The sequence below is a fragment of the Salvelinus sp. IW2-2015 genome, linkage group LG20 (assembly GCF_002910315.2).
Source record: "Salvelinus sp. IW2-2015 linkage group LG20, ASM291031v2, whole genome shotgun sequence".
Classification (NCBI taxonomy): Eukaryota; Metazoa; Chordata; class Actinopteri; order Salmoniformes; family Salmonidae; genus Salvelinus; species Salvelinus sp. IW2-2015.
Window position 1 is genome coordinate 33445005 of NC_036860.1, and position 131551 is coordinate 33576555.

Below are 131551 nucleotides of genomic sequence, written 5' to 3' on the forward strand. Positions count from 1 at the left end.
TCATGAATTTCTATCTTTGCTCTCTTTCTTTCTTTTGCTCGATCTGCCTCAGCAGTGCACAATGTCAGTCTTTCAGGGGTTGTAATTCTGCATGGTTTTGTTCCTTCCTGACACTTAATTGATCAATTAGTGCAACTGTTGGACCAGAGAGTGCCCAAACCTGGTTTCCAAAGTCCATATCAGTCGCTTATTTAGATGTCTAGAGCAAAAACCAGCAAACCCCGCGACTGTCAAGACGGTTTTAGACGTGACCTTTCTTTGTTGTTGTTTTTTATTGACTCTAACCTCCCTGTGAGAAGGGGAGGGACAGTGTGTGTTTGAGAAAGGAAGGATAACTTATACTTTTTTCTTATAGCTCAGATTATATTCAGTCCTAGAAAGAAGGAGAATACACAATAAATACATATTTGCACATATGATCTGTGTAGATATATCGGTAGAAGAAGGGGGGGGGGGGGGGATTTTATTTGATTTAACCTTTTTTAACCAGACAAGTCAATTGAGAACCAATTCTAATTTTCAATAACAACCTGGCCAAGAGGCATAACTTTGCAAAAGTGAATAGGACAAAACAAAATTACACAAAAAAATGAAATAAAATACACTATGTAGGCCTACGGAGAAAAGGTACAAATTCATCAAATATACAACAATGAGAAATATTCACAGTGGGTTAGAGCAGAGAAGTCCAAAGCAACACAGCAGATTTAATTATCAGCAGGTAGATTGATCAGATAACATGCTCAGTTAATATGTTTTTGAAGGAGTGTGGTGGGGTGAATGTGTTAAATTTGGTTGACAACATGGGATCAAAAGTCACTTCGATTAAAGCAGCATTTTGAATGCAAAGGTTATGGTTAATTCCTCTTTCCCTCTAGTCTTAGAAATCCCAGACCTAGGGCAAAAGTCCTCTTCAGACAGATATCTCTCCTAAAAAAGGGACGTCCAATCTGGTCCCGTGAGTGGTTTGAGTAAAGAAAAGAAAAATAACCCAATATATTCTAAAATTAATAAAGACAGTAATGGACTAATGTTCATACAGTTTCTTGACTGTCCAGCTCGCGAATAATCACTAGACAGTCAGGGAGACAGTCATTGAAAATTCCATAAAGGTGGATAGAATAAAATAAATTGCAAATTTTGACGGCAATGAAATATAACCAATTTTTATTGCGGCCCTTCTGACCTTGTTGAAGACCGAATGCAGCCCCCGGGGCAGAATTAGTTTGACACCCTTGCCTTAACCTGTCACCATTTGTAAGGTTGTTACATGTGTTGCCCAGAAAAGGGAATGATTTCACTGTAGTCCCAAGTAGATGGTTTGTAGATGTTCAATAACTGTCAACTACATTTCAACTAACTACTGACCTTAACCCTTATCCTAACCCTAAACTTAACCCCTAGCCCTAACCCTTACAATTACCCTGATGCTTTTTCTAAACCTAACCCTGACTGTAACCTTAGCAAGCAGTTGTTATCAACAGATAGTATGACCATCTTTAAATAATCTACTGAATATGGGACGATCCAAATAAAGTGTGACCATATTTTTGTCCACCTCACTTTCAATAGACTGTGTGCTTTGATTTTATTGTTAGACTGATAACTATTACATTATTTGACTTTTCACATGTTGGCCACATTAGATCTTTTACTTAGATCTGCCATATATATATATACACTACCGTTCAAAAGTTTGGGGTCACTTAGAAATGTCCTTGTTTTTTAAAGAAAATACATTGTTAATATTGTACATGACTATTGTAGCTGGAAACGGCAGATGTTTTATGGAATATCTACATAGGCGTACAGAGGCCCATTATCAGCAACCATCACTCCTGTGTTCCAATGCCACATTGTGTTAGCTAATCCAAGTTAATCATTTTAAAAGGCTAATTGATCATTAGAAAACCCTTTTGAAATTATGTTAGCACAGCTGAAAACTGTTGTGCTCATTAAAGAAGCAATAAAACTGGCATTTTTTTGACTAGTTGAGTATCTAGACCACCAGCATTTGTGGGTTTGGTTACAGGCTCAAAAGGGCCAGAAACAAAGAACTTTCTTCTGAAACTCATCAGTCTATTCTTGTTCTGAGAAATTAAGGTTATTTCATGCGAGAAATTGCCAAGAAACTGAAGATCTCAAACAACGCTGTGTACTACTCCCTTCACAGAACAGCACAAACTGTCTCTAACCAGAATAGAAAGAGGAGTGGGAGGCCCCGGTGCACAACTAAACAAGAGGACATGTACATTAGAGTGTCTAGTTTTATTTTCATTATTTTCCTTCATACAACAGGTGGATCTCATCCTGAATGCTGATTCATTAAAACCGCATTCCAGCCGGTGTCTATTTCACAAGTTACCACTGGTTACATTTATGACGTTGAAATACCTATTTACTCTGTTCCATCTCACTGTGCAATCCACTGTCTCATCAACCCTGCCAGGAAATGTATAAACTTGATCTTCACTATAAAAAGCATACAGACATTATCTCCCATTTCTTTTACACTAGCATTTGGTTTTCAACAGCAGAGATATGTATTAACCTTGCTGTCTGAACGAGACAGACATCAAATTGAGCTGGTTGTCATAGCAACATACACATATTTTTTCAGTTGACTGGCTGAATTGATACTTTGTTGCGAAAACTAAAATGGATGAGTGGAACATGACTATGGATGAATGGGGAAAAGAGATGGCAATAATACCCAGGCATGCAGATTTGGGGTATACTGAATTGAATGACCTAGAGAAAACCCACAACAACAAAAAAGACAATTAAGAATGCAAACTGGGCTGTGTGGTGCTTCGAGGTCTGGCTAGCAGAGAATAAAGAAGTTGTTGACTTCAAAACTGTCACTAAGTTTAACATCCTTCTCCGATAGTTTTATGGAAATGAACGACATGGGAAGGGGGAGCAGTAGAGCATAAGTAGCTACCTGGCACTCCGGAGTGGGCTCAACCGGTTTCTAAATGACCCACCCATTGGTTGCAGCTGGTGCCTTATGAAGGACACTGAATTTACCACCACCACAGCTAAGGCGGCAATGAAAAGATATCACAAACAGCCACCCTCCCATCACCGATAAGGACATGGCCCAGCTCCAATACTCCCAATCTCTGAATCCCGGTACACCAAGTGGTCTGGTCCAGAAAGTGTGGTTCGACCTCCAGTTACATCTGGGTCGAAGAAGAAAAGAGGGGAACAGACAACTAAAGCCAAACTCATTCCTCGTAAAAACAGACGAGAACGGTCTAAGGTATGTTGTTCATAGCCAGTTTGTATTATTTCTAAGTTGCACTCGTAATTAGGCTACTGGAAAACAATATTATAACAACGCATTCTCTCTCTCTGATACACCACTCTCGCATATAACGAGGCCACAAAGAATCATCTAGACCAGGGGTCGGGAACCTATGGCTCCCGAGCCAGGTGTGGCTCTTTTGATGATTGCATCTGGCTCGCAGATAAAACAAAATATTCTCACTTTTTATTTTTTATTTTTTTTAAAAATACATTTTATCCCCTTTTCTCCCCAATTTTCATGGTATCCAATCGCTAGTAATTACTATCTTGTCTCATCGCTACAACTCCTTGTTTTAATCCATCCATCGATTTTTCACTGCTCATGTCCTGTTCAGGGCTGCAGGAGCAATTGTCCATTATTTTAATTAAATGATACTGGCCTACGTTGGCCGTTGCTAGGTAAAACAGGTAAACGCCTCCTTTTGAATCAGTCTGCTCGGTCATTAGCTCAAAGCTAACCCTTCGACGAAGAAGATGGCGAAAAGAAAAAAAGATGACGAGTATCGTACATTTCAGGACGAATGGACCGAAGAATTCGCCTTTGTGGAGAGAGCAGGTTCTGCGGTGTGTCTAATTTGCAATGACAAAATTACATCGATGAAACGGTCGAATGTAAAGCGGCACTTCGACACGCGCCATGCTACCTTTGCATCAAAATACCCTGCGGGAGACAGCAGAAAGAAAGCGTGCCAAGAGCTACTGAGCAGGGTGCAAGCTAGCCAGCAGCAACTCCGCGTATGGACCCGGCAAGGTGACTATAATTCCGCTAGCTTTGCTGGATCTTTAGCAATAGTGAGGAACGGAAAACCATTCACAGATGGCGAGTATGCTAAAACGTTCATGCTGGATGTAGCCAATGAACTTTTTGATGATCTTCCGAACAAAGACAAGATAATTAAACGGATACAAGACATGCCTCTGTCGGCAAGAACTGTTCATGATCGTACCATCGTGATGGCTGTCTCTTATACACATCTAGATGTGTATAAGAGACAGCACAAGAGGTGAGGATTTATTTAAGTCTTTCATGGAGTTTGCTCAAGAAAAAAATCTACCTATGGATAAACTTCTCTCAGTGTGTACTGATGGTGCTCCGTGTATGGTGGGGAATAAAAAAGGATTTGTGGCGCTTCTCCGTGAACATGAAAATAGACCCATCCTAAGTTTCCATTGCATTCTACACCAGGAGGCACTTTGTGCTCAGATGTGTGACAGGCAGTTTGGGGAAGTGATGTCGCTGGTCATTCGTGTGATCAACTTTATTGTTGCTCGAGCCTTAAATGATCGCCAGTTTAAAACACTGCTGGGTGAAGTTGGAAATAACTATCCTGGTCTGCTTTTGCACAGCAATGTGCGTTGGTTGTCAAGAGGGAAGGTGCTGAAAGAAATCCCGACTTTCCTTGAAATGAAAGGCATCGAGCATCCTGAGCTAGCCGAAACTGAGTGGCTCCTCAAGTTTTACTATCTCGTGGATATGACTGAACATCTGAACCAGCTCAACGTGAAAATGCAAGGCATTGGAAATACAGTGTTATCCCTTCAACAAGCTGTGTTTGCTTTTGAAAACAAGCTAGAACTTTTCATCATGGATCTTGAAACAGGTCGTTTACTACATTTTGAAAAACTGAGCCAATTTAAAGATGCATGCACAGCAAGTGAGCCTATTCAAAACTTTGATCTCCACCAGCTAGCTCGCTGCACATCCAGTCTCCTACAGTCCTTCAAAGCACGCTTTGGAGAATTTCGTGAGCACACTCGTCTTTTTAAGTTCATCACCCTTCCAAACGAGTGTTCACTGAACACAGCCGACCTGAGTTACATTCCTGGTGTCTCCGTCAGAGATTTTGAAGCAGAAGTGGCTGACCTGAAGGCCTCAGACATGTGGGTGAATAAGTTCAAGTCACTGAATGAAGATTTGGAAAGAATCACACGACAGAAAGCGGAGTTGGCGAGCAAGCACATGTGGACAGAAATGAAAAAACTTCAACCCGAAGACCAGCTGATTCTCAAAACTTGGAACGCGCTTCCTGTCACATACCACACACTGCAGCGTGTGAGTATTGCTGTATTGACCATGTTTGGATCTACGTATGCATGTGAGCAGTCATTCTCACATCTTAAAAACATCAAGTCCAACCTACGATCACGTTTAACGGATGAAAGCCTCAACGCTTGCATGAAGCTTAACCTCACCAAGTACCAACCAGACTACAAAGACATCAGCAAATCCATGCAGCACCAGAAGTCGCATTAATGGTGAGTATTATAACAACATTATTTAAGAATAAATTCAGAGGCTTATTATACTGACATTTAGTTGAATTCACTTTTAAAATATATTATATGGCTCTCACTGAAATAAATTTCCAAATTTTTTGCTTTCATGGCTCTCTTAGTCAAAAAGGTTCCCGACCCCTGATCTAGACCCAAGGGAGAGGGGCAGGGAGACCAAGAGGGGGTTCATGTTTCGAGCAGCCAGGGTACCCACTATGCCCGGTGGCATCACTGGAGAAATATCTATCGAAATGCCCGGAGAACACCGTTGCATTTTATCTCCACCCAAGGGGAGGAGAGTGTATCGGATATTTCAGACCAATGGAATTCCAGGGGAATGTACAGATAAATGTGACATACAATAAGTAGCTAAAGCTATGTCAGCTGTGGTGGATAACAGAGTGAATGTATGGTTTCATTTACTAAAATCAGCTCATATGAATGTCATGGATTGTCTTTCTTTGTCTGAACAGTGTCCTGAAAAGAGAGCACATTTTCTCTGCCAGGCAAAGTTGTGCATCATAAGCTCATTGTTATGGATGTATCCAAATGCATCGAACCAGAAAACAGCTTAAACAAATGCAAATGCAGCTACTTTGCTGTTATTCTGGCTGCACCTTTTGATGTGACTGTAAGTTAGCCGTAGTTGGCTAGCTAGCAAGCAAGGGATAAGAACTTTGCCAGCCAGTACGGCAATGAAACATTTAGAACTAACGACTGGGTCGCCTCTATAGATACAGAACAAAAAAACTGAACGACTGGGTCACATCCATAGATACAGAACAAAAAGCGTCTCTAGCCTAGGGTTGCCAACTGTCCCATATTAGACGTGATGTCCCTTATATTGCGGTAAATTGATTTGTCCCATATGGGACCTCCCTTGTCCCGTATATACACCCAATCACAGTATAGCGTAAACGCGCCATTTCCTGCAAAGTAATTTATGTTGTTGTTCAGTCAGTTTGGCATATCAAGGAAATATGGATAAACCTCTAAAAAATAAAAGACTGTGCAGCTACAACAAACAATGTGAAGCAAAAAAGACATGGGTAAGCCCATCAGTGGTGACTCGACGAAAGCTTTCTGTACTTTATGCCGTCGGGAATTCTCAATTGGCCATGTAGGGGAGAATGACCTAACTCATGGAGCATCCACAGAAATGCACAAGAAGGCCACGCTAGCTAAAGGTGCAAGCAATATCGGTGCATTCTTCGTGACGCCTACTGCGGAAACTGACAAAATTGGAAAACACCACTCCGTTTACCAGTTATTGAGCAGTGCCAACAATCACATTCTGAAAGCTAACTGCCCAACTCACATAGTTCATAATGCCTGTAAGCACGCCTGCGATCAGCTGTCAGTGGATATTGAGACAATTGTTTTAAAGATCTACAGCCATTTATCAGTATCTGCTTCCCGAAGAGAGGAACTGCGTGCATTTTTTTGCCTTTGTTGACATTGAGTGGCATGAAATTCTGCGACATGTTTGTACATGATGGCTCTCTCTTCATCCAGCTGTCGATCGTCTCCTGCAAAGCTGGCCATCTCTTACTTCATACTTCAGGTCCCTTGGGGAGACCTGTCCTGTGGCACTGAAGAGTATTTTTGAGTATGAAGAAAAAAACGGAAGCTGCTGATATCTGTGCTTTTTCCACAACGTGGGGTGTGTTTTTGACCAACTCGTAAAAAGCTGGAGGAAACAACGCTCTGCATCACAGATGTTTAGGAGGAAGTCCAAAAGTCCAAAAGGAAGATGCTTCAGCGGAAACAGGACAGCTTTTTTGAATACCAGACCAAGCAGCTGATGGGACAAACAATTGTCAGCACAAAGGTCCAAGCAGCAACAGGACTTTGTGAAGTTCTATGACACTGTCGTTACATACATTGACAAGTGGTTTGATTTCTCACCAAAAAATGTAATGGTGAAACTGAAACCGATCGGCTTCTATGAGGAGCTGTCCTTCACTGACCTGGAGCAGGTGGTGGTTGCCCTCAAAATGACAGAGACAGTCAATATGGACCAACTCTATGAAGAGTTTTGTGCTAGCAGGGAGGAAATACAGCAAGCCAGACAGCATACCAGAAAATCCACCAGTGAGAAGTGGGTGGCAGTTTTTCAAAACCTAGGGAAAGCCAACTTGATCAACATGTTCAGGATTGTCTCATTTGTCCTCAGTGTGCCTGGCTCAAATGCCTTTGTAGAGAGGATTTTCTCTCTGATGACCATTAAATGGTCAGACTCAAGAAACAGATGCAGCACGGAGCTGATCAAAAATGAACTTCAAATATCTGTGAACTGTGATTTGTCATGTAATGACTTCTCTCTGGCTATGCAAAAGGACAAAGGACTGCTTGAATCAGTCAAGAGCAGCAAAAAATAAGTAGACTTGGTGAGTGACTCATGCCCCTCTTTTCCTCTTATGTATTTTTTTTTAGCTGTAAAGGTCCAAATTGTGATTTCTTTGATCATTTATTTTGAGGTTTATTCACATAAGGATACAGTTTTAGTAAAGCCATAGACTAAATTGAATATACAAATGTTTTGCCTTTCCAATTGAATAGGAATATGAACACTGTTTATATATAGCTACAGTAGTTGCCATGGTAACCAAACAAACGGACTTGCTAGTTGAGCTCATCATTCCTGCTGTAGCTTGTGGCACGGTTGTTGTTCGTCGAGGGCCTGCAAACCGTGGAAATATATCCTCCAAACACCGGCTTTGGGTGTTGTCACTTTTATACAACGGGTTACCAACAAATTCAAAATAATGATTGACATATTTTCATAAAAAATGTTAGTTTGATGAATTTATTCATACTATTTTATCCTTCCACAAGATATAGTCCCGACACAAATCTAGGGTTGCTAGTAGGGTTGCCAACTTTCTCACCACCAAATAAGGGACGGCGGTGTGGGCATGGTGTTGTGTGAATAAACTTGCTAGCTACTTCAGTGGATGTTTCTAGCGGCAAATGTGCTAAATTATAGCCATGGTATAAAAGGGAAAATCAACTCCGGGCTCTACGCATTCTCTGGAAAATAATGCAACTCTGCTAGCGCTTCGTGGAACACATCTCCCACGTCTTTCATTGTTTTCTATTGAACACATAGCCCCTCGTTGATTATCTCTTACATGTACCTAAGTGCATAATGGTAAAGATAGCAGAGTGTACAGCATTCAGAAAATATTCAGATCCCTTGACTTTTTCCACATTTTGTTAAGTTACAGCCCTATTCTAAAATTGATTCGTTTTCCCCCCTCATCAGTCTACACACAATACCCCATATTATGGGGCACATAATCATTTTTGCAAATGAATACAAAAAATATTCAATCACATTTACATAAGTATTCAGACCCTTTACTCAATACTTTGTTGAAGATCCTTTTGCAGCGATTACAGCCGCAAGTCTTCTTGGGTATGACGCTACAAGCTTGACACACCTATGTTCGGGGAGTTTCGCCCATTATTCTCTGCAGATCCTCTCAAGCTCTGCCAGGCTGGATGGGGAGCGTCGCTGCACAGCTATTTTCAGGTCTGTCCAGAGATGCTTGATCGGGTTCAAGTCTGGGCTCTGGCCTGGCCACTCAAGGACATTCGGAGAATTGTCCAGAAGCCATTCCTGCATTGTCTTGGCTGTATGCTTAGGGTCATTTTCTTATTGGAAGGTGATCCTTCGTCCCAGTCTGAGGCAGGTTTTCATCAAGGATCTCTCTGTACTTTTCTCCGTTCATCTTTCCCTCGATCCTGACAAGTCTGCGAGTCCCTGCCGCTGAAAAACATCCCCACAGCATGATGCTTCCACCACCATGCTTCACCGTAGGGATGGTGCCAGGTTTCCTCCAGACATGACGCTTGGCATTCAGGCCAAAGAGTTCAATCTTGGTTTCATCAGAACAGAGAATCTTGTTTCTCATGGTCCCATTGCCACAGAGGAACTCTGGAGCTCTGTCAGAGTGACCATCGGGTTCTTGGTTACCTCCCTGACCAAGGCCCTTCTCTCCCGATTGCTCAGTTTGGCCAGGCGGCCAGCTCTAGGAATAGTCTTGGTGGTTCCAAACTTCTTCCATTTAAGAATGATGGAGGCCACTGTGTTCTTAGGGACATTCAATGCTGCAGAAATGTTTTGGTACCCTTCCCCAGATCTGTGCCTTGCCACAATCCTGTCTCGGAGCTCTACGGTCAATTTCTTCGACCTCATTGCTTGGCTTTTGCTCTGACAAGCACTGTCAACTGTGGGACCTTATGTATTGTTGCTTCATTCCTTCCTAGCATAAATAAATAAAATACATTTAGTTTAATAAAATAAAATACGTTTACTTGTCTGTCATTCTAATGACATCCTTGAATAAAATAGGACTATAATTATATGCAGAAGGCTTTCACTTATTTTCTTCACCAAGATTGAATGGTTATGAGTCTAAATATATAACTGCTAGCCTACCGCCATCGCACGTTCGCTCTTCTTTCAAACTAGACGTGAGTTCTATTGGGCTGCTGTATTTAACATTCAGCTAAAAAAGAGCTTGCGTCCCTCTTCGAATAGTCTAACGTCCAGAAAGCTATTCTAGTCGAGTGTATCACCATGTGTATAGTGCAAAGGGATTGTTAACGTGCATAAATGATAAGGATGTTTATTATGCAGGGGTTTTTACTGTGCGGTCGGTCCATGGTGTGACAGTCACAAAGTGTCAGTACCAAAAGGCAATAAGGATCTTTAGGGATCATACTCCTGTGGCTATGGCTGCACAACTAACATATTGACATATTGGCTGAGTCCCAACTGTGGGGCCTGGTCAAAAGTAATGCGCTATATAGGGAATGGGGTGCCATTTGTGACACAACCTATGACAGTCTCTGCAGGACATCTGACATTGCAGCGCAAAATGCCATCGCAGCACTCCTCCCTCCAAACCACATTGGGCAGTGACAATATGATACTTTATTCAACCCCTAAAATATCAATCCTGGTTTCCCAACCCTGGTATTTATCAATTCTTAACCCCACTGCCTATAAATGAGTGAATGTGGAATGTGCGAATTTTGGTTTTGAATCACAGTCAGGATTGGGTATAGGAAGATAACATGAATTGAATATAATTGTATTACAATAAATATATGTGTGGTGTGTAAGAGGAGAAAAATCAAGTATAGAGTTCAAAAGTTTAAACATTCAAAACGTCAGGGAAGACGAGCTCGACAAATGTTTCTACTTTAAATTACAAAAGGTGCTCAGGTGCAGCAAATATTTCTGCACAAATTGTTTACATTTACACCTTTGCTTTTGCGACTAAGTCAAGCATTTTTTGGAGAGTGAGCACATTTAATTACAGATGTAGGATCTTCATTTGAACACCCTGTTGCAGGAGAACTTTCCTGCAATGCAAAATCTAGTGAATTTGATGTTTAAGTTTCCCTATCAAACCCTACAAAAATGTCCATTCATTATAATCGTTCCTTATAATCCACATAATAATTCACATTTCCTTTTTCCTTTCCTGTTTGAGCAAACTGCCGCAAATTAAGATCCTACTTCTGTAACTACTCACGGTTTTTCTATTTATGAGGCAATTAATTTACAATATGATTCACTAGTGGTAAGGAAAGGTTTCCACCTCATTAGTGATCCACCAAACATCAGAATGTGCTACAGCAGTTGGACAAGAAATGTTTCACTCTCACACGAGCTGTTTAACACAACAGTCATAAAAATAACTTTATTCATTACAATTGTATCTGACATAGAGCATATCAAATGTTACCTATAGACGTTTAACAGATAGAACTTTACCTTTTGACAAATCACAAAATCTAACAAGTACAGTACATAGCATATCCATAAAGGACAAATAGGAAATCTGAGGTTGAAATTAAGTTGAGTCCCAACGACCCAAAAGCTCAGTCATACAAAATGACATCGCTCAACTCAACCACCAAGCTTTTCATTCTAATGGAGGCTTTTTGGAACAATTTCTCTGAGTACAGAACACCGTCCCTCACTTCTCTCCAGGGTTATGTCTTTTTTAACTAATCTTCTAAACCTAGCTATACTGAACAAAAATATAAATGCAACATGTAAAGTGTAGTTCCCATGTTTTATGAGCTAAAATAAAATATCCCAGAAATGTTTCAGAGTCACAAACAAGCTTATTTCTCTCAAATGATGTGCACATCCCTGTTAGTGAGCATTTCTACTTTGCCTAGATAATCCATCCACCTGACAGGTGTGGCATATCATGAAGCTGATTAAACAGCATGATTATTACACAACGAAAGCCACTCTAAAATGCAATTTCGTCACACAACACGTCACAGATGTCTCAAGTTTTGAAGGAGCATGTAATTGGCATGCTGACTGCAGGAATGTCCACCAGAGCTGTTGCCAGAGAATTAAATGCTATTTTCTCTACCATAAGCCGCCTCCAACATTGTTTTAGAGAATTTGGCAGTAATTCCAACCGGTCTTACAACTGCAGATGCGGAATTGTCTGAGACCAGCCACCCAGACAGCTGATGAAACTGAGGAGTTTTTCTGTCAGTAATAAAGCCCTTTTTTGGGGGGAAAACGAATTCTGATTAGCTGGGCCTGGCTTACCCATGGCTGCACACCTGCCCAGGCATTTGGAATACATAGATTAGGGCCTAAAAATGTATTTCAATTGACTGATTTCCTTATATGAACTGTAACTCAGTAAAATCATTGAAATTGTTGCATGTTGCGTTTATATTTTTGTTCAGTATATTTTTCCTTCATCCACATTGATTGGTGTCACATTGATGGTTCAGTCCATTGGTGATTTAGTCATTTTTACATGATGCAGTCTCCTTCAACTCATGGTACCCCTGGTGGTTTGGCTCTGTAAGGAGACAGAGAGGGGAGTTAGGAGTGGAAAAAAACACAAATTGTACCTGATCTCTTGCAGTATTTCCTAATAAAAGCCTCTTTTAGAAGTAGGCTGTCCGGTCATGGGAAAAACTCTAACACATAATAGTTATTTATATTAGGCCTACTGGCATAGTAGTTTGACAATTAAAATAAACGATTTGTGTACAATTAATATTTGTGCAAAGCATTTCTGTATCAAAGCTACTGAGAACATATGGTATATTCTAATGTTCCCTAAGTGTGGATGGAAAAGTTTATATCAAACCTGCTATCTCAATTCAAGTCCATTATTACTTTTGCCTCATTTAATATTCAATAAGAGTATAGTGGCTATTCAATGAAAACTGCTTACACCACCAGCCGGTACTCAGTCAAAGTACTGGAGCAGACTATTTAATTTCAGCTTCATCTGCAGTCTTGCAGCGATTCCTCACTTTATAATTTTCTCAACTTGCAAAACGATATAGACGAACAAGACCACTAACAGAATACGTTTGAGAGTGTAGATAAGAGTTACGGTACCCAGACTCATATTCTCCTCCACCAGTGGCCTGGACTCGGTGCAGTTGACAGCGTTTCCCCGGGCTGCTCCTAAGATGGTCATGATGTCCACCAGGTTGAGCTTCCCTTCCTCCTGCAGCTCCTCCACGTCCTCCTCCAACTCCTGCGCCATCTCGGCCCTCTCCTCGATCTCCTCCGCCGTCAGCATCCTCACACCCTTCATGCCATTCCCCTTCCCGATCTGCGGGGGCGCCAGCGAGCATATAGCCCTCAGCCTGCCATAAGACTGCAGGTGCACCACGTTAGCGCGCAGAAACAGTAAAAGAACGTTGAGGTCGTTGAGCGGGCAGCCCAGCTTGCGACCACTGTTGAGGCCCAATGCGGGGAGAACCTCATACACCGACAATAGAGTCGTATCCCAGCAGAAGAGGCGGACCAAGCTGAACAGCACGATAGGCACCAGCAGGACATAGATAGCGCCGTTAGCCACGCTAATCACCTGGAAGACCAGTTGGCCGGTCATCTTGCACTGGACCAGCTCGGGAACCCAGTTTTGGTCACGCAGCAGGCCCGTGCGGACGAAGCAGCTGAACTCGTCCTGGAGGAAGGCGGACATGTGGAAATAGACGAGGTAGAGGCAGGCGGCCGACATGAAGGTGAGCAAGAGGAAGCCGCGAAGAAAGAGCATGCTGACCAGGAAGTAGGAGCTTTGCTTGCTCTGCATGTACCTCTCCAGCAGGGGGTACTCGAAGTAGCGCTTCCTCTTGGCCCTGAAAGAGACCATGAAGGAGATCGGGTTAGAGGACAGATGGCTCAAGCACGCTTTCATGTTATTGGCTCTGTTGTATGATAATGGAGGTAGTATGAGCATCTAAGGCATTTATAGTATTCAAGATTTAGTCAGTCACATGACTGTAGTTGAAGCTAAACTAGTGTCTTGTTTTCAGTTTCCATGGGAATTACAAACACCCGGGAAAGTGATTGCTACTCAAACGTCTTCAGAATCATTGTAGACATCAATCTAAAGGTGTGCTTCCCAGCAGGTAAAGATTGTGAATATATTATGACCACATTTTGTGAAGTTTTTGTTCGTTTTGGGTTTTTTCGGCTGTTCGGGCTCACAAAATCTGTTCTGGAGGCAAGCCAGAGACAAAGTCTATGCCCCTTTGTCAGTGATTGGTCAACAGTAGGGATTCTTCAATAAAGTCTTTATTGTCATTCAATGAGAACTCTTTTTTGATTCACATTTTTTCATTGATAAATACTGGACCAAACATCTTAGTTAGATGTAAAATTGTGCGACTAAGATCTCCTTGGCAAAAACAGCAACATTTATGACAGACTTCTTGAGTTATCTTACATTAATTCTGACTATTTTCAGGAAGTGTATACTGGCAACGGCTTCTCAAAATGAACAAATAGTACTATTACTGCTTTTTTCTCATTTTTCAAGAAAATATATTTTAACGGAGTATGCAAGCACTCACGTTGGGTGCCAGCCAAACTGAAGCATGCTAACACCTTAAGCCTGTTGACGTCCCCTCTTCCCCAGTCCAAACTCCTCCCTCTACCTGCCTCAACAAATCTCTGCCACACCCACTCTCACCTCTCAAGCTCGGCTTGGAAGGTGAGGGGGTTCTGGGTGTTCTGGCGCATCTCCAGGATGCTCCGAGCCAATCGTATGGAGCGGTTGTAGGACTTGTCCAGCTCATCAATGATGAAGAGCAGGTCAGAGCCCAGCGATGGCATCACGAGGAAACGCCAGATGAGGGCAGGCAGGTACATCATCATGGTCATAGCCAACAGAGAGTACGGGAAAATCTGAGAGGGAGGGAGGGAAGGTGAGAAAGAAACGAAGAGAAAGGGAGGGGATCGGAGAGGTAGAGGGTAAGAGATGATGACAGAGAAAGGATAAAGAGTGAGAGAGAGTGAGATGAAGAGAAGAGAAGGAGAAAGGGAAAGAGCAGGAGGGAGAGAAGAAAAGTAATTTACAGACTACATTTTAAATGTTTAATGAGAAAGATTAATTACATTTAATGGATGCTCTTTAATGTGACATTAAGGAAGCAAGAGGCACTTTCCATTAAAAAGTAATGATGGTCAGTGTACAAAGTAATGGTGCTCCCTATCTCTCTCCATATCTACTCACAACTTCGCTTAATTTTGTAGTGGAAGGATGAGAGAAGGTGATACTCGCGACTGGTGACTTCCAGGCTCCATTGTCATGTTTGGATTGTTTCAAGAGTTCATAAAGAACTACACATTTTGATATGTTTCATTGTACTGTAAGTGCTATGGATTTATTGTTACAGGGAAGCAAGCTGTGTTATTTTGTTCATCGGATGGCAGATCGTTTTAAGAGGAGCGCTCCTATCATTTAAATGGAGTTGGTCAAATTCGAATCTGGGTTTGTGCCTGTCTTTTGTTTTTACTAGCAAAGTGCAAAGAAATGCTAATTCAGGTTGGGCATGCGTTGCTGCTTGAATTTGGTTGAAAGGGCAGTGAATTTTCTCATATCTGAGAACTTGCTACCAAGCTCCTGTGTGTATCACTTAATAAATGTATAATTTATTTCATGTACACTGTAATTGTACATGTCCTATTAATCCTATTGGGATTAGTTGAATTGAGTAAATGCATTCCTCGTTTTATTAAGGAGTAATTATTTGATTGACTATACACTTATAATTTAGTACATCTATTGGTAGTTGTTATTTACACTATACACTACACATGATTGGGTACCGGCTTGACATCTCTGATCTGCTTGCCTCAATAAATTAATGCTAGAACATTGGTTGCCAGGATTAGCTGTTTGTATCTAATCTCTTAAAAATGATATAACGGTGCAAGTTAGACACATGTTCATTGTAGTCATACTGAGAGGTGGGGTAAAGCTTGCTACCTTGACTAGAGTCCTCCAGAAACGTACCTGTTGCCTTTATTCACATAATATTGGAGTCAGATTGATGAATGTAGTTTCTTATTATATTCAGCATCATTTCTACATATTGGTTGGATCATTTCCACACCCGTTACAAATGGTGACCCATCCAGTTGCATGGGAATTTCCATTACACTACAATTTCCCACAATGAACACCTAAAACTGTGTACTGTGCTACATCAGAAACACACACACACGCACAAGCTTGTGATACAGCTCCTCATCAGCCGCTTCTGAACAGACTGCCCACCAAAATACACATCAAAATATACCAATAGACACAGCACATGGCTAACTCCATCATTATACCCATGAGCATGAGGTCCATGTCTTACTTGGACAGCCCAGTACTGATAGAACTGCTTATTACATATTTTGAAAGCCCATCTAAAAGTGCATGTCTGAGCTTTCAAACGAGTTGTTAATGGCCTCAGTAACAGAAACCTCAGGCTGTTAATGTCTTGTCAAAGTTTAACAGTGTTATGTCTGGAGAAATCTTTAAATGTCCCTTTTAAAAAGACATTCGGTTTCTCTCTTAAGAATGTATTGTCAGAGCATATTTTTGAATTGGGAATCTTCCAACAACATTGCCAAATACAGGTATAGCCCACAAAATCCCTCCAGTATACCATTGACTCTTCACCCACTTATTTTACACTGATGTCATTTATCACCTGACAAAGAGCAACTATTTACAGTAGTTTTATGACCTTTTTTGTCCAATTCCTATGCCACATTAAGGTGTGTGCAATTGTCTCTCGTTCCAGCATGACAGAACACAGCAGGCCATACCTTGTGCACCCAGAGGGATCGCTCCTCGAAGTTTCCATCTGTGTCAAACTCATGGTGCATAAGGGAGTCCCAGCAGTACGTGTCCACATAGGCTGCCTGCCTGGCTGTGAAGTTGTTAGGTGGGAAACAGCTGATCTGTGGGCCTAGAGGAAAAACAAATATAGATTTGAACTATTTTGAGCTCAACAATTGCACTGGTCCAGTTTGTAAAAGTATTACAGTGACATAAAGATGCATGTGCACACACTCAATGCATAGACATAAACACACACACACGAGAGAGAGAGAGAGAGAGAGAGAGAGAGAGAGAGGAGAGAGAGAGAGAGAGAGAGAGAGAAGAGAGAGAGAGAGAGAGAGAGAGAGCGAGAGAGAGAGAGAGAGAGGAGAGGAGAGAGAGAGAGAGAGAGAGAGAGAGAGAGAGAGAGAGAGAGAGAGAGAGAGAGAGAGAGAGAGAGAGAGAGAGAGAGAGAGAGAGAGAGAGAGAGAGAGGAGAGAGAGAAGAGAGACAGAGAGGAGAGAGAGAGAGAGAGAGAGAGAGAGAGAGAGAGAGAGAGAGAGAGAGAGAGAGAGAGAGAGTTTCCATAATGTGCCTTAAAGCTTTTCAGAAGGTTCCCTTGTCCAGAAGCAGAAAGGTTAGCCCTAACAAATCTAAATCATATGCTTCTAAATGGAAACTTGCGTTTTTAAACAGGGTGGTGTTAACCTCCTAATGTGTGGGTCTTTTTCAGAACAAGCCCTGCCCGTTCCACCATACAGATGGCTTAACCACAGAGCCAAGGGTCCACACCCTTCCGTTCAGCCCATCTCCTCTACAGCAGTGCTGGGAGAGCAGGGCAGGGCGACAGGCAAAGGGCCACTTCAGAGAAAACTCTGAGAATAACACAGGACACCCTATTTTTATACACAGACTCCAAATCTCCACATCTGTGAGAGTCTCCTAAAATAAGTACACCCAACCATCCAGTTGCTGACTGGGCATGCAGTAGGCTTAAGCCGCACCACCAGTGTTATGGTATTACAGATAACTGTACATGGATATGTTACATGTTGTGTGTGTGTACGTGACATTGAGATAGCTGGGGACATGCTGTATCCAAAATGGACTATGTACGACAAGACCGTCAGGTTACAAGGGAACACAGACAGCAACAAAGCATGTTCCTTCTACCACTGGGCGACAGTTTGACAAAGAACCCCTATTGCCATCCCTATCTTGCTTGTTACCCATTGTACAACAAGGTATCCTTCTCACCCAGCTATTTGTAGCTGTGGGCAGAATTATTGGCTGCTGCAGCAGGTGCACGCAACAGAGACAGCGGAGACACCACCAACCAGACAAAAGAGGAAGCAGACAACAAACCAAGCTAGATAAGGAGGACCAAGAGCCATCAACCGTTCCTAGACTGTCCCTCATTTTGCAACATCTCCCAGTTAATTAGCATTTAATTTGACTTCGATAGAGAACTGCAAAAGGAGTAGGTTGCCAGTAATTACCAAGCAACACGGCACCTGCGAACACTGCTCTCAGTCATCCTCCTGCCAATTAACATCTGTAACGGCTGATTATAGTCCAGCTCGACGGGAAGACGATCGTTAGCTCAATGTCAATGAAACAAGGAAATAAACTTGCCTGTATGTACCCTGTTCTGTGTGCCACTATCACACGCATGGTTGTGTTAGTGTTATTGTTGCAGTTGACCACGGTTGGGGTCCAGTACATGTCAACTCAAGTCAGAAAACAAATGGAAATGATATGAATAAATTGAAAGAGACCTTATAATTCATGAAAACGTTACAATTAACCTTTTGAATAGTTGATAGAATTGTCTCCTTAACCCTTAGACTACAACCAGGACCGTTATAACATCCAGTGCCCCCATGTACCCTCCATTCACAAAAGTGCTGTGCAAACAATGGTTTGTGACTGAATCTGAATCACTAACTCCCTTGCCTAAACACAGATTCTCACTCCTGTACAGTAAAGGGAAAAAGGCAAATGAGAAGAGACTAGAGAGAGAAATGTGAGACAGAAAAAGAAAATGGAGGAATATTGACCCAATGATACAGCGGACAAAAGAGGCATGAGAAAATTGCAAAAATAAACACAGAAAAGGGAAAGAGAGGCAAAAAGAGAGGAAAGGAAATAATAGCAGAGAATGTAACAAATGTGATTTGCAGCTAAACAAGAACTAAAAGAGAGCGAGAGAGACGGAGAGACAGACAGAGACAGACAGAGAGAGACAGACTGACCGATGGAGATTTCGCGAGCGAAGGCCATGGACACCAGCAGCAAGGGCAGCCCCACGGACACAAACTTGATGACCCTGTCGAGCGGCAGCTCCAGCTCCAGGTGACCGATATGGTTGCCCCCGGCGCCGTCCCGGAGCAAGGCGTCTGACAGCATGGCCTGCGCGGCTGCATTAGCGATGGACATCTTGACACCTAGAGATGTACAGGGAAATGTTGGATTTACTCCCAACTGAGTCCACTGAGACCTGGGAGAACTGAGTTTTACACTAGTAGAGAAAGTTTTTCATTGTTGCATAGACCAGATTAAATCCAAACTGGCAAGCGGAGTCCACTGAGACTTTATAGCACTGAGTTCTAGTAGAGCATGAAGGATTTTAGCCTGGGGCGGGGTCCCGTCCCAACTGGCAACCAGGAGTTTCTGGGTTAGCTAGGGGAAATACATTTGTCCTACCCTGTAGAGTATTAGAATGTACTTTGTATTCAGTTGTTTCGTTTTTCTATTGATACAGATTTCAGATTTACTATGTCATCGTATTAAACCACTAGTATTATAGTCTTGATATCCAATCTGAGAAATAAACTGTTTAAATTGAACTAGGCAAGCCAGTAAAGAACAAATTCTTATTTACAATGTCGGCCTACACCGGCCAAACCCGGATGACGCTGGGCCAATTGTGCGCCGCCCTATGGGACTCCCAATCACAGTCGGTTGTGAGACAGCCTGGATTCAAACCAGGGTGTCTGTAGTGACGCCTCTAGCACTGAGATGCAGTGCCTTAGACCGCTGCGCCACTCAGGAGCCCCAAATAAAACTGGTATTCAATGTGTGAAGTAATCATCAAAACAGTATGCAAAACTATGGCAAAGGATGAGAAGAGAAAATTGTTTCTCAGATATTTTTCTTCAATTGACAATACCGTAAATACCAAACATGCATCAAAGTACTTTAAACCCTTGGTACAAGTACCACTTATTCTACACATCTCTATCTCCCTAAATGTCAACAGCCTTTCAATCATTTCCATTACACATCTTCTACAATACAATGATAAACAGCTTCCATGTTACCTTCAATCCGCTTGCTCTTTCCAGTGACCAGTGACTGCAAGATGGAAATCCAGTAAGGAAATGCAGTGAGACAACTGAACCAAACGCCTCTCTGAAGACCAGAGCTGTGTTGGCGAGGCCCTTAAGTTGTCCGTGAGGGCCCTGCTATATGACAGGCTGGGACTGGGCTGGACTGTGCCTGGGTCCTGGGTCTATGGATCTAATTACTGCTGCTGTATGTTAGTGCCCAGATGGCAGTGGTGTCTCCGCAACTCCACAGACCTACAGGGCTGGCTGCTGTGTGGTGAGGTGTGTCTGGGGTGGGAGGAGGGAGTGGCGACTGTGTGTGTGTGTGTCTGTACTTACGTGTGTGTGTTCACGTTTGTGTGTGTGCATATGACCCACTGCCCAGCCTCTTCACTGAGGTCCCAACCATGCTCGACTGCAGCCCACTTCAAACAAGACCCAAGCACCAGTGGCTTTTCCTGTCTCTCTAATTTCCCCTCTTATTTATAACTAAGGTTGGCTCCAGAACTGCTGCTGCTGCTAGCATACAGTATTGAGAATGGTAGTTAGAGTTAGGCCCTGTCTGCTACAGCTATTTCAGTGCTGCTGCTAGGATGGATAACTTCAGAGGAACTGAATGACTGGTAACTAGTGCAATGTAGAACAACGTGCCATACCACAACTACCCTAATGGCAATCATGGAATGCTTGGTCATATGTAGTCCAAATACAGATTTACAATGGATTTTAGGAATTTGGGGATTTTATTACGTGTGTGTGTGTGTGTGTGTGTGTGTGTGGTGGTGTGTGTGTGTGTGTGTGTGTGTTGTGTGTGGTGTGTGTGTTGTGTGTGTGTGTGCGTGTGGCCATCTACAATGAAGTAGGTACAAGAGATACAAGTGTGTATATATGTGTGCGTGTGTGAATGTCTGAAATCAATGTATAACGGCCATCTACAGAAGATCCCAGACTTGTATCATATTCAGCAAATGTTTTTTGATACTCTCTACTTACAGTACATGGGTCACCCAAATTTAAAGGTGGGAAGACATGGGGGTGGTACTCCAGCAAGAACAAATCACAGGTTTGATTAACAACCAGAGGTTGGGATATAAAAGACATGACAAGGAAATGTGGGAGGTTGCTCTACATTGAGGCCGTTTAGTCTGAGCTTCATCTGTAATTTGTGGAGAACTGTGGTTATTGTCTAATACAGAAGTGGTCTTTCTTGTTTGAAAAGCAGAGGCCCAGTGTTGGGTTACTGTCAGCATGCAACAGGTAGTGTGGCTTGGGTGAACTTTTCTGACAGGAGCAATGGCGTAAGATTAAACAATGAGCAACAGACACAGATTCATGACAATTTATGTGGGGTATCTTTAGCCCTTTAACAGCGTGCAGTTGTTTTTGATGTAATTTGTACTATTTTGATTGTAATACCCAATCTGGCCACAGGGAGGAGAGGTAGGCCTGTCACGATACTCACAAAAGTGTCAATAGTAAGCTGACTGAGGCTGCCCTAATATACACACTGTGTGTGACCACTGTCATATGCACACACCTTCCTGCCTCAGAAAGGATACTCAAACTAGAAGCTTTATCTATTTTAATTATAAAAATTGTCTATGTGAAACAATAGATTATGACAACAATGTGCACAAACCCAAAAAATGAAATCCCTAGTCACTTGCTCTGGAAGAACCATTTAAAAAAAATAAGCAATCAAGAAAATGTATAATTAAGCAATAAGGCACGAGGGTGTGTGGTATATGGCAAATATACCACGGCTAAGTGCTGTTCTTAGGTGCCTGGACACAGCCCTTAGCCGTGGTATATTGGCCATATACCACAAACCCCCGAGGTGCCTTATTGCTATTATAAAACTGTTTAACAACGTAATTAGAGCAGTAAAAAGAAATGCTTTGTCATACCCGTGGTATACCACGGTTGCAGCAAATCAGCATTCAGGGCTCAAACCACCCAGTTTTATAATGAAGAACATAATTCACAAAGACCAATCTCAATGAACATTCAAGAACAGGTTTTTCTTTCTTTTCTAGACATCACATTAGAAAACGGGTGGCTTAATTTTGTGGATTTCATTTAGCACAAAAAGAGGGTTGAACTTAGTTTTCACAGTTTCTTCAAATCCTTAACGTGAAACATAGAGAATCGTTTCAGGAATTTAACTCTTCCCTTTTAAATATGCAGGCTTTCCCTTTAAATTCTCTTTTTCTTGCAAAGGTTTTCACTTAAAGATGTTAGTTCTTTAATTGAGGATTCAATTCCATTTCTCTTTCATGTCGGTATGTTTTTCTTTAACTCATTGAGACAACGTTTACCAAGGCAGTGTTTTGGTTTGTAATGTGAATCCTCAATGTGACATAGAGTATTTCTTTCCAGTCTTGAGATTTTGTCACCTTGATGGCCATCAGTAACTTTCGATAACTCAGATTCACTAACTCAGTTTTCTCAATTGCAAGACCTCCAGAAAATCCACAGCAGTTACTTTGTGCCTTCTACAAAGGTGCCATTTTAACAGTCTTCTGAAAGCTCGAAGGAAATTGTTTATAAATATGCAAGCCTTTCGAGCAATGTAACGCAAACGTCAAAACATCTAATATACATACTTTGTGCAGTTTTTGCTCTTGGCCTCAAAGAATGAAACGTTTTTTTAATCATGCCCGAAAACATCAATTTTGTTGCAGTGAAAAATCGCTCGTCATCAACATTATGAAAATGTGTGCGGAAAACATAATGACAACATCGTGTTCATGGAGTCAATTCTGAAACGGACTAAGGCTTGGATGATTCCAAAGCATGGAACCCAACGTGACGGCCAGGTATGACCTACAGTACAAGTTCACAATCAACTCACATACAGCAACTCATAGTTGTCATTGTTTTGTCAGTAATAAAACATAAGAGGTTTGGTGACCCACTAGTCCACAGAGTATGGTGTCCATTCTAGGACACACAATTTATGGTGACCATTTTAGGACACCTTCAGACCCCTAATCCTCATATAGGATCTTCCTTCTTTAAGAGTTCTGAGGACGGATCTGTATTTCTTGACAGAAATCCATGGTAGAAAAAACAAAGGCCCATTCAAGGTGTGACTGTTGCCTGAATCTAGGGGCTGGGCAGGGGTTAAGATTGAATGGAGGTGTGGTTGTGGAGGGAAAGTATGTTCTGAATTGTGTTCATTAGAGCACCATAACAAAACAAATTTCTTAGTGGAGAAATCCAGGTAGTCCCTTTCTGTCTCAGTCTGTTTTCTTCTGTTTTGGTGACTACTGAACACAACCCAGGTGTCAAAAGGTCACGTTGTCCTTTAACACATCTCATTACTCTAGCCCCCTCTCTATGCTCCATGCCCAGATCTCTCCTTCCTCCGCCGCCGGATATACGTCTCCCTCCCTCGCTCTCTTCCTCCTCCTCATCTTCCTCGTCCTCCTCCATAACTTCCTCTTCCTCCTCCTCCTCCTCCTCCTCTTCCTCTGTGCCATCCATGGAGTCGTCGGTTCCACCCAGCATTGCTTGCTGCATGGCCAGGGTGCTGAGTCAGAGGACAGGGGCTGGAGGCTGTCCAAGCCTAGGGGGTCTGTATGAGAAGAAGAGAGAAGCAGGCAACGCAGGGTTTACACACTAAGAAACACAAACATGACATTTATAACTGCCTCCGATTCTATATCCTTCTCATCAAAGTGTGCACTCATTCACCCCCCCTACTGAGATTAAAAAAGAATGAACTGGTGTTAATGTGGTGGATCACTATAGCCCATGCCAATATTCAATGTATTGTATTCACTGATCCATTGCTTTTAAATCCACGGAGGATGAGTGCGCAAGTGCACACTATCTATGCACATTGATGCAAAATGATTACCCTTATAAAGTAGGTTGAAATAACAAGGAAACTATGTTGAAATATCAAGAGAATCATGATGACTCAACCAATCTTTAGGCCAGAGTTTTGAAACAGACAAGTAGACATTGACAGAGCGTTTGAATGGTTTAGTGACGTACTGTCAGCGTTGTTAGAGTGAGGTCCATGTGTCTGCAAGACGCCAGCAACAATGGAGTCTGGCCAGAAGCGCTGGGTTGGACGGTTGGACTTCATCTTCTTAGCCTTGGGAGCTGGGTCTGGGTTACTGGCATCCAGCATGGGCTGGAGGATGCGCCTGCGAGCGTTGATAAACCTAGAGAGAGAGGAGAGAGAGAGAGAGAGAGAGAGAGAGAGAGATGCAGGGGGCGAGGGAGAGAGGGAATTGGAGAGGTAAAGGGAAAAAGACCAGTGTGAGAGAAACATAGGGACAGACCTTTTTTCTCTGTAAGAATGTCGTACTCTATGATACTGAGAACATTTGTAGACCAGTAGATGGCGCCACTATGTTGTGAATCACCATCAGGTGATAAAGCATAGCACTGAAGTTTGAACTCATCAACATTCACTCTGAACATTCAACATTTCTATTGATTTCATCCATACTTTTAACCAGCTGATTTTCATCTCCTAGTGCATTTGCAGTAGTAGTATTACAATCTTACCAGTTGTTGACCTGTAATAAGGTCAGATTTGTTTGTCCTGCAATCTGTCTTTTCTCGTCCTCTGTTGGGTAGGGATGCTACAAAAGGGACAGATTTAAGATATTTAGGATGCCATCAGTAAAGTTTAATCAATTTCAATTAGTCGTTTTGTGAATGAATAGTTCAAACCCTCCCCTCACCCCTAAACTCTCAACTTCCCTAAACCTTTGACCCATGCCCCAACACCTTGTATTCTCAGGCCTTGGCCAGAAACAATCCTTAGCCCATAAATCTAATTCTTCATAGCCTATCTGAGGGAGTGGAACTACCATATTGCTTATACCTATTCAATTAATTCATGGAGATATTCAATTCATTATTTCAGATCACTACAAGTGCCTACTAGGTAGAAGCTATGTGGGTTGTTTCTGGATGAGGCCTTCAGTCATACACAGCTCCAACCCTGACATCATTAGCTCTAAACCCTTCACCCTGATTTTCCTCCATAGCTTGACTCTTCTCAATAACTTCCTCTATAGCTTAACCAAAGGAATAGGGATGAATATTAGCTCTGTGGCTACTGTAAATCCAACATCTTAACATTGATGTGAACACTAATGTTGCTAGCTCACCATGAGATGCTGGAAGAGCCAGGAGCGCATGATGTTGGTGGCGTGCTTGGGCAGGACCCCTCTCTTGTTCTTGTGCTTCTTGTCATCACTGTCCAAGAGTGAAGCCAAGTCCAGGTTTACCTTGGATGGAAGAGAGGGATGGAGAGAGGGATGGGGTGTTATTGTTGCCACGGTAACAAAGAGACAGTGCCAATTATCCGTCTCTTTGGCAAGGGCAGAACCGCCCTCTTCACCATCGCCATAGCAACCCAATTTGAGTAATGATACTTAAAATAAAAAGGCGAGAAAGGAACGTCGATTCACAACACCCTTGACTCAGAGAAATCTAGGAGGCCGGTCTGATCTAGCTGAAAGAACTACGATGAGAAATGTGCCTAAAAAACCTGGCAAATTGTGCAAAAACAAGACAGTACAAGTAGATAGCTTGTAACTAAAACTTTGGCTTTGATAAGAGTTTTATTCCAACCCCGTCGGTGGTTGAGAAAATTATGAAAAAGCACTTATTCAAGAAATCTCCGATTTCTATTTTACAGTATAGTTGGGTGGGGAGTACTCAGTGGCAATTAACTAGTTTAAACCATGTCCATTGCTTACCACTGCGGCAAGAAAAACAATGCACATGCATGTGCGCGCACGCACCACACCACACACACACACCACACACACACCAACCACACACACACACAACACACACACACACACACACACACACACCACCACACACACACACAACACACCACACACACACACACACACACACACACACACACACAGAGTCCAATGGTCCTCTATAGCCTCAGTAGGTTAGAGGATGGCACTTGCAACGCGTCTGCTAAATGGCATACAAAATAAAAAAAGGCATATACAGTGGCATGAGATCACTATGCATGAATTCCAAAATGTCTTTAATCAAAAAAAAATTCACCTCTGGTCCACACACAAAACAAATATTTCCTATGGCATTGGCGCAAACAGTATCAACGTGAGGATCCTTCATTCATATTTAACAACCCATTTGCAATGGCTAAAACACTTTTGAGGCAAAAATATGAAGATTTCTTCTGCACCATGCATAAATTGGCAGTACAACATGTCTGAATAGATCAATAAATATACTCAGCTAAAAAATATTCTTAATCATTTCATGCAGGCATTGGAAAGTCATGAAAATGGAATGGCTCCCAACTGATTCTGATATACAGTGCCTTCAGAAGGTATAAAAAGGATAAAAATTGATTTAATCGTCATTTTTTGTCAATGAGCTACACAAAATACTCTAATGTGATGGTGGAAGAAAAAGTTTTTTGTAAAAGAAAACATGAAATATAAAACACAAATATACAGTATTTTGATTAGATAAGTATTCAATCCCCTGAGTCAAAACATGTTAGAATCACCTGTGACTCTTTCTGGGTAAGTCTTTAAGAGCTTTGCACACCTGGATTGTACAATATTTTGCACATTATTCTTTACAAAATTCTTCAAGATCTGTCAACTTAGTTGTTAATCATTGTTAGACAGACATTAAATATTGTTATAAAATTTCGAGCTGATTTTAGTCAAACTGTAACTAGGCCACTCGGGAACATTAAATGTCGTCTTCGTAAGCAATTCCAGTGTATATCTGGCCTTGCGTTTTAGGTTATTGTCCTGTTGAAAGGTGAATTCTCTCCCAGTGTCTTTTGGAAAGCAGACTGAACCAGGTTTTCCTCTAGGATTGTGTTTAGCTCTAATCAGATTATTTTTATCATAACAAACTCCCTTGCCAATGACAAAGAAACCATAACATGATGCAACCATTTCTTTGCCACATTTTTTGCAGTTTTACTTAGTGGAATTAAAATGTATTTTTTGGGGGGTTTGTATCATTTGATTTACACAACATTTCTACCACTTTAAAGATGCAAAATATTTTTTATTGTGAAACAAACAAGAAATAAGACAAAAGAACAGAAAACTTGAGCGTGCATAACTATTCACCCCCCCAAAGTCAATACTTTGTAGAGCCACCTATTGCAGCAATTACAGCTGCAAGTCTCTTAAGATATGTCTCTATAAGCTTGGCACATCTAGCCACTGGGATTTTTGCCAATTCTTAAAGGCAAAACTGCTACAGCTCCTTCAAGTTGGATGGGTTCCGCTGGTGTACAGCAATCTTAAGTCATACCACAGATTCTCAATTGGATTGAGGTCTGGGTTTTGACTAGGCCATTCCAAGACATTTAAATGTTTCCCTTTAAACCACTTGAGTGTTGCTTTAGCAGTATGCTTAGGGTCATTTTCCTGCTGGAAGGTGAACCTCCGTCCCAGTCTCAAATCTCTGGAAGACTGAAACAGGTTTCCCTCAAGAAATTCCCCGTATTTAGCGTCATCCATCATTCCTTCAATTCTGACCAGTTTCCCAGTCCCTGCCGATGAAAAACATGGTGTTCTCAGGGTGATGAGAGGTGTTGGGTTTGTGCCAGACATAGCGTTTTCCTTGATGGCCAAAAAGCTAAGTTTTAGTATCATCTGACCGGAGTACCTTCTTACATATGTTTGGGTATTCTCCCACATGCCTTTTGGAGAACACCAAACATGTTTGCTTATTTTAACTTTAAGCAATGGCTTTTTTTCTGTCCATTCTTCCGTAAAGCCCAGCTCTGTGGAGTGTACGGCTTAAAGTGGTCCTATGGACAGATACTCCAATCTCCACTGTGGAGCTTTGCAGCTCCTTCAGGGTTATCTTTGGTCTCTTTGTTGCCTCTCTGATTAATGCCCTCCTTGCCTGGTCCGTGAGTTTTGGTGGGCAGCCTTCTCTTGGCAGGTTTGTGTTTTAATAACGGATTTAATGGTGCTCCGTGGGATGTTCAAAGTTTCAGATATTTTTTTATAACCCAACCCTGATCTGTACTTCTCCACAACGTTGTCCCTGACCTGTTTGGAGAGCTCCTTGGTNCCATATACCACAAACCCCCGAGGTGCCTTATTGCTATTATAAACTGGTTAACAACGTAATTAGAGCAGTAAAAAGAAATGCTTTGTCATACCCGTGGTATACCACGGTTGTCAGCAAATCAGCATTCAGGGCTCAAACCACCCAGTTTATAATGAAGAACATAATTCACAAAGACCAATCTCAATGAACATTCAAGAACAGGTTTTTCTTTTCTTTTCTAGACATCACATTAGAAAACGGGTGGCTTAATTTTGTGGATTTCATTTAGCACAAAAAGAGGGTTGAACTTAGTTTTCACAGTTTCTTCAAATCCTTAACGTGAAACATAGAGAATCGTTTCAGGAATTTAACTCTTCCCTTTAAATATGCAGGCTTTCCCTTTAAATTGTCTTTTTCTTGCAAAGGTTTTCACTTAAAGATGTTAGTTCTTTAAATTGAGGATTCAATTCCATTTCTCTTCATGTCGGTATGTTTTTCTTTAACTCATTGAGACACTGTTACCAAGGCAGTGTTTGGTTTGTAATGTGAATCCTCAATGTGACATAGAGTATTTCTTTCCAGTCTTGAGATTTTGTCACCTTGATTGGCCATCAGTAACTTCGATAACTCAGATTCACTAACTCAGTTTTCTCAATTGCAAGACCTCCAGAAAATCACAGCAGTTACTTTGTGCCTTCTACAAAGGTGCCATTTCAACAGTCTTCTGAAAGCTCGAAGGAAATTGTTTATAAATATGCAAGCCTTCAGCAATGTAACGCAAACGTCAAAACATCTAATATACATACTTTGTGCAGTTTTTGCTCTTGGCCTCAAAGAATGAAACGTTTTTTTAATCATGCCCGAAAACATCAATTTTGTTGCAGTGAAAAATCGCTCGTCATCAACATTATGAAAATGTGTGCGGAAAACATAATGACAACATCGTGTTCATGGAGTCAATCTGAAACGGACTAAGGCTTGGATGATTCCAAAGCATGGAACCCAACGTGACGGCCAGGTATAGACCTACAGTACAAGTTCACAATCAACTCACATACAGCAACTCATAGTTGTCATTGTTTTGTCAGTAATAAAACATAAGAGGTTTGGGGTGACCCACTAGTCCACAGAGTATGGTGTCCATTCTAGGACACACAATTTATGGTGACCATTTTAGGACACCTTCAGACCCCTAATCCTCATATAGGATCTTCCTTCTTAAGAGTTCTGATGGGACGGATCTGTAGTTTCTTGACAGAAATCCATGGTAGAAAAAACAAAAGGCCCATTCAAGGTGTGACTGTTGCCTGAATCTAGGGGCTGGGCAGGGGTTAAGATTGAATGGAGGTGTGGTTTGTGGAGGGAAAGTATGGTCTGAATTGTGTTCATTAGAGCACCCATAACAAAACAAATTTCTTAGTGGAGAAATCCAGGTAGTCCCTTTCTGTCTCAGTCTGTTTTCTTCTGTTTTGGTGACTACTGAACACAACCCAGGTGTCAAAAGGTCACGTTGTCCTTTAACACATCTCATTACTCTAGCCCCTCTCTATGCTCCATGCCCAGATCTCTCCTTCCTCCGCCGCCGGATATACGTCTCCCTCCCTCGCTCTCTTCCTCCTCCTCATCTTCCTCGTCCTCCTCCATAACTTCCTCTTCCTCCTCCTCCTCCTCCTCCTCTTCCTCTGTGCCATCCATGGAGTCGTCGGTTCCACCCAGCATTGCTTGCTGCATGGCCAGGGTGGCTGAGTCAGAGGACAGGGGCTGGAGGCTGTCCAAGCCTAGGGGGTCTGTATGAGAAGAAGGAGAAGCAGGCAACGCAGGGTTTACACACTAAGAAACACAAACATGACATTATAACTGCCTCCGATTCTATATCCTTCTCATCAAAGTGTGCACTCATTCACCCCCCCTACTGAGATTAAAAAGAATGAACTGGTGTAATGTGGTGGGATCACTATAGCCCATGCCAATATTCAATGTATTGTATTCACTGATCCATTGCTTTTAAATCCACGAGGATGAGTGCGCAAGTGCACACTATCTATGCACATTGATGCAAAATGATTACCCTTATAAAGTAGGTTGAAATAACAAGGAAACTATGTTGAAATATCAAGAGAATCATGATGACTCAACCAATCTTTAGCCAGAGTTTTGAAACAGACAAGTAGACATTGACAGAGCGTTTGAATGGTTTAGTGACGTACTGTCAGCGTTGTTAGAGTGAGGTCCATGTGTCTGCAAGACGCCAGCAACAATGGAGTCTGGCCAGAAGCGCTGGGTTGGACGGTGTTGGGACTTCATCTTCTTAGCCTTGGGAGCTGGGTCTGGGTTACTGGCATCCAGCATGGGCTGGAGGATGCGCCTGCGAGCATTGATAAACCTAGAGATTGTGAGAGAGAGAGAGAAAAAAAGAGAGGGACAGAGAGGGAGATGGAGAGGGGAGGGAGAGGGAAGGAAAGTAGACAAATAAAAAGACAAAGAGACAAGTGTAAGAGAAACATAGAGACAGAATTTTTTCTCTGTAAGGGTTTTGTACTCTATGATACTGAGAGCATTTTTAGACCAGTAGATGGCGCCAATATGTTGTGAATCACCATTAGGTGGTAGAGCAAAGGACTGAAGTTTGAACTCATCATCATTCACTATTAATTTCATCCATACTTTTAGCCAGTTGATTTTCATGTCATATTGCATTGGCAGTAGTAGTATTACAATCTTACCAGTTGTTGACCTGTAATAAGGTGAGATTGGTTTGTCCTGCAATCTGTCTTTTCTCGTCCTCTGTTGGGTAGGGATGCTACAAAAGGGAAAGATATAAGATATTTAGAGTGCCATCAGTAAAGTTGAATCAATTTCAATTAGAATTGTTGTGAATTAATAGTTCAAACCCTCCACTCGCACCTCTCATCCCTAACCCTTACCATCTTCATGCTGACTTCTCAGTCTAACCTGTTTACCTATTTTACACCTTTAAAAATCCTCAGCCTATCAGACAGGGTGGAACTACCATCTTGCTTATACCTACTCAATTCATTCAGATCCCTAGTGCCTATTGGTGTAGAAGCTATAGGGGCTGTTTCTAGATGATCAGCTCTAAACCCTTCACCCCGCTTTTCCTCCATAGCTCGACTCTTCTCAATATCTTCCTCCATAGCTTAACCCATGGACTACAGATGAATATTGGCCCTGTTACCAGTTCAGCAGCACATCAGAAAAAAATGTGAAGGTTCTGCACTCAAAAATATGTTGCATAAAGCTTACTTTACTTTTCCATCAAATGTTTTGCTTATCTGGATACAACAGTTTTATGCACCAAACAAACTTTTTGAGAGTGCGCTGGCCCTCTTTTGATTAACTCCAACACATTAACATTGATATGAACACTGAAATGTTGCTAGCTAACCATGAGGTGCTGGAAGAGCCAGGAGCGCATGATGTTGGTGGCGTGCTTGGGCAGGACCCCTCTCTTGTTTTTGTGCTTCTTGTCATCACTGTCCAAGAGTGAAGCCAAGTCCAGGTTTACCTTCGATGGAAGAGAGGGATGGAGAAAGGGATGGGGTGTTATTATTGCCATGGTAACAAAAGGAGAGTGCCAATTACTCGTCTCTTTGGCAAATGCAGAACCGCCCTTTTCACCGTTGCCATAGCAACCCAATTTGAGTAATGATACTTATATTAAAAGGCGAGGAAGGAATGTCGATTCGCAACACCCTTGACTCAGAGAAATCTGCGAGGCCGATCTAAAAAAGAGAGCTCAGATGAGAAATCTGCCTCAAAAACCTGGCAACGTGTGGTGGGAAAACAAGAGAGTACAAGTAGAACGCTTGTAATTAAAACTTTGGCTTTGATAAGAGTTTTGTGCCAACTCAGTGGGTGGTTGAGAAAATCGTGAAAAAGCACTTCTTCAATAATTCGCTGATTTCTGTTTTACAGTATAGATGGGTGGGGAGAACTCAATGGTAATTAACTGTTCCAGTGTCCTAGTTTAAACAGCAATGTGTTAGAGGCTTTTGTTTGCATGTCCCCACTGATAGAAAATAGAAGCATTGTGTGTGTGCATGCGTGCGTTTGCGTGTGTGTGTGTGTGCAAGAAAACACATCTACGCACACGCACATACACCAAGGCATCTACAGTGGCATGAGATCACTATGTATGAAATCTCAAAATGTCCATCTCTGGTCCACACACAAAACAAATAGTTTCTGTGTCATTGGCGCAAACAGTATCAAAGTGGAGATCCTTCATTCATATTTAACAACCCATCATGAAAACATTGGCAGGACAAAATGCAAAAATAAATAAACAAATACATAAATATACTCAGCTAAAAATGCATGTGATTAATTTCATGCAGACACTGGCATTGTAAAGTCATTAAAAAGAAATGGCTCCCAACTGATTCTGATATAAATATATAAAACACACAAAACAAGCCTCATCACAGTTGCAGCTGGGGTGTGGAAATCCCTCCCCCATCCCCCTCGGCCCAGGGAATGGTGTTCCGGGAAAGCGGGGTTGAATTAATTGGCGGCACCGAGCCGGGGTATCATAACCGGGAGTTTGCCGGTGGTGTAGCTACAGGGATGCACTTTATTCCCAGCCCACGTGTAGAGCGCTGCCTCGGCTGGGTCTTGGGTATTCACAGAGGCCGCCGCTGTCTGTCAAACACAGTATTTCCTGCCTAGCTGATACAGCCGCAGAGTACTGCACTAAACAGTCTACTCCATAGCCGAGCATAGGGGTGGTCTGACAGTCTGACTCAGATATGGACCTCCTGTGTGAGGTTCTTCAGAACATGAGGAATGCATGGGTTTAAAGGGACATGCACTCGCCCACTCGGACATCTAGAGCTTTCTTTGCAGGTGTGTTAGACTTCAAATAAAAATAAACAAGTGCACATTTCATCAAGGAGAACATTTTAGCACATAGGCTAAAGGATGAAACGTTACCATAAAAAACAAGTGATACTTCGCAAACACAGTGTGCCGAATTTCTTAGGTTTGCCAATGACACGTGAGCTATTATACTATTACTCTAATACTCATTTTTCATGCTAGTACTGTCGTCACATGTTCCTAACAGACAGGCATGCCCTCTGGTGACAGCTAATGGTAAGAAAAAATGAATATACTGCATGACATTGAGAGTATTTGGAGTTTGTCAGTCATTATCTTAAGGCAGGATATATTTATTATTTATTCTTATGACAGTGATACGATATGATAAAGACTATATCTCAAATAAAGTGTTATCAATTAACTAAATATATTTTACTACTGTTCCTCTAACTGGGTCAAGAGTTTCAAGTTCTTCGGTGTCCACATTACTAAGGAATTAACATGGTCCACGCACACACCAACACAGTGGTGAAGAATGCACGACAATGCCTCTTCCCCCTCAGGAGGCTGAAAAGATTTGGCATGGGCCCACAGATCCTCAAAAAGATCTACAGCTGCACCATTGAGAGCATCTTGACAGGCTGCATCACCGCTTGGTATGGAAATTGCTTGGCATCCGACTGCAAGGCGCTACAGTGGGTAGTACGTATGGCTCAGTACATCACTGGGACAGAGCTCCCTGCCATCCAGAACTTCTATACCAGGCAATGTCAGAGGAAGGCCCCAAAAAATGTTTAAGACTCCATCCGCACGTCATAGACTGTTCTCTTTACTACCGCATGGCAAGTGGTATCGATGCACCAAATCTGGAACCAACAGGACCCTGAACAGCTTCTACCTCCGAACCCATAACCCTGCTAAATACAGTGCATTCGGAAAGTATTCAAACCCCTTGACTTTTTCCACATTTTGTTACCCTACAGCCTTATTTTAAAATGGATTAAATTGTTTTGTGCCCCTCATCAAACTACACACAATACCCCATAATGACAAAGGAAAAACAGATGTATTTTTCTTCTCAAATGTATTAAAAATACAAAACTTAAATATTGCATTTACATAAGTATTCAGACCCTTGACTCAGTACTTTGTTGAAGCACCTTTGGCAGCAATTACAGACTCACGTTTTCATGGGTATGACGCTACAAGCTTGGCAGACTTGTATTTGGGGAGTTTCTCCCATTCTTCTCTGCTGATCAGCTGAAGCTCTGTCAGGTTTGATGGGGGGTGTTGCTGCACAGCTATTTTCAGGTCTCTCCAGAGATGTTTGATCGGGTTCAAGTCTGGGCTCTGGCTGGGTCACTCAAGGATATTCAGACTTGTCCCGAAGCCCCTCCTCTGTTGTCTTGGCTGTGTACTTAGGGTTGATGTCTTGTTGGAAGGTACCAACAAATGGTTCACCTTCCAATAGGACAATGACCCTAAGCACAGCCAAGACAACACAGGAGTGCCTTCGGGACATGTCTGAATATCCTTGAGTGGCCCAGCCAGAGCCTGGACTTGAACCCGATCAAACATCTCTGGAGAGACCTGAAAATAGCTGTGCAGCAACTTATGTAAATGTGATATGGATACTTATGTAAATGTGATATTTCAGATTTTTATTTGGAATAAATGTGCAAACATTTCTAAACCTGTTTTTGCTTTGTCATTATGGGGTATTGTGTATAGATTGATGAGGGTAAAAAACAATTTAATCAATTTTAGATTAAGGATGTAATGTAACAAAATGTGGAAAAAGTCAAGGGGTCTGAATACTATCTGAATTCACTGTATGTACATATCTACCAATTACCTGTATATAGCCAAGTTACTGTTACTCATTGTGTAGTTATTCCTCGTGTTACTATCTTTCTATTATTTCAAAAAAATTCTCTGCAAAAAGTTGATTTGACATGATTTTAATTGGTTTCTCACAAGCATTGAAATAAGTGTACCTATAACAACAATACGTTTTGGTGAGAAGAATGGTTTTGAATCTTGAATAAAGGGAACAGCAGGGATTCCAGGGACAAGATGGATTGTGGGGACAGCAGGGATTGTGGGGACAAGATCGATTGTGGGGACAGCAAGGATAGTGGGGACAGCACTGATTGTGGGGCGACTGGATTGCGGGGACAGCAGGGAGGGATATGCTAGGAAAGCAGCTGGTGGCCTCACCTGTGAATTCTGGATCTGGATGGTCCCCTGGGAGAGTCCCTGGGTTAACACCTGCCCTTGCGATGTCACCATGGCAACCGGCTGATACAAGGTTCCACCTGAGGGTATAATTTGCGATTATGAAAGTCAAGTGGCTTCTTCTTCTGTGAAAAGCAGTCGGCCTCGCGCAGTTTCAACTCGAGAGATATATTATCTCACCCTAACACAACAATAACAACAACAACACGTAAACACGGACGACGCGAATAAAGCACGAAACAAAAGGTATATTCTTTCACCTCGGGGTCCTTGAGGAAGGAGCTGTTGTTTTGCTACTAATTACCACTAATTTAGAATCTCTGATTATGGGTGTTACATTTGAGTTAATTTGAGTGTTGTGATCAAAGAGAAAGCTGGAATGAGATTGATTATTCTAGGTTGAAAGGGATTTCCGGAGGGTAGGGGTAACATTCCGCCGTACATAATAACAAGAAACCCATAGTCACACTCTTGAGTGATATAGAACACCTTCATTAACACAAAATGTTTATTCTTAACTATATGTCAACAGACTCTGTTTTACATAGGATATGCTCTAACCTACCAGCATGATGATGCTGAAAGAAGCATTGATAAATACTTAGTGCATAACATGTATTGTGGCTAAACCTTCTCTCACCCTGTTGTTGTTTTAGATAATTCTGTTGTAAGTCCATTTTGTGCATGCAAGGTAGAACACTGTACAATTTGTACATAAACTGCAACTGTTCCTGCCTATGTATCTAAAATGTATAGGCAAAAGGGCCAGTTGTTATAAAGTACAACGTAAAGATGTAATATTAGCAGGTTAGCGTTTTTTGTCATGAATCTTGTTATTGAGGCAGCTCTGAGAGTGGTCACTAGCTGGCACAGCCACAAAGTCATAAAATCTGACTTTAAACCTAACGTTAGCCTTAACTCTAACATTAACCACACTGTTAACCCTAATGCCTATGACCAAAAAGCAAATTTTAGTTTTCATAACATTTTACAAAATAGACCATTTTGAATCTCTCAGTTCTGCTTCCAGGACAGGACTCATCCCAATAAATGATAACAAGCATAATATTAGGGAAGGTGAGGTACCCACACAACTGGCTTGTGGAAGGTGGAAAGGCTTCTCACCTGACACCATGTGGGAGTTGATGGTAGTCATGGCAATGTTGCCCTGTTGCAGGGTCCCGGTGGGCACCATGATTCCCGAGGAGTTGACAGAGCTGGAGACTGATGTCATGGACGGAGAGGACGTCTGGAGGAGGTCCTGGTGAGGTCAGAGGTCATAAGAAGAGAGGGAACCAGTGAGGGGTCTGAGATGGGCAGTTGAGGACTTACTGAATGTTGCAGATAGAAATTCCATGAATAGAGCTGACATGACTCATTATTGCAACATCTAGGAGACAAAGGTCTGTTCTTCAAAATGTATTTGTATCAAAACATTCCACAATGTTGTACACTACTGAATATGACTCAGACGTTTGGACACAAGTGTAATGGCCTTTCAGAAAAACAAAACAGACTTGGCAGTAAAGTCAACAGATAAAATCATGTTTGAATGTAATTGTTCTAACTAATTGCAAAGTTTTATAAAGGATGTCCATTCCAGAAACCACCTGGCATCCAGGGTGTATAAATTATTACATGAAAATACAAGGGGACTACACCTTCCGTTAAGGAAAAAGATTTGAAGATGAATATACAAGAAATGTAAAGGAAAAAGGTGCCTTTTTTTTATTTTTTTATTTTTTATGTACACAGTCTTAAACACAAATGGTTCAGTATATTATAATGAATAGAACTTATTGGACTCCCTCTAAAATGTACAAGGCAAAAATGACAATCGACAGCAAATATTGGAGATTTAAATCAGATGGTCCTGTGCTTGTACATACAGTATGGTGGTCAAGTGTCCTAAGTTGGTCAAGTGTCCTAATAATGAAAGAAAAGCATTGTAAGTTAGAATTTTGTCAAGTTAGTGTGGGAGAAGTGGAAAAACTATTGTTGTCGATCAATAATGACAAACCTCCTGGCATTGACAACTTAGATGGAAAGCTACTGAGAATGGTAGCTGACTCTATATCCACTCGTATCTGTCATACGTTTAATCTGAGTGTAGAGGAAAGTGTTTGTCCTCAGATCTGGAAGGAAGCCAAAGTAATTCCGCTACTCAAAAGTGGTAAAGCAGACCTATCAACCTGTTGCCAGCTCTTAGCAAACTGTTGGGAAAAATGGTGTTTGACCAAATACAATGCTATTTCTCTGTAAACAAATTAACAACAGACTTTCAGAATGCTTAAAAAATATATATATTTAACTAGGCAAGTCAGTTAAGAACAAATTCTTATTTACAATGACGGCCTAGTAACAGTGGTTAACTGCCTTGTTCAGGGACAGAACGACAGATTTGTACCCTGTCAGCTCAGGGATTCGATCTTGCAACCTTTCGGTTACTGGCCCAACACTATAACCACTAGACTACCTGCCACCCCAGATAGCTTAGTGAGCACTCAACATGATGATTACTGATTATTGGTTGAAAGTAATTGATAATAAGAAGATTGTGGGAGCTGTACTGTTAGATTTCAGTGCAGCCTTTGCTATTATTGACTACAACCTGTTGTTGAAAACGTATGTGTTATGGCTTTTCAATCGCTGCCAAATCATGGATTCAAAGCTATCTATCTAATGGAATCTTCTCTAATGTCAAACTTGTAAAGTGTAGTGTACCACAGGGAAGCTCTTAAAGCCCTCTACACTTTTCTATTTTTACCAATGACCTGCCACTGGCATTAAACAAAGCCTGTGTGTCCATGTATGCTGATGATTCAACCATATACGCATCAGCAACCACAGCTAATGAAGTCACTGAAATCTTTAACAAAGAGTTGCAGTCAGTTTTGGAATGGGTGGCCAGTAATAAACTGCTTCTGAACACACAAGTTTTAGACCTCAGCTGAATCTGGTAATGAATTGTGTGGCTGTTGAACAAGTTGAGGAGACTAAATTACTTGGTTTAACCTTAGATTGTAAAATGTTATGGACAAAACATATATATTCAATGGTTGTAAGATGGGGAAAGGTCTGTCCATAATAAAGNTTCTCTTGGCAGGTTTGTGTTTTAATAACGGATTTAATGGTGCTCCGTGGGATGTTCAAAGTTTCAGATATTTTTTTATAACCCAACCCTGATCTGTACTTCTCCACAACGTTGTCCCTGACCTGTTTGGAGAGCTCCTTGGTCTTCATGGTGCCACTTACTTGGTGGTGCCCCTTGCTTAGTGGTGTTGCAGACTCTGGGGCCTTTCAGGACAGGAGTATATATACTGATATGATGTGACAGATCATGTGACACTTAGATTGCACACAGGTGGACTTTATTTAACTAATTATGTGACTTTATTATATTTGTATTCTGTACAGGCTTCCTTCTTTTCACTCTGTCATTTAGGTTATTATTGTGGACTAACTACAATATTGTTGATCCATCCAAAGTTTTCTCATATCACAGATATTAAACTCAGTAACTGTTTTAAAGTCACCATTGGCCTTATGGTGAAATCTCTGAGCGGTTTCCTTCCTCTCCGGCAACTGAGTTAAGAAGGACGCCTGTAGTGACTGGGTGTATTGTTACACCATTCAAAGCGTAATTAATAAATTCACCATGCTCATAGGGATATTCAATGTCTGCTTCTTTTTTTACCCATCTACCAATAGGTGCCATTCTTTGTGAGGCATTGGAGAACCTCCCTGGTCTTTGTGGTTGAATCTTTGTTTGAAATTCACTGCTCAACTGAAGGACCTTACAGATAAATGTATATGTGGGGTACAGAGATGATGTAGTCATGTTAACCACTATTATTGCACACAGATAGTCCATGCATTTTATGTGACTTGTTAAGCACATGTTTACTCCTGAACTTATTTAGGCTTGCCATAATAAAGGGGTTGAATACTTATGGACTCATGACATTTCAGGTATTCATTTTTAATTAATTTGTAAAAAATTATAAAAACATAATTCCACTTTGACATTATGGGGTATTGTATGTAGGCCAGTGACACTTCAAAAAAAAATCATTAATTTAAAATTCTGGCTGTAACACAACAAAATGTTGAAAAAGTCAAGGGGTGTGAATACTTTCTAAAGGCACTGTAAATATATGAAACACAAACACACACACATACACACACACACAGTATAAAATAAGCCTTATTACAGGTGCAGCTGGGGTGTCACGTGGAAATCCCTCCCCCTATCCCCCTCGGCACTGGGAATTTGTGTTCCGGAAAAGCGGGGTTGAATTAATTGGCGGCACCAAGCCGGGGTATCATTACCGGGAGCTTGTCGGTGATGTAGCTACGGGGCTGCACTCTATTCCCAGACCACGTGTAGAGTGCCGCCTCGGCTGGGTCCTGGGTATTCACTGAGGCCGCCGCTGTCTGTCAAACACAGAATTACCTGCCTGGCTGACACTGTGGCTTTCTAATACGCCTGCAGAGCAGAGCACCCCACAGTCTGCTCCGTAGGCGAGCATACGGGTGGTCTGACAGTCTGACTCAAATATTGACCACCTATATGAGGTTCTTCAGGCCATGGGGATTGCAGGAGTTTAAAGGGACATGCACTCGCAAACTCTGACATTTAGAGCTTTCTTTGCAGGTGTGTTGGACTTCAAATTAAAATAAACAAGTCACTTGTTTATTGTACTAACATTTTGTCAAGGAGGAAACGTTAGCACATAGGCTAAAGGCTGAAACATTAGCATAATAAACAAGTGATACCTTGCAAAAACAGTGTGCTGAAATGTCATAAGTTTACCTATGACACGTTAGCTATTACACTATTACTCTAATATTCATTTCACACTGTCGTATCATGTTCATAACAGAGAGGCCCACCACTTGATGACAGCTAATGGCAAGCAAAAACAATGGTATGCATGACAGTGAGATTATTTGGAGTTGTTAGACATTATCCATCTCTACATCTTATGGCAAGAGAGGCAGGTATATGCTAGAAGAGCAGCTGACGGCCTCACCTGTGAATTCTGGATCTGGATGGTCCCCTGGGGGAGTCCCTGGGTTAACACCTGCCCTTGCGATGTCACCATGGCAACCGGCTGATACAAGGTGCCACCTGAGGGGATAATTTGCGGTCATAAGAGTCGAGTGGCTTCTTCTTCTGTGAAAAGCAGTCGGCCTTGCACCATTTCGGCTCGAGAGCTCTATTATCTAACCCTACCAAAACAATAACAACAACAACAACATGTAAACAAGGAAGGCAAAAGCACGTCGGTGCGAATGAAGCACGAAAAAAAAAGCTGTATTCTTTCATGAGTTGTTCTTTTGCTACTAATTAGCACTAATTTAGATTCTCTAATCACGGGTATTAATTTGAGCTTTGAATGTCTTGCGATCAAAGAGAAAGATGGAATGAGATTATCATTCTAAGTTGAAAGGGATTTCCGGAGGGCAGGGGTAACTTTTTGCTGTGCATAATAACAAGAAACCCAGCCACACTTTTGAGTGATATACACTACATTACCAAATGTATGTGGACACCTGCTCGTCGAACATCTCGTTCCAAAATCATGGGCATTAATATGGAGTTGGTCCCCCTTTGCTGCTATGACAGCCTCCACACTTCTGGGAAGGATTTCCACTAGATGTTGGAACATTTCTGCGGGGATTTGCTTCCATTCATCCACAAGAGCATTAGTGAGGTTGGGCACTGATGTTGGGTGATTAGGCCTGGCTCGCAGTCGGCGTTCCAAATCATCCCAAAGGTGTTTGATGGGGTTGAGGTCAGGGCTCTGTGCAGGCCAGTCAAGTTCTTCCACACCGATCTCGACAAACCATTTCTGAATGTACCTCGCTTTGTGCTCGATTCATCACTCCATAGAACGTGTTTCCACTGCTCCAACGCATTTCCGAGTCCAATGCGAGTCCAATGGCGGTGATCTTTACACCACACCAGCCGAGGCTTGGCATTGTGCATAGTGATCTTAGGCTTGTGTGCAGCTGCTAGGCCATGGAAATCTGTTTCATGAAGCTTCCAACGAACAGTTCTTGTGCTGACTTTGCTTCCACAGGAAGTTTGGAACACAGTAGCGAGTGTTGCAACCCAGGACAGAGAATTTTTATGCGCTTCAGCACTCGGCAGTCCCGTTCTGTGAGCTTGTGTTGCCTACCACTTCACGGCTGAGCCATTGTTGCTCCTAGAAGTTTCCACTTCACAATAACAGCACTTACCGGGGCAGCTCTAGCAGAGGAGAAATTTTACGAACTGACTTGTTGGAAAGTTGTCATCTAATGACGGTGCCACGTTAAAAGTCACTGAGCTCTTCAGTACGTGCCATTCTACTGCCAATGTTTGTCTATGGAGATTGCATGGCTATGTGCTCGATTTTAAAAACTTGTCAGCAACGGGTGTGGCAAATTTGAAGGGGTGTCCACATACTTTTGTGTATATAGTGTAGAACACCATTAACACAAAATGTATTTTCATAATTATATGTCAACAGCCTCCATTTGACGTAGGATATGATGTGACCTACCAGCAAGCAGTTGCTGAAATAATAATTGATAAATACTTAATGCAAAACATTGTGGCTAAACCTTCTCTCACTCTAATGTTGTTTTAATTTTAAATGTTGTGTAGTAGAACACTTTGTACAATTTGTACATACACTGTTTCTGCCCATGTCACTACAATGTAGAGGTATAAGGGACACTTGTTGTATGATGTAATATCAGGGAAGGTGAGGTACCCATAGAACTGGGTTGAGGAAGGTGGAAAGGCTTCTCACCTGACACCACCTGGGAGTTGATGGTAGTCATGGCAATGTTACCCTGTTGCAGGGTCCCGGTGTGCACCATGATGCCCGAGGAGTTGACGGAGCTGGAGACTGATGTCATGGACGGAGAGGATGTCTGGAGGAGGTCCTGGTGAGGTCAGAGGTCATAGGAAGAGAAGGAACCAGTAAGGGGGTTGAGGAGGGCCGTTCAGGATGTACATACGACTAATACAATTTGAAACTTGAAACATGAAAGTACTGAATGTTGGGGATAAAAATGCCATGAACAGAGCTGATGATTCCTTAGTGCTACATGTAGGAGACATATCTGTTCTTCAAAACGTTCTATCCAAACGTTACACAATGTATTAGACTAATGAATACGGCTCAGATGGTTGGACACAAGTATAATGGTCCTTCAGAAAAACACGAAAACATTAACGTAGTTGGCTCCTTGAAAGTGCATACCAGATACACTATGTTTAGAGTTTGTACGTAAGTGCATGCAACATATGTGTAAGTGTCCGCCTTACCTGCTGCAGGCTGAGCGAGGTGTGCGAGGGCGAGTAGGGCCCGCCCAGGTCATTGCGAAGCAGGTTGTCGCTGTGCATCTTGGTCTTGAGGCAGGTGATGTAGCGGTTGCAGAAGTCCTTGCAGAGCTCGTTAACCTTCTCCAGCTCCAGAAGGTGGATCCTCAGCACCTGGATGGCCTTCACCATCTCGGGAGGGAGAGAGAGAGAGGAATATATGCAAGCTCAATGATTGGGGAAGGAAGGACGCTACATGCTAGCCTGAATGCTAGTCTAGATTGGCTCAACTTTAGCTAGCTCTCGTGTTGATTTCTCCAGTTTTAGAATGGTGTAACCTTAGCAGACCTGTGTTCAAATGCATTTGTATTTGAGTATCTGGTAAAAAAATTAAATAATTGGTGTGTATTTGAGTATTTACAAATACACAGCCAAAAACATGTACTTTTATTTTAGTATTTGAATGGTTATTTGATAAATTGTATTTAAGAGGATTTTCAGATACTTCAAATATTATTTTCAAATATCTGGATAAATGCATGGGAGTGTATTTGAGGCAGTGTATTTGAATTGTTCAAATACATTCCAAGTGTATTTCCAAATACATAAAAAAAATGTACTTCTTGTCTTTTCAAGAAAAAATATATCTGAACACTTATTTCAATTGTATGTGAAAGTAATTGAGATATTTGAAATAGTATTTGAAGCCAGGGCTGAACCTGATCACCTGGACGGCCTTCACCATCTGAGAAGAGAGAGGCAAAGCCAGCAGGCTCAATGACTAGGGAAGTAGGCTACATGCTAGCCTGAATGCTATGCTCGCTCAACATTGGCTAGCTCCATGGTTGCCTTCTCCAGTTTGAACCAAAGGTAAATAATAATATTGGCAATGATGTGCCCAGGGGCTAGGGGTTGTTTCTGGACAGCCCCCTCATGTGCCTTACAAATGATGTGCTAGCCCTAGTCAGTCTCTGAACGTTCTAAGATAGCCCTTGACATAACACCTGCTAATCCATGAGCCCTCTCAAAATCCTTCACCATGATCCAAACTTTGTCCTTTTTCCAACCAGGCTTCTCTTCCCAGTGCTCACTCCCTCAAAGTCAGCACTCAAGGGCACCAGAATGGGGCGGAAAAGTGCTTGGCCAAGGAGGAGATAAATCTGCCAATTACTGCCGCTTGTTTAATCGGGAGCCAAGTGCCATCTCGGCCAGTCAGCTTCAGCATTACTGTCCTGTGGAAGAGTTAGTGTGTGCCAGGGCCAGTCCACGGCCGGCACCTCGTAAAGCACACAGATGCGGGGTTAATTGACTGCCGCACCACTTGTCGGCCGAGTACCCCCATAATGATGAGAGCCGACCTTCCATCTCTCTCTCTCCCCAGCCACCTTCCCTATTTCTCCTAATTTCTAATTACTGCTAGCTGTCATAGAATGGTAGGAGGGAGATATCATGAGGGGAAGAGTGGGAAAGGGGAAGAGAGAGAGAAAGGGTGAATATAAATAAATATTTAGAGAGACAAAGGAGATGGAAGGGAAAGGGGTAGACGTGTCTGCATGTGAGAGAGAGAGAGAGAGAGAGCTAATTGATAGTCTAGAAGAGAGAACCATGTACATGAGAAAGGGTGAGAGAGGAAATAAGACAAATTGATATGAGTGGGAAATAAAACGGGACGTATGTGAAAGGGATATGTAATGACTGCCTCCACCAGTAGAGGAAGCAAATCATCCTCAACATTAGTAAGCTACGTTAGACTATTGAGATACTTCCTCAACATGAGGAAGCCGTTAAGACTATTGAGATGCCTCCTTAATGAAGAAGACACGCTAGACTATTGAGATACTTCAAAGCCGCGTTAGACTAACGAGATGCCCCCCATGCAGGGTACTAACCAGGTTGTCCAGGTCGGGGTCCTCGCTGAAGAATGGCTTGTGGTCCTGCTCCTGCTGGTGCACAAAGTTCTCGATGTCCACATCGAAGCTGGCAGAGGTGATGCACTCAGAGCCCTGGGTGGCCTGCTCACACTTCTCAAACAGCAGGGCCAGCAGTGGGAATAGGGGATGTCTGGAAGGGTAGGAGAAAAAAGGAAGTAGTTAGACTTTATAACTGCTCTAGCTGTATCTTGATTGCCATATAAGAAGTAGTTCCAGGTGCAAAGTTTTTTTAAACTCTGTTTGAGAAGAGGAAATGTTGTTTGTTATGTATACTGCTCTCGCTGTATCGGTATTTGTGGTATGTGTATCATGTTTACAGTCTGAGGTCGACAATGCTCCTTTTAAATGCAATGTTCCTGCGTTCTCTGAAACCACATTCACAGTAAAGGCTCAATCCGAAATGACCATTAAACGGGAAGACTGAAGTTTGAGGTTTTGTTGTGCATTGTGTTCTTGATACAGTATTGTTGTACTGCAACAATACTCTATGTCTTACACCCAGGAACCGCATAAGCAAGTCAACTTGATTGTTAACTCCACTGACAAATGCAACAGACAAAGCGAACAGTAGGCACTGAGATGATCTACTGCACACCCAGTCGCCAAGCTCAGTAAAGGTGCAGGAGTAATCCACTGGGCACACACTGGTTGAATAAACGTTGTCAATGAAATGACGTGGAATAAATGTTGAATTGATGTCGGTGCCAAGTGGGAAATGCATATGATTGAGTGAAAAAGGAGCCTCCACACGCTTCAATCAGATGCAATTAAAACGCTGAAATAGCGTCTGAAATAGCATCTGAAATAGCGTCTGAAATTGCGTCTGAAATAGCGTCTGAAATAGCGTCTGAAATAGCGTCTGAAATAGCGTCTGAAATAGCGTCTGAAATAGCGTCTGAAATAGCATCTGAAATAGCGTCTGATTGAAATGCACGCAAACTCCTTTTTCACCTCCTGACAAGCAAAACAAAACAATGAACAAACTGTTTGACGCAACCTCATATCACTGTGTTATCAATAGTTTGGATTAGTGTTGCAAAAGTCCCAAAATTCTTGCTTATTCCCTTCTGATTCTGTAAATCCTCAAACCATGAATTCTGAAAACCTGGGGCTTTTGGGAGAGTTCTTGGAATTTCACAACCCTAGTTTGGATAGTTTTCTCATATTCCCTAGGACATTTAGTACTGGTATGAATCAATATGAAGATGACGTTAAGTAGTGAAGATATGGTCCATTGCGATAACAGTGAATGTCACCTACATTGTTACCATCTGTCTTTTATGGCCAATGTCACAAAGGTCAGACCACTCAGTAATATGGTCCAATGATCCATCTGCAAATCCCCCTCTGTTTAATATAGTAGTTCCAACTTCTGCAACTCAGGCAATAATGCCTGTTCAATGTTAAGGAGAGAATATACAGTATATCAATGAGTATCAATGTTTTGGCAGAATTCACAGAGTTGGACAAAGTTTATGGATACTTGCGTAGAATTAACTGGACAAGACTAAAACAGAAAACAATAGCAAATCAAATAGAATAGAAGATAAAAACATCTTAATCACTCCTTAATAATCATACAAATGCCAGGAAAAAGCCTTTGAATGTGCATGTATCACAAAACTATTCAAACACTAAGAAGCACTTCATCAAGCACACTATAGTACCAATAACCTTTATAGCTTTGCGTATTTCATGTTGTAAAACCCAAAATAGCAGAGGCACCTCATAACATGAAACAACATGACAATTAATTAAAATCTCCCCCAAAAACATGACCTCCCTGCATCCGTCTCTGTACTAAAGTGGTGTGTGTGTGTTTGTGTGTGTGTGTGTGTGCGTTGGTCTGTGCCTACGTGTAAGCATACATCCATCTGCGAACGTGCACGCGTGTGTGTGTGTATATGTGGCGTGAGAGAGTAGGTAGGTAGGGGGGAAGTGGGCATGTAGCACACAGGGCTACTCTAGGATGCTGGGAGAGTGGGCCCCTGCTCTGGCTCTAACCCATGGCTCGCAGCCTTTAATAGCCCACTATATTAGACTCTAATCTGCCTGATCCCAATTTAATGCGGCTCCCTCGGCCAGACGTGAGACGAATACTAAACAGGCGGCCATGCGCAGAGCGCTGAGCTGCAGTCCTCCCGGCCTCATTCACGGGGCGTGAGAGAGAGAGAGAGAGAGAGGGAGGAGGGGAGGGGGGGGAGAGAGGAGAGAGAGAGAAGAGGAGGAGAGGAGAGAGAGAGAGAGAGAGAGAGAGAGAGAGAGAGAGAGAGAGAGAGAGAGAGAGAGAGGAGAGAGAGAGAGAGAGAGAGAGAGAGAGAGAGAGAGAGAGAGAGAGAGAGAGAGAGAGAGAGAGAGAGAGAGAGAGAGAGAGAGAGAGAGAGAGAGAGAGAGAGAGAGAGAGAGAGAGAGAGAGAGAGAGAGAGAGAGAGAAAGGAGAGGAGAGAGGTTCACTATAAGTGCCAACTACTTCCTCCCTCTGAAACCGCACACAGAGGAAGGGGATGAACGAAAGAGAAGATAGAGGATAGGAGTGGAGGGGGGGGGCAAGGGAGAGGGGCTGGCTGCAAAGGAGTAATATGTTCATCATGGCTTGTTTTTCAGGTCCTATGCTATGGCAGGTGTTCAATTATTTAACTTGCTGGTGATCTAACGCACAGTTCAGACGCCGAACTTTTGGTGAGTGGAAGTGAATAGAAATGAAGAGCGGGCTGGCACGGTTGAGAGCTTTTCATGACATACTGATTGGTTTCATACAACCGATCTCAACACTACAGTTGGTTTCGGGTCGAATTCAGGCATAAGAGCGACCTCTTCTGTGCTAAAGAAACTTCAAAGTTTATTGCACTAAAAAGGCAAAGACCAATCACATTCCTGTGCAGCACAGAAGTTAATGTTTGAAACATTGAATATGATCGGTTTACTGTGTCTCGGTTAACGTAACGTGTCTTCAGATTTCATAACTCCCTTTTAACTAAGGAATCACAAAGCGTCTTCTCATCCCTAAAATAAACCATGAGGTATGTTAGCGATAGCGATATTACTGTGCAGCGTACACGTTCTATTTTCTCCCGAGATGGCAAAGTAATTCATATGTTGATGTAGTGTCCATCCGTTATGAATGCTTCAACCTCTGTGTTGAGAAGTCATGTTTTTATTGCTGGTTCAAAGAGCACCAAAAACTATACTAACCATGAATAAGCCTTTTAGCATTTCTGCCGCCACAGAAACAGACCCTGGGTCTGTTCTAACGCGTCCACATGTGAATCGAAGGGGGGATACTCTTTTCACGCCATTCTGGTCGGTGGGCGGTGCTATACATAACGGTGGGTGTAGATTTCAGTGGAATCCACACAGTATCGAGAACAAGCCAATAATTCGCTCATGTTCGGATCGTGGAATCTTTTTAACACACTGCTAAGCCATAAAGTACAGTTTGGCTAAACTTAACTACAGTAATGGATGTTACAGTTTCATCAGGGAACCCCAAAGATGAAGTAAACAAATGTAAATCGCTGAATTCACATTATGTTTGCTATTTCATGCAGTCACAGAATAGAAAGAAGATAAACAAATGAATTTGTTTTCAAATTTCGCATTGTTTGAAATTGAGAGATATCATTCACGCAAAGTAACGAGACTGGTTGTGTAAGTATGCCTCCAGGATAGCATGGTAAAGTTGGTCTCATGTATAGGACCCCCCCAAAAAAATAAGACAAAAAAAAATCCATCCGATTAACAGTTTTTAATGAAGCCAGCAATAAAAATAATTCATCTCAGCGATTGACAGGTATTATTGCATGTTGCCTAACCAATCGCAGTGAAATTTGATTAAATCTCACCTACATTGTTACTATCTGTCTTTTATGGCCACACACACACGTGCGATCAGTTTCCGATATTTCATTCAGGTAAATTTAGTAGATTGACATTGTTTGTTGGCTAGCAATCAAAGCTTTTCATTACACATCTTTCATTTTGGCAATGAAAAATGCAAAAAAATAGGGACCGCTGTTTTGGCATCAAATGAAGATAGAAAGAGAGGTGATTCCGAGTGGTGCAGCGGTCTAAGGCACTGCATCTCAGTGCAAGAGGTGTCATTTCAGTCCTTGGTTTGAATCCAGGCTGTATCACATCCGATTTGGATTGGGAGTCCCATAGGGTGGCGCACAATTGGCCCAGCATAGTCCAGGTTTAGGCTGTCATTGTAAATAAGAATTTGTTCTGACTTGACTAGTTAAATAAAACATGTAATCGGAGAATGGGGTATAATTTATAGTGACCAAAGTAAGTTGTAGCTGGGTAAAAACATCATACTTCAAAAAACCAAGGCACTCTTGTGGAAAAGTTAAAAGCCTTTATTTTAGTGGCTATTGAATAGTAAAAAATAAAAATAAAAATACACCAACACGTTGCGGCTCACAGGCCTTCTTCAGGGTGCACAGCAGTGACAGGTGAAATGAATGACCAGAAATTAAAGGGGAGTGGAGAATATTAAGCAATAGATGAAGAGGAAATTAAGCAAAAGTATGTACTAATATGAAAGTGCAATTGTAAACTATAAGTATTAACCCACCATAGTTTAAGTTATGAATGAGGTCCCAGGCGGAGGGTTTCCAGTTGAAAGTGCATGTGCATCGGGCAGTCCTTGCACTTTGAAAACCACGGCCACTGTAATGTATACCACCGCCCACGGAGTGAAAAGAGTTTGTCCCAATCCGAGGCCATGATTGTGCTTCCGTTGTGGGTGTTGTAGCGAAGCAACCTTTATTTGCATGCAATTAACATATATTAATATGCATTACCATTTCAACCGACACTGGAAGAACTGCTCTGGCGCGCTGTATGAAACAGAGGCGTGCTTAACCCATACCACGCCCAAAGAGCGGCAGAGCCTGCCGAACTATTGTCAAAGGTCTGACGAGGCGAACTACCACTGCATGGTTTCAGACAGCACTCTATCCACGCTATTCCAAAGAGAAAGTGACATATTTTTTAGTTCGGTGAGGCGATGGAGCGGTGAACTAGGGCTAAGATATCTAAGTGTTATAGACAGTTATTGTCTTATGAGAGTAAAAATAGGTCCACGTATTGAACTAATCTCAAATGAAAACCCAGATAAATATAGGAATTTATCATGTTATTGATTCCAATAGCCATTCTCACTGGTGATGGTTTCCAGCTCTGGAGTGAAATGTTTGTTCCCCCTTCCTCAGCAGTGCTTTCTGTAAACACACAGACACACGCACACGCACACGCACACACACACACACAACTGATGAAATGGAGATATGATGCCGCGGGGCTTCTTCTCATAACCCCGGGGCATTATGGGTACACAATAGGTTTTATTGGCCGACTGGCCCACACCTACAACACCACAGTAAGAGAAAAACGTTTCTTCTCCACAATGAGTCTGGATTTGCATCCCTTGCCAACAATCCATAAAATGCGAACATATTCTGACCATTCTGATTGGTCCCAGAATCTGATGGGTTGGGCCAGAGCTGGCCTACATGATCAACTTTGATACTCTGATTCGTTAGATTTGTTAGAGACGATCCAATCGCTGATTAATTTGTTTTGTAAGTCACCCCTCATTTTGAAGTCACACAAACGACTTCTAGGATGGCAGTTTCAGACAATGTATGTAGCGATTGATAGAGCAGCGGAATTAAATTCAAGGTGAGTTGTCAGGCAAATAAACAATAGCAGTAATTACACAATTTAATCCTTATTTTAGATGTATTTATTAAACGGTAAGGCTCCAGGCACATAACATTCATGGACCTTTTGCCTGGTTTAGGATATTTTTCCTGGTTTTGGACATTTACATAGTTCTACGTTCAATCAGCTGCTCAGGTGGGTGCAAATAAATGTAGGCCTACCAAGTAATAAACATGAAAGTACTTTCTCAGTTCTATTGAATAATGTGTCACATTTTGTTTCCCTTGATTTAATGGTCACTATCTTGGTACTGCTGTATGCCTTAACCCAAGCTGTGCAAATTGTGAGCATTTTATTTCTTATACTCATAGCTTGAATGGAGGCTACACGGTTTCATGCTTAGGGAACAGACAGTGGTAGATCAGGGAGTGGATCGGACTGAGGTGAATGCACACCGTACCTGTATAAGTCTTTCTGATACTAAGGCTGTCCTAATATGGAACCATTTAGCCCCACATCGGGTACCAAAAAATCAGCCAGTCTCTATCTGCAGTGCGACGGAATGGAGACGGCCGACGGGGGGATCGTTACCCGGGCCATAAAAGAGCCATTTACAGGACGGAGGGAGTGAGCGTGGAGTCAGTCAGCACAAAGTCTCTCCTCCTGCACCAACTGAGCCACGACAAAACACCCCACCGAAACGGTCCTCCATGAATCACACTCGCACGATACGTGTTCACTTAAACATTAAGGTTGGGGAATGGTTATGAAAAACCTACCCTTTTTCTGCAGTATCATACGTGAATCAAAGGCATGGGGTGCATCTGAAATGGCACTCAATTGACTATATTGGCACCCTATTCACTATGTTTTGGTCCAAAGTGGTGCACATAGGAAATAGGGTGCCGTATCGAACGCAACCATGGTGTGATACTAATTGCGTACAGGTTTGTGGCCTTGTTGTCACTAGCAAGGGTGTGTGCCTTCTGAGTTTATATACCTTGGCTTATCGATCTGTACCTATAATTGTGGGGACTTATTTATTCATAAGGTCATTTTTCAGTTCTTTCTCCATATACAATGGGAGTAAATCTGTAAGCATAAATACCTGTAGAACCTGTGGTAGAAAACCATGTAAAATGTAAGTATTTCCGTAATTGGACAAAAGGTGCCGAACCTCAAGAGCAACCATGTTTTGCTATTCCAATTTTTTCTCTGCCACTGTTTTTGTTGGGGAGCTTTTGGCAACCCACCCAGGGGGTGAAGAACGTTAGAGGAGGGGGTGGGGGGGGCTCTATCTGTGTGTTCACCGTGTTTGCCATTCTAATCAGTCCTGCCATATGCCCGGGCGCTTTATTAGGACCCAGTTTGTGGCAGGAACCACGCTGTGTGTGCTCTCGACAAGGCCCTCTCCCCCAGGCTACATGTCTGAAGCACACCCTGTGCAGGGGGCACACATACACGTGCACACACACACACACACATGCACGTACATGTACGCAAGCGAGCATGCACACGCACAAGGAAACGCACACACACGCAAGCATGCACACACACACACAGTGAGTTTAACGGCAGCCCATCTCTCTGCCTCCTCCTTTTTCTCTTTTACTTCCTTCCTTCTGTCTTGTCCTCCCACCTCCCTTCTGTATTTCTTCCCCCTATTTATTTCTCGGTCTCTCCTATTCTCTCTTTCGCTCTCTTTCTTCCCTTGTCCATCCCAGGGGAGAACGACTGGAAGTTCAAGGCCGGCCGCGGTACTGCAGGCATTGTTAGCAGAAAACAGGATCTCCTAATTTTCCATAGTGAATGGAAAAATGTCGATCTTCAGGGTTAACCTTTGTGTAAATAAAATAAAAATTCAAAGACAATCATGGTACCAATAATTGCTTCAAATACACCGATGCATGTTCTATAACTGATTATTTTCAGATCGCACACAGAGGATAGAAGGATAATTTAGTTGCTAATGGGAGCCTGCAGTATCCCGGTTGGCCTTCAACTTGAGATACTCAATGAGAGGGAGCAGCACTGAGCTAGCCTGTAACGTCACTTTCTGGAGTAGCCCCAACTACACGTTATGTCTCCATGAGACGCCATCTTAACCAACTTCATTTGGCTTCAATGTCCTATTGAGTCTTCACATAGGAATGAATGGTGTCACGTGATCGATGTGTTATTTAAGTGTTATTACATACAACCGTGAAGAACTATTGGATATCAGAGAGACGTCAACTTACCAGCACAACCAGCACTACGATCAGGAATACGACTGTCCCAAAGCGGATCCTTTGTCTGCGCCTCCCAGGGCATTTGAACTGATTCCAGAGGCCGACCCAAAACACAGCTGGAGGAGAAGGTGCCAGAGCGGTCTTCTAGTGAGGCTTCGGATGCGCTCACACCACCCACCGCTTCCGAGTATATTACTTGCTAAAGTCCAGTCCCTAGTTAACAAAGTCGACGAAATCAGGGCAAGAGTTGCATTCCAAAGAGATATCCAGGATTGTAACATGCTCTGTTTCACAGAAACATGGCTAGCTGGGGACATGCTGTCGGAGTCCATACAGTCAACGAGATTTTCAGTGCATCGCGCCGACAGGAATAAACATCTCTCCGGTAAGAAGAAGGGCGGGGGTGTATGTTTCATGATTAACAACTCATGGTGTAATTGTAACAACATACAGAAACTCAACTCCTTTTGTTCACCTGACCTAGAATGCTTCACAATCCACTACCAACCATATTATCTCCCAAGAGAACTGTCCTCGGTCACAGCCGTGTATATCCCCCCGCAAACGGATACCAAGACAGCCATCAAGGAACTTCACTGGACTTTATGCAAACTGGAAACCATATATCTTGAGGCTGCAGTTAATGTAGCTGGGGATTTTAACAAAGAGAATTTAAGTAGCCTTGTTCTCAAATTATATCAGAATATCGATTGCTGTACACAAGCGAGTAACACGCTTGACCATTGCGACTCTAACTTCCACAATTCTACAAGGCCCTCCCCTGCCCTCCTTTTAGAAAATCTAACCAAGACTCCATCGTGTTGCTCCCCTCCTATAGGCAGAAACTAAAAAGGAAGTGCCCGGGCTTAGGTCTATCCAACGCTGGTCTGACCAATCGCATCCCACGCTTCAAGATTGCTTCGATCACGTGGACTGGGATATGTTCCGGGTAGCCTCAGATAATAACATTGACGTATACGCTGACTCGGTGAGCAAGTTTATAAGGAAGTGTATAGGAGATGTTGTACCCACTGTGACCATTAAAAACTTCCCTAACCAGAAACCATGGATTGATTGCAGTATTCGAGCAAAACTGAAAGCACGTTCCACAGTATTTAATCATGTAAGGCTATCAAACAAGCAAAGTGTCAGTATAGAGACAAAGTGGAGTCGCAATTCAAAGGCTCAAACACGAGACGTATGTGGCAGGGTCTACAGACAATCACGAATTACAAAAAGAAAACCAGCCCTGTCGAAGGACATCGACATCTTGCTTCCAGACAAATTAAACAACTTCTTTGCGCGCTTTGAGGACAATACAGTGCCACTGACGCGGCCCGGTACCAAAGACTGTGGGCTCTCCTTCTCCGTGGCCGACGTGAGTAAAACATTTTACACGTGTTAACCCTCACAAGGCTGCCGGCCCAGACGGCATCCATAGCCGCGTCCTCAGAGCATGCGCAGACCAGCTGGCTGGTGTGCTTACGGACATATTCAATCAATCACTATCCCAGTCTGCTGTCCCCACAGCTTCAAGATGGCCACCATTGTTTCTGTTCCCAAGAAAGCTAAGGTAACTGAACAAATTACTATCGCCCCGTAGCACCCACTTCTGTCATCATGAAGTGCTTTGAGAGACTAGTCAAGGATCATATCACCTCCACCCTACCTGTCACCCTAGACCCACTTCAATTTGCTTACCGCCCCAATAGGTCCACAGACAATACAATCGCTATCACACTGCCCTATCCCATGTGGACAAGAGGAATGCCTATGTAAGAATGCTGTTCATTAACTACAGCTCAGCATTCAACACCATAGTACCCTCCAAACTCATCATTAAGCTTGAGACCCTGGGTCTCGACCCCGCCCTGTGCAACTGGGTCCTGGACTTCCTGACGCGCCGCCCCCAGGTGGTGGAGGTAGGAAACAATATCTCCACTCCGCTGATCCTCAACACTGGGGCCCCACAAGGGTGCGTTCTCAGCCCCCTCCTGTACTCCCTGTTCACCCGCGACTGCGTGGCCATGCACGCCTCCAACTCAACCATCAAGTTTGCAGACGACACAACAGTGGTAGGCTTGATTACCAACAACGACGAGACAGCCTACAGGGAGGAGGTGAGGGCCCTGGGAGTGTGGTGTCAGGAAAATAACCTCTCACTTAATGTCAGCAAAACAAAAGTGATGATCGTGGACTTCAGGAAACAGCAAAGGGAGCACCCCCCTATCCACATCGACGGGACAGCAGTGGAGAAGGTGGAACGTTTTAAGTTCCTCGGTGTACATATCACCGACAAACTGAAATGGTCCATGCACACAGACAGTGTGGTGAAGGCTGAAAAACCTCAGAAGGCTGAAAAAATTTGGTTTGTCTCCGAAAACCCTCACTAACTTTTACAGGTGCACAATTGAGAGCATCGTGTCGGGCTGTATCACCGCCTGGTACGGCAACTGCACCGCCCACAACCGCAAGGCTCTTCAGAGTGTGGAGCGGTCTGCACAACGCATCACCGCGGGAAAACTACCTGCCCTCCAGGCCACCTACAACACCCGATGTCACAGGAAGGTAAAAAAGATAATCAAGGACAATAACCACCCGAGCCACTGCCTGTTCACCCCGCTTCCATCCAGCAGGCGAGGTCAGTACAGGTGCATCAAAGCTGGGACAGAGAGATTAAAAACAGCTTCTATCTCAAGGCCATCAGATTGTTAAATAGCCACCACTAGCACAGAGAGGTGGCTGCCTACCTACAGACTTGATATCATTGGCCACTTTAATAAATGGAACACTAGTCACTTTAATAATGCCACTTTAAGAATGTTTACATATCACGCATTACTCATCTCATATGTATATAATGTGTACTGTATCCTTCACTATCTATTATTTAATATTTATTTTATCTTAGCCGCTCTGTCACTGCTCACACATATATTTTATACTTATATATTCTCATCCCATTCCTTTACTAGTGTGTATTAGGTTTTTCTGTGGAATTTGTTAGATATTAGGTTTTGCTGTGGAATTTGTTAGATATTAGGTTTTGCTGTGGAATTTGTTAGATATTAGGTTTTGTTGTGGAATTGTTAGATATTACCTGTTAGATACTGCTGCACTGTCGGATCTAGAAGCATAAGCATTTCACAATAACATCTGCTAACCATCTGTATGTGACCAATTTGATTTGATTTGATTTATCCATTCATATACACAGTCATTGTTGGTCCATCCTCCCTCCATCACCTGCAATGCGGGATAGATGGGCAAAGCCGGCACAGGGTGTAGTGTCTGCGGTATGTGAGATCTGAAGTGTGTGTGCGTGCGTGTGCGCATATCTGCCTGCGTGCTTGTATTCTCTGTCTCTGTCACAGTCCAGTTGTAGAGAGCAAGTGGGCCCATGGGAGACGGAGGCAGATGGGCTGGTGTGTCACCTTCCTATCATCAGAGCGTGACACTTTCATTGATCCAGTTAAGCCAGTGTAATCTTTTCATGTTACTCATTTCAAGTTATAGTTTGTATTCACCATTCAAACTGTCCAGGCCGTTTAAATCTATTCAGTCATATCAGCTGTGGTTGTTAATGTTCCTGTGACTAACATTATCGAAAGATGCTTACTTCCACAAGCACCCAGTTCTCTGTATCCGTAACAATATCAAAGTTAAAATCGCTTGACAAACTCCCCCACGAATATCCTGCAGCCCTTCCTCTCTCAACCTTCTCAGTCAAGTCAAACGGTGAGGAACCAACCAGAGATCAGACTGACCATGCCAATAAACCACTGGGCTCTGACACAAACACCTTTCAGCCAGCCCGCTGAACACTCGAAGGGAAGCCTTTTTTAAGGAACACGGGTGGCTAGCTTTGCGCCATCAAACAGCGCTGGTCGTTAAGGAATGTGGGAGCGGTCAGATGGGAGACAAAATAGCGGCGAGAGCTTCACAGCGGTGAAGGTAAACAGACTTTATGGTGCATTACTGAAGTCTGTGAGCAGACATCCTGCATGGCGCCCCCCATTCCAGGGCACTGTCAAATTAAAAGCGTTTCCATAGTGTATGATACGGGATGTCTTTGCCTCGCCGCTGCACCTCTTTGCTCTATGGATGCACACACGTGTGTGCTCGCTAACACACAAACACACACATACTCTCTCATTCCTCGCTTCCCTGTGAATCCGTCCATCCACTGGAGTTCAATAAGTGGCAGCAAACACACACTTCAAATTGCATGGTGTAGTCTTTGCCATGAAATGCTTACTTACTAGCCCTGTCCCTACAACACAGAGTTAAAAATTAAGAAAATGAACAAACAAAAATAGAAGAAGAGTAAGACAATAAATAACAATAACGAGGCTATGTCTCGGGCGGATCAGCATTAGAAAGTTTCAGCCAAGACCCACTACGGTGTAGAGTGACACACCACATACAGGGCTTTGGACTGCAATTTGGGCCCATTAGAAAAAGGATGGCACCAATGTCAAAGGTTGAAAATAAAAGTGTTATAGCATGTAACGCTGTTTGCTTTCCATTTTGAGATTGAGGATGTATGACAAATATGGGACTTTTGTGTGAAACAGAGTTGTGGTTCATTTTGTCAACCATTCTGTACTGTGCCTTCAGAAAGTATTCATCCCCCTTGACTTATTCTACATTTTCTTGTGTTATAGCCTGAATTCAAAATGGATTAAAATGTTGTTTTTTTGTCACCCATCTACAAACAAATACCCCATAATGATAAAGTGAAAATATTGTTTTTACAACTTTTTGCAAATGTATTGAAAATGAAATCCAGAAATATGTCATTTACATAAGTATTCACACCCCTGAGTCAATACATCTTAGAATCACCTTTGGGGTAAGTCTCTAAGAGCTTTGTACACCTGGATTGTACAATATTTGCACATTATTATTTTTTAAATTCTTCAAGCTCTTTCAAGATGATTGTTGATCATTGCTATACAGCCATTTTCAAGTTTTGCCATCGATTTTAATGCCGACTTAAGTCTGTCGTCTTGGTAAGCAATTCTGGTGTATATTTGGCCTTGTGTTAAATATTACCTTCCTGCTGAAATATTAATTTGTCTCCCAATGTCTGTTGGAAAGCAGACTGAACCAGGTTTTCCTGTAGGATTTTGCCTGTGATTAGCTCTATTCTGTTTCTTTTTATCCTAAAAAAAACTCCCTAGTCCTTGCCGATGATAAGCGTATCCATTAACTGATTAACAGCCACCACCATCCTTATAAAAAATATTGAGAGTGGTGCTCATTGATGTGTTGTGTTGGATTTGCCCCAAACATAACACTTTGTATTCAGGACATAAAGTTAATTTGTTTGCCAATTTGTTTGCAGTTTTACTTTATTGCCTTATTGCAAACAGGTATTTTGTACAGGCTTGCTTCTTTTCACTCTGTTTTTATTCTGTACAGACTTCCTTCTTTTCACTCTGTCATTTAGGTTAGTATTGTGGAGTAGCTACAATGTTGTTGATCCATCCTCAGTTTTTCCTATCACAGCCATTAAACTGTAACTGTTTTAAAGTCACCATTGGTCTTGTAATGGGAATTGTAATGTTTGTGCTTTTCTTATAACTAATTTCTGTGTTCTATTCGTGTGCTGTTCTAATAACCAATTTCTGTGTTCATGCAAGTGACTGACTTAATGAATCCTCACTTATCAGTATCTACAATTTGGAAGTACGCCCAGACCTTGTTTTGAGAACGAATGACAGATATCTCAGTTTCAAGGTCTCAACATTAGAGAGAAGAAGCCTCGTGAGGTATTGGTCTGTGACATGTTATGAACCAGTATTGGTCAGTCACATGAATGAAACAAAATGGTAATGATTAATTAATGAATTATGCTAAATCATGCAAATATAACTTGTCTGTCAATAGGCATATATAAGACAACTGCTGGTACTTCCCAGGAGGTGCATTGAGTTGGTTGGAACCTCTCCAGCGCACTGACAAATAAAGGATGATTAATTTAAGATTGACTTCGAGTGTCCCTGAGTAAGAATTTCCATGACAGCCTCATGGTGAAATCCCTGAGCAGTTTCCTTCCTCTCCAACAACTGAGTTAGGAAGGACGCCCATATCTTTGTAGTGACTGGGTGTATTGATACACCATCCTTAAGGGTAATTAATAACCACCATGCTCAAAGGGATATTCAATGTCTGCTTTTTAAAAATTTTACCCATCTATCAATAGGTGGACTTCTTTGCGAGGCATTGGAAAACCTCCCTGGTCTTTGTGGTTGAATCTGTATTTGAAATTCACTGCTCGACTGAGGGACCTTAAAGATAATTGTATGTGTGGGGTACAGAGATGAGGTAGTCAGTCAAAAATCTTGTTAAACACTATTATTGCACACAGAGTGAGTCCATGCAATTTATTATATGACTTGTGAAGCACATTTGTACTCCTGAACTTTCAGACTTGCCATAAAACCATAATACTTATTGACTCAAGAAATTTCAGCTTTTAATTTTTTATTAATTTGTAAGATTTTCTAAAAACATAATTCCACTTTGACATTATGGGGTCTTGTGTGTAGGCCAGCAACATAAATATATTTTAAATTCAGGCTCTAACACAACAAAATGTGGAAAAGCACTGTAGATTTCAAGTTCACTGCATGTATTTTAACTTCTTAATGTACAGAACATTTTCTCAATATACCCACCCATGAAGGCGGCAATAGTTGGCACATTGATTCTGTGAGATACTGTGTGTTCCTGTTTTACTTGTGAAACAAACAGTTCATCTTAGTTGTACTACTGTTTTTCATATCAAAACAAAGTAGCTAAAATCTCCCCAACCACCATTTCACTTACAAAGACGTACACAATAAATAAAAAAATATCTCTCCTTCAGCCTCCATCAGTTGGGCATAGTGGAGCGACCTCTGGAAAACATACCGCCTGCTAGCTCGCTAATAAGACAAGCCCAATCTAGCACTTCTTCATCGGGAGCTTCGTAACTCGTTAGGCTAATTACAGCTATCACAAGTTGATTCCGCCTGTAATAATTAAGTGACGACTCGTCAAAGAGAATAGAGGAGCTAGACAGGTCCTCCGCGCACAACAAACTCACTATCCAGGCCATTAGCGAAAGAACTGACGTGTGCACAAGCATTAATAAGGGAGAGATGCTGCAAACTTCCTGGATAAATTACAGGGATGCTAATTCAAACTCTGGTATCACTTTGAAAACGTTCCAACCCCCAAATGGCGGCGGAGAATTGGAACAGTGCGGAACAGGGGAGGAGCAGCTTTTTTGGGATTGAGAATGTACAGTATAACTTTCCCTTGCATCAGTGACAGTAGTGGGAGGGAGTCGAGACAATGGCTTTGGAGGCTACATTTGACTCATTGAACGCATGCTTTAAAGTTGCGTATCAGTCTTTTATTGATTATAACACAGCATTTTGTCATCAAGGCCATCCAAATATAAAAACAAGCATTCTGTCTTTAATCCAAGAAGGTTTCCAAAATGTGTTCATCAATTGGCACAAACAGAATATGTTAATTTCTGATTTGATTTGACCCACAATATATCTGTCGAGTTAGCTTTTGGCATTGCAGCAGCATGTGTTGTGTGTTGTGCTGCTGCATGGTGTGAGCACACTACAGGAGATGATCAATAAAGTGGGAGACAGGAAGCTGTCTCCTCTGCCTGTGGATGTTTAGAATGTTTTAAGGACATTTGGAAGTGTCAAAGAGGAAGAAAAGGCAACGTTTTGAAGCCCCTTTTTTGCTTTCAGTTTCATACCCTTCAAGTGGTAGGGTTAGCGGTCTGTGTGCTTGTGTGTGTATGTGTGCATGAATATACTGTACATACGTTTGTGTGTGTGTGTGTGTTCATTTGTGTGTGAGTTCATGTGTGTGTGAGCATGGCTGCAAGCCCGCCTGTGAGTGTGTTTTCAGGAGGGACGATAATGAGTGAACAGGCAGCGTGGGCCTGGGGCTGAGTGTCTTTTCCAGCGCCCACAGCCCCTCTCAGGCTGGCTGCTCCCATCAAAGAGAAGCCTTGTATCTCAGAGGAGCTTAGAAATTCTGCCCCAGGCTTGGCGAGGCCTTCACAGCACTCGCCTAAGGGGCCTGAGCCGGCCAACCATGGGTCCAAGAGCACACTCAGACAAGAGCAGTGGATAACCACACTAGGGGAGAGCCAAGGAGCCAGAGCAGCATAGAGTTTGCTGAAGACGGTATTGGGGAGAAGATGTATTTTTCTTGGAAGCACAAAAATAGCGGTTTGTTGCTGGAGCATGATTTCTCATTGGGAGATTGCTGAACATATTACACATTTCTGTGTTCTGTGAATCATTTTCTTCATTAACAGATAATAAAAGCCCATTATGAAAGTACATTAATATTCAAGTGATGAGTTGGGAGAGGAGGATGTTTTTCAAAATGTATGTTTAGTTTTCAGTTTTCAACTGTCTATTCACTTAATTACTCTTACAAGGATTTCCTAATTGTGATACTGCACTTGAAAAGATAATTCCTTACACGTTATGTACCACACAATAGGTTACACAAAACCCAGTACCCTGGAGAAAATAGAGAAAACCAACCATCATCGTGCTCAATCTTACCTTAGCATTGGGAGTGTGTACTGAATGTGTGTGTGTGTGTGTGTGTGTGTGTGGTGTGTGGTGTGTGTGTGTGTGTGTGTGTGTGTGTGTGTGTGTGTGTGTGTGTCCATGCAGGAGTGGGTGCGTGCGTCTGTTTACAGGTGTCCTTTAAATGCCTGATGGTTCTCAAAATCTCCTCAAGGGAGTTTTGCCTTACCACTTTTTGGAGAGCTTAGTGTGAATGAACTAACAGAGAGAATTTACAGTATATAGCACAGAAAATGTACAGTATATTGCACAAATGTATGCTTTGAGACCACGTCTTACCTGTAAACGGCCCGCTTATCTGACTCCAGCTGGGCCTGGGGGTCAAGGGTCACACTGATGGGGGTATTCCCAGCCTCCGAGGATGCTGAGATGTGGACCTGTTGGGCCTTGGAGTTCTGTTGGGTGGTGCCCGTCATCTGAGGGCAGAGCAAACAGAACCACAGTGAACTTCAATACATAGAACGGTAGCCCTGGTCCCAGATCTGTCGGTGCATTAGCTAACTCAGAACCACAGTTAACTGCATAGACTGGTAGCCTGGTCCCAGATCTGTTCATGCATTCAGAACCACAGTCAACTACATACACCTGGTCATACGCCTGGTCCCAGATCTGTATGTGCATTAGCCCTCTTCTGGCTGGGCTTTCTACTTAGAAAACTGGTTTTGTGTTCCACTATCTCATCTCTAGCAGGCACACACACACACATGATCAGATTCTGTGAACTACATGAGTGGATAGACAACCAGCTTGATCTTTCCGCATGGCCTATGAAAGATGGGCGTGTTATTTTGATGTGATGGTCTGGATGTGTACAATGCATCTCTTCAATCGTGTCGAACCTCCACCTCTTTCTCCTTCTCCCACCCCCTCCTCTCGTCTCCTTTTCCCCCTCAGTCTTTGGAGAGAAGGAAATGGGTCCTCCATCCCCCCTGTGTTGGTTTGGGGAGGAAGCATCTTAATCTCGGCTCCAAATGGGAAATAAATTAGCTTCTTCACACTTAACTAGCTCTCATTTGCATTTTGTTGCCTGCACTGACTGTGGCTTGGGAGCTCTCCCCTGTCACTAATCCTCTGGGCGGAAGGAGACAGTGGTAGAGTGGAGACAGGGTGGGGGATGGTGAGGCTCTGATTGAACCTGCTCTACTTCCTTCTCTAGGATACTGCTTAGCTAGGATAAGGTTAAAGGGCAATTCTGCCACTTTTCAACCTCATATGTGGCTCGTGTCAGGAAACTAGGCGTATGTCGCGGGTCACTACTTCACAGGAAAGCCATTTGAAAGTAAACTTTTTATTATTATCAAAATGTGTTTTTTCTGGCAGAAATGCCCTCTGGAACATGTGAACTTTCATGTGCCTTAATAACAAACTTGTATGCCATTTGTTAAGCAACAGAAAAAGTGAGCAACCTTCCAGCTAGCTATGATTGGCTGAGATAATAAGTGGGCTGGACATGCAGAGAGATCAGTTCGGATTGGTCAGCCATATAGCATGCTTCTGTCTATTTGAGCTGGTCAGTATGTTTAGGTATTCCTGCCTAATGCGTCTATTTTGAAAATATATCACGTAGTAGAACTGCATAAGTGTTGCTCTCCACTTTCTGGAGGATCGAGTTTAGAAATCAGTGGAATTAGAGGATAATAGCTAAGGAGATGGAGAAAACATCTGTCTCCGGATTACATCTTCAAACTAAGGGCAACCATGGCATCTCTGACAGGGAGAAGCGTCCATTCTTGATGTCTAGCTAGCTACATTTTCAGATATGACACGTTTCTAATTTGACAGACAGCCTTTTTCCTTTCAAGTTAAAGTGTACTGTTAGCTAGCTAGCTAAAGTTAGCTGGCTGGCTCGCTAGCTAACGTTACGTGTATGATCTTATTATTCATATCTCAGATACATTTGTGTTGCTAGTTATAGCCTAATGTTAGCTAGCTAACATTGACCCTGGTTGGTTAGCTACCTTCAGATTCATGCAGGGTAGTAACGTCATGATTTGGGATAATGGTTCATTGTTTACCTAGCTAGCTAGCTACATGGCTTAACTTCTTATGGCTGCAGGGGCAGTATTGAGTAGCTTGGATGAAAGGTGCACAGAGGTGCCCAGAGTAAACGGCCTGCTCCTCAGTCATAGTTGCTAATATATGCATATTATTAGTAGTATTGGATAGAAAACACTCTGAAGTTTCCAAAACTGTTTTAAGTATGTCTGTGAGTATAACAGAACTCATATGGCAGGCAAAAACCTGAGAAAAAAATCCAAACAGGAAGTGGAAATTCTGAGGCTGGTCGATTTTCAACCAAGATCCTATTGAAATCACAGCGAGATATGGATGAGTTTGCACTTCCTATGGCTTCCACTAGATGTCAACAGTCTGTAGAACCTGTCTGTTTTAAAAGACTAGTTGATCATTAGAAAACACTTTTGCAATTATGTTAGCACAGTTGAAAACTGTTGTCCTGATTAAAGAAGCAATAAAACTGGCCTTCTTTAGACTAGTTGAGTATCTGGAGCATCAGCATTTGTGGGTTAGATTACAGGCTCAAAATGGCCAGAAACAAATAACTTTATTCTGAAATGTGTCAGTCTATTCTTGTTCTTGCCAAGAAACTGAAGATCTGGTATAACACTGTGTCTGGTATAACACTATATAACACTTGGCAATTTCTCGCATGGAATAGCCTTCATTTCTCAGAACAAGAATAGACTGACGAGTTTCAGAAGAAAGTTATTTGTTTCTGGTCATTTTGTTGCTTCTTTAATCAGAACAACAGTTGACAGCTGTGCTAACATACTTGCAAAAGGGTTTTCTAATGATCAATTAGCCTTTTAAAATTATAAACCTGGATTAGCTAACACAACGTGCCATTGGAATACAGGAGTGATGGTTGCTGATAATGTAGATATTCCATAACAATTCTGCCGTTTCCAGCTACAATAGTCATTTACAACATTAACAATGTCTACACTGTATTTCTGATCAATGTGATGTTATTTTAATGGACCAAAAAAAATAGCTTTTCTTTCAAAAACAAGGAAATTTCTAAGTGACCCCAAACTTTTGAACGGTAGTGTATGTGAAAATGGCGCGTTGCTATGAACTGTGATTAAAAAGATACAAGGAAAGGTTTTTTTTAAATGCCTTGGCAGCAGCTAAAAGGGATCCCTAATAAATACAAAAATCTCATAACATTTGTTTTTGAAATGTTTTAACTTCGGGTGATGTCATCGGGTATAATTATTTACTTTACATATTTTTTCTACAAAACTTAAAAAAGCAGAGTTTTCACACTGTTATTGTGTTGGAGATAATGACAATGAAGTTGAAAAGTGGTGGATTTGCCCTGTTGGTCTCAGGTTGACATTGAGGTAGGGTAAACTGCTCCTATATCTGCAGTTAGGTCTGGCCTAACTCTTATAACAATGTTTATAAGAGTTAGGCTCTTATAACAATGTTTGTTTGGAAGTGCATTTGACTTAAGACAAATAAAATACTCTAGAATGTTTTCTGCAAGAAATTTTCTATTGATTATTTACTTTCTAATCCATTTCCTTAATTGGCTGAAATAAAATTGCTTTGACCCCAACCCTGAGCTGACTACTAGTGGTGTACTGACCTGTTGGCTCTCCTGGTACGATGGTGGAGGAACGCTCTGAGTGGCCATCATTGTTAGTGCTGGGGACACATGTTGCATCATGGGACAGATTCACATGGAGACCTGCAGGGGGACACAAACACACATAGTGTTAAGAGTACATTATCGCCTCACGAGTGGCGCAGTGGTCTAAGGCTGTGCCACTAAAGATTCAGGGTTCGAGTCCAGACTCTGTCGCCGTTGGCCGCGACCGGGAAACCCATGGGGCGGCATACAATTGGCCCAGCGTCGTCCGGGTTAGGGGAGGGTTTGGCCGGCAGGGATGTCCTTGTCCCATCGCACGCTAGTGACTCCTGTGGCGGGCCAGGCGCCGTGCATGCTGACACAGTCGCCAGGTGTACGGTGTTTCCTCCGACACATTGATGCGGCTGGCGTCTGGGTTAAGTGGGCACTGTGTCAAGAAGCAGTGCGGCTTGGTTGGGTTGTGTTTCGGAGGACAGACGGCTCTTGACCTCATCGATGAGACAAGACTGTAACTACCAATTGGATACCATGAAATTGGGGTGAAAAGGAGGTAAAAAAATCTATAATAAATAAATGAGTACATTATCATTTAAACATCAGGTGTTTGTCTCCTGAGTGGCGCAGCGGTCTAAGGCACTCTGAGTGCAAGAGGTGTCACTACAGTCCCTGGTTTGAATCCAGGCTGTATCACATCCGGCTGTGATTGGGAGTCCCATAGGGTGGCACACAATTGGCCCAGTGTCTTCCGGGTTTGGCTGGGGTAGGCTGACATTGTAAATAAGAATTTGCTCTTAACTGACTTGCCTAGTTCAAATATATATATATATATAAGAAGTGGCTAATTGCTGGTCCAGGGTCAGGCCCTGTATTCATAAAGCATCTCAGAGTAGGAGAGCTACAGTTATGCTTTTTAGACCATGATGAATAAGACTACATTGACAGGGGGGGACATGATCCTAGATCAACACTCCTACTCTGGGAAGTGTTATGAACACCCAGGTATTTACCTAATCAGCTTTAGTGGGTGGTTTATCCGTGCTACTTTCACTTTTACCATGCTTGGTGCGTTTCTATGTACACTGTACAAAAATATAAATGCAACATGCAACAATTTCTAAGATTTTACTGAGGTACAGTTCATGTAAGGAAATCAGTCAATTGAAATAAATAAATGAGGCCCTAATCTATTGTTTTCAGATGACTGGGAATACAGATATGCATCTGTTGGTCACAGATACTTTAAAAATCCATCAAATCAAATCAAATGTTATTAGTCACATGTGCCGAATACAACAATACCTTACAGTGAAATACTTAATTACAAGCCCCTAACCAACAATGTAGTTTAAAAAATATGAAAAAGAATAAGAAATAAAAGGAACAAGTAATTAAAGAGCAGCAGTAAAATAACAATATACAGGGGGTACCGGTACAGAGTCAATGTGCGGGAGCACCGGTTAGTCAAGGTAATCGAGGTAATATGTACATGTAGGTAGAGTTATTAAAGTGACTATGCATAGATAATAACAGAGAGTAGCAGCAGCGTAAAAGGGCGTGGGGGGGGGTAATGCAAATAGTCTGGGTAGCCATTTGATTAGATGTTCTGGAGTCTTACGGGTTGGGGTAGAAGCTGTTTAGAAGCTCTTGGACATAGACTAGCACTCCGGTACTACTTGCCGTGCGGTAGCAGAGAGAACAGTCTATGACTTGGGTGGCCTGGAGTCCTTGACAATTTTTAGGGCCTTCCTCTGAACACCACCTGGTATAGAGGTCCTGGAGGCAGGAAGCTTGGCCCCAGTGATGTACTGGGCCTATTCGCACTACCCTCTGTAGTGCTTTGTGGTCCAGAGGCTGAGCAGTTGCCATACCAGGCAGTGATGCACCAGTCAGGATGATCTCAATGGTGCAGCTGTAGACCTTTTTGAGATCTGAGACCTATGGCAAATCTATTCAGTCTCCTGAGGGGAATAGGTTTGTCGTGCCTCTTCACGACTTCTTGGTGTTGCTTGGACCATGTTGTTTGTTTGTGATGTGGACACCAAGGAACTTAACCTCTTATGGCTGCAAGGTGAATATTGAAAAAACTGGAAAATATGTGCACATTTTCAACGGCCTCCTAAGAAACTTTTTATTTAACAATAGCTTATATTTACTACTGTTGGATAGATAACAGTCATATTTCTAAAAAGGTTTGAAATTATTTCTCTAAGTCGAACAGAATTTTTTACAGCCATTTTCCCAGCCGAATTGAGTTTTCCAAAATTGCGATGTGTGTCTTTAGACCTTGTCTAATAAAGGTCATTAGACTTGGACCGTAGAAACACGTCACACTCCTTCATCAGGGTGTAATGCGGAAGTGAGAATTGAAAGCAGTCGAATATCTCGTCCATGACTGAATACACACACTTCTTGTGAGACCTGCGCAGTTAAAAAAAAATTCCGGGGCGCGAAGCATAATTTGGTCTCGGCTACTGGAAGAAGGTCGATAACGGTGAATATGATCTCTGACTTCGATATTATTTGATACATGTCACAATTCATCTAAAGTATGTTTTTTCAATATACTTTAATTATATTATTGCAATTTATCTGGGACTTTTAGATGTGATGAGACGGAAGAATTTTTTGAAGAAAGACAGATTAGCGCCGCAATGCTATTGTGCTTGCTAACCAAAGAGGGAAATAGTTCGTTCTGGAAACCCAACTAAAGACTCTACTGGACATTGGACCGTTACAACATTCTTGATGGAATATCAACAAGATAGGACCCAATTTGGGATGCTTTTTCATATATCTGTCGAACTGTTGTATGCTAACTGTGCTAGGCTAGCGCTTGACTTATGCTAGTGTTGTTCTTATGCTAGCTTATGTTGTTAGCTATTAACGATATATTGTGTTTTCGCTGTAAACACTTCAAAAATCGGAAATATTGGCTTTATTCACACGATATCTGTCTTTCATTAGCTATCCACCATATGTTTTCTGAAATGTTTTATGAGGTGTAATTAGTAGTCGACGTTGGTGTATGTATTTCTCCTGGCTACTCCCGTCTTTGGCGACTTTAGCTATGTGGTAGCATTTATGGTAGCATCAATGTAAAACTGATTTATAGCTAAAATATGCACTTTTTATGAACAAAACCATAGATTTATTGTGTACATGTTATATGACTGTCATCTGAGGTAGTTTTTCTGGGTTCTTTAGGTTGGTTTAGTTTATTTCGGTTGGTTTGTGCATGCTACTTGAATCATATTCCATAATCATAATCATAATTCCACTTTTGTATTTGGTGGTGAGCTAACATAAATATATGTGGTGTTTCTCTGTAAAACATTTAAAAATCGGACATGTTGGCTGGATTGACAAGATGTTTATCTTTCAAATGCTGTATTGGACTTGTTAATGTGTTGAAAGTTAAATATTTTAAAAAAATAGATTTTGAATTTCGCGCCCTGCACTTGCAGTGGCTGTTGTCATATTAATCCGACGTCGGATGCAGCCTGTAAGGTTAAAGCTCTCAACCTGCTCCACTATGGCCCCGTCGATGAGAATGGGGGTGTCAGTCATCCTTTTCCTGTAGTCCACAATCATCTCCTTTGTCTTGATCAGGTTGGGGGAGGTGCGTGGATCAGAAACCAGTATCTGGTATGAACCATTTGCCTCGTGCAGCATGACACATCTCCTTCGCATACGTTGATCCAGAAAATGATTAACTTGCTGTACAGTAGTGTAAAATGCATCTTGTGTGAGAATGAGTGCGCAGCAGTTGTCTGGTTTGTACTGCACCAGACAACCGCCAGGTGCTGCTATGATATCTCTCTCTTCTCTCTCTCTTCTCTTTTCTCTCTCGTAAAATGCTAAACTACAAAGCACCTCACAAAGTGCAAAAGCAATGGCAAAATGGACCTACAACAGATGCAACATTACAGAACAGGTGACATTATAATAACACTTAACAAGATAACACACAATAAGGGATCCAGTGCCCTTGTTTTCCTCATGTATGTGGATGGTAGGTTGTAGTTATTGAAACCAAGCCAACCAGTGTCCAATTAAAGCTCCAGTCAGTGGACTAATTGCTATTGTCCAGACCTGGAGGGGTCCCGCAGGGTTTGTGTACTGTACTGATGGAGTTATAGGGTCTCTAGAGTTAACACACACACCATGCACAGCAAGAAAAACATACACGTGCGCGACCACACACACACACACACACACACAACCACCACCACACACACACACACACACACGCACCACAACAACACACACACACACACACCACACACACACACCACACACACAGACACTATTCCCATGTATGGCACAGCATCAGTGGAACAGCATGTATAGTCATGAGCATGAAGGTCCCTTTGGATGGTAGGGTATGAATCACATTAATTGCTGGTGTGGTTACAGGAAGATTGGGAGCGGTACTGTGGAATAGATGATACAGTATCTGTCATGCTTACTAAGAAGTCTGAACTTGGCAGGTATAATTGTTAACAGCCAGAGAGGTCTAGGAGTTAAATCAGATTGAGATTGTGACTCATACCAAAACAAGGCTAGACACAGGGAGTCGCATTGGACTGAACCATTTCAACTCTATTTTACAGGCAGAAAGGGCAAAAACAGGGCACAAATACCCATGCTTCCATGCAAATAACTGAGACATTGTAAAATATCAGATGTAGGATCTCAATTTGAGCCAGTTTGCCACAGTAGGAACATAATCTTGCAGCAGCAGGAAATGTGAATTATTATGTGGATTATAATTACGCCTAATGGACATTTTTGTAGGGGTTGATACATGTTTCCTAAGGGAAAATCAAATAAATTACAAACTTCAGAAGCATTTTTAAACCTCAAATGCTACAAGTTTAAAATGTCCTGCATTACAGGAAAGATATTCTGCAACAGGGTGGTCAAATTTAGATCCTACATCTGTATATTATACCCAGTCACCATTTCCATAAAGAATTCCCCTGCTCTACTCTGAATAGGAACAGTGTCTTTGAGTTTGAGGGGACACAAGTGCACAAGACAGCACAAGGACCCAGACAGCCAGACAAGAGAGGAAATGGTGCGAACGGCTTCTCATCTCTCCCCCAGACACAGACAAGGAGACACAGATGACGGGCGTGCTCCACCAGTGAGCTCATCCCATCCTATCCTAGGACCCGGCCTGGCACCAACGTGTGTGGAAAAGTGCCCCGGGAGGCTCTAAAACACAACCACCCGTCAACTCAGCCAGCCCCCCACATAACTCAACACAACATCTTGCTAATGATATTATTAACCCACTATCGACACCTATGTCCTCCAAATGGTTCGCATCTCACCTCACATCTTCTAAGGCATTTTTGTACAACCACCCCCAGAATGGATCCTGGCTCTGAAATTGCACATTTTAGTTAATCTGACGAGCTCTGGTCCAAATCATACAAATTGAGGATGATGGGTGTGATTATACTGATTTATCTTCCTGGCTTGTGTTCTCGTTCCAAGTGGTGTCACCTGAAAGGTATGTCCCCTTTTATTGGTCCTCATTTTAATTGCAAATGCAGGGTTGGTAATTAAACGGAAAATGACACAGTAGGAACATAATCTCGCAGCAGCAGGAAATGTGAATTATTATGTGGATTATAATGAGGGTTACCTAGTGGTTAGAGCATTGGGCCAGTAACCGAAAGGTTGCTGGATCGAATCCCTAAGCTGACAAGGTAAAAATCTGTCGTTCTCTCCCTGAACAAGGCAATTAACCCACTGTTTCCCGGTAGGCCGTCATTGTAAAATAATAATTTGTTCTTAACGGACTTGCCTAGTTAAATAAAGGTTTAAATAAAAAAAACAAAAAAACATTTAAAGACTAAAAGATAAATCAATTCCAATTATTACACAGGTTTTTAAGTGGTCTATCAAGTCTCCCATTCCTCAAGGAATGCAGTAGGCTACCTAACACAACCACATTACATGCACCCGTAAATACACACACACACGTACATGTACGCACAAACACACACACTCTGGGGGACAACCAAGTGGTCAATCAACAAGACCTGTATTTTTATCGGGTCAAATATAACACCCAAATGGAAAACAAAACATTCCTTGTAGAATGGTAGGGACACATTTTCCCCTTTCCCAAAGCACCGCTGGTCAGTACCAGTAAGTAATTCCACTTTAAGACCGTCACTGGACCAACTATGAGAAATATGGCTACACCATAAACCACTAAGTACGTGCCAGTTGTTTGAGGACCCAATGTAGGAAAGGTTATGTGTTTAACAAAGAGCACACCACAAATATGTCCATTCTAACGCGTACAACTGGCCTACATCATATTGACACAAAGCCTGTCAGTGGCCTAACCACAGTTCGACACCATTACCCTTAGTATTGATAGAAAATCCATATCCGGTCACATCTTACTGTATACCATCCACACCTTCTCCAATCCAACCCGTTCAGATCTGTGATTACTTAAAGGAAGGTAGGAAGGAACGAAAGAAGGGTACATTTCTGAGGTATTCGAACAGAGCCCATGTCTAACTGTGTGGCACGAACGTTACGTTCGATCGATGAGCCTTAACAGGAGGCCTACTGCTCCTTGAGAGCCTTGGCTGAGGAAAGGTAAAAGATGTCATCGATAATTCTTGACATGACCTCGGACAACAATCGTTAGCTCCTGGGTCCAGGCTATTGATGAGGCTGGCTGGGGAGGGGGAAAGCATTACAGTGTCAAAGCTGCTCATGTAGCTGGCTGGCTCGGAATTTCTCGGTTTCTGCAAAAAGAAAATATTGTCACTCTCTCCCTATCTCGTTTTCTCGAACACTTGCGCCCAAACACGTACACACACATACACACACCACCACACACAAAATACACACACATACACACACACATTCCTGTTCCTCTTTTGATAAGACTGAGTCAGCTTTCTACCAAATGTCAGCCGCGGTATTTAAACAATGAACTCCCCCACCAAAAARAAACAGTTAAATAAGAAGAGAGACTACAACCACAACATTTGCTTGAGCCAAAGGGCTGCCTTCCCCCCCTTTCCATTTTCTCCATCCCGTGACCGAGTTTCCTGGTTACGGACATGACCTGGAAATGCAATGAATAACATTTGCTTCGGAGGTGACACGTAGCCCAAATATCATGCATCTTAATGTCCTAAGTCATAGCAATAACACAGATGAATATGGGTATCCAATTACTGCTCATTCTTAAAGGTAGATTTGCAATGCAAAAGGTAAGAGGAGAGGAGGCCTTGGTGGGTATTCACCATGTGAGAGAGAAGGGCTTGGCAGGAGGTAATGAGGTTGGGGAAGGGGAAGGGGGCACCACACACACTTTTGCGCACACACACACACACGCTAACACACTTACAAAATCGTACACACACACACGCACACAAACACACATCCCTTCGGTATAACCAACGTCATGACATATAAGTGGGCACCACACACATATACCCCACACCGTACAGCCCGAGGCGGGTGGGCCCAACAGCGGTCCTCCGGCCTCATAGCCCCCGGGCTAGGAAGAGGCTCACATCACGGGGCCAAGCCTTCTTCAATCTCTCCCAGTCTCCTTACTTAGCATTCATCCTATTACCATTCGAAAGACACACACACATCGACATTCACACACACGCACACACTCAGACACACGCACACACACACAAAATGTGGGGGTAATACCTCAGAAGCCCAATGTGGATGGTTTTGATGCTGTCGCTTGGTGAAGGACGATCATAGACATTGTTAAAGACATAAGTTCAGCAGAGGTCACTGCACAGATACTGCTGAGGGAGAGACTTTGTTGCAGATTGATTTGTTTTGTTTCACCCTCGATGGTGAAATTGTATCGATGAATCCAGCAAAGAACTGTAGAAGTTAATTAACTCATGTCTGACACGTTTGCACAGTGCAATAATGTCCATTGAATTTTGGGTAACACTATCTATGAACCACCTGTTTATAATGCCACATAGTGCAATATAAGGCTTCTTATAAGCATTCATAATAGCTCACAGCTCATTTTAACACCTTTTATGAATGCATTAAGGCTATAGATTCATTCATGCATCAAACAAAAAGCATAATGCATTATAAATTATAAAGACGAATAGTTCCTTATAAGACCCTATATGAATGCATGAGTGCATATAATGCAGTTATAAGTCAGGTGACTCACAGAAAGTGTTTCTGAATGTTCACTTCCCACCCTTTCATACAAYCCAGACAAAATGACCTTGAATGATAAGTGCTACTTCCTAGTGACATAGTTCTTTAGTAGATTTTGTGATAATGTCCTTCATGGATTTAAATGTGCCACATAAACATAAAAAACACCCTACCATTTCCCAGGAGTATTTTCCGTCCATATACAACAGCATCAGTCGCCCAATCTGACTCCAATTCTTGTTTTCTTTGTATTTATGCAAATGATTGTTTGGATATTACAGATTCAGATGTGATTGCATTCTGTCCTGCTTTTTAAAATTAGATTAAAGATTCGACTATGGATGTTGATGAGACTACTACAGTGTGGTGAAATTTGTGTAATTCCCTAAAGGCGAATGGTTCGCATGCAAATAACCTTATTAGCATATCTAAAAGCTCTTATTATAATTAGGTTGTTTTTTTTCTAAATAGGGAACACGTTACCCTGGGATGAAAAAGAGAGGAATATACATGTTTCACAGAAAATTGCAAAACCTAAAAACTGTATAAAATCTGGATAAAGTGCAGACGCGCGTTCAACAGGGGAAATAATTCACGAACGTTAGCTAACATTAATAATAATAATTTATCGGATTTATATAGCGCCTTTCCACCTACAGTAGGTGCTCAAAGTGCTTTACATAGTCTGAGGTGAAACACTCACCTCTTCCAACACCAATATGTAGCACTCACTTGGGTGAGTGCCATTTTTTGTGCCAAAAAGCTCACCACACACCAGCTATCATGGTGGAGTTATATATGTTTATTAAGAATGAGGGGGTGATTAGGTGGCCATGATGGAATGGGGCCAGGTTTGAAATTTAGCAATGACACCGGGGTTAACACCCATACTCTTACAATAAGTGCCATGGGATTTTGTATGACCACAGAGAGTCAGGACACCCATTTAACATCCCATCCGAAAGAAGGCACCCTACGCAGGGCAATTTCCCCTTCACTGCCCTGGGGCATTGGGATCTCCTTAGACCAGAGGGATGAGGTCCCCCTACTGGCAACAACACGTCTGCCACGCTGATCCTCAACACTGGGGCCCCTCAGGGGTGTGTACTTAGTTCCCTCCTGTACTCCCTGTTCACCCACGACTACGTGGCCAAACAGGACTCCAACACCATCATTAAGTTTGCTGACGACACAACAGCGGAAGGCCTGATCACTAACAACGATGAGACAGTGTGGTGCCAGGACAACAACCTCTCACTCAATGTGAGCAAGACAAAGGAGCTGATCATGGACTACAGGAAAAGGCTGGCCGAACAAGCCCCCATTAACATCGACGGGACTGTAGTGGAGCGGGTCAAGAGTTTCAAGTTCCTTGGTGTCCACATCACCAACAAACTATCATGGTCTAAACACACCAAGACAGTCGTGAAGAGGGCACGACAAAACCTATTCCCCCCCAGGAGACTGAATAGATTTGCCATAGGTCCCCAGATCCTCAAAAAAGTTCTACAGCTGCACCATCGAGAGAATCCTGACCGGTTGCATCACCGCCTGGTATGGCAACTGCTCAGCATCTGACCGAAAGGCGCTACAGAGGGTAGTTCGTACGGCCCAGTACATCACTGGGGCCAAGCTTCCTGTCATCCAGGACCTATATACTAGGCAGTGTCAGAGGAAAGCCCAAAAAATTGTCAGAGACTCCAGTCACCCAAGTCATAGACGGTTTTCTCTGCTACCGCACGGCAAGCGGTACCAGAGCACCAAGTCTAGGACCAAAAGGCTCCTTAACAGCTTCTACCCCCAAACCATAAGACTGCTGAACAATTAATCAAATGGCCATCGGACTATTTACATTGACACCCCCCCCCATCTATTTGTTTTGTACACTGCTGCTTCTCGCTGTTTATTATCTATGCATTGCCACTTCACCCCTACCTACATGTACAAATTACATCGACTAACCTGTACCACCGCACATTGACTCGGTACCGGTACCCCCTGTATATAGCCTTGTTATTGTAATTTTATTGTGTTACTTTTTATTCTTTTTTACTTTAGTTTATTTTGGTAAATATTTTCTGAACTCTTTTTTGAACTGCACTGTTGGTTAAGGGCTTGTAAGTAAGCATTTCACGGTAAGGTCTACACCTGTTGTATTCGGAGCATGTGACAAATAAAGTTAGATTATTTTATTTGAACACCACTTCCAGCAGCATCTGGTCTCCCATCCAGGATCGACTCTGCTTAACTACAGAGGCAAGCCAGCAGTAGGTTGCAGGGTTAACCTAAAAAGGTTTGCCACTGTTATTTGACAGATACAGTAGATCAAAGGTCTATTTGTTACTTCAGTGGCAAAGCTTATAGGGAAAATATAATATAATATTGGAATATCTAGCAGGTGAACTACGGTATAAGAGTAATTTAATTCCAGAGCTCTGTTGATGACACCAATCAAAATAGGCAGATTATTTCAGAGTAGATTGACATTTTCAATCAAACTTACTGTGCACCGAAATACATTAATGCATTAGCCAGCCTAATAAAGACCATCTAGATGGTGTTCTTTGAGTATTGACATTATTTTCCAGGTGAATTGGAAAACATTCAACCTATATGTTCCTTTCTGTTTTGAAACATTTAGGCATGTTTTTTCCTCTCTCCCTTCCTCCCTTATAGACTTTCAAATCCAGTCAAACAACACTTTGAGGGACTTCCATTTGGAGATCTTCAGTGCATCCTCCTACACACCACATWGCTTTCATTCTGTGAGTTGTGCTAAGCCGGCTCTGAATGTACCAGCATCTTGATGTTATTAGCCCGATGCAGGGCCGAGCAGGCAGCGTGTCCCGCGGTTGACACACAGCAGTCGCATTTCCTCCCTAAGCTGATAAAAATCTGAATATTTAAGGCTGAAAATTCTGCCTGAAATTGGAACTCCTGAGCTCGGCGAGAGGAGCGTAATCTTCAAAAGTTTGCTGTCTTCAAATCGTTTCCGTGGCCCTCTCTCTCTTCTTCTTCTACTCTCATGTTCACAGGCGATACGCCGGTTGTAACATTGTGTGGRTTATCTGCTATTGCATCTGCAAGGCCGTTTTAAAATGGATACCTCCTTATCGGTGGACGTGTGAGTGAGCGAGGCCACAACTTTAGGTGATGGTTGTGGTACATGACAAATATTGTAACTAAGTGACATGGATGGTGTAATACACGTGGGCCCTACCTCAGATGAATCATGTACAAGCCTGTCCTGCTGTTCAAGCTTAATAATTGAATTAAAAAAATATACATCATATACATTTTTAACATTGAATGTGATTCAACCAGTGGCTGGTCGGTGTCATTTATTAAGATATAAAGAAAATATATGGGCCTTATTTCTATTACATCATATTAGATGACTGTCATTCATATTCCATTCACCCAGCTCAATTTAACATCCATAGGTTTAGCCCACTAGATGATACTCAAATTTTCCCTTTACCCATCATGAGGTTGCTACAATCTAGCCTACAAATAAAAGTTTACAACGTAGGTGCACAGGTCGAGAGAAATTAGAGTAATTAAGGTGACAGACAGTGACACATTCAATACCGCCTTGTACACTCTTGCCCAAATCTAGCTGATCTAGGGTGTAGTCATTAGTCCAACAGTTGCAAACAAGTTTCTATTGGACAAATTCAGGTATGTTTATCCCCGTTTCGTTCCGTTTGCTTCTGTTTAAGAAAAGTTTTTCAACAGAATCAAAACACTCCTGATCACACGCAAACACAGAACTAGCAGCCAAATATAAACCGCATGATCACTTTGCTCATTGTATATATAATTCCTTCTCGCATCTACGCTCTCTCCTCTTCTCACCTTTTCCCTTCACTTGTGGACTTCAGTGCACAATACAACAGCTGTCTGTGACCAGGCAAAAAAAACTTTCCAAGCCAAACTTTCATACCATAACCGCTAACCACAGCCTACATCGTTGTCACCATATTAAGGTCATAGTCAACATATAGTAGCTACTAGAACTAACGCGCTAGTAAACCCGATACAATCATGCAGTACAGTATACAGCAAGCAATTTAGCAGTTACACCGGCGGGCCTCGGTGGCAATAAATTAATAAAGCCAAAAGCTTACCTTGGAAGAGTTCCAGTGTTGGATAGCATTAGACAGCTAGCGTTGGATAGCATCCCTCTCTGTTTTAACTGGGTATTTGAGTAGGCTAAACTAGTTAGTTAAGTAAGTGAAAGTGAAAGTAAAAGATATATATGCTACGAAATATAGTTAGCTCTCTCTGTCTTTAATTCGTTTTTCTGTCAACTACTCACCACATGTTATGCACTGCAGTGCTAGCTGTAGCTTATGCTTTCAGTACAAGACACATTTTCTGACCTTTTGATTGGGTGGACAACGTGTCAGTTCAAGCTGCAAGAGCTCTGATAGTTTGGAGGAAGTCCTCTGGAAGTTGTCATAACTACTGTGTACGTTTATGGAAGGGGTCTCCTAGGTTTTTTTATGTTTCACTTGTTTAACTTTTTTATTCACGATAAAAATTGCTATTTTCCCAACACCCCGGCCTATCCACTGGCTTAAAAAAATCAGTCGGGATCTTAAGCACTTACAAATTCATAACATATTGTACAGTACGAATTGGAATTTGTAACTTATCATAAAATATATATATTTTTGCAGTAACATATTGTACAAAATGGATGATGTAGTACACAATTGTGCAGAATCTTCTGGGACCCGTTTTGCCTTGAGCAGTACTTTCAAAACTCCTGGCGGAAATTACACAATCTCTGGAGCGTTACTTTAAGGGGAGCATGACTCTGTGTCCCGTGCCCTTAGTTCAACTTCAAACACCTTTAGACAACAGCTTTTAGAGTGAATATTAGGTATACAACACCTAACATTGACACCGAGGTTAAATCAAGAGTTTGCAAGGTTGACATGAGTTAAATGAACGGCCAGTGCCATGCCATGCCATGCCCTGCTTGGTGCCACCGGAGGGTGAGGGCACATTGTGTAGAGGTATTGGCAGGCATGTGGAGGGGAAGATTAAGAGCACCTAGTCATCTGCATGCAGAGGATTCCATCTCTCTATCCTCCTTCCATCCCTCTATCCCTCCCCCTACAAAGGACAAGCGACGGGGAATATTTGAGGAGAGCGGCAGGGGGCTAATGAGTGGGGGGGGGTTATCAGGTGTGTGGGTGGATGTAGAGGAGGTAGAATGGTTGGGATGCGCAGCTTTGATTGTCAGCAGATTCCTGGTGGAGATGGTTTGAGGCCCCCTCGTCAGGGTCTGGATGAGCCGCCGAGGGGGGTCAGACTATTATAGCAGGTGGAGGAACCAGGGCAAGGTGGATGACATGTGTGGAGGCGGTAGGGAGAAAGACCTTCACCCCATAAGGGTGTTCGTTGGCAATGTGTGGTTGGACCCATGAGGAAACCGAAGGGTAACTAATACTTGGTTGAGCATAATGAGAGATTGGTCCACAAAGTCTAAAAACTGTCTGAAAGATAGCTAGGCTACTGAATATGCTAGCTAATTGAGATCCAGTTCATGCATGCTCCCTTTTTATTATTGAAATTATTGAAAAGTGAACAACTATTATCCCTATATACAGTTTCATTCCCTGCAACAATGAACCACTCCCCTCATTTTCTCTCTTCATCCAGATGTATTTTTCCTGTAAAATGGAAATCTGATAATTGTCCACAACCATTCCCAAGGGCCTGGTAATTACGATATCACTTGCTGATACCAAAAAAAAAAAACACAATTCAAACGATCACAGTGGGTATGCCATAAAGTTAGGGGGAAAAAACAGTGTCAGGGGCACTTGGAGAGCATGGAGAGCCGTCTAGAACACAAACCAGGCAGTGGGGAAGAAAGAGACAATAAAAAGTAGGCCAGAGCTCTGAAATGAGAGGGGCAAATAATGAGGGAGACGCTGGTGTTTGCTGCTCTTGGCACCGACAGCTGATGTTTGTCTTTGTGTCGGGGAAGGAGCCCAGCCGAATGGAATCCTTGGAAACACCAAACAATCCAATATTAAATTTCCTCTCTCAAATGCCACAGGGAGCGGAGGGGAGCATGTGTGGGGTGATGAGGGAGAGAGGGGGAGTGAGAAAGCCAGAACTAGAGAAAAAGAGAGAAAGGGAGTGTGAGAAAGGAAGAGACACAAGTAGATTAAGAAAGAGAGAGAAGGTAAGAGATGAAAGGAGCCAGATGGAGATATAGAGAGAGAGAGGAGAGAGCAGCCAACACCAAAGAGAACAGAGACATTGGGGACTCAGTATTACCAATGCTGTTTTAAAATGGGAAAAAATAGAAAATGCACAGCTATCATGAGCCAGCGATTAGAACTGAACAGGCAAGTTGCTGCAGGTGCATCAACAAGTCCCTTTGATATTTTAAGTAGAAATTGTGCACAAATGTAGCATTTTAAAAGCCTGTTATATTAAATAAAGTTCCCTTTAATATAGACCACATGGAAAAATCAGCCCCAGCCAAAAGGACATCTGGAGTGCATTAGAGCTCTGAGGACATTGGATCTCCCCCGAGCGGCAAGACTGGATGGGTGGCCCGCTCCACCATTTTAGCAACAGGCCCGACCCTTTGTGATTGATAGGGGGCCTGCCTGGAGGAGTCCCCGCACACTTAACACTCACACACACCGCACATGCCACACACTGCACACACTAAACACTCAAGTACAACATACCTCATATGCCACATTATATGTTGTAGGGTTCATACATGTAGTGTAAATGTAGTATTATATTTATCACTCACATAAGTGAACACTGCAAATGTCAGAAAGTGTGAAGTTAATACTCATGGGCACATTGCACACAGTTAACACTTTTAGAGTGTTGCACATATCACTCATTGCTAGATTCCTGAACTCTCAAAACTCATGCACGCACCACAACACAAATAACTTGAAAGAATTTGACAGTGTTATTATAAAAATGATTCGACAGATTCTTCACAAAGTTGCTACACTTCATTCTGCAGTCTTAATCAAAATTATACTGCACATAGAGACATTTTCTGTTTACAAGCAAACATCACGTTTAAGTGATGCACGCGTATCCTCACATCAAAAGCCCTGTAGCAGTATAGCTATACACTGATGTCGGGAACTTGACAAACTTAACAATGAGTGAATGATAACTATGAAAACACACAAGACTGATGGGTATAGCTATGCTCAATAAGTATATTATTCTAGCTCTATGGGTGATATTTTACCTTGCCTCGCTATCTTGCTAGCTAATCAATCCTCCGATGACAGCTGCCATGTTGTAGCCGCTAACCATCTGACTACGTATTTGTTAACTTGCAGCCCTTGCAGAAAAAACATGCATTTCACGTGAACACATGGGAAGTGTTCCAAAAAAAACATGTTTCCATTTGACCACATGATCTTATGTGAAGTTAATGTGATAGAAACTACAAGTGAAAACGGGATGACTTGTGAAGTGTTCCAAAAACAGATGTATTCACCTGATTTCAGATTGATTGATTTAACGTGAAATCAGGTGAAATTCACATGAAATGAATTTTCCGCATGTGAAATAATGTGTTTTTTCTGTAAGGGAGAAGCTGCATCTGAAGTTGTATTCAATCCAATGTAAACAAGCCCCTTTCTGATGTCTTTTAACAATGAGGCCGAGAAATGGGTCTATACTCTTGACTAGAACTTGGGGGATCATCATTCTCTCCATATGGAAGCAATGTGAAATGATGTTGAGAAACAACATACAATTGCTTCACTTCCAGATCATCAAAGCATTGCTTAAAGCATAATTTATGTTAGTTATTCTTAAGCTATATTTAATATACTGTGTATATGTCTTCCCTATACGTTTTCAGTATTCTTGACAGTGAGAAAATAATAATTTTTTCAAAAAGTTCAAAAGGATCCCCTCATTTCAAAGATATTGCCATCACTTGATTTGCCATTTCAAATCAATTGCAGCATCGGCCCAATTCACAGGAACTTTTCAGTGGCGTGCCACACACCACACAGACGAGGTTGATCCATATTTCACGTTTGAATATAAGATGGAAACGAAAGAGAGAGAGAAGAGGGGGGGGGGCAGATCAGCCTCCATGCCAGAAGATGGGGGAGAGGCAGACCGAGACAGACCGAAAAGAAAGGGAAGAAACATGCGACATTTAGAGTAAATGGCATCCAAAACCCTCTCCAATTATCTTTGCCAGCCACGCCAGCGAGACTGACTTAATTAAAATGACTTGAGAGGGAGGGGAGCGAAAGGAGCCGCCAGTGATTGAGGGGGCAAGGCGGGTATGTATCAGCGGCGAGCACAAAGCTTGGGCGTCGGGCGACTGCCGACCACACTCCCTTTTCAATTCTGACATCAAAAGAAAATAAAGAAATCATAATAAAAAAGAGAGGCCCTTGCCGTTTGGAGCCATGTAATTGCACTATTCAAATCCAATGTTTTTATCATCGTTCAGATATTCTATAGAAGAAATGTATTTATACAAAAAAAAGAGAGAATAAAACTGATTTTATTCCCCCTCCAAATCCCCCATAATCCTGTTGTGTCTTTCTGAGGCTGCCTCTGACGGTGACCTTTTTGCAGGGAGCCTGTTACCATAGAAACCCCTCCATTCTTTGTGAATTTCTGTCACCATTTAGGCAAAAGTGGTGACCTTAAGGTAAATAACGAGCATTCTGTTCCCCTCGTCTAAATCAAGTGTTGTTTGTGTGTCTTACTTTCCATATCGAGCTGCAGGTGACGCGTGAGGGCCTCTTCATTTAGAACAGAACAATAATCTTCTGACAATTGTTCATGTACCATAACAATAGATGATTGGATTCGCAATTTCCTTTTGTCTTAAACTGATTTCTGATTATCAGAATGTCCATGCCAAGTGTTTCTCCTTCCAGTTAAAGTGAAGCCCTGATTACCAGATACAGTGGCTCATGTGGCACCACATCTTGGTTAACACCTGTTACTCTTTCTGTTACTGTTTCTATTGTCTCCTCTGCTGATTTGAATCGTAACTCTATTAAACAAAACCCTACTTAGAGATGTTGTATATAAGAATGGTGTGTGGAAGTTTTATTCAAAAGTTTTTGGATGACCACAAACAGACTCAAATTCACAGGTTGATGGCCATTGCCTACCACAGTGTAAATAGCTTTGATGTGGTCTGCAGTTTGAGACTACAGTGTAACTGTTAGAGCAACAAACTTATCTGAACCAGCTGAATTCAAACAAAATAAACGTACTTACATAAAAAGCTATGTTTATTGAACTACAACGTATTATGAAAGAGCATGACTTTTCTTGGAATAGAGCTTGCTCAGTACAGTGTTTAATAAAACAAAAATACGTTTTGGCAAAGGGGTCAGGTTTTTGTTCTAATCACCACTGGTCAGAGTGTTGTATACAAGCCGGCACCCAATAAGTACAATTTGTTACGTTCTGCATATAGTGTTTCAGTCATTCAAACACTACCCCACTGCTTGTGGGGAATGCCTGAGCTAGGTGAGGGGTTGAAGAGAGAGAGAAAGAGAGAAGGAAGGGTGGGAAGGAGGAGGAGGGGGTTGGGTTAACATGACAACCGCTGTTTTGGCCGGGATAAAACCAAGCTTCTCTCTCACCCCTCCCTTCTCTCCTCATCCTCTTTTCCTCCTTCCTCTCCCTATCTCTCACTCTCTCCTTCCTATTCAGCTCTCACTCTTTCTCCCTCTCTCCGTCTCCCCACTTGGGGAGAGTCGCATTCCCCTGTGTTGAGCTCAGAGGCGAGCCGGAGCGCAACTCTCCTCTCAGTGGCAGGATTGTTCTCAGGGCTCTAGATCCTCCTCCGGTTGCCGTGGAGACCTCCATACCACAGCACTGACCCTGGAGGTTTGGGTCTGTTTTCCTCCAAGCAGGAGATTCTGGCAGCTGGAGGACAGCTGTTACTACCAGGGCCAGGCGTCAATCGGCTCCAGGCCTACAACCACCCACAACAAACACTGGGTACACACACTGAGTACACTGTCTTGTGTTGACGTAGTAAATCTTTTCTTAATCCTATTTTCTTAAAACTGCATTGTTGGTTAAGGGCTTGTAAGTAAGCATTTCACAGTAAGGTCTACACCTGTTCTATTCGGTGCATGTGACAAATACAATTTGATTTGATTTGAAACATTGAAATGTTCAATTGTCTTTTGAGGATGAAACGTGTCGTTTTTCACAACAAACAGATGCATCTTGTAATTGGGTTGTCTTTTGTGCAAATCACAATTTCTCTGTGAATGGACTTAGTAGCCTTAATACTCAATGGCGACAGAATGGAGCAAAGTCAGATTAGAAGCTAATGTTCAGTTCACAGTATACATTACACACTGGGACTAAATGCTCCTGTAGGTGAACACAATTCACTGTGTAATAGATTTTGGCAGGACCCTCTTACAGAGGAGTCAAAAGGCACATTGAGCTGAATCCCACAGCAGGACAACCGTAGCGGCATTAAGATGGTGCAGAGGATTAAAGTATGGGCAACTGATCCTCACCTGCAAGCTGCAATGTAGCTATTCCTAAAGTGGTTCTCCAAAATGGTGGACCAGCTTCACATGCATACCAAGGGCAGACTGATGACAGACGAGGGCATGTTCATATCTATTGCATGGGCATCACTACCAAATACATACATACTGTATACTGTACATGTCTGAGTTGGAAAACATCTCAACACATGATGCATCACATTGCTGTATATCAGCAGTGATTGGCTCTCACTCATCTCCACTTCATTCATTGCTGCTGAAAAAGCTATTCTCGTAGCACTTTGCATGCCCTCTTCTTGAGTTGAGTACTTTCCTTGTTTCTGAGTGCATCAAGTACTGCCGTATCCCACACTGCACAGAAGCACGAATACTACCCCAATCTCAGCGCAGCACTTTGAATGCTTCAACTGGGTATATCATCTGTCTGTTAGTTTCACCAGTACTCTTTTTGAAATGAGTTAATATATTAGTTAGTATCTATTGTACACATAGGTGATGAAAACATCAACTGTAATATTAGACTTGGTATTGATCTGCTTAACATCCCAGAGATAGATTGCAAGTGAAATGTTTTTTTAAATTATTGTTAAGTGCTACATAATTCAAGCCTAGAATACATTTTAACAACAAAGACATACAAACATTCTGAAGAAAACAAACATTTGACTATAATTCAAGTCTAGAAGAATTCAAGTCTATAATTCTAAATACTACAACAAGTCTAGAGGCCCAAAGACTTCCTATAAAACCTTCCACCCTTCAGGCCTGCCTTATCTTTCAACAACGCTCCAACATTTGTCTCTTTCTCTTGTATGTATGTTTTACAGGGATGGGGTAGGGGTTTGATGGCAAGGATCGAGTTATAGAGAGTTTTGCTGCTTCTTTTTTCTTACCAGGGTAAAACAAAAAGTGCATGCAGCCTACGCAGGGAGCTACGTTGCAGAGTCTTTTGGCTCTTCCTCTCCATCTGTTTTGTTTTCTTTCCATCGTCCCTTTTTGATGAGCTGGGTCTTCAGTCCCCCCAATAAAATCCCATTAGCTCTTAATGAAGTCGTGCTCGCAGCCTCTCGGCCTCACCTCATTTAGCACGATTGTCTGGCGGCCATTGGCATGGAGGCAATTACAGCCGCGCGGCGAGAGTAATTGGATATGCCGACAGGGGCCCCAAGAAATGGGGAATAAATAAAAAAAAATATTCAAACTAATAAGCTTCCATTCAGATGGTGGTATGGAGGAAGGAAGGGGTTGTGGCTAAGTTAAATCAACATAATTAGGGTTGCTGGGTTGGTGGGGAAACGAGAGCAGGGTTGGGTAGCTAGCAGGGTGAGGAGATGAAGGGGTTTCACTAAGGGATGATGGTTGAGATGGCAAGAACGATGGGATGGGAGATGGAGGAGGGGTAGCTAGCGTGCTGCTAACGCTAATGATGAAGGGCATACAGGTGAACTCGAAATTGACTGGCAAAAAGGATGCAAGAGTATATATCATAGGTGTACGTCAATTCGTTTTCTTTTTCCGTTTTGTCTAAATATTATATTTTTTCGTTCCATTATCGAAATGACAGCTAAATCGTTTAATTTCTTAGGAAAATGCCCTTATCCCAGGCGGCACACTAGGCTCACAGTGTCACAGATTCTCCACTAATACGGCATGATATTTACAGAGGTGCAGGTTCAATTGCTTTCTCTAGGGTATACAGTGCATTCGGGAAGTATTTAGACCCCTTGACTTTTTCCAAATTTTGTTACGTTACAGCATTAGTCTAAATGTATTAAATAAAAAGTTTTCCCTCATCAATGGGTGTTTCTACAACTTCATTGGAGTCCACATGTGGTAAATTCAATTGATTGGCCATTATTTGGAAAGGCACACACCGGTCTATATAAGGTTCCCCAATTCACAGCATGTCAGAGAAAAAAAACAAGCCATGAGGTCGAAGGAATTGTCCGTAGAGATCCAAGATAGGATTGTGTCTAGGCACAGATCTGGGGAAGGGTACCAAAAAATATCTGCAGCATTGAAGGTCCTGAAGAACACAGTGGCCTCCATCATTCTTAAATGGAAGAAGTTTGGAACCACCAACACTCTTCCTAGAGCTGGCCAAACTGAGCAATTGGGGGAGAAGGGCCTTGTTCAGGGAGGTGGCACCATCCCTACGGTAAAGCATGGTGGTGGCAGCATCATGCTGTTTTTTAGCAGCAGGAACTGGGAGACTCATCAGGATCGAGGGAAAGATGAACGGAGCAAAGTACAGAGAGATTATTGATGAAAACCTGTTCCGGAGCACTCAGGACCTCAGACTGGTGCGAACAGGACAGCAACCCTAAGCACACAGCCAAGACAATGCAGGTGTACCTTCGGGACAAGTCTCAGAATGTCCTTGAGTGGCCCGACCAGAGCCCGGACTTGAACCCGATCAAACATCTCTGGAGAGACCTGAAAATAGCTGTGCAGCGACGCTCCCCATCTTGCCTGACAGAGCTTGAGAAGATATGCAGAGAAGAATTGGAGAAACTCCCCAAATACAGGTGTGCCAAGCTTGTAGCATCATACCCAAGAAGCCTCAAGGCTTTAATCGCTGCCAAAGGCGCTTCAACAAAGTACTGAGTAAAGGATCTGAATACTTACGTAAATGTGATATTTCTGTTTAGTTTTTTTATACATTTGCAAAAATTTCTACAAACCTGTCTTTTGCTTTGTCATTTTGGGGTATTGTGTGTAGATTGATGAGGAAAAAACTATTTAATACATTTTAGAATAAGGCTGTAACGTAACAAAATATGGAAAAGGTCGAGGGGTCTGAATACTTTCCGAAATTGGATTTCCTTGTGGGATTGGAAATGTCAGCCTTCACTATTTAATTGTCTGTAAAGACAGTGGGAGGTGTCAGGTGCTTCAATCTAAAATACCTTAGTTGCCTCATCTGAGAGCGAGCATTTCAGATGTAGTCTGTTTAATGAGGTTGGCTTCCATCTCTGAATGTCTATGCTAACCTTGCTATGCATGTGTAAGATACTTCATATGTTCGATACCATTTGGTCAACAGGATACTGTACACAAGGAACTCATGGGAGTCCTAATGGCATTTCTTAAACAGTTGTAAGGACACATCTAAACATAAAACACAAACTTTGATTCCAACAATACTAAATGATCTGTAACTAACATCTACCTTTGAGATGCTTGTCATTGGCCACATGCTAATGCTAAAGCTAAAAATACAATTCCCTACCACCATTTATGTTGTCCTCCTTGATAAAAAAAGGGAAGAAACGAGAAAGCGGACTTCACACTGGAGAAATGAAATGAATTGAATGAAATGAAAGATCGAGAACATTGGGATCCAGTACTCTTGGCACATGGCGAGCCCCTCTTGGTGCCAGATGCCTGGGCATCTCCCCTGGCTCCCTCCCTCCCCCTCCCTCCCTAAGCTGAGCGACAGGTGGCAGAAACCTGATCACCAAGCACAGGCCTTCACCAGGGGCACCTCCGCCAGAACCGAGCAGCCTACCCACACCCTCCACAATGGGGGTAGAGGTGGCAGAGGACTGGATAGAACCAAACCCAAGAGGGAGTTAGAGGGATGCAGGCAGGGAGTGGGAGAATGGAGGAAGGAGGTGGTTACAATGGAGCCTTTGGCAAGCAACAATGCAGAGAGACTACAAGTCTATTGTGGGCGGTGTGCTCCTACAATAGTCGGGGAGTGTCTCCTGAGGGGGCATCCACCATAGCAGGGCCCCTCCCAGGCAGGGCCCCTCCCAGGCATCGCCTATGTTTAGACCTGGCCCCACCTGGTGACACTTCCCCTAAAACCCCACAACACACAGATATACAATGCAGGTAGACTTCTTGAGATTAAACACTGGGACTTACAGGGACATTTTGGTTACTGAAACCCATTTTTATTGCATGTAGTTTAACAGGCTCTATCTTTGTTAGGAATGACGACAAAGGGACCTAGAGAGGAAGACAATGTTTGTATTTGTATGTGTCTATCCATCATAGAATTATTCTATCATTGGTCATGATACTGGGAAAGCATATAGCAATGTCTAAAGGTTTCACATTAATCCATCCAGACCGGTGTGGATTGGGTGGACAGCACAGGAGGTTGGTGTTACCGTAATTGGGGAGGACTGGTTCATAGTGATGGCTGGAAAACAATAAATGGAATGGTTATCAAACTTAAACACACGATTTCCATGCGTTTGATACCATTCCATTCACTCCATTCCAGCCATTATTATGAGCCATCCTCCCCTCAGCAGCCTCCTGTGGTGGACAGCTGTGTTTATCAGGATCATATACTGTAGCTGCATGATCGCTGCCCATTCATTGATACAATAACAAGATGCTGTGAAGGAAGGGAAAGAGCTAGGTAGCCATGGACAGTTTTCATAAGAGACTATCATCCTATGGATGCCATTCCATTGAGGAGAGAAAGTGGTACCTGGTGCGGATGGCTGCCACTTCCCTAACACCGAATGCTAGGTTAAAACCTATAAGGATTATCAGAAGTGCAGGAGCAACACAAGCCTCATCCACTCAACACGACCCTTCTCTCCTCTCCCCATGACTTTGGAATGAAAATGTTTATTAGTCTAAAAAGATCTATACAAACAAACACTCCGCGCGACAGTGTGAGATGGCGGCTCCAGCCAGGAGGAGATTTAATTAGCGAAATCTCGTTAGGTCTAACAAAATTAAGTGTAAAACAATCCTCGGCAGGGCTCCGAAGAATCCATACAGGAGAGGAGAGGAGGGAGGGAGGATGCAGCGGCTGGGAGTGATTAGGGCCAGGAGGATATGGAGACAGGCAGTGCCAGTGCACCGTTGTTGTGGCGGGAAATGGCTTGGAATATCCAGCTGCTTTTGCACTCAATTAAAGAGACTTCCCTCTCTTTCTGCCCTCCAACCCCCCCTTCTCATCCTATTCCTACTAAAAAATGAGTTCACCTCCCTGTTGCCTGTCATTATAGTGTCACAGTAAAGCCCTCGTCTCGAACTCTCCCCACAGCTTCACTTAGAACTCATCAACTCCAGTCAATTCCATCCTGGCCAGCTCAACCATTAAAGACACAAATAGTGTTTTTAGAGTGAATCTAACTGCTATTAAAAACATGAAGGGGGAAAAGCAGCATCCAAACTTTGGGAAATAAACTCCCTGCGAGAAGTAAAGTCAACTTAAAAAGTCAAATTGGGAAATACAACTTAGTCTGCGGAATTAGGAAGAGGCCTTAAATGATTGATGTCGATCTAGGTCAACCGAACCGCAACGGAGTTGAGTCAATCAAAGAGACTTACAGTAACTACTCTTGCATGGTAGTTTTTTAAGGTAGGAGTTACACTTAATTGTGTGCTCTTAGTCTTAGCCTTCATCATGGTACGATAAAAACACTTGGAGTTGGTCCTCCACACTGCTTCTGAAGAAGCAGCTTGACAGTATTAGATGTACCAGATGTGCTGCTAAGATGTGTTGTTAACACCCCATTAGTTAGTCATGCGTACGTGTATAAAACACATGCCCAAAGACTACACTTAGGCACTCGATAAATACACCTCTTGTTTAATGGTGCTGTAAACAAACAGACAGTATGTAAACAGTAACTCTAGTGAAGAAGTCTTAAAGTCTTACTTCCCTATTTCAGGACTGTGAAAAGGTGATGGGAGAACTCACAGTTAGTTTGCCCTCAGCAACACAGCAGCAGTCAATGTTGTTGTCGTCTGCTCTTCCACGCCTTAGTGTCCGGTCCTCCACACAAAGTCTGCAAAAAACAGGGAAATGTTGCTGTGTGAGTAAACATGTATGTATAAAGTCCATTTTTAACATATCCCATTTACTGTACACAAAAGAAGGCAAAATCAGAAAAGTAGTTGTAATGTCACAATGATAGTGGTCTGGGTTGTTTTCTTATGTATACAGTATTATTGGCATTAAAATACCGCCATATAATGGGTGTGAATAGAGTGGTGAGGAGAATCAGTGTCCAGAAGCGACATCATCATTCATTTTCTGCATTCAGGTTCACTCAAACATCGTTTTAAGCTTTGTTTTACTACTGACAGCTGATTTCGGAATTGTATATCGATTCTCTCTCTTTAAATATTTGTCATCTGATTTCTTTGTTTCAGTCTCTGAATGGTTTAATTAAACATTTCGCCGCGAGCTCCAGATATCAGGGCATAAAAACTATCATCTATGTCTTGAATTAGCCTAGTGCGCATGTGCGCCCAGCTATATCATGAGTAAGTGCTATCTGGGATACGTGGGACGTCCCTAACCTAATCCTAACCTTAACCCCTACCCTTACCCTAACCATAACCATTACTTAACCCTAAACGCAACCATTTAAAATGTAAACTTCAATGGGGTAGGGACGTCCCAAGGAGGCCGGGCAGCACGGACCCTATATCCTGTCCCGAGCTTGTTTTCCCTTGCTAAAATAGCTGGCTAGCTGAACTATAGCTGTGTTCGAAAACCCATACCACCATACTGTATACTACATACTTAATGAGTATATACTACATACTAATATTTCATTTTAGTATACTGTAAACGAACGGTATCGTTTCAGTTGAGCTTACTAGAGCTTCGCCTGTCTAGTTGATGCTGTTGCTATGCAACCTCTTGCTAGCTTGTTAGCATAACAAATGACTAGCTAAACATTTTATGATTTTGGGTGTGTTCGTGAATTCAATCCGGAGTGCCAGAGTGCGCTCTGGGCGTTCGTAAATTCAGAGCGCACACTGGACACTGGCCGAGGAGTAGGGTTGATCTGAGTGTTCAAGGATAGTCAAGCACCCAAGCTAACTGCAGTGGTGGAAAAAGTACCCAATTGTCATACCTTAATAGAAAATGACTCAAGTAAAAGTGTGTCACCCAGTAAAATACTACTTGAGTAAAAGTCTAAAAGTATTTGGTTTTAAATATACTCAAGTATCAAAAGTAAATGTAATTGCTAGAATATACTTAAGTATCAAAAGTAAAAGTATAACTAATTTCAAATTCCTTATATTAAGCCAACCAGACGGAATCATTTTCTTGTTTTTTAAATTTACAGATAGTCAGGAGCACACTCCAACACTCAGACATAATTTACAAATGAAATATGTGTGTTTAGTGAGTCCGCCAGATCAGAGGCAGTATGGATGACCAGGGATATTCTCTTGATAAGTTCGTGAATTGGACCATTTTTCTGTCCTGCTAAGCATTCAAAATGTAATTTTGGGTGTCAGGGAAAATGTATGGAGTAAAAAGTACATTATTTTCTTAGGAATGTATTGAAGTAAAAGTAAAAGTTGTCAAAAATATAAATAGTAAATTAAAGTACAGAAACCCCAAACAACTACTTAAGTAGTACTTTAAAGTAGTTTTACTTAAGTACTTTACACTACTGGCTAATGTTGGCTAGATACTTCTAGACACAAATGAGAGAACACCTCACTCTGACAATTTTACTCGCCCTAGCAGAGCTGGTTAGGCTGTTTTCATGTTATCCAGAGCATTAGTGACTTTAACTGTGCTGCTGGCAACAATTTAATTACGCTTTTTTTGCTGACGTGTACTGACACGGGCCATTCTCTCGCAGTTATTCTGCGAGAGAATGCTCTGAAATCAGATTAGATAGCCAGAATTAACAATGTCCATTGAAACGTACAATGACCACTTAGCTAAGAATGATGTGAATAATCAAGTCAATAAACGTTGGGTAGTTAGTTAGATAGCATGAAGTTAATATACTGCCTGGCAAGTTCGATGTACTGTAGTAGTAGTCAAGTAACGTTAGGTAACTAGCTAACATACTGCTGTACTGCTATGCGGTTCGTTAGCCAACATAACGTGTAACGTAACTTATTTGAAAAGTTATTTATTTATTACATTGCTCAACATTTTGTTAACATTTGTTTAAATCACTTAAAGCAATGAATTTGTATCAGCTCTCGTTGGACTTCGGCATATTTTCCTAAATTTTCTTCAAATTTAAAAAACGTTGTGAAGCCATGCCCATTTCTGAAGAATTGCATTACGGGCCTTAAAAGTACGGAAAAAGTGTCCACTGCATGTATACTTCATATTTTGACGAATTCTAGAACAACATCCGGGAAGTTTTGGCATACTATCTATATCCATACTATGACCAATAAGCATACTATATACTCAATTCATGTCACAAATAGTATGGTTAGTGTCACAAATAGTACGGTTAGTACGGTTAGTATGAGTACTTGAGCTAGTTTTTGCAATCCTTGTCAAACTTCATAAATACTGCTCCCTCAACTTCAAAACTCCTTTGCTAGTTATACAATCATGTAACTAAGAAAATCGCTGGAAAGAAACTTGATTTATTGTTTTGTTGAATAGTCATGACTGGTTCGACCTATCAATTGTGGCAAAAGACACCATTGCTACTTAACGAGTATCCAAGTTCAGTTTTGAGATCCACCGGTTTCAGTGGCATAGGGTTAGCTAGACATTTCTGACTGATCTTGGAACTGTGACAATGGGCAGCCTCTCCTCGCTAGGCTCGATGGAAGATGTAGTGATTTTGCCAACACAGACAGATATGTACACAGTCTTGTACCCTTAATCTTTCTTAAACTAACTATCGGATTTGTTGATTTAGGCCATCATTGTGAATAAGATGTTGTTCTTAACTGACTTGCCTAGTTTAATAAAGGTTCAATTTAAAAAATGATCTGACTTTATTAGTAGAATGAGTAATCCAGAAATGTCACGAGTAAATTGACAAGAGAAAACTTGAGAAAATAGCAACTCTACAGAGCACCAATGGCTACAATGAATGGGTTAATTACTTCTGGCCATGAAGAGTCCACGTTAGTCTTCCTCTGTCTCGCCATTCTATATGTCGAATATAGAATATCTTGGCTGCAGGTAGCCTTAGTCTCTTTTAGACATATTCCTTTGTGCCTAGTACCTCCATAGGCTCTTGGACTCATTTCGAGGAGTTCTGGTGCAGTGCAGGAAGTCAGTATGCACATGTAACCGATTTAAGTTCAATCTTCCATTTAGGATTGGACACCTGATCTTTCGCTTGACCGGCTAGTCATGTATCCTGTCAGTGGGTGTGTGCTGGGCTTCCCAGCAGGCTAGCAACTCCAGCTGCTACCTGCTAACACTGGAGCTCTGAACAGCGAATGTTTACCAAGACCTGCACTGCTCAATTGGGACTGTGTGTGAGGTATAGGCTAGGGAGCTTGGAGACTGGATATTTAACAGACAGGGGGAGGGGGGATATACATACTGCAGCAGTTACATGGCTTTTTCGTTTCCTTCACTTCAAGACCACTAACAAGTTAATTAAAGGACTGGATAGGATTCCACCATACACCCTTTTGCTTCAATGTATAAACTCATTTCAGACCAGTGCTCATGAAAGTAAACAAGGAGAGTAGGCTTTTTTTTGTGGGGGTGGGCTATCCTCTAGCCTGGGTTGTTCACTTCACCAACACAACAGTCACCCAAGGAAGATCAGGGGAGGTAGAAGGGGAGGCATTTCTAAGGTTTCCTCCAGCTACAAAGAAAACATTTTAGCCTGGTCTGTAATCCCTCTGGAAGCTTCCCCCTAATCTCCGGGACCAGCAGTGGCCTTCCTCTCCAGCCGCTCAACCCGGGCTGGCCTTCCTGTTGACGTCAAAGTGAATTAAAGCGGGCCGAAGCAGCAGCGGCTCCCCCCGGGGGGCTGGAGGGCTAATCACTGTGTTCCTCGCAAACCACAGAGGAAGCATTAGCATTCCTGGAGCAGCAGACCACCACAGCAGACCACCTCCCCCTCTCCCAAGTCAGCCTGGTCGGCTGGCTGGGCCCCCAAACAGACACGGAGAGGAGAGAGTGGGCCCCTCTGACTTGGGAGAGGGGGAGGTGGAGAGCATTAGATTTTTCCCACATTCAGTCACTGTCTTGGTCTCAGAGTCTCAAGTAGTCTGGCATGTCGCCTTGTGCAAACAGTCCAGGCCTAGCACACACACACTCACACACATGCACACACAGTCCCCCAGTCTAGGAATTCTTCATTAAATTGAACAGTGGGAGGATGGGGCACTGCTCTCGGGTTACATTTTGACTTGATTAAAGCTGAAGGAATTGGACACGGCAGTAGTGCTACCCCATGACAAGTTCTTGTGCTTCCTGGAGTTTTTATCGTAGCCCTGTACAATATTTGTTCTCGAATAATGGGATGCGCTCGGCTGCTTCGAACTTGTTTTCGGCCATGCGTTACAAAACAATTCAGCTCATTTGCTCAATTTTTTTTTTTTTTACAATTCAAGTGGAGTACAGGCAGTTTATTTTAGTTTCAGGCAAACATGTTCAGAGAAGATATAGCGTTAATGTAGGTAATGAATATTTACTAAATATCCTATAATCGTACACAGACTCAGTACACATTGGTATAGTCCAGATGGACCTCTTTAAGATCCACAAACTCTCCTCTTTGGAAGAGGAAGGTCAAGGTGAGCAGGGTGGACCAAAGGACTCATTTCCCACAATCCCTTGCCAGCAATAGCCCCCCAGCTGTTCAAAGCCTGCAATAACAGCTGCTCAGAGGTTTAGTGCTTCATGTTACTATGACAACAGTGGACTGATTCATATGCACAGTCTCTCTGTTCTAATAACGAAAGTGACATTATGCCATAATTTCATTTCCATAAAACACAAGAAAGGCGAGCAAGGTTTTTCTACACAAAGATGCAGGGCATGAAGAAGCTAATTAATTTGGGATTCATTTTGGAGTTCTGTAGCACATGCACCCAAACTCAAAAACCCATGCCCCACAAACTTCACACCACAAACTTGCAATAAACACCAAACAGAATGTAACTGTATCTACAGAACTAACAATATATAAAATCCTTACGGTGGTTTCCACACACACACAATGGGACCTAAATATTCTGTCATGCCCTACAGCTGTACAGAATATCACACAGATCACTGTCAAACAGGATGTACAACAATGATACAATTTTCTTTCCACTGGCCAAACAGGAAGTGAGGTCATTTGGCCATCTTCACAGGGATTTCTATAGGGTGCTGATGCTATAAGAAATGCAGAATAGTACTTCCACATTTACAGTATAAAGCCTATAGATGACATAAACAATTCAACTCTTTCAACTGTCTTTTATTAAAAGCTATTATACCAATATGTCTCTACCACTTTTCAGAAGGTAATATAGCATAACTATTTACTTAGTCATTATTTCAGGGATGGAACTTATTTTGGCCACAATCAATAGCAATAATCAAGAATTTTGACATAAGACCAACCCTTACCGTGCAAAATATATACTCTTTCACCATCACACACACAGGTTATTTTGAAACACGCACTATGTACTTAACATTTGGAACAGCACAGAATACATTTGCATGTGTTTAGGAGTTATTCTAAGCTCAATATTGGGGACTATTACTAGGTCAGTATGGCTAAGACTGTGTTGTTTAAGGGTAACAACTATAGAATTCCAGGGAGCTTTGGATGACAATGGTAGGTATTCCCATAGGGGTAACAGTACACTCCTTGGCATCACGAGGGGTTTACCCCAACGTTTAACGAGCAAGCAGCTAATAATAGGCAGATGTGGCAGACAAAGCACAGGACACACACATAATATACACACACCGCACGACACCATATCCACCCTTAAATGCACACACAAAACAATACACACATGTGTATACAAACACACACAGACACTGATCCATATACAGTTGCTAGGGAAAGTCTACACAACCCTTGCACAGTCTTCACATTTTGCTGCCTTAAAATTACATCTAAAAAGGGATTACATTAGATTTTTTCCCTACAACCTATTTCACATTTTCAAAGTGAAAGAAAAATAATAGAAAATGTTTCAAATTAATAAAAAATATACATTTGTATGTCTTCACACCCCAGAGTTAAAACTTGGTGGAAGCTCCTTTGGCAGCCATTACAGCTATGAATAATTTTGAATAAGATTCTACCAACTTTTCACAACTCTTAAGGGCCCCTACAATTGATGGACAGCAATATTCAAACCGTGTCTCTGATTTTCAAGCAAATTTAAGTCAGGACTGAGACTGGACTACTCATGACCACTCTTGGAAAGCCATTCTGGTGTGTCTTTGGCATGAAAATGTGTGTAATTGTCCCACTGGAAAAATAAAACTTTACCCCAGGGTTAGGTTTTCAGAAGACTGAGGCAGTTTTTCCTTTCATATTTATTTTAATCCTGGCAAATTCCACAACAAAACTTGAAAATACAGAGGATCAATAACATTGCATTCACTACACAAAACTAGACAATGTTTGAATATTGCTGTCCATCAATGATTCCCAACAAAATGTACTGAGCTTGAGCAATTTTGACAAAAACAATGGATATATGTTGCCCTAAGAGTTTTGCAAAGTTTGTTGAATCATATTCAAAATGATTCACAGCTGTAATGGCTGCCAAAGGTGCTTCCACCAAGTATTAACTCTGGGGTGTGAAGACATACGCAATCAATAGATCTTTGTTTAAAAAAATGTATTAATGTGGAACATTTTCTATAATATTTTTTTTTACGTTGAAAGCAAGCTGTGCAAGGGGTGTGTAGACTTTCACTAAGCACTATCCACTATCTATACAAACAAATGCGAGTGAACACCAAACAACACATACAGCACCTGTCAAAAGTTTGGACTCAACTATTCATTCAAGGGTTTTTCTTTATTTTTACTATTTTCTACATTATAGAATAAAAAATATTAAATAAGGCATATGGAATCATGTAGTAACCCAACAGGTTTTAAACAAAGTCTTCAAAGTTACCATCTTTTCCTTGATGACAGCTTTGAACACTCTTGGCATTCTCTCAACCAGCTTTATGAGGAATACTTTTCCAACAGTCTTGCCAGAGTTCCCACATATGCTGAGCACTTGTTGGCTGCTTTTCCTTCACTCTGTGGTCCAACTCATCCCAAACCATCTCAATTGAGTTGAGTTCAGGTGATTGTGGCAGCCAGGTCATCTGATGCAGCACTCCATCACTCTCCTTGATCAAATAGTCCTTACTCAAGTGTGCATTAAATTCTAAATAAATCACAGACAGTGTCACCAGCAAAACACCCCCACACCATCACACCTCCTACTACATGCTTCACGGTGGGAACCACACACGCAGAGATCATCCGTTCACCTACTCTGCGTCTCACAAAGACAAGGCGTTTGGAACCAAAAATCTCAAATTTGTACTCATCAGACAAAAGGACAGATTTCCATCGGTCTGTTTCTTGACCCAAGCAAGTCTCTTATTCGTATTGGTGTACTTTAGTAGTGGTTTCTTTGCAGCAAATCGACTATACTAAAGTGTTAGCAAATTGATTTCCTTATTTTCAATGGTGCATGTGCAGATGTAGAGGGTAAAGCAAAAGGTGCGGGGATGAACCCCGTCCTGTCTAAGGACTATGAAAGTCAAGTTTGAGAGATATGAGCTTTGGGGTGTGGTCACTGGTCAGTCAGTATGCCCTAATGCAGCGCAACTGTAAATTACTTCCATTCTATATTTTCTAAATGATTTGCCTCTAAAAAATGGACTGTTATATTACAGAACTAAATCATTCCTCAATCTAGTGTTTAGAAATACGGTTTACACTAGCCACAACTAAGGCCTTTTGGCTAATAAGACCAAACAACTTGACCCTTTAGTCCCAGATGATACATGTCCATTTTACAATCTGTGTCAATCCTATTTCATGATATGAAAATACTATTAAAATGCCACATGATATGACATGTCCTAAGGCATCTATGCAGTTTATTCTATTCCATCACTCCCTCCCCAATGTAATAAAACTGAAGGAGCTCACTTGCTACCGCACATAACTCATATGATCTGAACCATGCTCCTCGGTCCCCATGGGCCTTGTTGGGTCGGCCTCTTATGCATCATATGCTCTTTCGCTTACACTGGAGCTGAGCACCAGAGCAACCTGGCTGCCGGCCAGCCAGCCCAGGCCCCAGCCCTATCCCCAGTCCCTCAGCCTCAGCTCCATAGACGTAGCTCCAGCCTCAGCCCTAGAACATAGCTACCAGACCCATCCCCATCCCAATAGCCCCAGTCCAATGAGCCCTATCCTCAGCCCCATAGTCCCAGCCCAATAGCCCCAGCCCAATCCCTAGTCCTAGTCCCAACTCCAACCTGTCAGCCCTGCCCAGGCCAACCAACACTCGCCCCTGCACAGGAATCTAGAGACAAGCATCCTGTCTAAGGACTATGGGAATGAGATCTGGGGGTGGGGGGTGGGGGGTGGGGGGTGGGGGGGGGTGGAGCTGAGGGAGAGGAAAGGAGGGGATAGGGGTAACGGAGGGGAAAAGACTGAGGCACTGAGCTTTCAGCAGATTCCTCAGGCTTGGGGATGGATTGGGTGGATGGTGGACGGACCCTCCTGTAGCGCACAGTAGGCTGACTGATCTAACGCACGTAGGGGGACACTAAAACTATCTTCCCCTGGTGGAGTCTTCCCTCTTTTCGGAGGGTCAGAGAGAGACATGCCTGTTTCATATTCCTCCATTGGGCCTCTGATGAGCCCACAATATCTCCCAGAAGTTCATTTGTTGTCACTCTGTCTAGCAGAAGGGAGAGCGAGCGGAGGGAAGAGGGAACATGATGAACTTGGCAGAAGAAGGGCAAGATCCTGAAAAGTCAAGACAGTGCGGAATTCCCCATCAGTGTCTGAAATCAGACTTGCTGGCTGACCTTTAGCCTGTTTTTTCCTCTCTCTCTCTCTCTTCAAGTGGAAAAGAAAAGGTTAACCCTTTCTGGGGGACATTGCAATCGGGGGCTTCGCCAGGCATTTGTATGTACAGAATAGATGTGTGTGCATAATCTAGTTTCTATGCAAGACGTGCATGCATGATCTAGCCAACTTCATCAGTTTTCTACGTCTGAATATTCTGTTTAGAGGCAGTTCTTGAAGTGGGTTGATAAGGTGTTGATGCTCTTTCATTTTTCTGTACAATGGTCAATATTTTAGAATTAATATTTTATAAGAGATGCTGGTACTCAAACAGTAGAAACTTTGAGGTGCCGACTCAATTCAAACTCTGGGTAGATGTATCATGAATGTGCTTGTCTGTTTGTTTCTGAGGACATGATGTATTTAAGTGAGCAGGGAAAGATGAGAGGTGCGCTCAAATCTGTATTAAATATCTATAACAGTTTATAAATACTACCACAGCAGGGCGTCAGTGGAACCAGGGACAGCAGCCAGCCTGTTAAATGGCTGCTACACACACGCACACACGCACACGCACATGCACACACACACGCACACACACAACAGGGAACTCAAGAGGAAGGTACAAGTGATCCTCCACCATTCTGCTCTTTACTGGGGACATTTCACCTCCAGTAAAGCTGCACTGACAGACAGTTCCACAGCTCCACCTAAGCACTGGTCTCGGATCAGTTTTATTTTCCCAGTTACCTAAACATACCCATTACTATTAAACAAATACACCTGACCCCAGATCAGCACTCAGGGGCTACAATGTCCATTTACACCATACTGACCCTGGCCCGCCGAACCCATGGAGAGGGCCAGGTACTCGCCACAGAGAAGGGACCTTGACCAGACAGACGCTGAGTACCAGATATAACTGCTGTCTGTGTGGAAACGCTTCTCTCCTCACCCTGCTAGACAGGGCCAGACTAAAGCATTTGGGGCCTCTCATTGACTAGAATGTTCCCACCTGATCTCGCCTCCTGCCGCCTGCCTTTTATCGTTGAGGGCATGGGGCAGTTTATTTTTTTTGCTGTTTTATAGCTCATCTTTTGTTCAAATTTCCCCATTTGTGCAGTTTGAAAGCAAATGTTCTGCTATTCTACACATTTTGCTATGAGGCTGAGAGAAAATGTTGCAGTTTTAAAGGTAACTTCCTGCAATTCTACCCATTTTACTATCATTTGCTATCTGGCGGCCCCCTGGAGGTCGGGAGTCCGGGGCACGTGCCCTGCATGCCCGTCCAGTAATCTGGCCCTGCTGCTAGGCCTTGTCATTCTAGCACAGACATGGCAGCAGGCCACAGACACTCTAGCTGCTGTGTTCAGCCTCACACCAGTCGCTCTACACTACACAGCAGCTGTTTACATCTATCTTTTAGAACAGAGCTGTCATCAACCTTTTCAGGGACACCATTATAAAGTTATAGAAACGGGAGGAATTGAGGTCAAGTGGAAGATGGAAGTCGGGGGTTCACCACTAGGTGACATAGCTGGTGTTCTCTACTGCCGCACAATGGCGCCTTTTTTGAGCCCGCCGTGGCTCCTTATAGGTGTCGTGTTTCAACTCTGACCTTACGATGGTTGGGGAAGCAGGTTGATTGGTTGGTCACTGTCTTTAGAATGATATGGTGGCAGAGACTGGCGGTTATGACTCTGGTAAGCTCACTGGATCAGCCAATGGCATTATGTTAACGTTCTGACGTGACTAGTCTCTTGTGACAGACAAATTGTAAGGACCAACGCCGGAGATGAGAATCAGGTACGGGGAGTCAACATTTAATCAGGAAACAGACAAAGACCAAGAAAAGAACAGCGTCAGCACACGGGTACAAAACGACAAGCAACAATTAATGCTGAAGCAGGGAACAGAGTGGGGAACTAGACAGATATAGAAGAGGTAATGACAGAGATGATTGAGTCCAGGTGATGTGCGTGACGGGTGGAAGGCAGGTGTGCGTAATGATGGTGGCAGGAGTGCGTAATGCTGGGGCGCCTGGCGCCTTCGAGCGCCAAGGAGGGGGAGCGGGAGCAGCAAAAACCTCCACAGTCATCTGGTTATCAGTGTTTTTTGTATTATTCATTGGGGAAAAGCAGGGTTGGGGTCAATTCGAATTAAAGGCTGTCAATTCATGAAGTGATTTGAATACAAAATTCCGAATTGAAAAATATTGAAATAAATACATTCTACTTTTCAGTTTGTTGTGAAGTAATTGGAAATCAATGCATTTTTTTCAATTATTGAATTGTAATTTCAGTTTACTTTCTGAATTGACTGCCTGTAATTATAATTGCCCCAAACCCTGTGGAAAATGGACGATTTACCACAATAGAGGGTGAAAAACATTTCTGGACTCTGTTTATTCCTGTACAGGATTAATCCAGTCATTCATGACAAGATGAGGACAGTGCAGAGAGATCAGAAAATAGAAAACAGTAGATTCAATTCTATTGACGAAAGCTGTTATCAGCAGCTCCAAAATCCCAAAATGTCTTGGTCTGATAGACCTCTACAGAGAACTGTACTCTTCCCTTCCTAAAAACTAAATGTCTGCTTTAAAAAGTCAGTTTAGTGTTAAGCCACTGGGCCTTAACTTGGCAAGAAGTTCCAAACCTGTATCAAAACCATATAGTTCTTTGCATCGCAACTTCCACAGGCCAGAGCGGAGCTATCAATACATAAAAGATCAAAGGACTCTTTCCTTGTGAATGGAGTGTAGCACATCTGTGATTTAAATCGACTAAGATCTATCTACCAGAAACAAGAATTAAATCATGTCTATCGCTACTTATGCTCTCTGCAGTATTTCTTTAGCATCTTTTTGTATTTGCTGGATCTTCCAAAAATAACAAAGTATAGAGAAAGAAAATGGTATGATGAAAAACATTGCTATTTAACTGAGCTAAATCTGTATCAGTAACTCTCAGTTTTCAGGGACAGGGGGAACAATAGGATCATTAGAAAAGCAAAGCTCATATCGCAGCACATATCCTAACATACTAATTACCCGGCACACAGTTTGAATCTGTTTATTATGCATGAAATAATCTAATGTGATGACTGCAATAATTATGTGCACACATAATAAGACAAAAGAGTGGTAACAAATTATAGACAAACGATACCAAATGGGATTAGTAGTTGTAGTGAAGAAATGCTCAATGAAAGACTAGGTTGAAAATGAGTACTCCCACCAAACACAGAACATTCCCAGAACATTAGCTACGATTCCCAATAAGTTGTAGTTAGGGGTTTTGTTAACATTAGGATGACATCACAAAAACATTTCAAATGAAATATCCTTGGAATGTTCTAACATTCACTAAAATGTTCTACACAAAATCTGTAACAATCACCACAGAACATTCCTCAAATGTTCTCATTAGGTTTCCAGGTAATGTAATAACACAATGTACCAGTAATGTTTTCCCATCAAAACAAACTTGGTTCTGTGAACATTATAGGAATGTCCTGTGCAACCAAACTTAAACATTGTATGAATGTCATCACAACTAAGCATATTTCGTGTTTTGGGAACCTATCTCTTGTAATGTACCCACACTGTTCCCACAACCGAATGAAATGTTCTGGGAACTTTTAACGAACTCAGAAAGGTTGCTCTGTCAACATTCTTGCAACATCAAAGGAATGTTTTGTGCACCCTGAAACAAACATTATCTGAATGTCAGCACAACTAGACAGTTTTAGTGTTTTGAGAACCTATCTCTTGTCATATCCCCAAAATGTTCCCACAACACAAAGAAACATTCTGGGAACCTTTAACAAGCAGATGAAATGTGTTCTGGGAACATTATTGTAACATTGGGTGAATGTTTTTTGCACCCTAAAATAAACTTTGTAGAAACATCTGCACAACTGGACAGTTTTAATGTTTTGGGAACATACAGTATATTTTGTGATTGTTACGTCCGTCGTTAAATGATGTCCAAGGTGCAGCGTGGTAGGCGTACATTTTCTTTAATATTAAATGTTCCACCAAAAAACAATAAACAACTCAACGAACGTAAAGCTAGGAGTGCAACACCTGCAACACAAAAAGACAAGATCCCACAACAGAAGGTGCGAAAATGGGCTGCCTAAGTATGATCCCCAATCAGAGACAACGATATACAGCTGCCTCAAATTGGGAACCATACTGAGCCAACATAGAAATAAAAACATAGATTTCCCACCCTAGTCACACCCTGACCTACCAAATAGAGAATAAAAAGGATCTCTAAGGTCAGGGCGTGACAGTGATATCCCCACAATGTTCTCACCAGACTGTTCCGACAACCTAATGAGCCATTCTGGGAACCTTTAAAGATAGGATTAAATGTGTTCTAGAAAAGTTCTTGCAACATCAAGGGAATGTTTTTTGCACCCTAATAGAAACATAGTAAAATCCTCCGCACAACTAGACAGTTTCGGAGTACTGGGAACATTTCTTTTGTGATGTCCCCACAATGCTCCCACCAGACTGTTTCCACAAACTGGAAACATTCTGGGAATCTTTAAAAAACAAATGAAATGCGTTCTAGGAACATTCTTMCAACATCAGGCAATTGTTTTATACAAACATTCTGTAATCATCAGCACAATTGGACAGTTTTTGTGTTATGAGAACATTTGCCGCAACCTAACGAATGTTCTGGGAACTTTCACAAAACCAATTTTGTTTTTCTGGGCTGTCTACATACTACTATAGATAATGGACTACCGAGCCTGAATTAACGTCTAGAAAATGTCTGTACCACGATACTCGTTCCACATGGATGCTGGCCCATGTTGACTCCATTGCTTCCCACAGTTGTGTCAATTTGTCTGGATGTCCTTTGAGTGGTGGACTGTTCTTGATACACACGAGAAACTATTGAGCATGAAAAAGCCAGCAGCATTGCAGTTCTTGACACACTCAAACCGGTGTGCCTGCCTACAACCATACCCCGTTCAAAGGGTCTTAAATCTTTTGTCTTGCCCATTCACCCACTGAATGGCACACATACACAATCCATATCTCAATTGTCTCAAAGTTCTTAAAACATCCTTCTTTAACCTGTCTCCTCCCCTTCATCTACAATGATTGTGGTCGTGTACGGCTCAGTTAGTAGAGCATGGAGCTTGAACCGCTAGGGTTGTGGGTTTGTTTCCTGTGGCCACCCATATGTAAAATGACTGTAAATTGCTTTGGATAAAAGTGTCTACTAAATGGCATATATTATTATTATATAACTGATTGAAGTGGATTTAATAAAAGATGTCAATAAGGGATCATAGATTTCACCTGGTCAGTCTATTTTATGGAAAGAGCAGGTGTTCTGAATGCTTTGTACAGTCAGTGTATATGTAACATTGGGCTTTAAAGGGTTAATGTATTACTATAAAGCAACCCTGATAAGATGTTTTATTTTTGGTATTTAAAGACAATAGTAAATGTCTATTCATTTTAATATGAAATAGTTCATTTTATTGTATGTTGATAATTACTGAATAACTGGAAAATAGGAACTGGGGCCATTGTTTTAAGACACATAAAGACTGAGTTGAATCAATAGTGTTCTCTTTATCTCTTGGTACAATGGGTAACATGTACAATGAAACTACTAGCATCCTTTTGTCGCTAATTGCTCTGTGTGCAGATTCCTTTAGAGTCTGATATGATAATCCCAAGAACACACACTACTTCCCAGAGCCTCTGCATCCACTTGATAAATCTGCCATGTTCTTGTTTACAATGTGACTTGAAAGGCAACAACTTGATGCCCTGGGCCCCTCAAACGTAACAAATGTGAAAGGACATAAAATAAGAAGTGGCATGTGTTGTTTGGAACAGCCACTGGGAAGTTAGATGTGAGTTGAGTCATAAAAACGCAACCATTTCAGAACTGAAATGTGGTTAGCCTAAAACATCTTGTGTGTGTGTGTGCCACTACGAATTCGAACACTACGAACTGTGTATGGATGTAGGCATCCCCACATCCATACACAGTCATTTAATTTACCTTTGACTGCATTTAAGGTTTGGATTTCATATTAAATCCCTGACTTTACTATATTTCAAGCCCGAATGAAATTCCTGGACACAAAGTTCAATGGGATCTCCATAAACATGTCACTAAGCATTTCCTGTTGAGGAGTGAAAACCTGCACTGTATAAAAGTCGCCCTTACACACAGATCTCAGATCAGCTTACCGTCCCCAAAGCCTAACCTTATTCATTAGAGGTTATGGATGCAAAACTGACCTTAAATCAGCATCTAGGACCTACAGTACTTCAGTACATACTATTTCAAAGAAACCTTCTCCTTAATTACAAACCAACCCGGCCCCCTTGGGCTCCAGCCTTCCGGTGATACAGGAGCATGGTCTGACACATGGCTAGGGCTAAACATGATCTTCTTGCAGAAGCATTGAACGAGCAGCAAGATTCAGACATTCACAACCTATACTGCAGAGCAACTGGCCAAAACATTACAAACCTACTTCGATTCTCTACAAGAAATGGTATTTAAAGAGGAATCTTGCAAGAATCCTCTGTGTCTTAACAAGGGAAGCAGCTGCGGAAAATTCCAGACAAAAAATAAATAAAACTGTAATGAAGAACAGAATCGAGCCTAAGTGACTAAAAGTTAAGTGCTAAGGGGTTGACTCAATGCAATCCTGTAGCTTTAAAGTTACGGTATAACATCAACGTTTTTTTTTTGCACAGATTTTTTACTCACACACCCTCAGAGTGCCACTCATAATTTTATGAAACTAATGGGGTGAGAACAGGAGAGGGAAAAGCAATGAGTGGGAATACAGCAGATATGGCCGTCTGGATGAACTGTGCACTTTTCAAGTTGACAGCTTCTCAATTTTGTTTTTAAAATTCCTCAAAGACAGTTAAAGTAATTTGAGGAACTCGGGCTCCCCCGAGTGGTGCAGAGGTCTAAGGCACTGCATCTCAGTGCTAGAAGCGTCACTACAGACCCTGGTTCGATCCCGGGCTGTATCACAAKTGGKCATGATGGCGAGTCACAAAGGGCGGWGCACAATCGGCCCAGCGTCATCCAGGTTAGGGGATGGGTAGGCCGTCATTGTAAAATAAGAGTTTGTTCTTAACTGACTTACTTAATTWAATAAAGGTTAATAAAACAAAGGAAAACTGTGTATGAATAGCCAGCAGTTATCTGATGATGCATTTCTCCAACCTATACAGTAAACCAATGTTAGTTATGGCAGAAAGAGACGCACCTTCAAAGGGTATTAACTTCTCTGTTTTAAGATTACGTAACYGCATGGGAAAAGGTACACAAACTTCACGTTGTACAACAGTATATTTCAGATACGTAAAGGTTGAACAATATGTCAAATAAGGATAGCATCAACTATCAAGTGTAGTGAAASTCTASACACCCCTTGTACTCTTGTCACATTTTGCTGCCTTAAAAATMTATTKAATTATATTTTTTTCCTCCACCCTTTCAAAGTGAAAGAAAAAGTGTCTTCATACCTCACAGTTAATACTTTTGGCTGAAATTCCTTCTGTAAATCATTTTGAATAAGATTCTAMCATATTTTGCCTGTGCTTATCTCCATTCTGTTTCTTTTATCCTGAAGTCCTTAACGATTACAAGCAGATCCAAAACATGATGCAGCCACAACTATGCTTGAAAACATGGAGGGTGGTACTCAGTAATATGTTGTTGTCACAGGTCAGGGTCACTGGAGAGCATCCGTGGGTTTCCTCTAGTATCCAGGTGACCCTGATTGGGGTTATTSGGATCACCTGCTGGATGACTATTTAGGTTCCTCTGTGGACTGGGCCAGTTGCTTAGGTCTCATGTTTTGTTCAGTGTTCTCGTGTGCCCTTGCTTTGTTGTTTTGCTATGAAGACCTTAAGTAAATATTCTGGATTTACCCTTACCTCTGCCTGCTGTGTTTCTCTGTGCCTGGGTCCAAGTTTGTACTAGCACTATTGTCACAGTAGACCTGAGCTGCAAAATGGACCCAGCAGAGATTCTTCAATCGTCCGAGGGACACTCCGAGCTCCACCACTTACGGTCGGCTCTCACTAACCATGGAACAGTGATTGGTCGCCAGTAGGCGCGGCTGAAGACTTTGTCAGAGGATTTAGGAACTCTTGTGTTCACTCTGTAGACACGACAGACGGGAGKAACTGCTTCTGCACCTGTGGCGGTTTCTAACCCTCCACTTCCTACCAGCTCATCATCTCCCTCCCCTCGGGAGCCTCATCTCCCATCACCGGAGTGCTTTGAGGGGCATCCTGGGAGGTGTCGTGGGTTCCTGCTCCAATGTTCGCTGGTCTTCAAGTTGCAGGCATCAACGTTTCRCACCGAGCGTTCCAGAGTGGCATACTTCATCTCCTTGCTCTCAGGACGGGCTCTGGCCTGGGCCATGGCCATCTGGGAGCAGCAATCAGACATCTGTTTCAATTGGCAACGCTTCACCCAGGAGATGAGGGTTTTTGATCACCCCATCAGTGGCAGAAATGCTACTCAAAGACAGGGCAGCTCCCGGGTGGCGCAGTGGTCTAGGGCACTGCATCGCAGCGCTAGCTGCGCCACCAGAGTCTCTGGGTTTGCGCCCAGGCTCTGTCGCAGCCGGCCGCGACCGGGAGGTCCGTGGGGCGACGCACAATTGGCCTAGCATCGTCCAGGTTAGGGAGGGTTTGGCCGGTAGGGATATCCTTGTCTCATCGCGCTCCAGCGACTCCTGTGGCAGGCCGGGCGCAGTGCGCGCTAACCAAGGGGGCCAGGTGCACGGTGTTTCCTCCGACACATTGGTGCGGCTGGCTTCCGGGTTGGAGGTGCGCTGTGTTAAGAAGCAGTGCGGCTTGGTTGGGTTGTGCTTCGGAGGACGCATGGCTTTCGACCTTCGTCTCTCCCGAGCCCGTATGGGGGTTGTAGCGATGAGACAAGATAGTAATTACTAGCGATTGGATACCACGAAAATTGGGGAGAAAAGGGGGTAAAATTTAAAATAAAAAATAAAATAAAATAAAAAGACAGGGCAGCTGTAACGTAGCTGATTACGCCATTGACTTTCGGGCGCTCGCCGCTGAGAGCGGTTGGAATATACAGGCACMTCACTCAGTCTTTCTGAACGGACTCAGCGAGGTTCTCAAGAATGTACTGGCACCCGGGACAACCCTGACACTCTGGAAGAGCTTATCGTTCCGGCCATCCGGATTGACAACCGGCTTCGGGAACATCGTCATGAGAGGACGGAGGGGTCCTGAGTTGGTTCCAGTGTTTCGGGCCATGCTGAGGGAGTCGACTCTTCACTGCCGTATGCTGGGCCTGCTTGTCCTGTAKCCCTTCAGGGTTCTCAATTCGGCTATGGTCCTCCTTCATATCCTACAGAGGAGCCGATGCAATTGGGAGGCACCAGACTTTCCGCTCTGGAGAGTCAGATACAGTCTCCTGCGGACAATACGGTACGCACCTTGCTTCTGGACAGCCTGTGGTGGGATAAGGAACAGTTGGATATTCCGGCTTTCATAGACTCTAGGGCTACCGGCTGTTTTCTGGATCACACATTAGCTCGCCAASAGAGTCTGCCACTCATTAAGCTGGACACTCCGTTGTCGGTCACTGCACTGAATGGTCAAACCCTGGGGTCTGGGAAGGTCAAGCAACTRACCATGCCTATCGAGCTACGAGTTCTGGATGACCATGTGGAGTTTATCCAGTTACATCTGTTGGACTCTCCTGAGCTTCCCCTGGTTCTTGGACATCCGTGGCTTTCCACCCATAATCCTCAAATTGACTGGCCTTCGGGAAGCGTTCTGGGATGMAATCCTTCATGCCAGTTCACCTGCCAGCCACTCTCTCCACACCTTTCCGGTCCTGCTCGTCTSGYGACTTCCGATCCTCCTGTTCTGCTGGCTGGGATTGACAAGCCRGATCTTTCCCGCGTACCTCGGGATTATTGGGATTTGAGTCAGGTCTTCAGCAAACAAATGGCCAGCAAACTAACTCCTCACAGGCCCTATGATTGTGCCATTGACCTGTCCYGCACCACTCCGCAGAGAGGAGGGCTGTATTCTCTCTCAGGTCCAGAGACTGCAACCATGAACAGTTGTATTGAAGAGGCGCTGGCGGCTGATTTTATTTGGCCATCCACCTCACCTGCAGGATCAGGTTTTTTCTTTGTTGGGAAGAAGGATGGGTGATCACGCCCCTGTATCGATTACTGGGGTTTAAATAACATTACAATCAAGAACCGTTACCTCCTTCCTCTTATGTCATCAGCTTTTGAGAGACTCCAGGGAGCTACGGTTTTCTCTAAATTGGATTTACGGAACACACACAATCTGGTGCGCATCAGACAGGGAGACYAGTGGAAGACAGCGTTCAACACTCCTAATGGACATTATGAGTATCGGGTCATGCCGTTTGGACTTACTAATGCTCCAGCCGTTTTCCAGGCCCTGGTCAATGATGTGCGTCAATGATGTGCTGCGCGACTTCCTTCACCCCGTTTGTGTTTGTGTACCTGGATGACATCCTCATCTTCTCCAAGTCCATGGTTGAACACGTCCAAAATGTCCGCCAGGTTCGTCAAAGACTCCTCGCTCATCACTTGTTCATGAAGGCCGAAAAGTGGGAGTTTCACGTTCCTCAGATCTCCTTCCTGGGGTACATCGTGTCTCAGGGCTGTGTACTGATGGACTCCGYAAAAAAAGCTRGGCTGGGCATGTATGCTGGACCCCTGATGCAGAAGGCGTTCCAGGACCTGAAACGTTGGTTTTCTTCTGCACCCATTCTCGTTCATGCGGACCCTTCTCTCCCTTTCGRGGTAGAGGTGGATGCCTCTGACGTTGGCGTGGGGTGGTTCTGTCGCAGCACTTGGCTAAAGACCAAAAGCTCCATCCCTGTGCCTTCTTCTCCAGGCATCTCACTCCAGCGGCGAATAACTATTATGTCGACAATCGGGAGCTTCTTGCGGTCAAACTGGCTTTGGAGGAGGGACGGCACTGGTTGGAGGGCTCGGAACATCCCTTTACGGTTTYGASTGACCACAAGAACCTGGCCTACATCCAGGAGGCTAAACGCCTCAACCCTCGACAGGATCGTTGGGCTCTCCACTTCACTCGGTTCAGATTTACGTTATCTTACGTTAACCCTAAGAACATTAAGCCGGATGCCCTTTCTCGCCAGTTCCCCAGCTACAGTGAGGATCGGCCGCTTGAATCCATCATCCTCAGGTCACTCATTTTCACGCCGGTGTCCTGGGGTATAGAGACTGTAGTGAGGGAGGCGCAAGGTAGGGAGGTAGTTCCAGATGGCTGTCCACCTAACAGACATTTTGTTCCTCTTGGGGCACGGTCCAAGGTATTTCAGTGGGCTCACTCGTCGCGTCACACCTCTCATCTGGGAGGGCAGCGAACGCTAGAGTTTTTGAGGAGGTTTTGGTGGCKCTCGGCAGAGGCGGACAGTCGGACCGTTGTGTCTGCCTGTCCGACATGCGCCCGGAACAAGACTCCTCGTCAGCAGCCTCTGGAGCTTCTTCATCCATTGCCAACACTTTCTCGGCCCTGGTCCCATCTCTCTATGGATGTCATCACGGGCCTTCCATCCAAAGAGGGACACACGGTCATCCTGGTCATTGTATACCACTTTTCCAAGGCGGCACATTTCCTTCCACTGCCTAAGCTTCCATCTGCCTGTGAGACTGCTCAGCTAGTCATTCAGCATGTTTTCCGCCTTCACGGACTTCCTCTGACCGGGTTCCCCAGTTTGCCTCCAGATTTTAGAYGACATTCTGTACTCTTCTGAGGTCATCAGCCAGTCTGTCCTCGGGTTATCACCCTCAGTCAAATGGTCAAACTGAGCGGGTGAACCAGGATCTGGAGACCGCCTTACGGTGCTGTGTGTCCGCCAACCCCGCCACTTGGAGTCAGCACCTTCCTGGGTGGAGTATGCACACAACACTCTCCAGTGTTCCTCCACTGGCCTGTCACCATTCCAGGTGTTGTACAGTTACCAGCCCCCCCTGTTTCCAGATCAGGAGATTGAAGTGACGGTTCCTTCCGCTCAACGCCTCATCTCTCGTTGCCMCCGGACCTGGAAGAGGGCTTGGTCAGTGCTCCTGAGGTCTTCAGCTCGGGTACAACGACAGGCCAACCGTCATCGCCGCCCGAGTCCCCTCCTGCATCCAGGCCAGATGGTCTGGTTATCTACTAGGAATTTGCCTCTACACMTGGAATCTAGGAAGTTGGCTCCCCGGTACGTTGGGCCATTCAAGGTTCTACGGTGCACCAATCCAGCGGCCTATTGTCTTCGTCTTCCCCGGTCCACGAGGGTTCATCCCACCTTCCACATCTCCAGACTCAAGCTTGTGGTGTTCAGTCCTCTGGTTCCGGCCTCCACCTCCGCCTCGCTTGATAGCGGGACAGCCAGCCTACACGGTGCGACGCATCCTCTCCAGTCGTCAGTTCCGGCGAGGGACTCAGAATCTCATGGACTGGAAGGGTTATGGGCCTGAGGAACGTTCCTGGGTTCCGGCCTAGGACATTTTGGACCCTGGACTAATTTGGGACTTCTGTCGACGTTCAGCTATCCCTAGTGGCACACCGGGAGCCGTTCCTTAAGGGGGGGGTGTCCTGTCACAGGTCAGGGTTTCTTCCTGGAGTGTACTACKTGTGGCTGCCACTGGAGAGCACCCGTGGGTTTCCTATAGTATCCAGGTGACCCTGATTGGGGTTATTGGGCTTATTGGGATCACCTGTTGAATGGACTGGGCCAGGTGCTCAGGCCTCATGTTTTGATCAGTGTTCTCGTGTGCCCTTGCTMTGTTGTTTTGCTATYAAGACCTTAAGTAAATATACTGGATTTACCCTTACCTCTGCCTGCTGTGTTTCTCTGCACCTGGGTCCAAGTTTGTACTAGCACTATTGTCACAGTTGTATTGGATTTGCAAACAGGATGAATGTTTTGGAATATTTGTATTCTGTACTCTGTCAATTAGGTTAGTATTGTGGAGTAACTACAATGTTGTTGATCCATTTTGTTGATCCCATCGTCAGTTTTCTCCTATCACAGCCATTACACTCTGTAACTGTTTTAAAGTCACCATTGGCCTCATGGTGAAATCCCTGAAATGTTTCCTTCCTCTCCGGCAACTGAGTTAGAAAGGACGCCTGTATCTTTGTAGTGACTGGGTGAATTGATACACCATCCAAAGTGTAATTAATAACTTCACCATGCTCAAAGGGATATTCAATGTCTGCTTTTTTTTTTACCCATCTACCAATAGGTGCCCTTCTTTGCGAGGCATTGGAAAGCCTACAGTACCTAGTCTTTGTGGTTGAATCTGCGTTTGAAATTCACTGCTCGGTTCAGGGGCATTACAGATAATTGTATGTGTGGGGTACAGAGATGAGCTAGTCATTCAAAAATCATGTTAAACCCTATTATTGAACACAGAGTGAGTCCATGCAACTGATTATGTGTCTTGTTAATCCAATATTTTACTCCTGAAATTATTTAGGCTTGCCATAACAAAGGGGTTGACTACTTATTGACTCAAGACATTTCAGCTTTTCATCTTAAATTAATTTGTAAAAAAGAATTTAAAAACATAATTCCACTTTGACATGATGGACTATTGGGTTTAGGCCATTGACCCAAATCTKAATTTATTCCATTTTAAATTCAGGCTGCAACACATCAAAATGTGGAAAAAGACAAGGGGGGTGAAGACTTTGAGAAGGCACTGTATATCCATTGTTTTTGTCAAAAGTGCTGAAGATCATTACATTTGGTTGGGAATCATTGATGGACAGCAATATTCAAACCAGGACTGAGTAAGATGTTAGATGAAAACATGCCTCAGTCTTCTGAATACCTAACCCTGGGATATAGTTATATTTTTCAGTACAACAATAACACATTGTAATGCCAAAGACACACCAGAATGGTTTTCCAAGAGGTGTTGAGTGTTCCCATGGGTCCAGTCCCAATACTAACTTTAAATCTGCTTGAGTTGAACATTACTGTCCATAACAACATTTTATGAGCTGGATATACAGTATGTTTCCCTGAGAGTTGTGCAGAGTTGGTAGAATCTTACTCAAAAAAATGTACAGCTGTAATTGCTGCCAATGGGGCTTCCACCAAGTATTAACTTTGGGGTGTGAAGACATACACAATCAAAACAGCTTCGRATTTTATCATTATTAATTTCGAAAATGTTCTATTCTTTTTCTTTCACTTTGAAAATGTGAAGCAGGCTGTMTTGATCTGTTGGGAAAAAATCGAAATGAATCCTTTTTAGATTAAATTTTAAGGCAGCAAAATGTGATAGCTGTGCAAGGGGTGTACTTTCACGAGGCACTGTATATATTGACAAGCTGGATTTCGAGAATAGCTCACTTCCATCCCTAAAATAGACTGAGTCAACGAGTTCAGCTTGCACAATGCACAAAACCATGGAATCATTGGCTCAAATTCTAGAAGAGGTAGCTATAGAGGGGCCTATATGTGTTTGCCTAGAACCCCTAAATCACCTATGTCAAAGCTGAGAGAAGCTGGAAGCTTTACAGTCTCCCTGCGGCCAAAATGCCTTAATGCATTATATTACAGTGATAAAATGGTACTCCTTAAAGTATTTTGGAGAGTCAAAGTCTAGTAAAACATAAGACATAACATTACCGGGGAGAAATGCACTTCCAGTAGTCGACGTTCATATAAAATCATTGCGCTTTTACAGTAAGGGGTTGGACACATTGAGGAAATCATTTGTGGTATTACCACTAAAACTCATTACAATAAATGATTCTGATGTCACCGTTTAAGCAATGCTTTCAGTCCATTGATGCAGTGCTTCTGCTATAACAAAGCCCATGAGAAAAACGTCCTTGATTTCCTATGTCAGACGTTGCATCTGGCTTTTGATAAGAAACCTCTATGGACCCCGTAGGYAGAACAAAAACAAGGTGCACAAATAGATTTGCAGGAAAGGAAACTTAAATATCGACTAATGTTAAAAAGCTAGGAGGTGGGGGTACAGAGGGAAAATGTTGTCCTCCAAACCAATGATATCCTGTAGAACAATGTTTTGAGAAATACACAGGAACTAGAAATGGCAGAAAGGAATGAGTGATGTCATTCCAGTAAACTGTGAAAGATGGCACTTTTTAGGACAAAATAGCACTTAAGCGTTTGCATCCATTCAATGGAGCTTTATACTGTTTTTCCAAGTACAGTCTACTACTGTATGGTGCCAATCATCAACATGAGGCAATGGACAAACCGGATTCCATCAAGACAATTTCAGAAGAAACTCCCTATTTTGGCACGTGGCTACAACCACTATGGAGAAACTCTCTCCACGTTGTCTGCGTCTCAGCCAACGTTTTGTAACACAACTGGTCGAAATTTCCAGCAAACTCGACAATGACACTTCACACCCCAAAACTAATTGAGGGAATATGAATGGTTGCTCTAGCTTGCAGTTTGAACCTACTTTCCAAGAGTCTCCCACTAAGGGTATAAGATTTTTAAGCAACTTTAAGTTTACCATTTTTGCCCATACATTTATGTATTTTTTGAGAACGGAGAACACAAATATGCAGCAGCCATAGTGGTTTTACCTCACCCTGCTCAGCTGTTACTAGAATAAAATACATTCTGGATTTAGTGACAGACTTCATATGTCTCTCTGTAAGGCTGTATTCATCTATTAGGATTATCTGCATTCCACCAGAGATAAGAATCAAATAAGTTTCAAGTTTGCAGTCCTGTCTTTAAACACAGAATAAATAATAAGCTGCTGCTAATTTATTTAACTTTTGATCCTTGAATAATAATAATCATTGCAGTCTAAATACAATGTTGATTTTTGTTTTGAATAATAATAATAATAATAATAATAATAATAACAATAATAACAATAATATTGTAAAGATGTTTACATTTACTTGAAGTTAACTTTGTTTTGAATTGTATAATATAACATTGACTGTAATCTACCAAACTATAATTACCTTCGCTTCAGCTAAACACAATTAAAACATCAGCATTCTGTTTTGTGAGTTTTGTTTAGTTTCCAGAATGTCTCCCTGTTGCTACTTCATCATTCTAAAAAAGGGCAATAAAATCAAAGTGCTGATGCTAAAATCATTAGCAAATGACTAAAACCTTTGTTCAATGTTATATTATGCTGTGCTGTTTTATAGTTATACAGATCTCCAACCATGAGGGTTGTCTGGACAACCTCTATAGAACCATATAGATCTGGCCTAGTATTTGGTGATCTGTTGATTTTGGAAAGCATGTAGTTAAAGTCATAGGAACAAAATCTGCTGGTTACTATTCAGCAGTAGTGGCGTTGGAAACATCCTCGAAAACATCTTGGAGAGTTCTAATGCATTTTCATGACAATGTCTATTTTCTGTCCTTCTGCAGACTGAGCAAGTTGCAGCAAAAGATCAACCYATAGCACATGACACAAACAATATTGCGGATCGTTAAATACGCCCATCGCTCCTCTCGGAGCATAAATCAAGCAAATCCATTTCCTCTCCGTGTCAGTCCCCGGTGACGGACTTCGAGTAAGAGCGATGCCCATGCTGCAGAAGTGGGAGAATGAGGCGAGGGGTAAAGTATAAAAGCATGCAGGGTCCTCCTTACACTGAGCCATCGGACAGCTAAAGCAGGCCTCGTCATTCCTCYGGAGAGCAATAGGGATCAAGCAGGCTTAGTGCCTGGCCGGTGAGGGCCTCTGATGTAGGGGCCACAACATGCATCCCAACTGCTCGAGGTGTGCTGGTGTGCTTTACTTTTGAGGCCTGTGCTGCAGAGAAAAAGGCCCAACTTGTTCCCAGGGATAGAACKAGACCTTAGTGCGCTCCAAAGGGATATACTGTACCTACCCAGCAGACTAAGGCCTCATGAATTATTCCAAACAACATGCATACTTTAGGATTTCTCTCTTTCTATCTCTTCATCTGACTGCTAACAAGAAGATGAAATGGGCCTTTTCAGGGCCGGTTCCAGGCATAAGCAACATAAGCGTTGTGATCAAAATAGGGGGGGGGGGGACTCAGTCGGGGTTTCAACTTACTATTGAGAGTAAAAACAGTAGAATACACGAGGTGCAATTTTTCGGAATTTGGTTGTGCATCAGCGGTTTTTCTCTTGTTATGTCAGTCACAGACAGTCACTCAATTATCGATGTTAGCTAACATTTTTTTTGATTGGTAGTTAGTCTTGCCAGCTATCTAAACTTGTAGTWATCATGGCCGAATGGGGGCCCAGACCTCCAGGGGGCCCCCATTGATTTTGTTAGTCATTCTCACTCATATATCATATTAACATGGCATAAGTCATTACAAAATGTGTAGAATTGCAGGAAATGTTATTTAAATCTGCAAAACATTCTCTCTATCCCATGGCAAATAGGGTAGAATTGCAGGTTATTTTCTGTAAAACTGCAAATTTGCTCTCTCTGACCAATGGGAAAATGAGTAGAATTGCATGAAATGTGTTATAAAATTGCAATGTTTTCTCTCCACCCTATGGCAAAATGTGTAGAATTGCAGAAAACTTGCTTTAAAACACTAACGTATTTTGCCGCGGGATGGGGGTGCCCCAACCAAATCTCGCTTAGGGCCCCCAAAAGAGTAGAGCCGGCCTTGGGACTATTAGAACGAGACCTGAAATACATTGATGATATTCACAGAGAAAATTATGTATTTGTTACTTTGGCAATATGAAGGAGGTGGTATTAGGCGCTACGGCAAGGAAAGAGCAGCCATTTGCATATCGCTTCAATTTTCTCAAACGCTTTATGGCCATACATAAATGCACAAATTGGTTAATAACAGATGCTGTTCTTGCTCTGTTTATTTCATTCATTTAGTGCAACGGAATCACTTTATTAGTGATTATCCTCTAAAAGCTGCAGGAGAGCACAGCATCGCACCTAATAATGTAATTTACCCATAAACTGGGGAATGGGAATATGCAAATAATGTATGGGTGTTCGGTATCTGCAGTTTTGCCCCTGGGCTGCTTGTCCCATGACACAAATCATCAATTAGGATCCCAGCAGGGCTTTGGAGSATCTAAATTGTGTGTGTGTGAACAGCTTCAATGTGTCTGTAACTCTATTGGAGGGATGCAACACCTTTCTTCCATGAGAAATTCCATAATTTGGTGTTTTGTTGACGGTGGTGGTAAACGCTGTCTCCAGAATCTCCCATAAGTGTTAAATTGGGTTGAGATCTGGTCACTGATCTCAATGGCATATGGTTTACATCATGCTCATCAAACCATTCAGTTGCCAGTCATGCCCTGTGGATGGGGGCATTGTCCTCCTATGGTGGCATACCCATGGTAGCCAAAATAACGGCCTGCCCAGCATTTTTATACATGACCCTAAGCACGATGGGATGTTAATTGCTTCATTAACTCAGGAATCACACCTGTATGGAAGCACCTGCTTAAAATATACTTTGTATCCCTTATTTACTCAAGTGTTTCCATTATTTTGGCAGTTATCTTTACAGCACATATATTATATGTGCCATGTCTACAATTACTTGGCATGTACATTAATTAATTTCTAACACCTCTTAAAAAATAAGATGCAGATTCAGATTTTTCTAATCAGAATTTGAAAGGTTGTATGGAATAAGTTCCTTCAAATTGAGTTTATATCATAACTTTTGTGGTAATACATTGAATATGTATATATCAGTTTTGTTTATATAGACATGAATAAAATGCTTAATCGTTCTGGGGGGGGGATTGGGGGGAGAGGGGGGGGGGCTCAGTTGATGGATAGTTGGGAGGGACTGATGGCAACATCAGTTGCAGGATGGGATGGGAAGGGCGGGAGGTATGCTTTCTTCAGGTGTGGGGGGCTGCTGGGTTGGATGCAAAGGGGTGGGAGGGAGGATACGGCGGGTGGATGGCGACTGGGGGGGGGGTGGGTTGGGGTTATCTTTGTATACATTTTGTTGATTGTATTTTTTGTACCTGTAAACCAAACTCTGAAAAAAAGACAAAACAAAACAAATTGTTGATATCAGATGCAGGGTTTTACGAAAAGAATGCCTCAACTACTTTGACTAAATAAAATAATAATAGATGTCCAAACATTGCAAATGGATACATATTGAACTCATTAATATGGCATGACATGATAGTGAATCAGAAATCCCTATGCCTTTTTATACATTGAAATTTCATGAGGGAAAGACAAAAAAGCTTAACTCTTTATAGTCTACATGGCAATAAATATAGGATACATGACTGAAGTGAGTTCCAAATTATGTGGAAAAACTTTGAGTGTGTTCTTGTCAAATGCCTAGCCCACTAAAAGCCCAATTCTGGAATAAACAAGTAATCTAAAATAGAAAGTAGCGACTGGGCAATGAATCGTGCCACACAAAGAGAGCCAATGTTCAGTCTGGAGAGGTCTTGCATGGTATGCCTCAGGATTGAAAAACAAACATTGGAGTCACTGTGATGCTGACAGCCACAAGCCATTCACTTTAGACAAATCACCCTCTGTATCCCTATTTAAAAAGATAGAAATAATAAAGTGCCAAACTGAATCTATTTTTGATAGACATGGATTACATGCTGACAAGGGCAATGACATGTATATTACAGTATATTATATTATGCAATTTCAGATTAATGCAAACCAAAACACTTATAGGACAATTCATTTTTTAAAGTATAATCAAATCCAATCAGATAAAATCTAAAAGGTCCAATGCAGTCGTTTTTATCTCAATATCAAAAATGTTCTCGGTAACAATGAAGTACCTTACTGTGATTGTTTTCAATTAAAATAGTAAAAAATAAACAAAAATAGCTTCTTAGCAAAGAGCAATTTCTCGAGCAAGAATTTTGCTAAGACTGTCTGGAAGTTGTCTGATTTGGGAGGGGGAAACTGAAAACTTGCTGTTATTGGCAGAGAGGTTTGCAARTCTCTTTCTTATTGGTCTATTAACTTTACAGCATGCTGATGTCACCAGGCAGGCCAAAATTCCATCCCACCAAAACAGGCTGAAATTTCAGYCCATCTTTTCAAACAGCTCTTACATTAAAAGGGCACAGTACTATTCCAACCTCATAGTGTGGAAACATATATAGAAAACACGGGTATAGAAAACACGGGAAAACATTTTTTTTATTGCACTGGACCTTTAAAAACGTTTTGCCATGCTCAGGCTATTACAGGATTTGACTGACAAATCATTACCAGTTTACCTGCTTAACTATGGCATTTGTATTTTAGACCAATTACGAATGATTAGGCTACAAAGACTGACTAGCATCCCACTGGGCACACACTGGTTTAATCAACGTTGCTTCCACTTCATTTCAATGAAATTATGTTGAAACAACGTGGAATAGACATTGAAGTGATGTCTGTGCCCAGTAGGATAAAGCTTAACCACCATGTGTGCCATAAACGCAAAATAATGTACCCCAATGGTCTTCACTGAAATATAATTTTAATGTAGCCCATTTGACACACATAAACCATTTTGTTGACATCCTTTCATACACTTATATTTCTTTCACATACATTAGCAGTTATTTACAGTGGATTTTGGATAGCCTGTAAGTGGTGCAAAACAGCACAGTATAACCTAAAGTTAGTCGTAGACTATTACTTACTTTACCTAACGTAGTCTGACAGCAAAGCGTTTGTTTGCCTTAAACAAGAGGACACATTAGTTCTACCTATAGCCCATCAATAACAAAACGCTTATGAGAAGGATAAGACCGGATACAATGCAATTTCAAGACAATCATCCAGGTGCAAAATCAATGAAGAATATACTGCAAAATCAATGAAGAATATACAAATCCATATACATGAAAAAGGCCTATCATATAGGCTATGTCAGTCAAAACATATTTGCAAATACAATTAATTAAACAAACAAATATATAAATGCATAATAACTTATTAATAAATCATTATTCAATAAGCATGATACATTGTCACGCGTGGAAAGCGCGTTCACGTGCGCAGTGTCTAAAATTGTCTTGTGCAATCCTTCGATTATTTTCTCCAACCAAAACATTGTTCTATTCTCCATATCCCTTACAAACACCTCGCAAACACCTCGCAAAACGTGCTCTAAATGCCATTATCAGAAACATAACCAACATATTTTATTAATCCATACGCTGCATCAAGAAAAAAACATCCAGTCTTCCCATCCAGTACAAAAATGTATCTCTCTTCTCTGTTTCTTTCTTTTCCTCTCCTCCCTCCCTTTCACACACGTTCTCCCTCCTCCCCTCTCTCCCTGTCTATCTTGCTCTATCTCTCRCCCGCTCTCTCTCCCTAGCATGGCCCTGTCTGTATGAATAATGTGCTGCCTTTTGTAATGAGGGCGAGGGGGGAAAAAAGACGCTGGAGTGTTAGCCTGCTCCATGCTCTGACATTGAAAATGAATGACAGCTTACCTGAATGCCAATCTTCATCAGACTGACACTAGGCTGACAACACAGCCTATACTCCCTTGCACAAACTGTGACGTCTGCCATGTAAGACCCCTCCCACCCCCCCACACACCACCCCACCGGCTCCTCGTATCCCCCCTCCCATCACCTCCACTACTCTCCCTCCAGTATTACCACACAAACCCCAGCAATGCGCATCTATTCAAATCGTGGAGTCTGCCGGCCCCCTGTCGGCTCATATTAAAAATTACCGTCAGACAAGCAACTGATATGCTACATTCATTTGAAACATTAGCAGACATTCCAGTTATCCAGTATGAGGATGGATACATTCTGTCACTTCCCAATGATGCAGTGGTGTAAAGTACTTAAGTAAAAATACTTACTTAAGTCGTTTTGGGGGGTATCTGTACTTTACTTTATTATTTATATAAAGTTAACGTTTACTTTTACTTCACTACATTCCTAAAGAAAATAATGTACTTTTTACRCCATACATTTTCCCTGGCACCCAAAAGTACCCGTTACATTTTTAATGCTTAGCAGGATACCTARCAAGAACATCCCTGGTCATCATCTCTACTGCCTATGATCTGGCGGACTCACGAAACACAAATTATTCTTTAGTATAAATAATGTCTGGGTGTTGGAGTGTGCCGCTGGCTAATCATTAAAAAAAGTACTATCTGGTTTACTTAATATAAGGAATTTTAAATGAACTATACATTTACTTTTGATAGTTATGTATGTTTAAAACTTTTACCAGTCTTTTACTGGGTGCCTTTCACGTTTACTTTTTACTTCATTTTCTATTAAGGCATCTTAGTGTGACAATTGGATACTTTTTCCACCGCTGCAATGATAACACACCAGTGAAAAAAGTGCTTTATTTATAAAATTATTCACAAAGATCTATTATCCCAATGTAACAGTGGCAAAAGGCGGCTTGAGTCAGTAACTGAAAGGTTGCTAGATCGAATCCGCGAGCTGACAAGGTAAAAATCTGTCGTTCTGCCCTTGAACAAGGCACTGTTCCTAGGCCGTCATTGTAAATAAGAATGTGTTTTTAACTGACTTGCCTAGTTAAATAACGGTAAAATATTTTTTTTGAAAGGACTTATTAGTTGTAAGATCAGTGACTGGGAAAACGTCTGAAAAGCATTCTAGTTGCCCATTGATAAAATCATCTAGTTGCCCACTGATAAAATCATCATCACGTTAGTTGGATTTATTGTGGTTAAACATTCAAAGTTAAAGCATCATTGTTTGTTGTTTATGGCAAACAAGAGAGCGTACACAATTTCAGATGCTGCTTCTTCTTGGAATAAACTACACTTCCCAGCACTCTATTCGGTATTAGTAACAACCACTTTGTAAGGCTGCTTATGGTCTATCCTATGAAATTGAAGTTTATTTGCAACCAATGGATCCAGCTTGTAGTTGTTATACAGTTTGCACGCAGGTGATAGTACAGAAGTGATTTCGTGCAAGTTTTGTTTCCGTTCAGAAATCCATTTTTTTGGTGTTGTGGGTTATCACGAGCGGTCTCAAACTTTGAGTTATTTGGAAAGCAAGTTATTGAATCAGCACGCGCTCACAGGCCTGGATGTTCAAGTGTTGAGTGTACGAGCTAGCTATTTAGCTAGCTAGGTAGCTAACTTTACTGTCATCAGCGGGTGCAAAATGCGACGTCTAGAGTTCTAAACGATGCAATTCGCATTCTAGGGTGCAACTTGTTTTGCAGAAACTCAATTTAACGCAAATAGCTTTGCTTGAGCTGAACAACAGCACTAGCTAACGCATATAGCTACGTTAGTTAGCTAGCTCACTTGAATCTCCTCAAGACGTGACGGTGAGCAGCTAACTAGCTCACTTGAATCTCCTCAAGATGACTGTGAGCAGCTAGCTAGGTTAACCCTTTGGTGAAGAATGGCTGGCACGGTAATGGGCGTGGGCACTGGGGTTTTCCTCATTGCTCTTATCTGGATTGTGGCTCTCGTGCTCGGGATGATCCTTTTGAGAGCTACTGGACCAGCTAAGTAAGTTACCGGTAGTTGTGAATACATACACACATGCAGGCCTAGCTAAATAGGCTACCTAAACACAGTTTTTACACATTATCTTGTGCAGACATGATYCCACACTGTACATTTGCATTGCCCCGAATAGCCTGCTTCTACAACCGCCATGCCAAGAGGTGAAATCACAGGATCATAGGTGTATGCTGTACTGGCTGTTCCACATCAAATCCCTGGCCTACACTTTTGTGGACTATACTGTACATTATCAAMTATTTCAGYGGGATTATAATGTATTTCAGAGATTATATCAAATAGTTAGGCCCTACATGTTTTATACAGGTGTATGGCTATTGCARTTAGGCTAGCCCAGGGCCGTTTAACGGTCTACTGTCATTCGACTTTAGACCAGCCTGCTATTTGCACTGTTACTGGCTAGGTCACATGTTTCTGACTGCTACTGAAATGGTTATGTCAAGATTTTACTCTGAGAAAATMAATTGATTCACTAAAACGTGTAAAACGGGGTTAGTTTACTGGTTATACATATTTGATTGGGCTGATTGATGTTGATTGCAATGACCTTGGCCTAATTTGCATTAGTCCTAAAGAACACACAATCAAAAGTGATTACCAGTCGAAATATTTGAAGAATACAATTTGACCCATATGATATTAATGATATTTGTATATTTTTTTTAACAGGCTAGGCGTCATCCCTGTCTTCCTGCTGGCCTTCATTGCCACTCTTATCCTGGTGTTCTTCCCCCGCAGCTCAGAGACTCCGTCACCATTCAAAGACATCGAGGTAAGTAATATAACTGTAATACAATTGTAATGCACACACACGCACGCGCAAGTGTACTCCAGCGTAGAGGCAGCCAYCTGCAGAAGGCTCTTGGGTGTCAAAGGTTCTCTGTAGAAGTGGGAGCCACRMGTGTCATGTGTTTTCTAATATTGATACTCAACTAGGGATGGGCATTTCAGATTTTTACTTGAGTACTCGACTGAAAAAACCCATATATTTTTAGAACACAAGGCCCGCACTGGAAAGAAATATGTGTGCATTTATCTATAGGCCTATGCCAACAGTGCGCGACAATGMCTAATTTGTTATAACCATTATAGATAACAAATCCTAATTAATTTAGCAGACAAGACACTCTTATTTCCCGAGCCCTTATCACAGTCTAGACACCTATTTTATAGTAAAAAAAGAAAAAGATGTGATATAACAGAATAAAATATAATATTTTTCCAAATGAAAAAAGTTGCCACTGCGAAGTGATGAGCATCTCACGTCTGGAACAGTTATTCTCAGTGATCATTTGAAACGGGGCTCTATTAAGCGAGTTGAAAGACACATTTTCTTCAGGGTTACAAAACAAAATCTGTATTTTTGATATTCCGATGTTCGATTTAGTTTATTCTGCCTGTTCTTTGGAGTTTTCTAAATGGATGAACAATTTCACATTGAACACTGCGTGGTGATGAAGTACAATCACGACATCTGTTTGAATAGGTCTAGGCTTAATGATTCTGATAAATCTGCTCTTTGTGTTTATCAAACTAATATTTTTGCGTAGTTTCATTTTTGGAACTTGTCTATGTTTAGTGGGGTTATAGTTTAGGCTAAACAATTCTAAACGGCACTAGCGGTTCACAAATTAGCCAAAGCGAAAATAGACGGGACACAATCGTTCCAAAACTGCAGCTTGTTGGAACACATATCAGTCCATTTTGAATTTGTGATAAAACTGTTGTCATTTTGCAAGGAATGTTGCGTGTGTATCCCATCAGCTGGATACATTTTTATAGGCATCTATTTCTGTAGGCCTAACGAGAGCTTGAAAGAGAATTTAGGGAGAAGAACTGTGTYATGCTGSGCCATTTTTTTGTTGTTGGTGGTGCCCCGTAAATGCACATGTGCAAATAGAATACTAGAGTCAACGCAAATTAGCTTACTCTTCAAGACAACAAGTTGATGCTGTTGCTATACAACCTCTTGCTAACTAGTTAGCATAACAAATTACTAGTTAGACATTTTACAACTTTGGGTGTGTTCAATGTGGAGTGCGCTCGTAAATTCAGAGCGTTGTCAGATTGTCCGTTTTGTAAATTCAGAGTGTTTCACTCTCGGGGCGCACACTGGACGTTTGGGCCYAGAGGTAGAGTTGATTTGAGCATTCTGAATTTACAACAGCAGTCAAGGACCCAAGCTAACGTTGGCTAGCTTGCTAGCTACTTCCAGACACAAATYAGACCACACTGATCATTTTACTCGCCCTAGCAGAGGTGGGTAGGCTGTTTTTTATTTTTTCCAAAGCGTTGGTGACTAACTGTGCTGCTGGCAACAATTTAAATATGCTTTTTTGCCAACGTTTACTGACACTGGCCGTATTCAACGGGTGTTGAGCGCTCGTAAATTCATTATTCTGGGCTCTAATACACTCAGACGAGAGTTTCTCTGAAATCGGAGTAGATAGCCAGAGCGAATTTACGAAAGCACCCGAATGTCCATTGAGAACGCACAACGACTATACCACTTAGTTAAGCAAAGAAGGACGGGAATAATCAAGTCAATAAACGTTGGGTAGTTAGATAGCCTATAGTTAGAATACTGGCAAGTTTGATGTATAAGTAGCCAACGAACATACAGGTACTTACTGCTGTAATGATATGCTATGTGGGTCGTAAGGACAGAGTAGCTAACAAATTGTCAGCCAACATGTAATGTAACTTATTTGAAAAGTCATTACTTTATTACATTGCTCAACATTTTCTTAACATTTGTTATAATTAGTACATGCAATTCATTTGTATCTGCTCTCGTTGTACTTCGGCTGCATATTTTCCACCATTTTCTTCAAATCTGAAAACGATGTGAAGCCACGCACATTTCCTGAAGAATTGCATTATGGGCCCTAAGGTACGGAAATAGTGTCCTTTGTGTGTATACTTCATATTTTGGCGAATTTAGTACCTCATCCGGTAACTTTTGGTATACTAACTATATCCATAATATGACCAATAAGCATACTATATACTCAATTCACGTCACAAATAGTATGGTTAGTATGAGTATTCGAGCACAGCTACAGACAACTGCCCCATTGAATCATGCGCATAATATTCGTGTCATTATTAGCTAACCCATCTATGGAATATGAATAGCATATTGCGCTCATCAAATGATTCCCCTGAACAACACAGAGGGATTTGTCCCAAACAAGTAAACTGCAACCCATTTTTTTTGTCATGGTGGCTTTTGTTTTGTTTTGTGGCCCATGTACATTATGTAGGCCTAGCAGAGGGGCCTGTTGGCCCTGGCTGCAGAGCTGCAGTCAGAACATGTGGCGGTGTGTTTGTCATAAAGACCTGGTCTGGTTTATCTTTCCCCAAAGGCAGCGCAGCACAGACAGACTACAGCGCTTGCCTTTCCTGCTGCGCTGTCTGTGCATGGGAAAACCAGAAGTACAAAGAGGCATGGGCTGTGTCTCATAGGGTTGCCAAATTACGGGAACTTTRCATAAATTCCCTGGTTTTCCAGAAACCCTGGTTGGATGACTCCGGATTTCCTCACTATTCCAGAACACCTCCAACCGGGATTTCGGAAATACCAGGGAATTTATTGAAATTTGCAATCTAGTCTCAAATGACACCCTATTCCCTATTTAGTGGACTACTTTTGATAAGGCTCTGGTCAAAAGTACTGCACTATATAGGTAATAGGGTGCCATTTGGGCCGCAACATGGTTCTGTGCCTGTTTTCCTGTTAGTTTAGGCCAATGTGCAAGATCAGCTGACACACAGACCCGATGATTCAGGCAATCTATTTTCGACGATGCATTCATTATGCATTCTGTTTTTTATGTGAATAAATTCACTATTTGCTGTTCTGTCATGATACTTTAAAAATCTATTTTTCCACAGAAAAGTGTTAATGTATTTGGGTTTATGTAGTGAAATATTAATTGACTTTTAAATGAGTTTCAAATCTTAGGAATGTGTAAAWCAAAAACATATTTTTATTGATTTAAAAGATGACCGGTGGGGTGCATAATTTCTAGGCCATATTCAAATAAAAATAAACAAGCGTAGCTAAAATAGTTTTAATTCGGCTGATTGCACATTGTAATTAGTTGTGTCAATAGTCTACAACTGGTGTACTAAACTATCATTACATCAAAAACCATACAGTTCGGTATGATGTAGCCTAAGCCTATTGAAACACACAAGGGTAGACCTATTACACATGCAATTTGCTTTTAGAAGGTGGTCTTATAGAAGAGGCTCAACCAGTTATTCCTTACCACAGAGATCCTATTAAATTACATGTGACTTACCTCTGAATAACTAGCTACTGTGTGTGTGTTACTAAGAGAGTGTGTGTGTGACCGACCACGATAATGTGTGACTGTGTATGCATGTGTCTGTCTGTGTGTGTGTAAGAAACGGCTAACCTCTTGCTGTTAAACAAAAACAAAATATCACAGCGCCAATTAGGCCGGCCCCAGACAGGGCCTCCGTACCGAACGGCTCGATGCCACATTAATAAAACATGGGCCCCAGCTCTGGGCTCCGCTTGCTGGCTAATTGGCAAATTAGAAAATGAGATGCGTTAAATGAGAGAACACTGCATCCGCCAGAGACAATGCCCCTCCACCCCTGCCCCGAAGCTCCCACCAAGGCCCCAGTATCCTATCTTTAGTCAGCAGTAGGTTGTTGCCGCCTCGTAATATTTGGCATCTGTACGGTGGAGCAGGTCTTCAGGGAGTTGGGTCTCTTGGTTAGTCATCTCTTCCACTCCTCCCCCAGGTCCTTCTGTTTTGTTCCAACAGGCAACGCAGTATAACCAACAACTGTCCAAGTGTAACCTTGTATCTAAGTCATAGGGACCGCCAGTTAACACACTGGCTGGGAATTGTATTGACCAAGATGATGGAACATGGTGGACTCTTCTGTGATTTAGTGAATCATGTATTATATTAAATGAATCATATTAAGCCTAGTTAGTGTCTCTTTGAGGAAGGTTGGTCATAATGCATTCAAACTTTTTTTTGTGTGATTTGAATCATTTGTATTTTTGCGATTGTTTCAACTTACCAAAGTGTTTAGTTTTTTGAGCCATTTCACGTGGATGATGCAACACGTGATCATATTGTATACATTTAGAGTGATCATTATCTTTTAAAATAAGGCTTGTTATTACTCACATCATTATTAACAAGTCTCTTGCCCTATCATGTCCATTTATTGAATGAGGCCATGTTTGCTTGAGTACAATATAGTAACTGCCTGAAACGTGTGCATTTATAGAGCAACATGGGTCATGATCTACTAAGTCAAGTCAGACACRGTAACACATTTACCAAAGTCCATYTTAACATTTGGCTTATAAACATTTGGCTTCTAGTGAAGTAAGTGTGAGGAGAGAAGCCTGCCTTTCCTTCCCATTTCCCTCCAGCACTGATTACAGTGGCTCACTTGTGACATCTGTTGGAAGAAAGAGGAATTAGGATAATTAAAACACAAGTTACACATTTATCGGATATACACAGACCATCATCTATCCTAACTAACTCATTCATCATCCATTTGGACTTGGATCTACACTGAACCAAAATATAAAGGCAACATGTAAAGTGTTGAGGGGGTGGCTCATAATATGAGAAGAGTACTGTTAGTTTGGCTTTGTCTGTAATAAAGCCCTTTTGTAGTGAATAACTCATTCTGATTGGTTGGGCCTGGCTCCCCAYTGGGTCGGCCTGGCTCCCAAGTGGGTGGGCCTATGCCCTCCCAGGCCCACCCATGGCTGTGCCCCTGCCCAGTCGTGAAATCCATAGTTTAGGGTCTCATTTATTTCAATTGACTGATTTCCTTATATGAACTGTAACTCAGTAAAATCTTTGAAATTGTTGCATGTTGCGTTTTATATTTTTGTTCAGTATATTTGGTCAACCAATGAACTGATAACTGTATGAACATAACAACCCTATCTCTCTCTACTCCCGCAGATCGTGGACACTTTCTTCATCGGCCGATACGTCCTGTTGTCAGTGGCCAGTGTGGGCTTCCTGGTTGCTCTGTTTGGCCTGCTGCCACTGCATTTCCTGGAAGCCGTCTATGCCAAGCCCTTGAGAACCCATTAGAGCGGAAAGGCCAGGCCAAGTTGACCCGTTAGACTGGTGGCCAGGGCCGTATGTGCAGCACTGGAGATGAGAAAAGGCCAACTAAGAGGGGCCCTAGTTAAATGGAGCACCGGACAGGTTGGCACCTGAACCAAAACACAGGCAGGGCCAATGTTTTCTCTGCGGTCAACTGTTGTGTTTGTTTTGGGCCAAACAACATTAAAGATAGGCTAAAATGTTGCCTGGTATCTCACCCTAACATAGATMATATGTTTTGATGTTTTGTATATGGATAGCTATTAGTTTGAATTGTAMTGGTGGGGTAGCAGTTGCATTAATGGAATGGATTTATCTCTTGGGCCTCTGAAGTTCAGAGGATAAGACTGATAGCTGTAATTTAACTGTATGTATATTTTTGACATTCCTTTTTTTTTTACTGAACTTGTATTTTTTTTTTTTACAATACAAATATTTTATGAGACAACTTCATTAAACATTTCATTGTTGGTTATCCCGCCTACTGAAAACGAATTCCTTCTAGCAAAYTCATCCAGCATCAAAATGCCACTAAAGAACTCAGGCCTAGTCCTGCTGTAGCAGGCCCTGTTAAGAATATGCATAGCGCTGTTTGTCTACGTTCAGATGCAGCCAGGTGGCTTTTTGAGTGAGTTTGGTTAATTAAGATATCTTCTTTGATTACACTTCTCATAGCTGTCTGATTCATGAAGCCTCTCAAGTCAGTCAAGTAAATTGAATGAAGAGAGAACTGTCAGTAGCAATGCTGTGACATACTATGATGTGAAGTAGTAGCCCTCTCACATAGTTAAATGGAGTGATTGTGTTCATTAACTCCAGATGCATCTTGTGTTCTGTCACATTTGCCGGCATTTAAACCAGATAGATTGGATCTGCACTCGACTACATTGAAATGTAAATTTTTCAACTGACTGATGCCGTCTTTCTCGGTCTCATACCCCCAAACAATAAAACTAAGTGGGAAAGCACAAATTCTGGTTTTGCTGTTGTCCCACAAAAAACTTAATGCAGCATTTCTTTCCTTGAACAATGGGCGCTATTGTTTTTAAGTTATTTTGTAATTTCAACTCTCAGATAAAATTGCATAAATGCTCATCAGAAGTGTGCATTGTGTAGCGTTCACACGCATCTTCACTAATCCTAAAATGAGATGTAATCTCCAGGACAACAAACTGTAATCATACGGTATATCAAGTTTCCCTATATTACTCAGACGGCAAAAAATGTGATACTGGGAGGCCAGGCCTGTAGAAATATCGTGAAAGACATCACACAAAAAAAATCTATTCTAAAAGGAATCCAGTCACAAGCAGTAGGGGTACATTATTGGTAACATAGTACCATGAAACAAGCAGGTTTCCTTTTGCCCCTTAGAGGATAGTAAGTAACCTATAAGATGGATGTCTGCTCTCCTTTATGTCATCAATCATTTATCTCTAATCATACCATTCTGTTGCACAGTGGCGTGGTTAGGATAGTATCACCAATGATTCCACAGAGTATGATGCTTTTTGCAATCTAGGGGCTCAATTTCCACTGCTCAGCCCCTCTCTTGGCTCCTTGCAGCCCCCTATTTAAAGTGCAAAGCCCGACGGGACGTGCAGTGAAATTCCAACCAGGATGATGAAAGAGAATCTAATGAATCAAAACCAATCCTATTAGTTCCGGCCCACATCTCCACACACTGGCCTTTTCTACACGGTCAGGCCCATCCACCACCACAGGTCCCTCTCACACAGTCTTGGAAATGGGTGGTGCAGCCTGGCATGGGATGGATCTGAGATCATTCAACACAAGGGGTATAGGCTGTCTCTTATACACATCTAGATGTGTATAAGAGACAGGCCTGTAATAGAGCATGTGATTACCATGAAACATGATCTTCGCCATAGAGTGGTAGAATGTTTTGAAGCGTAGTGACACTTGTTGGATAGGATTTACCTGGGAGGTGGCGAAAACGAATGTGGCCTATGCATTGAAATGTTATCAGAGACTAATTACTTTGCAAATATGTGGGGGTTGTCGTTGAAATGTACCTTTTTGAAATGTTTTTCCTGCAACAACAGTCGCCATGCAGCAGATGCCACCGATTACCACATCTTTCAGCTGCCTCAGGCTCCAAATCTGACAGTTTAGGGCCTGCGCAAGACGCACGSCCAAAGTTCTTTGCTCCAGCCGATCCAACTCTTTCTCACTCTTTCTTTTGCTTTATCCCTTTTTTTATTATCATTTTTGTTACCAAACTCCCTCTCTGGGGAGTGGGAAAATGGGCAGAACAAAGCGTCTGGGGGTTTGAAGCTCTTTTGGAACCTCGATCCAGAGCCTTTGTGGAGCAGCCAGCTGGACATACAAAGAGATGGGTGGGGGGACTGGAGAGAGAGAAAAAGAGAGGGAGAGAGAGATGTGGGGGCAAAGAGGTGTGCAAAGCCTAGGATGTGGGAGTGGTGCTTGGTTTTGAAGCAGGGGAGGGGGAAAAGGAGGGGAAGGGGAGTGTGCTCCTCCTCACTAGAGCCTGTTTTGAGATGCATTGAAGCAGAACTCCTGCCTTGCCCCCCGCACCCTATCCTTCATCCTCCGTTCCTGGTGTAATATGGCCAGTGTCATCAAGCCTTTCCCCTCTCATCCAAGCTAACCCTGAAGATCCTCTATCAGTGCTCCAACACCCTGACCCATGGTTAGAGCATCCCTTCCATGCTGTTTGACAGGAGACAAGAGCCAATGGTTTAGCACTGCCGGTATTGACGATGGATCTTTGATCCACTCGGCTGGCAAGTTTTCAGCAGGCCTCCGTTCCCAATTTGTTATAGGTTTCAAAACTATACATTTTTTGTTGAGGGCTTATACAGGGGAAAAGCCCACCAAAAATGGGTGAGCTGCTTCTAAATCCCTCAAAGCCTGAATTTGATTAAGGCTCCCTGTCCAACGAGTGGAACTGGGAACATCCAAACCTCCAGTGAGTCCCCTCACTACCCTGGCTTGGCTGGCTGCTTCACCATAGCTGGGAAATTAGTTGTTTTGGGGGGTAGAAATTTGCTTGGTGCAGTGTTGCCCTGGCAACTGCCGATGTATTTTTGGGGCAGAGGACTGTGGATTTTCTCACTGSCGCCCCGGTCTCGCTCCATTACGCCCTTTGTGCGAGGCCAGAGGGTGCTGTCAGTGCCCCACACACTCTAGGACAAATCCAGAGTCCCAGGAGCCGGCGTCGCCTCTTTCCTCTTAGCCCTCTCTCAGGAGGGGATTACCTCCTCCCTGGGTGAAGATGAAGGCCCAATTTAGAGGTCAGAGTGCTCTCCAATGGCCTCCTGTCAGCTCAGACCCGACGGCCCATCACGGGGCAAAGCGTGGCTCTTCGGGGATCCCTCTGTGATTGTGGGGAGAGGTGTCCGAACATGGGCCACCTCCCGGGGAAGGGGTTACGGTGTCAGGCTTTAAAAAGACTGTGGWCGTAATGACGGAGTGAGAGATGGGTTGTCTGTGGTAGATGGTCACTGTGGTCCAAAGGAAAGATCTGTGTGTGTTTGGTGGTCTGGTCAGTTCATACACAGGGAGGACAGGGCACACCTGTTGGTCTTGCTCTTTGTATCAATTGGATTCAGAGTGATTTTCAATTGAATAGCTCAATGAAGTGTTGAAGAAAGGGTTAACGATGCAAGAGGTGTTTGTACTATTGACTTGGCACAGACATGTTCCTGAAATGGAATAGTGATAGCTCATTGAACTCAATAATTAGACTTCGGAGCTGAATTCACATTGGAAAGATGATGTAGCCAATCAGATATGAAAATCAGGGTGGTTTTATGAGGTTTACAGTTTGGTTAGCTATGTATCGTAATGTGTACTGCTCAC

At 42.4% G+C, this 131551-nt stretch overlaps 2 protein-coding genes across 5 annotated transcripts; one reads left to right on the top strand and one right to left on the bottom strand.

The window, feature by feature from the left end:
- Positions 1-11277: 11277 nt before the first annotated feature.
- Positions 11278-119599, bottom strand: LOC111981497 (homeobox protein PKNOX2-like). 4 transcript variants are annotated; one of them, XM_070449354.1, is made up of 18 exons: positions 119524-119599; positions 88978-89065; positions 64564-64665; positions 61230-61366; positions 44384-44555; positions 42501-42686; positions 41980-42115; positions 40210-40307; positions 31500-31619; positions 30817-30893; positions 30301-30476; positions 29741-29880; positions 23341-23488; positions 20033-20046; positions 18965-19148; positions 16715-16857; positions 14583-14797; positions 12470-13746 (listed from the first exon to the last, which is right to left on the bottom strand). In XM_070449354.1, the coding sequence occupies exons 3-18, from the start codon at positions 64642-64644 to the stop codon at positions 12906-12908; spliced, it is 2868 nt and encodes a 955-aa protein (XP_070305455.1). In that variant the 5' UTR covers positions 64645-64665; positions 88978-89065; positions 119524-119599; the 3' UTR covers positions 12470-12905. The 4 variants fall into 4 exon arrangements, with proteins under 4 accessions (XP_023869454.1, XP_070305454.1, XP_070305455.1 ...); XM_024012777.1 differs by lacking the exons at positions 12470-13746; positions 14583-14797; positions 16715-16857; ... (1 more) ...; positions 20033-20046; positions 23341-23488 and adding an exon at positions 39506-39610 and having other exon boundaries at positions 28299-29880; XM_024013686.2 differs by lacking the exons at positions 23341-23488; positions 29741-29880; positions 30301-30476; ... (8 more) ...; positions 88978-89065; positions 119524-119599 and adding an exon at positions 11278-12446 and having other exon boundaries at positions 12998-13746; positions 18965-19156; positions 20033-20323.
- A 1328-nt stretch (positions 119600-120927) lies between these two features.
- Positions 120928-128180, top strand: LOC111981707 (transmembrane protein 218). The gene is made up of 3 exons (XM_024013108.2): positions 120928-121559; positions 122244-122346; positions 127556-128180. Exons 1-3 carry the CDS (start codon positions 121450-121452, stop codon positions 127688-127690), a joined length of 348 nt encoding a protein of 115 aa, XP_023868876.1. The 5' UTR covers positions 120928-121449; the 3' UTR covers positions 127691-128180.
- Positions 128181-131551: the final 3371 nt, after the last annotated feature.

Bases quoted from the DNA above. Each gene is read 5' to 3' on its own strand.
- LOC111981497 (XM_070449354.1), bottom strand. From the start codon at position 64,644: ATGATGCAACATGTGTCCCCAGCACTAACAATGATGGCCACTCAGAGC. The intron at 61,367-64,563 runs GTCAGTACACCA...CTCTGCCCTCAG, and splicing joins CGTACCAGGAGAGCCAACAG to ATGACGGGCACCACCCAACA. The intron at 40,308-41,979 runs GTGAGAAGCCTT...TTATCCCCTCAG, and splicing joins CAACTCCCAGGTGGTGTCAG to GTGGCACCTTGTATCAGCCG.
- LOC111981707 (XM_024013108.2), top strand. From the start codon at position 121,450: ATGGCTGGCACGGTAATGGGCGTGGGCACTGGGGTTTTCCTCATTGCT. The intron at 121,560-122,243 runs GTAAGTTACCGG...TTTTTTTAACAG, and splicing joins AGAGCTACTGGACCAGCTAA to GCTAGGCGTCATCCCTGTCT. The intron at 122,347-127,555 runs GTAAGTAATATA...CTACTCCCGCAG, and splicing joins CACCATTCAAAGACATCGAG to ATCGTGGACACTTTCTTCAT.